The sequence below is a fragment of the Thalassophryne amazonica genome, chromosome 12 (assembly GCF_902500255.1).
Source record: "Thalassophryne amazonica chromosome 12, fThaAma1.1, whole genome shotgun sequence".
Lineage (NCBI taxonomy): Eukaryota > Metazoa > Chordata > Actinopteri > Batrachoidiformes > Batrachoididae > Thalassophryne > Thalassophryne amazonica.
Window position 1 is genome coordinate 29,663,497 of NC_047114.1, and position 120,096 is coordinate 29,783,592.

The 120,096-nt window shown below is 41.5% G+C and overlaps 3 protein-coding genes across 6 annotated transcripts; 2 read left to right on the forward strand and 1 right to left on the reverse strand.

Moving 5' to 3' along the window:
- The first annotated feature begins 2,095 nt into the window (after positions 1 to 2,095).
- gfi1aa (growth factor independent 1A transcription repressor a) lies at positions 2,096 to 4,862 on the forward strand. Of its 2 annotated transcripts, XM_034184058.1 has the most exons (6): positions 2,096 to 2,275; positions 2,354 to 2,668; positions 3,542 to 3,945; positions 4,028 to 4,165; positions 4,247 to 4,412; positions 4,495 to 4,862. In XM_034184058.1, exons 1-6 carry the CDS (start codon positions 2,164 to 2,166, stop codon positions 4,671 to 4,673), a joined length of 1,314 nt encoding a protein of 437 aa, XP_034039949.1. In that variant the 5' UTR covers positions 2,096 to 2,163; the 3' UTR covers positions 4,674 to 4,862. The 2 variants fall into 2 exon arrangements, with proteins under 2 accessions (XP_034039949.1, XP_034039948.1); XM_034184057.1 differs by having other exon boundaries at positions 2,096 to 2,668.
- A 4,011-nt stretch (positions 4,863 to 8,873) lies between these two features.
- On the reverse strand, positions 8,874 to 63,195 carry rpap2 (RNA polymerase II associated protein 2). Its single transcript, XM_034182998.1, has 12 exons — positions 63,134 to 63,195; positions 59,465 to 59,510; positions 59,156 to 59,258; positions 47,888 to 47,986; positions 47,727 to 47,792; positions 47,566 to 47,654; positions 47,430 to 47,465; positions 37,358 to 38,471; positions 35,557 to 35,663; positions 32,021 to 32,101; positions 21,578 to 21,646; positions 8,874 to 9,358 (listed from the first exon to the last, which is right to left on the reverse strand). The coding sequence occupies exons 1-12, from the start codon at positions 63,186 to 63,188 to the stop codon at positions 9,214 to 9,216; spliced, it is 2,010 nt and encodes a 669-aa protein (XP_034038889.1). The 5' UTR covers positions 63,189 to 63,195; the 3' UTR covers positions 8,874 to 9,213.
- A 13-nt stretch (positions 63,196 to 63,208) lies between these two features.
- Positions 63,209 to 116,644, forward strand: glmna (glomulin, FKBP associated protein a). 3 transcript variants are annotated; one of them, XM_034182999.1, is made up of 20 exons: positions 63,209 to 63,327; positions 74,183 to 74,271; positions 77,350 to 77,475; positions 77,582 to 77,695; positions 77,865 to 77,973; positions 78,052 to 78,349; positions 78,489 to 78,588; positions 81,807 to 81,988; positions 82,132 to 82,185; positions 85,961 to 85,991; positions 88,444 to 88,533; positions 88,622 to 88,663; positions 88,750 to 88,823; positions 88,915 to 88,999; positions 89,078 to 89,187; positions 92,013 to 92,076; positions 95,909 to 96,044; positions 107,286 to 107,289; positions 116,221 to 116,287; positions 116,369 to 116,644. In XM_034182999.1, the coding sequence occupies exons 2-20, from the start codon at positions 74,233 to 74,235 to the stop codon at positions 116,456 to 116,458; spliced, it is 1,815 nt and encodes a 604-aa protein (XP_034038890.1). In that variant the 5' UTR covers positions 63,209 to 63,327; positions 74,183 to 74,232; the 3' UTR covers positions 116,459 to 116,644. The 3 variants fall into 3 exon arrangements, with proteins under 3 accessions (XP_034038890.1, XP_034038892.1, XP_034038891.1); XM_034183000.1 differs by having other exon boundaries at positions 63,253 to 63,322; XM_034183001.1 differs by lacking the exon at positions 107,286 to 107,289 and having other exon boundaries at positions 116,226 to 116,287.
- Positions 116,645 to 120,096: the final 3,452 nt, after the last annotated feature.

Below are 120,096 nucleotides of genomic sequence, written 5' to 3' on the forward strand. Positions count from 1 at the left end.
GCCACTCCCTCATTTATTCAGTCAATCAACTCAATGAGTCAGTGAGAAATGGGTTTCTGAAAGTAACTTGCAAACTATAGCACATTCAGATCTGAAATGTTGGGTTGTGTGTGTCCCAGTGAAGCTCCTGTTTTGGGCCATGTTGATATCTTTCAATCTGCACAATAAAACAAAGACCGACAGGAAAATGGACTCAGTTGTGAAACCTTGCTTCTAATCACAGGGTCCTGGCAGCCATGAAGTCCAGTGCAGCTTGTCTCTAACATCATGGAGTGGACATCAAGACTTTATAGAGCTGCATGGTAGTTGGCACGTTTTGTGTGTGTGTGTGTCAGAGCTGTGAGTGTAGACACGTTTCCTCACATATCTCTGCTCAGAATGCTGATGACAGCTGCACCAAACAAACACAGTTCTCACTGTTGGACAAAAATCGATACTGCTTTGGTTTCAGAGGCCTTGAACACACACACAACACACCAAAGCTTGGCTATGATTTGCATTTGAGCCTGTCAGATTTGCTGTAAAATCTTTCCATCAGAAGCCTCGGTGCTGTGAACGGACAGCTGGGTGGCCTTAATGATGTGGCACAATAAGGCTTGGTGCTGTAAAACTGATACTGTGGCTCGGCGGCGGCAGGCTGCTGTGCAGGGTGGCGTGCACGGGAACAGGATCACTTTACAGCAAACACACGGCTCGTTATCTGACACAGCTCCGCCTGATTCTTCACAAATACCTCACCTCACATTTCAACATTTAACAAATACCAGTTTCATAATTTCATACCAATACAAAAGCTTCCGCTGAAGATGATCTGTTTGATAATTAGCAGGATTTTGGGGGGGGGGGGGGGGGGGGAAGACGGGACAGGACCAAAAACAAAAACAGATTTTTATGAAACCAAGCTTGGAGGAGAGCTGGGTCACAGACCCTTTAGATTTCATGTCTTCTCAGATGTGGGATTGCTCAGCCTTGGCGGATGTCTGCACTCCACTGGGTGCCCATCTGTTCCAGGCCTGTCTAACAGGCCGGCTGTCACAGCAGCCCACCTTCAGTTTTAAGAAAGCAAACAAGTGAATGAACCAAAAACAAGCAAACAAAAACACAATAGTCACCTGTTTGTTTGTTGATGGGGAGGAAAAAAAATTAAATGGCAAAAACCTGTTTTAAGGATATATACAAAATGCAAATCATGCACTATGCACAATGTCTCAATCACAGCCACATAAGCCTGTAACTTCTTCTGGGTTGTTTGGGTGTCTTGGTGGCTTTCCTCACTCTTCTTCTTCTTGCACAGTCACTCAGTTTTTGAGAACTGTCTACTCCACACAGATTTACCATAAAGTGCCATACTGTTTGTATTTCTTCATAATTGATATAAATAAAGTTCAAGACATATTGAGTGACTTGGAAATGTTGATGAATCCATCCCCTGATTTGTCTGAAGAAAACTGGCAATAAAACTGATTATTTTTAGGAATTTGACCAAAGTGTTCCATTACTTATGCAACCTATCAGCTTGTTTTTTAAAATATTTTTAAGTACTTTATATCAAGTTGTAGAGATTTGCTTTCAGTTTAAGGAAGATAATTTTATATATATTTTTTGTATTTTAAGAGGCAAAAACAGATTTAAATGTGTGACATACCAAGTGTTACAGTACACACACACACACACATATATATATATATAAATAAACTTTTCTCAGTATTTTCCCAATAACTGTTCTCATAAAAGACTAATGATTCGATAGACTATTGAGAATTTTTTTTGACTGTGGTCATAATAAAATGTATTTTATTTATTAACTCCTATTTCGTAAATAATCTAATTCACGAAGCCTGATAGAAAAGTTAGCTGTTATTTGGATTTATCCACGGGGATTTGCAGTAGTAATGATATGTATTAATTTCCATAAATAAGATGAATAATGTTTCAAGCAGTCGTTTTTAAATGGTTTTACGCACGGTTAATGGTTTTACGCACGGTTTAATCCCGCATCTGTGGAGACTCTGCGTGCACGGTGCGCGTGCTTTTGGCCACCTGCGAGACGACACCTGCGAGACGACACGCCTGCTCTGCGCGTGCGTTAACGCCCAGCTCAAGCCACAGTTTAACAATCTGTCCAGAGTTAAAGTCTCAGCAGCGCGATCGCGATCCGGAACGATGCCGAGGTCTTTTCTGGTGAAGAGCAAACGGGCCCACAGCTACCACCAACCCAGGCACGCGCACGACTGCTCTTTCACACCGGACGCCGTTTTCACCCTCGTGTGCGCAGGTACGTGCGTAACAGGTGTGGAACGTGTGGTGACTGCAGTCGGCGGGAGAGTTAACGCGCACACCGGCTCTGTTTCAGAGACAAAAGGTCCGGCGGACTCTGAGGGAACTTTGGAGCCGGGGAGGGATGCGAGCGGCAGCGCACACGGACTGTCCCCGGCCTCCGGACTGCTGTCCCCGGCCTCCGGACTGCTGTCCCCGGCCTCCGGACTGCTGTCCCCGGCCTCCGGACTGCTGTCCCCGGCCTCCGGACTGCTGTCCCCGGCCTCCGGACTGCTGTCCCCGGCCTCCGGACTGCTGTCCCCGGGCTCTTTGTCCTCCGGCTCCCCTCTGAGCTGCGGCGGATCCTCAGACTGTGACTTCTGGCGTCCTCCGTCTCCTTCCTCCTCACCAGGTCTCTTTAAACTTTTAAGTCATTTGAATAAATATTACGCATCATGCAAAGTTGGATCGTACTTTATGTAAACATTTTTAAAACTCATATTTAATTTCAAAAGAAAACAACTATCTCAACAAAATAATAAGTGAAATGGCAATCAGGCGTCCTAATATTTATATTTGTGTTTGATTAATTGAAATCACAGGATATCTATGTGAAGCCAGTTGGTTTTAAAATTGATTAAGTTGGTATATGAGCAATTTTACATATATGTTTCTGCTGAATTTAGATCATGTGTAGAGATTTGTTTTCACTTTGCAAATAAATTACACTATTTTATTATTATTAACAACAACAATAACAAAGCCTGAAATTGTTTTGTTTTACTGGAAATCCTCCTGAAGTGAACTTAAAATTTTATATAAATGTTGCGTCAAATTCATTCAAATCCACACAGAATTTGTCCGACAATGTTGACGTAATAAAGTGCGCATTACACTCCAAAATATTAAACATTTCCTTCTTTTTTCATTACTATTATTTGTCAACAGGTTCCACAAAATTGTATTAGTAAAAAGCGAAATTATGTAAATCTAAAAGAACTTGTATTATTGGGAAAAAATATTTTAAATTATCAAGTACATGCATGTTGAGTAAACTGATTACAAAAACTTATACAGCGCACAATCCATCTCATTCACTTTTAGGAGTATATGTACACTAAATAAGCATCTTAATAATTCCGAAGTTCTCAGTTGCTTTTGTTACTTTTTTCATATATAAAACGTTGCATGTTTTGGTGCTGAATGCTTCGGAACGCACATATTTGCTTTGCATTTAAACAGATGCCCCAACTGAACTTAGCATAAATCACTAATTATTGTCCAGAATCGGAGAAATGCTCCACTACTGCAGCAGAGGACAGTCACCACTTCACCCTCCCGATCTTTCCTTATTCCTGGAGCTCGTACTCTGGTTCTGGGCTGAAGCACCTGGTTCAGGGGCCGTTCCACCACCCGCAGAGCCACGGGGATCTCCGATCCCCTGTCAGCAGCATTTACCCATCACCGGGCGGCGGCGCGGAGCGTCTTTACGCAACGCAGAGGGGGACTGTGACCAGAACATACCACAGATATTCCTCACAGCCTCAGATGTGCACGATGCGGGACGCAGACCAATTGTGGGTCGATGCAGAACACAAGCCTCGCAACTGTGAAGTCAAGTCTGAAAATGACTTTATCGACTCCAGCCTCGAGTCAAACGGATCCTATAAGTGCGTCACATGTTGTAAGGTCAGTGTCAGACTGGTTGGTCTCACGTGTTGGAATGCCAGAACCGCTGTGTTCATTTCTTCTGTTTTGATCGTTTCCAAAGGTTTTCTCCACACCTCACGGGTTGGAGGTGCACGTGCGTCGGTCACACAGCGGCACGCGGCCGTTCGAGTGCGACATCTGCGGGAAAACCTTCGGCCACGCGGTGAGCCTGGATCAGCACCGAGCCGTGCACTCGCAGGTAGGACGCACAGACGATTTCCAGCAGCTGTGCACCTTTTATTTTATTTTATTTTATTTAAGGCCCTTCCGTGTTTCACAGGAGAGAAGCTTTAGCTGTAAAATCTGCGGCAAAAGCTTCAAGCGCTCCTCCACGCTGTCCACGCACCTGCTCATCCACTCAGACACGCGGCCTTATCCATGCCATTACTGTGGGAAGCGGTTCCATCAGAAATCGGACATGAAAAAACACACGTTCATCCACACAGGTGAGAACGCATGCGTCTTTACGCGCAGCCGTGCGTAAAGACGAGCTTTAAGCTCACAGCTTCTCTGGTTTTGCCGCTGCAGGTGAAAAACCACACAAGTGTCAGGTGTGCGGGAAGGCCTTCAGTCAGAGCTCCAACCTCATCACCCACAGCCGAAAGCACACGGGCTTCAAACCGTTCGGCTGCGAACTGTGCGGGAAAGGCTTCCAGAGGAAAGTGGACCTGAGGAGGCACAAGGAGACCCAGCACGGACTCAAGTGACCGCACTTTTTGCGCATGTGCTCCTGTTTTGGTTTGAATTTGGCTTGTTTTAATTATGTCGTGATTTTTTTTTTTTTTTAAGAAAGTATTTGAGTCGATTTTTCAAATTGTATTTAAACTGCTGAACATTTGACTGACAATAATTATTTCTAAAATTAATAATAAAATTGCAAATTTTCCAAAGGAAATCAACTATTCTGATTTTTTCCTGAATTTATTCTCATGGATCAGATTTATGAGATGAGATTTATTGTCATTGTCATTACACGAGTGCAGCAACATACGTTTACACTCCAATTACCTCAGACAAAATACAGGAATTAACCCACAATTATTAGTTGAACGTAATAATGGCACACATCACAATTAAAAAACAGCGATGTTTTCATGGATAGTGTCAAATCCAAGCAGATGAAAAATGATTTATTTGCAGTGTTCTGCACTTGAATGATTATGATGGAGCGCACCTTAAAATATTTCTTAAAGTTGAACACAATTTGCCACCCCAGTATTAAATGCTAATATACCAAGAAGATCTCTGCCAGAGAAGACTGTCATGCTAAAAGTGCCAGATTTAGTCCATGAACCAGAAGCCAATTTTGACCTAATCTGTACCACGTAAAGTGGTACACTTACAATCCTGCCTGTGTACCATAGTTTACACAAAACTCTATGGTGGACATCCCAGGGTGGTAGCCATGTCTGGGTCAGCAATCATATTAAAAAGTATACATTATTTGTCTGATGATAGGGGTACCAAAAAAAGTATAGTTTGGACTATCTATGACTGAATGTTTATACAGGGGTCTAAATTTAAAGTCGTGACAATTTTAGTAAAAAGTGATGCAAATTATTGGTTGAGCAAATAGGATTAATAAATAGAATAGTTTTGATTGTTTGGTTTCCAAAGTAATGGTCAATCAAGGTTGACGTTCATTGGATTCTGATATAATCCTTCACTGGCCCTGAAAGCTGCCACTCTGGGATGGCCACCATACATTTTTGCATAGGCCGCAGTATACTTACTGCCTCTGGATTGTAAGTGTTGTTTAGTCCTATAAGCGATGCTGAACACCTGCTTGTCCTATGGACTAATTGGTTAATCCTAGGCTTTAGAAAAGCCTATATCCTGTAAAATGCAGTGAATGAATGGAATAATTAGTTCATCCCCTTCAGTTTATTAACATAACTCAAAAACAATCATGCTGACACACTATTTTTAATTTAAGGCAACATTTTTTTTTAATCCTAACTACACACTGTTCAGTCACATTTTGCTTTGGTAACGTGTTGACTGTTAATTTGTTAAAATATTAAAGAGTTAACCATAATGCTAAACAATCTGTCTTATATTCAGCTAAGTGTCACTTTCTCCACCAAATAAATAAAATCATGAAGTTTTTACACGGCCTCCATAATCCTATGTCATGTGACTCATGTCAAATTGTGTCTGGCTGTGCAGGTGACATGGATTTGCATGTCCTTGCATCATCATAACGTGAGTTGAGATAAAAGGTAGACATCTGAGGTTATATACAGAGCTTTGTGATATCATAAGGGCAGGTCTAGAAAGACATAAAATTAAGGAAAACCAAGGCTGATGGGTTAAAAGATTTTGAATTAGCTCTAGAGCTGCTTGAAAATTGAATCCATTTATCCAGAAAGACAGCAACAAGATGTGAATCCTATATAGTCCACGAGACCTGTTGTTGCTGGATCTTATCTCTGAATTCCATAGCGTTAAGCAGATGAGAGTCTGAAACTCCCCCTGGATGGAACACCATTCTGATGCAGGTTACTTCACCAGCCGGCACTGGTACCTTTACAGATGGGTGGACTGAGACTAGGTAGATAGAGTGTCTTGTCCAAGGACACAGGCAGGTAGCATGAACAGGATTCAAACCCAAGTCTATATATTGGCAGGCCAGCTCCTTATCCACTCAGCTGCTTGCTCTACAGTAATGAGTACAGTAGAAGACCAGTATTCACTTAAAAGAAAAGTACAATCTCAACAACAGAGTTCAATAAAGTTTCTACACTAACTTTGGAATTGTTGTGCGCACAGATGGAGCGATTACGTAAACTCTGCCCCTCCTCTGGAGGTAATTATAAAACTGCTTTCACAGAAACCGCTTCAGATTTTACTTCACATTCATGCTTGTAGTTTTAAACTCGTTCTCAGCCCCAACATGCCGACACACTGTGGTGTTACCAAAAAGGAGAAGCTATGCTAAGTTGTGCAGGGTATCAATCACGTTTCCAATCTACATGAGAGCTCAAAGTTATCGCCATTACTAAACAGCAAGAAAAAAAAAAAAAAAAACAAAAGTTTGCAGCGTGTGTCACCTGCTCAAAACCAAACATTTTCAGACATACCCATATAACAAATGCCATTATGGTGCCATAAACATGCATGTGAAGGAAGTGTGTGCAGAAACAGTATTGCATTTATGATGGTGCAGCCACGCCGCGTCCACAGCAGGGTGTGATTTATTTAGTCCAGCAGAGGTTAAACATTCAAAGCTCAAACTTCAAGGATCTGATTTGAACACATTTCACCACAGATTGCATACATACAGTGCATCCAGAAAGTTTTCACAGCACTGCACTTTTCCCACATTTTTTATGTTACAGCCTCATTCCAAAATGGATGAAATTCATTTTTTCCTCAAAATTCTACACACAATACCCCATAATGACAATGTAAAAAAAAAGTTTTTTTTTTTTTTACATTTTTGCAAATTTATTAAAAACCTAAGAAATCACATGTACAGGGGTATTCATAGCCTTTGCCGTAACTTCGCTCGTAACTGAACTCAGGTGCATTCTGTTTCCACTGATCATCTTCGAGATGTTTTTGCAGCATAATTGGAGTCCACTTGGGGTAAATTCAGTTGATTGGATATAATTTGTAAAGGCACACACCTGTCTACATATAAGGTCCAACAGTTGACAGTGCATGTCAGAGCACAAACCAAGTATGAAGTCAAATGAATTGTCTCTAGACCTGCGAGACGGTACTGTCTCATGGCACAAATCTGGGGAAGGGTATGGAAACATTTCTGCTGCTTTGAAAGTTCCAATGAGCACAGTGGCCTCCATCATCCATAAACAGAAGAAGTTCAGATCCACCAGGACTCTTCCTAGAGCTGGCCGCCAGTCTAAACTGAGGGATTGGGGAGAAGGGCCTTAGTCATGAAGGTGACCAAGAACCCTATGGTCACTCAGTCAGAGCTCCAGACCATGAGAAACAAAATTCTCTGGTCTGATGAGACACAGCGTGAACTCTTTGTCGTGAATGCCAGGCATCATGTTTGGAGGAAACCAGGCACCATCCCTACAGTGAAGCATGGTGCATGAAATCTACCTACTGGTATAAATACAGTTACTTGTTACCTGTCATGCAGTAGGGATGCAGGAACTGGGAGACTAGTCAGGACTGAGGGAAAGATGAATGCAGCGATGTACAGAGACATCCTGGATGAAAACCTGCTCCAGAGCTCTCTTGACCTCAGACTGGTGCGACTGTTCATCTTTCAGCAGGACAATGACCCAAAGAACACAGCCAAGATATCAAAGGAGTGGTTTTAGGACAACTCTGTGAATGTCCTTGAGTGGCCTAGCCACAGCCCAGACCTGAATCCGTTTGAACATCTCTGGAGAGATCTGAAAATGGCTGTGCACAGACCCTTGAGAGGTGCTACAAAAAGGAATGGGCAAAAGTGCCCAAAGATAGGTGCAACAAGCTTGTGGCATCATATTCACGAAGACTTGAGGCTGTAATTGCTGCCAAAGGTGAATCAACAAAGTACTGAGTAAAGGGTGTGAATACTTATGTACAGGTGATTTCTTAGTCGTTATTCTATTTTTAATAAATTTGGAAAAAAAAAAAAAAAAAAACAAAAAAAAATTTTTCACATTGCCATTATGGGGTATTGTGTGTAGAATTTTGAGTTAAAAAATGAGTTTACTCCATTTTGGAATAAGGCTGTCACATAAAATGTGGAAACAGTCAAGCGCTATGAATATTTTCTGGATGCACTTTACAGTGCATCCAGAAAATATTCATAGCACCAGAAAATATTCATTTTAATATGACAGGCTTACGCCTGTCATATTAAAATATAAAAAAGTTCATGCTGTCATCTCACCCACTAACTCAGCCTGACAATTGTCAAGATTAAAATGGTAATAAGAAAATTGCAATTTTCATATTCATTAGAGATTTTTCCATCCACATAAGGCACCTTGTGGAGCAACAATGACAAAACTGTATATCTGAAGAAGTGGTGGCCTGAAAGTAAGGAAAGCATGTCTGTGAAAGAGTCACAGGATCAGAACAAAATGTAATAATCACATTATGCCCTTGAGCAAGGTTTTAAAAACTGCATATTGCTGCATGGCAGCACCCTGACATCTGTGTAAATGTGTACAGTCTACACCACCTTTTCCAACAATGTAATTTCAAACAAATTTCCTGCATATGTGTAAAAAACAAAACAAACAAACAAAAAAAAAAAACACAGAATGTACCCATTTGTCAGTGTGAAGGTATTTTAAAGAGTTGGATCACATCCATGAGATCCTGCTCCTGTAGACCCAGCTCACACATCAGTGTGCTCAAATACTCCACCGATGTCAGCGTGTGCAGGGCATCTTTCACCACCGGAGACACCTCAGACAACCTAAAACACACACACACACACACACACACACACACACACACACACACACACACACACACACACACACACACACACACACACACACACACACACACACACACACACACACACACACACACCACACACACACACACACACACACACACACACACACACACACACACACACACACACACACACACACACACACACACACACACACACACACGTAACAAAGCAGACACCAAAACAAAAGAAGGGAAAATCAGAGTCCAACATCCATTCTTTACATTTTCATACTGATTGGTACAAATTACTGATGATTCAGTGACATAATATCTGGTTCTGTGTGGCCTTGATTGTTTGATCAATCATGTCCAAAACTGAAACACTTTATCCCTGACTGACCCTTCCACCGTGATTCATCCAAACTGTTTGAGTTAAACAGTTTTGACCTCAAGCTTGACCTTTCAAGGTCGCCCAAGGTGATACATGACTTCATACTTGTGTTTAACAGTAGGGCAGTGGTATGGTAATGGAATTACAATGACAGCAAAACCTGCCCGTTTTAGTTTACCAATAAAAATTTGCTCAGACTGTAATTCCGTTAGAATCTCAGTGTACCTGTATCTATATCCTGAGTCTTTCGGCTGCTCCTGTTGGGTGTCGCCAACAACAGATCATTTGTCTCCATCTCACACTCTTCTTTGCATTTTTCCTCTGTCACACCAACCACCTGTTGTCTTCAGTCAACACATCCATCTCATAATAATCCCCGCGTCCCTCCTCTGCACATATCCAAACCATCTCACTTCTGTATTATTGGCTTTGTCTTTAAACTGTCGTATCTAAAACGACCCTCAGATATGCTCCTCCCTAATCTTGTCCATCCTAGTCAGTCCCACGGAAAACGCCAGCATCTCCAGCAACACCGGGGGAGTCTGTGGGGGGTTGGTTAGGGGAAGGGGTAGAAATAGTAAATAAAATGTAATTCATTTTGTGACAGGATCATGAAAAACAGCGTGGGACTGGGCTGTAATTAGATTAATGGTGCTCCATCAATATTTTGTTTTTAACTGTGTCCCTCAACCTCCATGCCAGTAAACTGTGTTCCTGATATGTAATTTTCACTTCCATTTATCATGTGTGAGTTCAACATAAATGGGAAAATTAATAATCAATTAATATTCAACACATAGTGATAAATACACTCAACAAAAATATAAACGCAACACTTTTGGTTTTGCTCCCATTTTGCATGAGATTAACTCAAAGATCTAAAACTTTTTCCACATACACAATATCACCATTTCCCTCAAATATTGTTCACAAACCAGTCTAAATCTGTGATAGTGAGCACTTCTCCTTTGCTGAGATAATCCATCCCACCTCACAGGTGTGCAATATCAAGATGCTGATTAGACACCATGATTAGTGCACAGGTGTGCCTTAGACTGCCCACAATAAAAGGCCACTCTGAAAGGTGCAGTTTTGTTTTACTGGGGGGGGGGGGGGGGGGGGGGGGGGAAAACCAGTCAGTATCTGGTGTGACCACCATTTGCCTCATGCAGTGCAACACATCTCCTTCGCATCATCCGTGAAGAGAACACCTCTCCAACGTGCCAAACGGCAGCGAATGTGAGCATTTGCCCACTCAAATCGGTTACAACGACGAACTGGAGTCAGGTCGAGACCCAGATGAGGACGACGAGCATGCAGATGAGCTTCCCTGAGACAGTTTCTGACAGTTTGTGCAGAAATTCTTTGGTTATGCAAACCGATTGTTCCAGCAGCTGTCCGAGTGTCTGGTCTCAGACGATCTTGGAGGTGAACATGCTGGATGTGGAGGTCCTGGGCTGGTGTGGTTACACGTGGTCTGCGGTTGTGAGGCTGGTTGGATGTACTGCCAAATTCTCTGAAACGCCTTTGGAGACGGCTTATGGTAGAGAAATGAACATTCAATACACGAGCAACAGCTCTGGTTGACATTCCTGCTGTCAGCATGCCAATTGCACGCTCCCTCAAATCTTGCGACATCTGTGGCATTGTGCTGTGTGATAAAACTGCACCTTTCAGAGTGGCCTTTTATTGTGGGCAGTCTAAGGCACACCTGTGCACTAATCATGGTGTCTAATCAGCATCTTGATATGGCACACCTGTGAGGTGGGATGGATTATCTCAGCAAAGGAGATGTGCTCACTATCACAGATTTAGACTGGTTTGTGAACAATATTTGAGAGAAATGGTGATATTGTATATGTGGAAAAAGTTTTAGATCTTTGAGTTCATCTCATACAAAATGGGAGCAAAACCAAAAGTGTTGCGTTTATATTTTTGTTGAGTATAGTTAAGATATGCAGTTCATAAAAAATATAAATAAATTTTAAAAAAGCTGACTTAATGGAGAACTATGAGGGCACTGAAAAAAGCTTATAAAAAACTCACTAATTGTTATAGAGGTATACGTTTGAAACAATCATGATTATGGATGTGGAGTCATACTGCCCAGCCCTACCATGCCTCCACTGGTATATATTATCTGGACCAAGAGCCTTTCCATTCTTCATCCTTACTAATTTGTTGCACTTCCTGATTTACTCTCTCTATATCATATAGCCTTTTCACCCTCCTACTTTCACTTATTTGCTCCTCAAAGTACCCCCTCCACCTTCTCAAGACACCCCTCTCTTGTCAACACACTTCTATTTGCATCCCTAACCCTTTAAATATCCTTTTCAGCTACATCCTGTCTGATCAATCAGTCCAAGTCCTTTTGTAATTACTTAGTGCTTCAGTTCACATACTACACACCTTGTCTATAGCTTTTGCCACATCTTTTTTCACCTTAAGCCACATCTCCTTGTTTTGTTGTTTACTTTCTTCCTCCTCTGACTATCTTAATTCCTTTTGCCAATGTCTTCCTGGTTATAATTTCCTGTCCTTCCTCAATCCACCACCAACACTCATTATCTTCCTTCTTCTGTCCAGAGGTCACATCCAGTACCTTCTTGGCCATCTCACTCACCACTTCTGCAGCACTCACCACTTCTGCAGTAGTTGTCCAGTAGTCCAGTATCTCTTCTCCTTTGCCAGGCATCTCACCAACTCTCTGACTGCAATATGACAGTCTTCCTCCTTTCAGCTTCCACCATCTGATCCTTGGTTCAGGTCTCACACTCTCCAACATCATCTCCAAAGTCATCCTACATATCACCATCTGATACGGTCCAACTACACTCTCATCTGCCACCATCCTTACAGTGTCATATTTCTTTCAGGTTGTATCTCCTACATAGGATACTGTCCACCTGTGCGCACCATCCACCACTCTTTTCCTCCACTCTTGTATATCATCGTGTGCTCCTCCTCCTTTTTAAAATAAGTATCTACAGCAGTCATTTCCATCCTTTTTTCAAAATCTACCATCAGCTTCCATTTCACAATCCTCTCCTTGATACCATAACTACCCATCAACTCTTCATCATCTCTGTTCCCTTCACCAACATGACTACTGAATTCTACTCCACTCACCACTCTTTCTTCCTTGGATACACGCTTTGCCACCTCATCTAACTCACTCCAGAAACCCCTTTCTTCATTCTCACAACCCACTTGTGGTGCATATGCATTGATGACATTCATCATCACCTCTTCAATTGCCAGCATCACTCTCAACAACATCTAAGACACTTGCTTCACCTTCAAAGCACTCTTAATATACTCAGAATTTCTCCTACACCATTTCTACGCCCATCCACACCATGATCCACACATTTGATGCTCTTGGCCTTATTTCATTTCCACTTGGACTCTTGTCATCATACTGTGTCTACCTTCCTCCTCAATCATATGAACGCTCTCTCTTTACTCAAGATATTGTCATAGGCATACATGTAACTAATTTGTTAAAATACAATGAAGAAAATAAGTATTTGAACACCCTGCGATTTTGCAAGTTCTCCCACTTAGAAATCATGGAGGGGTCTGAAATTTTCATCTTAGGTGCATGTCCACTGTGAGAGACATAATCAAAAAAAAATAAAAAATAAAAAATAAAAATCCGAAATCACAATGTTACTGCTGCAAATAAGTATTTGAACACCTGTGAAAATCAATGTTAATATTTGGTACAGTAGCCTTTGTTTGCAATTACAGAGGTCAGATGTTTCCTGTAGTTTTTCACCAGGTTTGCACACACTGCAGCAGGGATTTTGGTCCACTCCTCCATACATATCTTCTCTAGATCTTTCAGGTTTGGAGTTTCAGCTCCCTCCAAAGATTTTCTATTGAGTTCAGGTCTGGAGACTGGCCAGGCCACTCCAGGATCTTGAAATGCTTCTTACAGAGCCCCTCCTTAGTTGCCCTGGCTGTGTGTTTGGGGTCATTGCCATGCTGGAAGACCCAGGCATGACCCATCTTCAATGCTCTTACCGAGGGAAGGAGGCTGTTTGCCAAAATCTCACAATACATGACCCCATCCATCCATCCATATGTTTCCACCCCCATACTTCACAGTTGGGATGGTTTTCTTGGGGTTGTTCTCATCCTCTAAACATGGTAAGTGGAGCTGATTCCAAAAAGCTCTATTCTGGTCTCATCTGACCACATGACCTTCTCCCATGCCTCCTCTGGATCATCCAGATGGTCACTGGTGAACTTCAAACGGGCCTGGACATGTGCTGGCTTGAGCAGGGGGACCTTGCTGCCCTGCAGGATTTTAAACCATGACAGCATCATGTGTTACAAATGTAATCTTTGTGACTGTGGTCCCAGCTCTCGTCAAGTCATTGAGCAGGTCCAAGTTCAAACAGGTAAAAAGTTCAAACAGGTGGAATTAATACAGGTAAAGAGTGTAGAATAAGAGGGCTTCTTAAAGAAAAATTAACAGGTCTGTGAGAGCCAGAATTCTTGCTGGTTGGTAGGTGTTGAAATACTTATTTGCAGCAGTAACATACAAATAAATTATTTAAAAAAAATCATACATTGTGATTTCCGGATTATTATTATTATTATTTTTTTTTTAGATTATGTCTCTCACAGTGGACATGCACCTAAGATGAAAATTTCAGACCCCTCCATGATTTCTAAGTGAGAGAACTTGCAAAACCGCAGGGTGTTCAAATACTTATTTTCCTCACTTGTACGTATTATAAATGAGGTTCACCTTTCAAGGTCAAAGGTCATGTACCTAACAGAATGGTGAACATAAAGGCATCATGGTCATATTATTGTTTCATAATAACACTCTGTGTATTTGTAACTGTAACCATTTCCTTGAAACAGTGATTCTTCTGTAAACATTCCATAGACAGCATTTGGGAAAAATGTCATCCTTTGCCTGTGAACTTGACTTTTAACCGATTTCTTTTCAAAGTCAAATCACTTTGTCCTAGGTTGACCCTAAAACAGGTATCAGAGCTCACAGTAATGAGAGATCCATGTGCAGGTTTGCAAATTCTTTGAAAACCCAACATCCAGCTGTCCAATTAGATTACTACAAATTTACTCAACAAAATTATCCAGATGATCCAGTAAACATGTTTCTAAGAAGAGGTTCCTGCTTCCATGGTTTGAAAAATATTATTTTTCAGTTATCAAAAATTTTGTACAAATCTATATAACTGCAATACAGTGCAAAATAAAAAAAACACTACACACAGGAGGTTGAGGGAAGCTACACTGAAATTTAAAGAGGATCTCATGCAGCAAAGGGTGATTTATGGTTTTAAGTGCGATTCTGGTTGGACTCGTGTGCGTAAAGTATTTTAGCTGAAACACATGCAGAATTGCATAAATTCATAGACCTTGAGTTGAGGTGGGATTACAGGAACTTAGTGATGCTTCATAAGAAAAAAGTTGATTGATTGATTGATCATGCCATTAGACCACATCCCCATGCCAAAATGGTGACTCTACATTCAGCCTCTTTAGCTCCTCCCCCACCCCCCCTCTCTACCTGTCCTGTAGGTGGACTTCTGTTTAATCTGCTGTTCACCCCTGGGTTTAGTGTTGCAGGTGGAGGTCATCCATTATTCAGGTGGCCCCAACAATAGAAGCCATATGAGCTCCACAGCTGCCACGCAGCAAACAGATAAGAGGGCAAACCAAATTATTCATGAGAGGAAAAGAAGGATGCGGAGCTTCTGAGTTAAATGGGAAGGATTGAAATCTTAGAGAATCAACATCACAGGTGGAACAACAAAAACATTACTAAAAAGAAGACTGACTATCAAACACTGATTAAACAAATAAAAGCCCATCATGTGGACAGACATGCGCAAACTTTCAAACATGTAGAGACCATGAGTATTTACATCAGTTAGATCAAACTGGATCTTAAAAGGTTTTCAATGTTGCACTGTGGAGTTCTGCTTCACCATTTGGTGTCTACATTAACAGCCATCGTGGTCTATCACCGTTTAGTACCTGTGACACCAGAATGCTCTGTCACACAATTTGGGGAGGTGATGGTCTAAAGATGGACCAGAGCTCAAAGGACCCTCGGTTTGATTCAGGAAAATCACTAAAGCTTTGGTCAGACTGCCAGTAAAAATACAATTTATGTGCATATCTGATTTGAATCTGATCTCATGTTGCAAGTGTGAAAAGTCAAACATCACAAGAAATAGCCCCCCCCCCCCCCAAAAAAAAATCAGCATTAAGCCTCATTCGTGGTGGGTTGAAATGTGATTGAAATCACATTTTTGTCAAATCTGTTTTGATCATAATGCTCAGACTGAATTCCGGGTCCATTTTGATTATGTCTGTGACCTTTGACGCTATGTAAAGTTAAGCACAGTGGAGGGAGCGTGACGCTCCCCCTGATCCAGCGCTCATACAGTGCAGATTTCTCCACTTAATTAATTTGTTCTAATTAATTTTCACCTGCTCTAATAAAAACACTTACCACTTGTAACCTGTAATCACATCCAACACAGGGCCACAGAAGAAACAGAGTGTGACGTAAAACTCATCAAAGATAAATGGTGTGAAAAGACTGAGCAGTGACAATAGCTGAAGGCAGCTGAAACGCAGCCGAGTGTAAACACACACGCACGAGATCTGACACTTGCAGCATGTTTCAGGATTAATACACGGAACCATTCTAGGTTAGTCATGCTTCAGAAACAGGCTGCGAGTAGATCTGGTCCAGCTCCAGTATGCTAAAGAGTAGCGAGATTAAGGTGCCACTCCACCACCCCCCACTCCCACCCCACTATTACTCCTCCACGCTTGCTCCCACTCCGCTCACATGCCCTTCTGGGTGTATGTCATCACTGATGTCTGTAAGAAGAAAAATGAAGACTGCCACACTGACACACAGATTGGATCTGGTCACAACGGCCAATCAGATTTGAATTGATATTCAATAAAGCCGATTTGAACTAACAGTCTGGACAAAGCCTTGGGCAAAGTCCTTGAGCCCCAAATTGTTCCTGATGTGCAAATGAGCACTCTGTGTGAATGGATGGATGTGAGGCATCACTGAGAAGCACTGTGAACATCTGCCTCTGATGGAAAAGTGGTACAGAAATGTAGTCATTTATTATTTATTTCAGAAAAACCCAAACTAATTCATTAAAGTTTTCTTTCTATAAGTGGAACACATTTACAGCTGAAAAACTCCATTAAATGGACAACATGCTGTCAACTTGTCTCCACTGCAAAATTATTCTTAATAAGAACTACCTGTTGCGTAAAACCTAGTGTTTCCTATCTTGGAGTGCACATTGTGTGTTCTTTGATAAGTTCAAGAGAGCTCCAATGTACGATGTATAAACATCGGGGCCATAAATCAAAGTAAGCAGAGCATCAGGTGAAAGTTTTCCCAGGCAGAGCAATTTAAAGTGCTCATTTGTGTCTGAATATACAGACTGACTACTGAGTGTGTGTGTATGTGTGTGTGTACAGGACTGTTCTGCGACTCTGGTCCTGCATCACGGATCTACAGCAGGGCAATCAGGCAGAGATAAGGCCGCGAGGTGTCTCTGTGTACTCAGACGGGAGCAGCACGGATCTGTCTGTGAACTGCCAGCAGCACCACAGACAAACATGTATGCGCGCACAGTGGGCTGGACAGTGTCACACGGTCAAACCGACATGTGCAACCCAAAGCACACATTAAGAGACCATCAGTTATTAGCAAAAGATTCCTTATATTTCTCACAGCTGAAGCCACAGTTTCAAATGATTTGTCATTTTCTTTTTTCAGGGTTATGCCAGTTACATGAAACATTTAGGCCCTTTTATTCAAGAAACAGGGCATAGGATAAGTGAATTTAGGGCATGTCCAATGCCACATTCCCCCCCTTCTTTTTTTAATATTCATGCAATCTGAGCACTGTACAACTCTTCACTCAGGGGGAGGAGGAGTAACAGGAAGACAGAGGTCGGGAATAAGAGGAACATTAGTACCCAGTAAACCAGTTATGATCGATATGTCTGGTATTTATATTGTGTATTTATATTTATGTTTGCAAACTGTTTTTCTTTTTTACTTTCACTTTTGATACTCTGTGTGCTTCTTACCCTGTGTGCTGCTATGCAATGCTGCTAGAACCTAAATTTCCCTGAGGGAGTCTTCCCAAGGTATCAATAAAGTTCTATCTAATCTAAATAAGGTGCACGGTGTGGAGTAGCCTAGCATAAAAACAAACCAGTGTCACCTGTCATTCCTTGCCGGTGTCCTTTTTACACCAGCACTTTTTAGCCCAGTTAGAAGACTCATTCATTTTACAGATTGATGAAATTCATTTGGACAGGTGCAAAACCCATACTGTCACAGTGATGGGGACAAAAAAAAAAAACATCTGGACAGCAACCCTGAGAGGGTGTGGTGTCAATCTGACCCAAAACGAGCTCTGGAGTGGTTTGTTTGTGGTTGGAAAGCAAAAACCAACTGACCAAATAATCAAACCAAGTGTACATAAACACACGTTGTACATTTAATTTTCCTCTAAAAATACACAACAGAATAAACTGCAGGTTAGCACGTTGTACAGATGTGCATCATTGACGTAGTGGTCCTGGAAAAATTTTCAAAATGCTTAAAATCTTTGATGCTCATGGTAAAACTCCAGCAAGAGTTGAGCTCCGCGACCTCTACATCACCTACTCTAGTACGCCTTTACTGCTCTGTTTGTTTCCACTGACCACAGCGTACACCAGCATTGCCCGACTGATGCTGACTTACTGTAGCTCTTGTGGAGTTTGGTGGACCACAGCACTGGTCAATGTGATTCAAATTTTCACTCTCAATCAGCAAACGCTGGCTAATCATCAGAGTGTGAATGGAGTGAGCATTCTCCGGCGTTTCATAGAGATTCTACATCAGCCAGCGTCACCCGCTTCACATCACAGTCTGAATGGGTCTTTAACGGCCAACTACCCCGCAGGCTTAGAAGGGGTTAATGATGGACTATCAGCAGTCAATGTTTTTTGTTTCAAACCATGTTTAAAACTGAACATCCCCTTCCCACCCCAAGTTTGACGCAGGATGCACTCCCTGATATAACTCCAGTTCTAAACAGAGAAACACACACAGCTCCTTGTCTTCCCAAGCGATCTACAGTCAAGTATGAATCAGGACCTACTCTGCTTCACTTCTGAGATCTGACAAGATCAGGTGCACATCATGACAGGGTTTCCTGACATCTTCATCACAAATATTAAAGAAATCCACCACACTGCTGCTGAGATCTTGGCCAAAAAGCTTGAAAATCTGATTTATGTCAAGTTGCTGTGTCCCTCAAGGCTCACTCTTGGGCCCTCACTTATTTATTATTTACATCCTGCCGGTCAAACACATCCTCAGGAAACTTGGTACATTTTTCTTTGTTACCCACAGCTGAACCAGTCTACTAAACCCAATTCCACTCTTACACCATCTTCCCTCTCTGACTGCTTAGTTGAACAGCTACACTGGCTCCTAGTAGTTAAATACTGTATTGATTACAAAGTTCTCCTTTACCTTCAAAGCACTTCAGAATTTGGCATCTTTGCATTTCACTGGTCTTCACCTCAGCACACCTCCCCATTTTCTCAGATCTTTTTCTGCTCCTCTTCTAATTAAACCTTGTGTCTGACCACTATGGAATTGAGAGCCTTTAGTCATGTTTTCTTCACCTCTGGAATTATCAAGAAATCCAAAACACTGATTCTCCACCTAAATTTAAATCCTATCTTAAAAATCCATCTTTTCAAATTGGTTTATCGTGTTCAACCTGGACCTAATGGCTGACCTCAAGTTCTTATGCCAAGCTGTCATTTTATATTTTGTTGGTTTAGTTTATTATTGCTATTTATTTCTGTGATTTTGCAGATTTATTTGTTTGTAAGTAGTAGTATTTAATTGGCAAAGTGCTATCGGTTAAAATTTTAATTAATATGACATGTACAATGCCAAGTTTTCTTACCAACATCATCCAGCGGTATATAGCTCAGGAAATTTGGACATTGACACAATTTTTGTAATTCTGCCTGTGCACACCACCACAGTGGACCTGAAATGACAAACTCAAAAATGTGCTTGTAGTATAAACTTTCAACTTTAATTGAGTGAGTTTAACAAAAATGTTGCATTAACCATTTAGGAATTACAACCATTGTTATACAAAGTCCATCCATTTTCAGAGCCCATAAACAATTGGACAAACTAAATATACATAAGGATCATTTTTAATAAAAATCACTTTTCCAGACAGTTTTCTTTATACAAGTTTGGAAATGGATGCATGAACATTTCTCGAATCACTGAACATGTCTTGAAAGGATGTGATAGAAACCACCAAAACATCATGTCAACTCCAAATACTTATGTATCGGAATATAAATTGGCCTTAATTCTTAAGTTAATGTGATTTTTTTTTTAACTCCGTTAATTAAAGCTGAAAGTTCACACGACAAGCACATCTTGATTGTTCAATTTAACTCCACTGTGGTGGGTATAGAAGCAACATTACAAAATTTATATGCTGATTGTACCAAAAATGGCAGAAATCCACTAAGTCAATGAGATTTAGCTCTGGACAGACAATTGGTTCTATGTGATTATACTGTTATGGTGCTGTTTTTATTCCATCTACATTTTAATTCTTTTATATAAAAAATATATCATGGGTCATATCGTATACCAGGCACAAAGCTTTGCACAGCACAGAACAAGTGTTATTTGTAGTTTCTATCTGATGCATTTTTCATAGTCAGTGGCTACGTTCTGCTCATATGGGCGTGTTAGTCTTAACAAGAGGTGTGGTCAGGTGCAGTGTTGGAGTATTGCTATTGAGAGGCAGGAGCAAGTGACAGTACCACAGACCAACAAAAAAACCCTGATTTAAAGTGTAACACGGATATTCAGATACACTCTTACAAAAGGGTCATTCATTCATTCAAATCAATCAGTTTCCAAAAAAAATTCCCAGGTCACCTTTTCAGATTCCCCTGAAAAAATCCACAGGTACTCCTACATCAAGCTAATGGAGAAACGCCAAATATTAGGTTTCTATCACCAGTACCTTTGAAACTATGGTCCTTTGAAATTTGAACTAATTTTATGCATTTGGCTGAATGAGCTTTTAGTCCAACTTCTAAGATTCATAGGACATTTGATATGACATGTAATGCTTTGAAAAATCTGTGACTATCTGTAACTAATATTTCCTGTAGAATAAAAAGAAAGAATAAAAATAGCTGTATTTTATGAACGTTCTTTTCCCCCTGCAAGACTAAAATAGCTGAAAATTCAATTTTAAAAAAAAATGATGGCCCCTTTGAGAGCTTCTCAAATAGCACACTGGATGAATCACTCAGGACTTTTTGTATTATTTATGACATATTAGGCTGAGTGTACACAGTAACAATATTTATTATTGTTATAGGGGTCTCAAAATAAGTTTTTTTTTTACAATTTGCTTTATTTTCAAATTGACTGAAAATGGCCTATTTCTGTATTCTAATTTGACCATGTGAGCAATTACCATTTTCATATTTTTACCATGTATTCTTATGCCTTGTATACTTGTGCTTTACTTTGTGCTTCAGATTATGTGCTCTGTAATACACAAAGTGGAGCTGGACACATCCTGCCTTGCACATTAAACTACGTGCTATGAATCGCCAAGATAGGGCCCTTAATCTGAAGCCTTTTTTCCACATGGAAATCAGTTAGCAGACTGTCACATATCCCGCTGTTGTGCTTTGTTCTGAACTCACTGGATCACATTTAAAGTCATCAGCACTTACAGATGAAGAACCACGACAGCTATGAGGGTCCACTCTGGAGCTTTGTGGATGATGTTTGCATTGGTGAACCTGCAGGAATAAGAGACATCAGAAGAAAAAAAGTGAGGAACCAGCTGCTACTCTGATGCAAACTGCCACCCTAACATTTAAAGGTTTAGTTCATGTTTAAAGCAGTCTCCTGGATGGAAATGACTGTAATCTCAGAAATATCAGCGTATATAGTATGTTTGTGAACGTCTGCACAGCACACTGGTGGTCAGGTGCCCTAAACTCACAAGCAGCAGATTGTAACAACAAGTGAACAATAAAAGGGAGCGGGCGTCACAAACACGGAGGTGATGTATGTGCCTCTGACAGCGGCTTGGGCAGCTTGTCAGCGGGGCCTCTCGGCGGCAGAAAGAATTCCTGGAAGCAGAACTCTGCTGCCTGCTTTTAAATCACTGACACAGTGATGCTGAAAACATCTTAACAACCAGGCAGTGAGATCCTGCACAACTTCAAACGTACACATTTAAACCTTTTTATCACATGTTCCACTATAAGAGAACCAGAATGTTGCAATTTTACAATCTTTGGGTTTTTATTGACACTTTTCTGCAGAAGGCTTTTACAAAGTGCAGGTCAGTGATCATAACCTTTTGGCCCCAACGCCAATAAGATTCTTGGGGTCAATATAAAGCCTTTGACTTACGTACTTGCACGACCTGTGCCATGCAGGACAGTAAACTCATCTTTAATGGGTGCAGACTGAACGTGAGAGGGGCACTGGCGCATGCAATTGTACAAAGAGAATTTTGAAATGTTCAAAAAACATCCTTCATGCATAAATGTCATGCTAGGTGGCACGGTCTGCTCACCAACACGACGTGCAGCTCGTGCAGAGTAAAGAAGAAGTAAACAGAGCGAGTGGTTGCGTCAGCAGATCGCATCAGAGCTCAGCTCATCTGAAGGACGAGATGTTAAATCTATCATAAACATACTTTAACAGCTGCAGACAAGAAGGAAAGAAAATGCAACTGTTTTACCAAACCATGACAATGTAAACATGACAAGTAATTAGCTTTTTAGACGGCTCCAAATGATTTCTACAGCTCGTTCAGTGGGTGCAAACGGCGCTGCTGGAGTGGTCCTATGTGATACAGGAAGCGATTAGAACCATTTTCAAACAGACAACTTGCAGAGAAAATGATCAATCCGCTACGAAATAATGATTTTATATATGCAGCGTCCAGCGTAGAGCAGCAGGCAGTGGAACAAAGCACAGTGTCCAGCTGGGAACACAGCGGGTGGGATTATCACGAAGATGTGCGTGCAAGTGCATGAATCAAAGTCATGCTCATGTCAGGGGGCTTTCACTAACACACACCACACTTTGTGATAATCGTGTTGTGGCTGGCGTGCCTGGCTGGCTTTTGTTTGTCTTCTGTTTCTGTCTTTTGGTTTTCCTTCCAGGTGGTGCACGTTTAGGACTGAGTGGCTGTGTGGCTGAGTTATCAGGACCTCACCCTGATCACCTGAGGCTCGTCAGGACTCACAGCTGTGGTGCATCTACACGGATTGGAACATGGTGGCATTTAAGTCTGGAGTGCACAGTGTGTATTTGCCAGAGACTCGACCTTGTGACCAGACGGGTGAGATCGTCGTCTCGAGAGCCATCTCATCATCAGTGGATGCAGAGAACGTCCAGGTTTGATGCATGGTCTGTGAAAGAGGAGGGGGTGAGGTCTCACGCTCGTCAGCACACTTCCTGAGGTACGTTAGGTTTTGTGACTAACACTTGCACAGTCAGTAAATGTGGTGTCCCTCACACCTTATTATATTGAGCTGTATGTTAGTCGTTTAATCAGCTTCCACTGCAGTGGAGTTTGTGAACAGGGTGTTCCATGCCTGCAGGGTGGGAAGCTGATTAGTAATTAAGCCAGGAAGTGTTTGCTGTTTGTACACCTTTGAGCGGTCTCTCTGTGTGTGGAGTGTGGACTCACATAATGATTTCTTCTTTCACAGACTCGGTTTGTCGCGGCCACCTGGGGGGTGTCGGCGGGGTCCTTGGGTCCGAACTGGTTCTGGCTCTGGACCGTTAGTGCTGCTGGGAGCGCACCGCTTTTCTACCACGCCAGACCGCGCACTTATTTGTTATATCTTTTATCACATCACTGTTATGTATTAAATTCGGTTATCCTTTGTACCGTGCTCTGCTTATTTCATACTGGGTCCTTCAAACGCTGGTCGGTTCTCCGGGCTGCGTCCGACACATAACAAATCGGGTAGTAAAAAAAAAGATGTTATTGCACTAACAAGATTTTTTACAAAGTACACTCCAGTGACCTTGACCTTTTGAACCCCAGAAATGAATAGCCTTCTAGGGCTCATTATGTGTAATGCATATACTCGCCATGGCAACAACTGGGCCAGTACAACTGAAGGGGACTGACCGACTCCCCACACTTTATGACCTCTGGCCCACTGACTGCACAGTGAGGTGGGGTGGGGGTGGGGGTGGCATACGTAAAAACAAATCAGAAACAAAGCAATGAATTACACAATAAACAAGTGATCGCCTGTACAGCCTGCTGCTTTGAGACGAGTCAGATAACAGCTACAAGAAGATTTCTAATTCACTGAACAACTGTGACTTCAGTTAAAGATTAAGAAGTGCAGAGTATGAGAGAGCATGGTAGGTGACACGGTGGCTTAGTGGTTAGCACTGCTGCCTCACAGCAAGAAGGCTTTTCTGTGTGGAGTTTGCATGTTCTCTCCGTGCTCCGGCTTTCCCCCACATCCAAAAAACAGGAAGAGGCAGTACAGTAAATGTGCTCAGAGTTGGTTGTGATTGGAGAGATTGTGCAACCAACAGTTTTGTCCTGTTGCTTCACCAGTCACAGCCACATAAAGAATGTTATTGAAAAATACATAACAGTTGGGTTAAAGTTTTCCAGAAGACACACGAGAGATCAGGCTGGAGATTTGTTTTCACTTCGACATTAAACAGCATATTTTAAAGATGCAACAAAAAAATGCTGAGAGTACTACTGGGAGACTTCAGTCCTACAGAATGTCCCATAATTATTTGGCTAATTCTCTCCCATGTTAAATATTCCCTGGTGCTTTTACTTTGCTATTTCTACTGGGTTTGTTCCATGTAGCTTAACTTGCTGTTTCTGGACTTCTGGTGTCGCAGACCGAACCGGTCCCCCCTAAAAATCAGTCCCCCAAGCCTTCACTTCACACGTGTCATTTCTGAGCATCACGAGCAATTCACCGATTATCACCTCGTTTCTGCTTAAAACTGCACTCCAGTCATCGTCTATCTCAGCAACAGATATCTGAAACTTTAGTACAACAATCATTTCCACATAAATTCAGCATTATTTCATAATAAAAGATGGCGGATCGATCAGGGTGCCTCCGCCATTTCAAAGCGTCAGTAATGACTCGCCAATTATTGCCTCATTTCTGCTTAAAACTGACTTTAGAATAATTTAAGAGGTTTTACTTTGTCATCTGATGGTTAATAATCACATTAATCCATTTGATTGCTTTGGGTGTAGAGAGTCCGTCTCAGACGTGCTGCCGTGGTCCGAAATGACGCATGCGCAGTGAAGGCACGGAGGGCCGATTTTTTTGGGGGCGGGGGGGGGGCTTCAGTCTGCAACACCAGTTTTATCAAGCAGCAAACTTCAATGGCCTCAGATGAAGCCCTGCCGTAAGAAGAAAAAGTTGCAGTTCCTTGACTGGCTGCTGGAGGCTGGTTCAAAACAGAGCGCATTCCCATAGAGGTCCATGTTAAAATGTCCAATTGTAAAATGTTCAACTGTCTACAGCCTGGTACAAAAACTGTTTTGATCTCTACACAGTTTCCTCTTCCATGACAACTGTACAAAGGGTGAATTTTTTTTAACTATTTAGTTTAAGACATTTTAAGACATAAAGTGACTGAACGTAGGTCAGTGTACAGTACAACTCAATGTGGCTGCTTGCTGTTGTGGAGGGCTGTGTCTGTCATTCAAAATTTTTTTTTTTTACAAAAACCTGGAATAATACTGCTTGTTGTGCTTCAAACTTCCTAATGGGTCATCTAAAGCCTGGTTCACACAGCAGGATCTTAAAATTATCTTTAGGTTTCCAAAACCTGAGAAACCACACACATGAAGATAAAAAAAATCATGGATCTAACAGGTTTGGTCGTACAGCTTGTGGTGTTCAGCCACACGGTAAGGACAACAACACCACACACAAACAGATTTCACACACGAACATTCACAGCTCAGACAGGAAATCTCGCAAAATCTCTCGCGATTAAACGTGACTTCAGAGTAAACAAAGGGAGATACTTTGTGGACTATTTAAAACAGAGGGGAAAAAAAACTATACAAAAAGAAAAAGAAAAGGTGTTCTTTAAAGGAGTGGAGACAGCGTGACCACCAGACTTTCTGGTAAGTCAGAACAGCTGTTTTAATTTTATTTTCCGCTCCGTGCGTCCGTCACCTCGCTTTCTGATTGGCTGCACATCACATCCAGCAGGCTGCGTGCTCGTTTGCGGTTGGAGGACACCACACACACTGTGATATCGGGCCAAAAAAGTCCAACATGTTGAATATCCCCGATTTGCGATCGGCGCTCCTGACACCCTTCCGTGCAGATCAGAGCGCTCTTAACACACCGCATACGACAGGAATATCTGATAAGATTATCTTTAGCATCATCACGATTGTCGGGGCGTCCTTAAGATTGTCGGAAGGAAAGCTCGGGTCCGATATTGGCCTAGTTATCCTGCCGTGTCAACCAGGCCTAAGACCTCCTTGCTGCAATATTCACTCTGAGTGAAATTCTCATGGTATTTAATATTATACACTAACGGAGTTAGTACTTTAAGTTAAGTTATTAGTAGCCTGATCTGCTAAGCATCGTTATTGGAAAATTACTGAGAAAATAAGCAGCTCATAACTTTTAATGTCCACACCAAACCAAATGGTTTGGTGAGAACTGCCACACAGTCCCCAAAAATACAATTTAATAAACACCCGAACTGAGATTAGGCTGTTAGCTTAGGTGATTTGGACTCAAAGAGAGGGGCGTGTTTAGGCATTTTTCATCACACACTGACTCACCCACACACCACCTCTTTATGCATTAATGAGTTCATCGCAAACCAGCATTAATGTTGCTGCCAAGAGGGCACCGCCCAGATACGGGCTTCACTTCATCTGATCCGGGTCTATATATAAAATCTATGGGTGATGTCACGTAGGCTTAATCCAGTATATATAAAGTCTATGGGTTTTATGTGTCCCTGCGCTTCTGCGTTTGTTTAGTTTCTTATTTAACTCCCCACTGCAGCACTCCCTCATTGCCACATTGTTTAGGGTTCTCCTGCTTCCTGTGTATTATTCCCAGTGCCTTTTCAGTTTTTGTTTCTCTGTTGGCTTGCCTCTACTGGTGGTTGGCTCTCACTACGGTATTGTATCACTTCCTGTTCCGGAGCACAGCAGTGTTTTGCTGTATCTGTTAGCTGTTTAATCTGCGCAGTTAGACTGATCTAGATAACGATTTGTTTCACAATGTAATCTTCACGTGCCTTAACTAAAGCACTCCCTCTGCTGAATCACCTCTAAATTATTTACACATTATTCACTTTGTGTGTTTTTAGGAATCCGCTAGCTTAGCGCAGCTACTAGCTCTTAGCCGATTTAGCATGGCGGCTTCTCCTGTCTCTCCCGCACTTTTCTGCTCTGGGTGTGAAATGTTTAGTTATTCCTCGGCCTCCTTTAGCAGTAATGGTACTTGTAATAAGTGTAGCTTATTCGTAGCTTTGGAGGCCAGGCTGGGCGAATTGGAGACTCGGCTCTGCACCGTGGAAAATTCTACAGCTAGCCAGGCCCCTGTAGTCGGTGCGGACCAAGGTAGCCTAGCCGCCGTTAGTTCCCTTCCAGCAGATCTCGAGCAGCCGGGAAAGCAGGCCGACTGGGTGACTGTGAGGAGGAAGCATAGCCCTAAACAGAAGCCCCGTGTACACCGCCAACCCGTTCACATTTCTAACCGTTTTTCCCCACTCGGCGACACATCCGCCGAGGATAAAACTCTGGTTATTGGCGACTCTGTTTTGAGAAATGTGAAGTTAGCGACACCAGCAACCATAGTCAATTGTCTTCCGGGGGCCAGAGCAGGCGACACTGAAGGAAATTTGAAACTGCTGGCTAAGGCTAAGCGTAAATTTGGTAAGATTGTAATTCACGTCGGCAGTAATGACACCCGGTTACGCCAATCGGAGGTCACTAAAATTAACATTGAATCGGTGTGTAACTTTGCCAAACCAATGTCGGACTCTGTAGTTTTCTCTGGGCCCCTCCCCAATCGGACCGGGAGTGACATGTTTAGCCGCATGTTCTCCCTGAATTGCTGGCCCTGAATTGCTGGTGTCCAAAAAATGAGGTGGGCTTCATAGATAATTGGCAAAGCTTCTGGGGAAAACCTGGTCTTGTTAGGAGAGACGGCATCCATCCCACTTTGGATGGAGCAGCTCTCATTTCTAGAAATCTGGCCAATTTTCTTAAATCCTCCAAACCGTGACTATCCAGGGTTGGGACCAGGAAGCAGAGTTGTAGTCTTACACACCTCTCTGCAGCTTCTCTCCCCCCTGCCATCCCCTCATTACCCCATCCCTGTAGAGACGGTGCCTGCTCCCAGACCACCAATAACCAGCAAAAATCTATTTAAGCATAAAAATTCAAAAAGAAAAAATAATATAGCACCTTCAACTGCACCACAGACTAAAACAGTTAAATGTGGTCTATTAAACATTAGGTCTCTCTCTTCTAAGTCCCTGTTGGTAAATGATATAATAATTGATCAACATATTGATTTATTCTGCCTTACAGAAACGTGGTTACAGCAGGATGAATATGTTAGTTTAAATGAGTCAACATCCCCCGAGTCACACTAACTGCCAGAATGCTCGTAGCACGGGCCGAGGCGGAGGATTAGCAGCAATCTTCCATTCCAGCTTATTAATTAATTCAAAACCCAGACAGAGCTTTAATTCATTTGAAAGCTTGACTCTTAGTCTTGTCCATCCAAATTGGAAGTCCAAAAAAACAATTTTATTTGTTATTATCTATCGTCCACCTGGTCGTTACTGTGAGTTTCTCTGTGATTTTTCAGACCTTTTGTCTGACTTAGTGCTTAGCTCAGATAAGATAATTATAGTGGGCGATTTTAACATCCACACAGATGCTGAGAAGACAGCCTCAACACTGCATTTAATCTATTATTAGACTCAATTGGCTTTGCTCAAAATGTAAATGAGTCCACCCACCACTTTAATCATATCTTAGATCTTGTTCTGACTTATGGTATGGAAATAGAAGACTTTGTAACTAGGTTTAAGGATATGATTCCTTCTTTATGTTCTCTAATGCCATATACCAACACAGTGCAGAGTAGCCACCTAAACTCTGTGAGTGAGATAGAGTATCTCGTCAATAGTTTTACATCCTCATTGAAGACAACTTTGGATGCTGTAGCTCCTCTGAAAAAGAGAGCCTTAAATCAGAAGTGCCTGACTCCGTGGTATAACTCACAAACTCGCAGCTTAAAGCAGATAACCCGTAAGTTGGAGAGGAAATGGCGTCTCACTAATTTAGAAGATCTTCACTTAGCCTGGAAAAAGAGTCTGTTGCTCTATAAAAAAGCCCTCCGTAAAGCTAGGACATCTTACTACTCATCAATAATTGAAGAAAATAAGAACAACCCCAGGTTTCTTTTCAGTACTGTAGCCAGGCTGACAAAGAGTCAGAGCTCTATTGAGCCGAGTATTCCTTTAACTTTAACTAGTAATGACTTCATGACTTTCTTTGCTAATAAAATTCTAACTATTAGAGAAAAAATTACTCATAACCATCCCAAAGACATATCGTTATCTTTGGCTGCTTTCAGTGATGCCGGTATTTGGTTAGACTCTTTCTCTCCGATTGTTCTGTCTGAGTTATTTTCATTAGTTACTTCCTCCAAACCATCAACATGTCTATTAGACCCCATTCCTACCAGGATGCTCAAGGAAGCCCTACCATTAATTAATGCTTCGATCTTAAATATGATCAATCTATCTTTATTAGTTGGCTATGTACCACAGGCTTTTAAGGTGGCAGTAATTAAACCATTACTTAAAAAGCCATCACTTGACCCAGCTATCTTAGCTAATTATAGGCCAATCTCCAACCTTCCTTTTCTCTCAAAAATTCTTGAAAGGGTAGTTGTAAAACAGCTAACTGATCATCTGCAAAGGAATGGTCTATTTAAAGAATTTCAGTCAGGTTTTAGAATCCATCATAGTACAGAACTGTTGACCATAAAATTTTATTACAGAGATTAGAGCATGCCATAGGTATTAAAGGCACTGCGCTGCAGTGGTTTGAATCATATTTATCTAATAGATTACAATTTGTTCATGTAAATGGGGAATCTTCTTCACAGACTAAGGTTAATTATGGAGTTCCACAGGGTTCTGTGCTAGGACCAATTTTATTCACTTTATACATGTTTCCCTTAGGCAGTATTATTAGACAGCATTGCTTAAATTTTCATTGTTACGCAGATGATACCCAGCTTTATCTATCCATGAAGCCAGAGGACACACACCAATTAGCTAAACTGCAGGATTGTCTTACAGACAAAGACATGGATGACCTCTAATTTCCTGCTTTTAAACTCAGATAAAACTGAAGTTATTGTACTTGGCCCCACAAGTCTTAGAAACATGGTGTCTAACCAGATCCTTACTCTGGATGGCATTACCCTGACCTCTAGTAATACTGTGAGAAATCTTGGAGTCATTTTTGATCAGGATATGTCATTCAATGTGCATATTAAACAAATATGTAGGACTGCTTTTTTGCATTTGCGCAAAATCTCTAAAATTAGAAAGGTCTTGTCTCAGAGTGATGCTGAAAAACTAATTCATGCATTTATTTCCTCTAGGCTGGACTATTGTAATTCATTATTATCAGGTTGTCCTAAAAGTTCCCTGAAAAGCCTTCAGTTAATTCAAAATGCTGCAGCTAGAGTACTGACGGGGACTAGAAGGAGAGAGCATATTTCACCCATATTGGCCTCTCTTCATTGGCTTCCTGTTAATTCTAGAATAGAATTTAAAATTCTTCTTCTTACTTATAAGGTTTTGAATAATCAGGTCCCATCTTATCTTAGGGACCTCATAGTACCATATCACCCCAATAGAGCGCTTCGCTCTCAGACTGCAGGCTTACTTGTAGTTCCTAGGGTTTGTAAGAGTAGAATGGGAGGCAGAGCCTTCAGCTTTCAGGCTCCTCTCCTCTGGAACCAGCTCCCAATTCAGATCAGGGAGACAGACACCCTCTCTACTTTTAAGATTAGGCTTAAAACCTTCCTTTTTGCTAAAGCTTATAGTTAGGGCTGGATCAGGTGACCCTGAACCATCCCTTAGTTATGCTGCTATAGACTTAGACTGCTGGGGGGTTCCCATGATGCACTGAGTGTTTCTTTCTCTTTTTGCTCTGTATGCACCACTCTGCATTTAATCATTAGTGATTGATCTCTGCTCTCTTCCACAGCATGTCTTTTTCCTGGTTCTCTCCCTCTGCCCCAACCATTCCCAGCAGAAGACCTCCCCTCCCTGAGCCCGGTTCTGCTGGAGGTTTCTTCCTGTTAAAAGGGAGTTTTTCCTTCCCACTGTGGCCAAGTGCTTGCTCACAGGGGGTCGTTTTGACCGTTGGGGTTTTTCCGTAATTATTGTATGGCCTTGCCTTACAATATAAAGCGCCTTGGGGCAGCTGTTTGTTGTGATTTGGCGCTATATAAATAAAATTGATTTGTTTTGATTTTGATTTGTTAGAGTTTTGCTGCTGTCCCATGCTCCTGATTTTTGCCTGTCATCTTGAATTTGTTACTTGGTATGAGAACTTTCTGTGCATTGACCTATTGCTCATTTTTAAATAACCCTTTTCTGCTTGGACTGATCACCCATGTGTCTAACCTCTGCCTGTTTTTGACCAAGCCTGTTGCCTGTGCAATATTTTTGTAGAAAGTAAACAGGTTCATACCTACTTTCTGTTGTGGTTCTCTGCATTGGGGTCTTTTCCCAAACTATTATAATGAGGCCCAATGATGTCAAGAATAATGTTACATAGTGTGTGTGTGGCACCATTTTAATGCACTTTAAGCATCTGCATGAGATGGAAAATCTCTCTCTCTCCTTCCCCTGGAGTCCAGTTTGACACAAGTTACTTCGCCAGCTGAAGCCAGTACCCCTTTACAGCTGTAGGAGCTGAGACCATGTAGATTAAATGACTTATCCAAGGACACAGACAGGCAGCGTCAGCAGGATTCAAACCCAGGCCTGCATATTTGCAGGCCAGCTCCTGAGCAACCTGCTTTGACATAACATTTTTGTAATGTGTGCAATGTACTGACCTGAAGGTCCTGATCAGGTTGTTCAGGTTGGTGGAAATATCGTTCATGGTGAGACGCAGAGGACCCACAATGTTTCTCAGACTGCACACCGCAGAAGAAAAAATCTCAGTTAATCTACAAACGACACTGATACAAACATGGTCACAGTACTGAAACCATCTATTTTAGCATAATTTTGTGCTGCGTTAAAAAAATTGCGTTATAAAATATATACTATATAAAATTTATTTTAAGTGTGAAAACTGTACTTGTACATTCACTACATCACAGATGTCAAATTCTACATTCAAGTCATAAAACTTAGCTTGCAAGTCAAGGTCTGGGAGCATGTGCCTTGAACTGCACTTTGTCGCATCCATGACAGCTAGATGGCAACCAGACAGACAACTGGTCCATCCCCACATCTCTAAAATGATCATCTACCTCCCACAGCCAGATGAAGCGTGGGCGTCCCCTTGGCCTTCTCCAGCCACTGGGGTCTTCAACACTCAGGCACCTGTGTGCTGGATCATGGACAGAGAAATACGCCACATGGCTAAAATATCGAAATGGACGCACCATCATAATGGGCCTCATGTATTAACGTTGCGTACGGCGATATTTTAGCGTATATGGGGTTGTATAATAAAAATGTTATTGTGCTGTTTTGCACCTGTCTTAACGTAACCCTGAGAATGTATTTGTTGTTTAATTTTGTTTTAGCACTCTGGGGTCAGTCTGAACTGGGAGCGAAGAGCTGGATGTACTTGTTATTATTACACTGATAGCACGACTTTGTTTTCGTAGCCACTAACGACTGGGAGTGAAGCATGCTGGGATCATTCTGAACTGGGAGTGAAGAACTGCTTTTATTATATCTTTGAAATAACTTTCAGATGCCTGTTGATTAAAGAAATTATGTGCGCCAGGGAGGTTGAGTTGGCCACTCACCCTCCCTTCGCGGACACACTAGAAAAGAGGGAGTAGAACCATGCTTCAACAGAGTCTGCTGCGGGTTAACGTACGAACGCCCAGCCGGTTGACAGGCGCACTCTGCTGAAGGTGTTGGCTCTCCACCTTAAAAGGCGTCACGGTAAGAGAAAAATGCGCTGCAACCACTTGTGTTTGATGTAACTGCTTTTGTGGGGAATAAATATACGCCTTTTTATTCTAGCAAAATGCAGTCTGTGTGATCATTTCTGTGTGCGATCTGACCGAACCTTGTGTTTCAAAACAGGGGTGTACGCCAAAACGGCTGCGCTACTTGGCATTTATCAATGTGGTCATTGGCGTACGCTGCGCTGAAAATATACACCAGGTCGAGAGGTGGCGTAAATTATACACCAAAATGAACCAGCACTGGAATCCACATAAAAATGAAGATGATCAACATGATAAACAGTGCCATTATACAAATCAATGCATATGTTACATAAATAACACTTTCCTGATTATACTACATAATAATCAATACAAATCCCGCTTTGCGGGATTGTTATGGAGCATGATCCGTGGCTACAGCGCTGACTGCAAAGACAGCGCTGCACGCCCTTTTCTCCAGACTTCGAGCCTGGAGCCAGAGCAGCGCTGCGCTTAACTTTATGTGTTGTGATCGTTTCAGACAATGAAATTGATAATAACAACTGTAGTTTCGTCATTCCCTTAATTCGCCCGTACTGCAACCAGGTTCTGTCGTCTCCATTCGGTTGTCACAATAAAATAAATACAGAAATACATTTAAAAAATAAAGAAATCTGACAGATTAGGCGTGTCTTATTAATTGAGCGAGCAAATATCCACGTCAAGAATTATTGACAAGTGAAAAGAGAATACAGTGGTCCCTCACTATAATGCCGTTCACCTGTCGTGGCCTCGGAGTCTCGCGGAGTATTTAGTCCAATTTTGCATGCCTTTTTTTTTTTTTTTTACAGTGTTCTGTGTTCTGCGTATCTGTTTATAAGAATCTTGTCGCCCAGAAGAAAAACGAGCGCCAACAACTACTCATAACTGTGTTTGTCACTCGGAAACAAACACCTGCTGCAGCGAGATATGAGTGGGAAAAGGTGCAGCGTCAGGACGCAGAGGCCCGATCTGTGAAATACTGGTGAGTCATTATTAATAATTTCTTATGTGTCCAACCTCGTTCGTTGATCATTAAAATTAATTTGTTAGTTCTAAATGCCATCATAATTATTTATAGGAAAACGTTCTATTTTTATTTCTCAAACAAATGTTTGGGCCTGAAACAGTTTGGTATTATTTTCCTACTAAGGTTTGAACTTTGAGAGTGTTTACACACGAGAGAAAAGTGAGAAAATGTTCATGCCTGATTGAGAAAGTGTATAAACTGTGTAGTGAGGGGTTTTACAGCTTTGAAACGTCTATAATAATTGTAAAAAATAACGCTGCCTAACATCGCAGTTTCGCGTATTTCAGGCTATTTTTTAGAACATAACTCCAGCGATTAATGAGGGACCACTGTAACACTTTACTGATTATATACTATAAAACAATTGATACGACGGCCGCTTTTGACGCTCTATTGGCACGCGTCGTGATTGGTGACGTTCTTTTTCATTGCCGTCTTCCTGGCTTCCATGTCGTAAAATGAGGGTGTGTCTGAAGCGGAGTCTGAATATTTATGGGTGTGTTTATTATAATTACGATCGTTTCCACCCGCCGCATTTATCAAGATCACGTCAGGCGTACGCCAGAAATGGGCAGGTGCGCACTGCTTGATACATGTCACGGCGACTTTGCTGTATTTCAAGTTTACGCCGTAAATTTACGTCACTAGTGCGCAACAATGATACATGAGGCCCAATGTAACTTCTTGGGGATCCCACATATTTTCAGGATGTCCTCGAGTTTGTAATATGCAGTATTAAAATCAAATGGAAAGCTGCCATATTAAACTGTTGTAGATACATGAATGCATTAATAACTGAAGGGGCACATGTTGAACCATCCAAAAACACCCTTATTAATTTAAGATAAAGAATTATTTTAAAGTATTTTAAAATCATATGGACAGATGCATAAATCAGCCAATGGCTGATTTATGGAGGTGGTGGCTGTGAGTGGAGGGAGACAGAAAGCACTCTGACACAGTGAAAGTACTGTGTTCATGTCCATCTGTAACATGTCAGTGACCACACCCTCTGTCCCTTTACCAGATTTGTCTCTAAAATTTTATGGATTCTATTGGTGACCAGATTAGCTCTCCAGCCAGTATTTTTAAAACATTCGCACAGTTCCAGTACCAAGAGGGTGACAATTGGTGTGGTGTTATCCCATTTGGATGTGACAATCTACTCCATCTACTATACCCAAAGCCACAACCATTTTGTCAAGATAAGTTTACTAGTAGTGTTCAGACTTTTGGGAGGTGGGAGTAGATTGCTTGTCTGCTTGAGTGATTCCCACCCTGGATACAATGTGGTCCTCTTGTGTTGAGGATGGTGCGAAGTGTGGTACAAGAACATGTTCCCAGACGTGACTAGGTTTCTCCATAATTACACAAAAACATATACGCATGCTGATACAAACAAACACACCATCTGGTGAGCTTCTCCACTGTGATCCGTTTTTGGATGAGGTGCTGAGCTTGAGAGTCAATGAGGGGCAGAACTGGATCCTCTGTGGCCTGGTCCTTGGCTGCCATCTGGTGGGGACATAAGCAAACCTCAGTCTATGCAGACATAAGTACCAACAAGGAATCATACATTTGATCTTTTTCTAGCGTAGTTTTTTAAATTTAAATTTCTATAACTTGCACATGAGTATTTGCAATTTGACTGCTTGTTATACACTTGTTCACATATCATCATTATTGGTATAGTTAAAAGAAAAAATGAAAATGCAACAAAAACAGAAACCAATGTGAAAAGTATTGATAATTAACATCCAACATGTATTTTAAAATGTTGGACCCATTTTTGTGAGTATTTCTGGTGTTTGAAAGAATTGCTTTATTAGCTTCCATTTGAATTTCCTCTAAGTGTTTGAATTGGTTACTGCATGTGCTTCACTACATATTCCTTCTTATTTTGTTTTTTTTTTTAAATCTGTAGTGTGTCATTCAGAGATATGGCTAGAGATGATTTATAACATTCCCACCTGTTTCCTCTATTCATTTTAATCACATACTCTTCAACTTGGACCAATGTCCAAGACTTTTAACCCTGCCCTGTTTTATTATTAGAAAATTCCTTCATTGTAAATATTAGAAGAAGTCCATATTTTAGGCATAAATTCCTCTCATATATGTTCCAAAGACTTTAGGCTGCCATCTTTACAAAGTTGATATGATTTTGTAAGTTCATGTTCAGTTCATTCTTTTTTTAAATCTGCATCTATATGTTAGGGAACAAAATATTTAATGTCTGATATGGGTTAGTACAGATTGTTCTATAATCTCGATAATTATTTTTTCCTCCAGATTTTTTATGAAACCCATGTCCATTCACCCATTTGAACTTCCCTCAGAAAAGTGTCAATGAAAAGTAGGATCTGGAGGCCTTTTCCTATACTGAGATATAGCGAGGTTTTAACTGTGCAGCCCAGAAATAGTACATCAAGTTTGGAGGTTGAAGTTCTCCCTGGGGCAGAGAAAGCTGCAGTGTTTTTAGTCTGATTCTTGGGCATCTTCCATGCCATATAAATTTTGCAATGAGCCTGTCCAGTTTATCAAATATTGATGTAGGAATAACAGGGAGCATCTGAAAAGGATGCAGGAGTTTGGGCAACACATTCATGCGTATCCTTTTGATAGGTCCCAACAGAGACCCAGGTGAAGTGTGGACCACTGGTCCAAATCCTAAACAATACTCTCGATTATACTTCTGTAACTCGCTTCATATGCTGTAGTTGATCTAGCAATAGGAGCATTTGATACCATCTTCTCACCATATGAACCCACTTGATTTTTTTTTATGGAATTCCAATACCTATATCCATAGCCACTATTTATCCAGATTTCCTCAGTAACCTAAAAAGTACCCAGATGTAGAGACAATATCCTTTAAGTGTGGAATTGGTGTTGCAGGTTCTACTAAGTATAAGTGCACATCATCAGCATACAATAATTTATGTTGTTCATCGTTGACACATTTTTACATTAATGAACTATAATTCCCCCATGTGGCCATGATCAACTACTAAACATAGAAACCAAATGATCTGCACAGCCATGGCTGTGCAGACCATTTGGTTTCTATGTTTAGTATATTTTTTTTGGTCCTGCATGCCTTTTTACGTGTTTTGGATGTGCATGTCTCCACTGCATCACATGATCAACTACTATACATACTTTAATAATTTGCCCATTTTCGTCTGATCTCATCTAATCTCACTCACCTCTGACTGTGCAACCACCTCGCCTGCCTCCTCACGCAGGATCCAGATCCCCTTGTAGAACTGCCAGACCTTCATCTTTTGGATCTCAATCTCCTTATGCAACACCTTGTAGTCTCCAGCAGCAGGTGATGACCTCCTCTGCATGGAAGGACTTCCTGCAACAGCGTCTGCTCCATCACTCAGCTCATCCTCCAAGTCATCTTCGTCCAGCTCATCCTCATCTTTTGCATCAGTAAAGGAAGAGTTAGGTGCATGATTAGAGCCATACAGAAACATGAGAGTCTCATCAGTCCTCCATTCCTTCAACGTTCTTGTTAGGTCTTCAAGCAGTTTCTCACGGACAGAAGAGAGCTTTGCTCCAGCCACATGATGCTTGAGTAGATCACATAGCCCAGCTGCCCCTTTCTTGCTCATACCCACTTCAGTGATGTTCAGGCCTGGCTCACTAGATGAGTTCATATTACAACTGTCCAGAGGGGTGCTGGGAAGACTTAAAGTAGGGAAATCTGACGGAGGCCTGTTGCCTTTTGTGGGGTTGGAGCTTGAAAACGGAGGCGGTGAGGTTGTGTGTTCTGCCTGTTTGGGTTTTGAGTCAATAACAAGCGGAGAAGTCTGAGGGACTGTCTCAGCTGAACTACACAGACTCATCTTGGCTACACTCTGCTCTACACTGGCTTCATCAAGCGAACCTCTGTCCTCTAGCACTGCTTCTTTGGATGTTCCAGCATCACTGCAAAGCTCTGCTTTACATTCAGGTTTTTCACTCCTCCCGTTTCCCTCTGCCTCTTCATTCTGGCTTTGACTAAGCAGGATCATGTCTTCATCTTGCCCTTGGGTCAGTTCACTTTGTTTTTCAGTCTGTCCTTGAGCTTCTTTCTGTCCTTCGTGCATTCTTTTAGGCAAGTTGCCCCAGTGGACTCTGGGTCCTCGTTTCTGAGGGACCACACTGGAAACAAATTCCTGCTCCTGTTCAGCATCGCTGCTGTCATCCTGGCTGAAGTGGTCCGTATGTTTCAGAGAGCCATGAGACTCCTCAGGGTCAGTCAGAGGGTTTTCAACATCCTTTTCCTGAAGAGGACGCTCTGACAGGTTGACCTCCTCTCCAGCGCTACCACTGAACACACAGATTACACTTAATTAATTCATTATTAACGCTTTATTTCACTCACAGTTGCAAAATCATAAAAACTGTGTTGTTATAACACATACACATCATATACACACAGTTTAATAAAATACAACAAAAGCCACTTGGTTTCAGTCAGAGCATGGGTATCGCATTTCAAAGTCACTCAGTGCTGCTTCGAATACAACCCCTGGCAAAAATTATGGAATCACCGGCCTCGGAGGATGTTCATTCAGTTGTTTAATTTTGTAGGAAAAAAAACAGATCACAGACATGACACAAAACTAAAGTCATTTCAAATGGCAACTTTCTGGCTTTAAGAAACACTATAAGAAATCAGGAAAAAAATTGTGTCTAAAAAAGTAACCGTTACTGACTGCCACAATTTTTTTTCCCTGATTTCTTATAGTGTTTCTTAAAGCCAGAAAGTTGCCATTTGAAATGACTTTAGTTTTGTGTCATGTCTGTGATCTGCTTTTTTTCTACAAAATTAAACAACTGAATGAACATCCTCCGAGGCCGGTGATTCCATACTTTTTGCCAGGGGTTGTAGAGTTACATCAATCATGACAATACTGAAAAAGACAGTTTGTTAAATCACATGAGGGCAGGTCATCCTCAAAAAGAGTAACCATACATCAAGTATAATTCTGCGGAAAGCTACCAAGACTCCCACAGACGTTTTTCCAAGTCTACCGTGATATAAGCTGCAACTAGACAAATGTGCATGCATATGTTGTGTGATCTAGGCTGTGCAAAGGTCTGATGTGTGCCACAGAATGAATGATGAGTACTGGTTAGGAAGAGTGAAAACATCGGTCTACATCGGGGTCACACAATTTAGGTCCCACATTCCTTTTGAGTTGGTCTGTCATGTTCCCCAGCATAATGTTTACAGCAAAGGTTAGACTGCACATATACTAAACAAACCCTGAGTGACATTACCCTTTGGGTTTCTGTAGAGACCCTGAACAGCCAATACGAAGCCCACATCTGAGCTTTGCCATGTTCACAACAGCAGCATTATTGATTCAAGGTGATCTCATTAATGCATAAAGGGGTGGAGCTTCGGTGGCTCAGTGTGTAATTAAGGAAGCCTGAAGGCACCCCTATCTTCAAGACCAAACCAGAGCAAAGACACAGGCGATGGTGATAAAGAAAAACTCCGTCTGATGATATTGAGGAAGAAACCTCAAGCAGACCAGACTCAAAAGGGTGACCCACTGCTTAGGCCATTCTACCAATTATGAGGTATTTGCAAAGTTGTACAAAGCTGAAGAAACAGAAAACCAAACAACACAACATAACAAAAGAAAAGACAATTCATTTGATGAGAAATCCACACAGGTGTTTGCACCACAGGCAGGGGTCATCCAGCATTCCTCATGCCGTCAGTGGGCCTGTTTCCACAACAACGTCCATTCCAAATGCAGACTGCAGTGTGTGGCACCAGCTTCAGGCCTGGCATCTCAAAATCAATCTGGCACCCTGCGGTTTGTAGCCGTCAATCTCGCAATCCTGTGCAACATCACAGGGTTTACATAAATGTATCACTTTGGTGTGGGCATTAAAAGTTATGAGCTGCTTATTTTCTCAGTAATCATGCATTAATGGCGCTTAATGGATCAGGCTACCATTATCATACAACAGTAACTACCACAAGAGTTTCAATCAGCATGGCTACTGCAGCAGAGGGGGCCTTAGATTATCCATTAGGACGTTTCACCACACAACAAGTTGTATTATTCCAGGTGTTTGTAATAAAATACTCCAAATTAAACCGACACAGGCGTCCACAGTTGCAGCCGCATCAAGTGGAGACTGAGTTATAGATGTTCTGAGAGGCGGAGGCACTCGGCTCAGACAATTAAAAAATAAAAAAGCAAGATCTGTACAGCCAATAGGCCTGTACATTACTTGTATGCAATGGCCACAAGGCGGGTACAGTGTATACGGCGATGCATAACACCAGTGCATGTTCCCAGACCTGACAGTGTTACAACCCCAATTCCAATGAAGTTGGGACGTTGTGTAAAATGTAAATAAAAACAGAATACAGTGATTTGTAAATCCTCTTCAACCTATATTCAACTGAATACACCACAATGACAAGATATTTAATGTTCAAACTGAAAAAAGTTTATTGTTTTTGTGCAAATATTTGCTCATTTTGAAATGAATGCCTGCAACACGTTTCAAAAAAGCTGGGACAGTGGTATGTTTACCATTGTGTTACATCACCTTTCCTTCTAACAACACTCAATAAGTGTTTGGGAACTGAGGACACTAACTGTTGAAGCTTTGTAGGTGGATTTCTTTCCCATTCTTGCTTGATGTACGACTTCAGTTGTTCAACAGTCCGGGGTCTCCGTTGCTGTATTTTGCGCTTCATAATGTGCCACACATTTTCAATGGGCGACAGGTCTGGACTGCAAGCAGGCCAGTCTAGTGGCTTGGCATTGCCTTGCTGAAATAAGTAGGGATGTCCCTGAAAATGACGTTGCTTGGATGGCAGCATGTGTTGCTCCAAAACCTGGATGTACCTTTCAGCATTGATGGTGCCATCACAGATGTATAAGTTGCCCATACCATCACAGATGCTGGCTTTTGAACTTTGCGCTGGTAACAATCTGGATGGTCTTTTTCCTTTTTTGTCCGGAGGACATGACATCCATGATTTCCAAAAACAATTTGAAATGTGGACTCATCAGACTGCATCACGCTTTTCCACTTTGCGTCTGTCCATTTCAAATGAGCTCGGGCCCAGAGAAGGCGGCGGTGTTTCTGGATGTTGTTGATGTATGGCTTTTGCTTTGCATGGTAGAGTTTTAACTTGCACTTCTAGATGTAGCGACAAACTGTGTTAACTGACAATGGTTTTCCGAAGTGTTCCTGAGCCCATGCGGTATGATTCTCTGAATCTTCTGATTATATTATGGACTGTAGATGATGGAATCCCTAAATTCCTTGCAACTGAATGTAGAGAAACATTGTTCTTGCTTGCCTCTACTGGTGGTTGGCTCTCACTGCGGTATTGTATCACTTCCTGTTCCGGAGCACAGCGGTGTTTTTCTGTATCTGTTAGCTGTTTAATCTGCGCAGTTAGATTGATCTAGTTATCTAGATTACGATTTGTTTCCCAGTGTAATCTTTACGTGCCTTAACTAAAGCACTCCTTCTGCTGAATCACCTCTAAATTATTTACACATTATTCACTTTGCGTGTTTTTAGGAATCTGCTAGCTTAACGTAGCTACTAGCTCTTAGCCGATTTAGCATGGCGGCTTCTCCTGTCTCTCCCGCACTTTTCTGCTCTGGGTGTGAAATGTTTAGTTATTCCTCGGCCTCCTTTAGAAGTAATGGTACTTGTAATAAGTGTAGCTTATTCGTAGCTTTGGAGGCCAGGCTGGGCGAATTGGAGACTCGGCTCCGCACCGTGGAAAATTCTACAGCTAGCCAGGCCCCTGTAGTCGGTGCGGACCAAGGTAGCCTAGCCGCCGTTAGTTACCCCCTGGCAGATCCCGAGCAGCCGGGAAAGCAGGCCGACTGGGTGACTGTGAGGAGGAAGCGTAGCCCTAAACAGAAGCCCCGTGTACACCGCCAACCCGTTCACATCTCTAACCGTTTTTCCCCACTCGACGACACACCCGCCGAGGATCAAACTCTGGTTATTGGCGACTCTGTTTTGAGAAATGTGAAGTTAGCGACACCAGCAACCATAGTCAATTGTCTTCCGGGGGCCAGAGCAGGCGACATTGAAGGAAATTTGAAACTGCTGGCTAAGGCTAAGCGTAAATTTGGTAAGATTGTAATTCACGTCGGCAGTAATGACACCCGGTTACGCCAATCGGAGGTCACTAAAATTAACATTAAATCGGTGTGTAACTTTGCAAAAACAATGTCGGACTCTGTAGTTTTCTCTGGGCCCCTCCCCAATAGGACCAGGAGTGACATGTTTAGCCGCATGTTCTCCTTGAATTGCTGGCTGTCTGAGTGGTGTCCAAAAAATGAGGTGGGCTTCATAGATAATTGGCAAAGCTTCTGGGGAAAACCTGGTCTTGTTAGGAGAGACGGCATCCATCCCACTTTGGATGGAGCAGCTCTCATTTCTAGAAATCTGGCCAATTTTCTTAAATCCTCCAAACCGTGACTATCCAGGGTTGGGACCAGGAAGCAGAGTTGTAGTCTTGCACACCTCTCTGCAGCTTCTCTCCCCCTGCCATCCCCTCATTACCCCATCCCCGTAGAGACGGTGCCTGCTCCCAGACTACCAATAACCAGCAAAAATCTATTTAAGCATAAAAATTCAAAAAGAAAAAATAATATAGCACCTTCAACTGCACCACAGACTAAAACAGTTAAATGTGGTCTATTAAACATTAGGTCTCTCTCTTCTAAGTCCCTGTTGGTAAATGATATAATAATTGATCAACATATTGATTTATTCTGCCTAACAGAAACCTGGTTACAGCAGGATGAATATGTTAGTTTAAATGAGTCAACACCCCCGAGTCACACTAACTGTCAGAATGCTCGTAGCAAGGGCCGGGGCGGAGGATTAGCAGCAATCTTCCATCCCAGCTTATTAATTAATCAAAAACCCAGACAGAGCTTTAATTCATTTGAAAGCTTGTCTCTTAGTCTTGTCCATCCAAATTGGAAGTCCCAAAAACCAGTTTTATTTGTTATTATCTATCGTCCACCTGGTCGTTACTGTGAGTTTCTCTGTGAATTTTCAGACCTTTTGTCTGACTTAGTGCTTAGCTCAGATAAGATAATTATAGTGGGCGATTTTAACATCCACACAGATGCTGAGAATGACAGCCTCAACACTGCATTTAATCTATTATTAGACTCTATTGGCTTTGCTCAAAAAGTAAATGAGTCCACCCACCACTTTAATCATATCTTAGATCTTGTTCTGACTTATGGTATGGAAATAGAAGACTTAACAGTATTCCCTGAAAACTCCCTTCTGTCTGATCATTTCTTAATAACATTTACATTTACTCTGATGGACTACCCAGCAGTGGGGAATAAGTTTCATTACACTAGAAGTCTTTCAGAAAGCGCTGTAACTAGGTTTAAGGATATGATTCCTTCTTTATGTTCTCTAATGCCATATACCAACACAGTGCAGAGTAGCTACCTAAACTCTGTAAGGGAGATAGAGTATCTCGCCAATAGTTTTACATCCTCATTGAAGACAACTTTGGATGCTGTAGCTACTCTGAAAAAGAGAGCTTTAAATCAGAAGTGTCTGACTCCGTGGTATAACTCACAAACTCGTAGCTTAAAGCAGATAACCCGTAAGTTGGAGAGGAAATGGCGTCTCACTAATTTAGAAGATCTTCACTTAGCCTGGAAAAAGAGTCTGTTGCTCTATAAAAAAGCCCTCCATAAAGCTAGGACATCTTTCTACTCATCACTAATTGAAGAAAATAAGAACAACCCCAGGTTTCTTTTCAGCACTGTAGCCAGGCTGACAAAGAGTCAGAGCTCTATTGAGCTGAGTATTCCATTAACTTTAACTAGTAATGACTTCATGACTTTCTTTGCTAACAAAATTTTAACTATTAGAGAAAAAATTACTCATAACCATCCCAAAGACGTATCGTTATCTTTGGCTGCTTTCAGTGATGCCGGTATTTGGTTAGACTCTTTCTCTCCGATTGTTCTGTCTGAGTTATTTTCATTAGTTACTTCATCCAAACCATCAACATGTTTATTAGACCCCATTCCTACCAGGCTGCTCAAGGAAGCCCTACCATTATTTAATGCTTCGATCTTAAATATGATCAATCTATCTTTGTTAGTTGGCTATGTACCACAGGCTTTTAAGGTGGCAGTAATTAAACCATTACTTAAAAAGCCATCACTTGACCCAGCTATCTTAGCTAATTATAGGCCAATCTCCAACCTTCCTTTTCTCTCAAAAATTCTTGAAAGGGTAGTTGTAAAACAGCTAACTGATCATCTGCAGAGGAATGGTCTATTTGAAGAGTTTCAGTCAGGTTTTAGAATTCATCATAGTACAGAAACAGCATTAGTGAAGGTTACAAATGATCTTCTTATGGCCTCGGACAGTGGACTCATCTCTGTGCTTGTTCTGTTAGACCTCAGTGCTGCTTTTGATACTGTTGACCTTAAAATTTTATTACAGAGATTAGAGCATGCCATAGGTATTAAAGGCACTGCGCTGCGGTGGTTTGAATCATATTTGTCTAATAGATTACAATTTGTTCATGTAAATGGGGAATCTTCTTCACAGACTAAAGTTAATTATGGAGTTCCACAAGGTTCTGTGCTAGGACCAATTTTATTCACTTTATACATGCTTCCCTTAGGCAGTATTATTAGACGGTATTGCTTAAATTTTCATTGTTACGCAGATGATACCCAGCTTTATCTATCCATGAAGCCAGAGGACACACACCAATTAGCTAAACTGCAGGATTGTCTTACAGACATAAAGACATGGATGACCTCTAATTTCCTGCTTTTAAACTCAGATAAAACTGAAGTTATTGTACTTGGCCCCACAAATCTTAGAAACATGGTGTCTAACCAGATCCTTACTCTGGATGGCATTACCCTGACCTCTAGTAATACTGTGAGAAATCTTGGAGTCATTTTTGATCAGGATATGTCATTCAAAGCGCATATTAAACAAATATGTAGGACTGCTTTTTTGCATTTACGCAATATCTCTAAAATCAGAAAGGTCTTGTCTCAGAGTGATGCTGAAAAACTAATTCATGCATTTATTTCCTCTAGGCTGGACTATTGTAATTCATTATTATCAGGTTGTCCTAAAAGTTCCCTAAAAAGCCTTCAGTTAATTCAAAATGCTGCAGCTAGAGTACTGACGGGGACTAGGAGGAGAGAGCATATCTCACCCATATTGGCCTCTCTTCATTGGCTTCCTGTTAATTCTAGAATAGAATTTAAAATTCTTCTTCTTACTTATAAGGTTTTGAATAATCAGGTCCCATCTTATCTTAGGGACCTCGTAGTACCATATCTGTTGTGAAAGTGTAGGTACACAGACCCACAACAGGGGGCGCAATGAACGGACAATGGAGGAAGGTGAATAACAAGGTTTACTATTGTGAAACGAGCACAATGAATACAACAATCACAATTTGGGGTCGAATCCGCTGGTGTCGTGTGGGCAGGCTCGAAGGTAGGAGACGTCCGTCTCAGTCGAACCGAAACCACCCAGACAGATCTCCTCTGCCACCGAACCCTGGAAATACTGGAACCGCCAAGTCCCGAAGTCCCAGGTGGCCACTGCCTCCGCTCGTCGGATCCGGTACTGCTGGCGGGAGAGAGCAACAACACAGGCGTGGATGCGACAGCACCCAGTAACGGAGAGGGGAGAAGCCGCCTCCACCTCTAGTCACAATATGGCAGGCAGGTGAGTACTTATCCAAGCAATTTAGCTTTCAGTAATCAGCAGTCCTGAAAAGGTTTAACAAGTCTTTTAATCAGAATATAAATGCAGAGTACGTTACCTCAGTCTAAAGGCGATATCTCGGCACTGAGGTGGAGACGCCGTCCTCCTGATATACCTCTGTGCTGAGTGGAACAGCTGTGTCCAGTGATGGGTGACAGCTGTCACCCAGGCTGCTCCCATAAGGCGGCAGCGCCCTCTGGTGCCTGGAGCCCGCACTCCAGGCAGGGCGCCCTCTGGTGGTGGTGGGCCAGCAGTACCTCCTCTTCAGCGGCCCACACAACAATATCACCCCAATAGAGCGCTTCGCTCTCAGACTGCAGGCTTACTTGTAGTTCCTAGGGTTTGTAAGAGTAGAATGGGAGGCAGAGCCTTCAGCTTTCAGGCTCCTCTCCTGTGAAACCAGCTCCCAATTCAGATCAGGGAGACAGACACCCTCTCTACTTTTAAGATTAGGCTTAAAACTTTCCTTTTTGCTAAAGCTTATAGTTAGGGCTGGATCAGGTGACCCTGAACCATCCCTTAGTTATGCTGCTATAGACGTAGACTGCTGGGGGGTTCCCATGATGCACTGTTTCTTTCTCTTTTTGCTCTGTATGCACCACTCTGCATTTAATCATTAGTGATCGATCTCTGCTCCCCTCCACAGCATGTCTTTTTCCTGGTTCTCTCCCTCAGCCCCAACCAGTCCCAGCAGAAGACTGCCCCTCCCTGAGCCTGGTTCTGCTGGAGGTTTCTTCCTGTTAAAAGGGAGTTTTTCCTTCCCACTGTAGCCAAGTGCTTGCTCACAGGGGGTCGTTTTGACTGTTGGGGTTTTACATAATTATTGTATGGCCTTGCCTTACAATATAAAGCGCCTTGGGGCAACTGTTTGTTGTGATTTGGCGCTATATAAAAAAATTGATTGATTGATTGAAACTGTTCACGGAGTTGTTCACAAAGTGGTGATCCTCGCCCCATCTTTGCTTGTGAATGGCTGAGCCTTTTGGGGATGCTCCTTTTATACCCAATCATGACATTCACCTGTTTCCAATTAGGTGTTCTATGGGCATTCTTCAACTTTGCCACTGTCCCAACTTTTTTGAAATGTGTTGGAGGCATCCATTTCAAAATGAGCAAATATTTGCACAAAAACAAAGTTTATCAGTTTGAACATTAAATATCCTGTCTTTGTGGTGTATTCAATTGAATATAGGTTGAAGAGAATTTGCAGATCATTGTATTCTGTTTTTATTTACATTTTAGACAACGTCCCAACTTCATTGGAATTGGGGTTGTAGTTTGGAGAGTTTGGTTACAATAAAATTTTATTCTATTAACTGTTTTTGTACCCATCAGTACATTTATAGTAGTTTCAAACAGTTTAAAAAATTTAAACAAAGAAGCTAGACTTATTTTTTTATATGCTTCGATGGCTTTTAAATAAATTCGAAGAATCTACAAGCGCTGTGTTTAAAGCATTCTTACTGACTTGTAGGACACTGCACATACCGGTCTCCTTTCTTCATCAAAGTAACTTGTGCAGGCCTGTCAGAGAGAACAGCAAAAACACGGACGGCTTTTACAAGCTTCAATCAGCCATAGATCAGGTCAAAGCAGTGATTCCGACAGGGAGATGTGCACCTACCGCTCATGCTGCCTAAGCCACAGAGGCGTCTTCGATATTTGCAGTTCAAACTGTTTGGAGGCTTTGTAACAGAAATTACTGCAAAAACACTAAACACCAGACACACAAACATTACTATCACTGTTTCTTTAGAAATTCATCAAACATGCACCAGCACCCACCTTGCGCTCAGTGATGTCATACACCTTGTTGGTCTTCGTTGAAATTTTGTACTGTTGTGATAGGATCTATAAAATAATAAACAGGACAAAATGATAACACAGATTTTAAAACTACCAAAAAATGACATAAGGTTTAAGTAAAGTGACACAAATAATCTTACTTTGCCCAGGTGGTTTGGGCAAACAGGGTAACCACAGAGTTTAACGATGGATCGCTCCTCTATAACATCTCTGTAATGAGCAGGAGTGATAAGCTGAGTCTGCAGAGAAAAGACATCAAAACAGGAGAGACAACATAAAACTGAGCAGGTTAACTACAGAAAATTCAAAAGGGACAGTATCACACAAGCAGCAGTGGCCTGAGTGACCATCAGGACCATATGATTAGCAAAAAGGCGACACAGTCTTTGTGCACATCACAAGATGCCAACATTCGGTACTTTAACATTTCCCATAATCCCCCTGGCGGCCCCCTGACCTTCCCAGAATGCGCCGCGTGCCAGTAGAGTTCCGGCATCTCACAGCGCATGTAAACAATGGCTAGCGAGGATGTGGATGGCGTTGATCCAGCAAGTTCATGGGCGATTATGATGTTGACGATACGTTCTGCCAAGTTGAGAGGGTTATCTAAAGGAGGTGTAACACCTGTGATGGACTTCTGTTGTGCCCCAGCGTTGTCTTGTTGTCCATACTTCACGGGGTTTATTTACATTGCGCCCTGAACCGGAACTCTGCTGAAACCATGGCCCAAAACAGGACGCTTAATGGCCCTCACCTGGATCTACCAGAAAATAACATTTCAGACCTGAATAATTTTTATAGAATTAGTTACCAAAGTTTTGCAGAGCCACTGACTGATTGCTCTGCATTTCCTGCTAATCACAGGGAACAGCCAAATTAACAGTGTAGCTTTGGTTGTACAGAAACCTGAAGAAAGATGAAGTCTGGAATTTGTTTCATAAACAGTATAAACTGCTACTCATAAAAGATGGTTTGGGGATCACATGGGCTCTTGGCGAAGATGGCTGCTTGAAAAGTTGCTCCGTGACCCTAAGCCAAATATATTGAAATTCATCTTTTATTCCGCGCTTTTTTGTTGAAAGGACTGTACTTTTTGTGAGATTAACAATCTCGAAGCTGAACTGACTTGATATACCAATGCCTGGACACGGTGCTGGAAAGATACAACGCCTCGATCCCCCGCTCGAGCAACAGGCTAAAGCTAATAAGAAGATGGATGCGTATGTTAGCAAAGCCCCAGGTGAGCCGCTGCAGCCCGAAGCTAATGCTACATCCAATGCTACGTCAAGTGCCACAGCCAGTGGTGAAGGGACAATAACTCTAGAGTTTCTGGCTCCTCAGATACAGGCAATACGTGACTCGACTGCGAACATTTAAAAAGACACGAAAGATATTAAATCGTCAATAGGGGAGATCGAGACGAAACTTGGAACATTGACATCACGTGTGGATGACATGGAGGAGAGAGTGGTGGCGCTGGAAGAAAGCAGAGGCCCATCAGAGACTGAGCTGGTGACTTTTCGTGAGGAACTAGAAAAAGTGAGAGCCCATTTGGAAAATTTAGACAACATGGAGAGACGTTGTAATATTAAAATTATGGGCCTGCCAGAGTCCAAAGAAGGGAATGACATGATATAGTTCCTGCAACATCAGCTTCCAGTGATGCTGGGCCACCCACTCGGGGAGCTGGAGATACAGCGCGCACATCGAGTGGGTGCGCCAAGGCGCGCCCAGGGAGAACGCGCCCGCGGCCCGTGATGGTCAACATGCTCCACTATCGAGATAAAGAAGAAATACTCCGTGTCGCCAGAGAAAGAGATCAGATCATTTGGCAGGGAGTTAAAATCATGTTTTTTCCCCGACTACTCGAGGGAAACAACGGTCCGCCGCATGTCTTTCAACCAAGTTAAAGCTGCTCTGAGAGAGAGGCAGGTGGAGTATGCTCTCTGTTTCCCTGCAACCCTTGAAATAAAACACAACGGATTTCGTCACAGATTTACTTCACCGGGGGACGCAGCGGAATTTATTGCAAAAAAATTCCCGAAAGACCAATGATCAGTGAACTGGAATTTTTTCATATGTAAGTGCTGAAACTCACTCTACCTGTTGTATTTGCTGAACTCATAATTTGTATTTTGATGTGACTTTTGGAGACTTATAGCAATTGATTAACATACTTATATTTTCCTTCACATATTATTGAAGGGGAAAAACAATACTAATGGATTGTTTGTTTGTTTGTTTTATTGTTGTTGTCATAATTATTTCATATAGGGATGACAATGATAATAAAACATACCCACTTATTTATCCTTAGATGGGGGGGTAAATGAAACGAAATTAAGGGATAAAAATGGAAAAATAGGGAAAGATCTTTGATTTAAAAATATATAAAAATTAAAGAAAAGTAAAATAATTTAATTTATTTTTGTGATTGGAAAAATGGAGGAAGATTATTTTGGCTGATAAAAGATATTTTACTTATGATTAAAACGCAGTCTATTACTATCTTACTTATTTTTGTGATAAAGGAAAAAAAAATCAAACTATTTATTTTCAGAAAAATGTAAATTTTTGTCGACCCAAGAAAAGAAGAAAAATGACATTCATTTCATATAAGTAATTAATATTCTCTTACTTTACAATGCAATTATAAGCACTGTTTTTTTCCTTCTGTTTATTTAAGTTAGAATATGAGAATTTACTAGGAGGTAATATTTAGTTGGCGAGGGGTCACGAAGTTGAGGGCCAGTGATCGCACAAGGTTTTTCTTTTTTTACTTTTTTAGCATGGCTATGCCTTGCTTTTTGTTTTGTTTTTCACCCCACTCTTGTTCTATGGGGTGCGTTCATGTTCTGTTTTTGTGTGTCATGTTTTTATATTTCCCTGTATTGGTCATCTTACGCCACAACCGACCAACCTTAATCTTTATCTTTGTATACAGATGTAATATACATGTTACATTTTACTTAACTTGATGGAGTAATTGACTTTAAGTTGACCAACTGGAATGTAAAGGGATTAAATCATGTTATTAAGAGAAAGAAGATCTTGGCATATTTAAAGTCCTCTAAAGTTGATATAGCTTATATTCAGGAGACCCATTTAACCAAATCTGAGTCATTTAAGTTTAAAGGTTCTTGGATAGGAAAAGTGTTTTCAAGCACTGGATCAAGCAATAGTAGACGGGTGTCTATCATTGTCCACATGTAGTGACACGGACCCACAACAGGAGGCGTAAATGAACGGACAATGAAAGAGTCGAATATGAACACTTTACTGTTGTGAATGAGCACAACCACAACACAGAGGAATGTGAAATTTTGCAGACATTCAATCACAAGGGTGACGTGTGGGCAGGCTCGAGGATAGGAGACGTCCGTCCTGAGATGAACACGAACCACACAATTTACTCCACCACCGAAACCGGAGAATACTGGAGCCGCCAAGTCCCGAGTCCCCAGGTGGCCACCGCCTCCGAAGGTCGGATCTGGTACTGCTGGCAGGGAGCAGAGACAATAAGATATGGGTGTGTGCACACCCAGTAACAACAACGATGGAGAGTCCACCTCCACCTCAACACACACTCGTGCAGCTCCTGTCTCAGTACTTATCTGGTGGGGAAGTAAAGTGAAGCTGTCGCCGGTCACACCAATCCCCAGATAATACTCCGCAGAAAAACAGCTGCAAAAACGAGTTCACTAAACACAGTTAATATGACACAGATCAAGGCTGAGAACGATATCTGAATGGTTCGACGATATCTCGGCAATGAGGTGGAGATGACGTCCGGGTTTTATGGAGTGAGATGATGAAGCATGGATGGGTGACAGCTGTCAAGAGATAATGAATGACAGCTGTCACCCCCGGCTGTGTCTGTGGCGGCAGCGCCCTCTCGTGCCTGAAGCCCGCACTTCAGGCAGGGCGCCCTCTGGTGGTGGGCCAGCAGTACCTCCTCTTCTGGCGGCCCACACAACAGGACCCCCCCCTCAACGGGCGCCTCCTGGCGCCCGACCAGGTTTATCGGGGTGACGACGGTAGAAATCGGCCAGGAGGGCCGGATCCAGGATGAAGCTCCTCTTCACCCAGGAGCGTTCTTCGGGTCCATACCCATCCCAGTCCACCAGATATTGGAACCCCCGGCCCATTCGACGGACGTCCAGGAGCCGGCGCACTGTCTAGGCCGGCTCCCCGTCAATGATCCGGGCAGGAGGCGGCGCCGGACCGGGAGCACAGAGGGGTGAGGTGTGATGTGGTTTGATCCTAGAGATGTGGAATACCAGGTGGATCCGCAGTGAAGCTGGGAGCTGGAGCTTCACTGCGGCAGGGCTGAGGACCTTGAGGATTTTGAAGGGTCCGATGAACCTGGCCATCAGTTTTGGTGATTCCACCTGAAGCGGGATGACCTTCGTCGATAGCCACACCTCCTGCCCGGGCTGGTATGCAGGGGCCGGGGGCCGCCGGCGTTCTGCATGGGTCTTGGCCCTCGTCCGGGCCTTCAACAAGGCAGAACGGGCGGTGCGCCACACCCGATGGCACCTCCGAAGGTGGGCCCGGACCGAGGGCACACCGACCTCTCCCTCAACCACGGGAAATAATGGGGGCTGGTACCCCAAACACACCTCAAACGGGGAGAGGCCGGTGGCAGAAGACACCTGTGCATACTCGATCCAGGCCAGGTGGTTGCTCCAGGCCGTCGGGTGCGCGGATGTCACACAGCGGAGGGTCTGTTCCAACTCCTGGTTGGCCCGTTCTGCCTGTCCGTTCGTCTGTGGGTGGTACCCGGATGAGAGGCTCACGGTGGCCCCCAGTTCCCTGCAGAAACTCCTCCAGACTTGAGAGGAAAACTGGGGACCACGATCCGAGACAACGTCAGTAGGTATCCCATGCAGACGGAGGACGTGGTGGACCAGGAGGTCCGCTGTCTCCTGGGCCGTAGGGAGCTTCGGGAGGGTCACGAAGTGGGCCGCCTTGGAGAATCGGTCCTATCGTGAGGATGGTGGTGTTGCCCTGGGACGGTGGGAGGCCCGTGACAAAATCCAGGTCGATGTGGGACCAGGGGCGATGAGGCACAGGAAGCGGTTGGAGCAGTCCTTGGGACTTCCTGTGGTCAGCCTTGCCCCTGGCGCAGGTGGTGCAGGCCTGGATGTACTCCCGGACGTCGGCCTCCATAGACGCCCACCAGAAGCGCTGCCGGACAACTGCCATGGTCCTTCACACCCCGGATGACAGGAGAGCTTGGAACCGTGACAGAAGTCGAGGACCGCAGCCCTGGCCTCCGGTGGGACGTATAGTCTGTCCTTTGGTCCAGTTCCCGGGTCCGGGCTTCGTGCCAGGGCCTCCCGGACTGTCTTCTCCACGTCCCAGGTGAGGGTGGCCACGATAGTGGACTCAGGAAGGATGGGCTCCGGTGGATCCGACAGCTCAGTTTTGACCTCCTCTTCGTATACCCGGGACAAGGCATCCGATCTCTGGTTCTTGGTCCCGGGGCGATAGGTGATCCGGAAGTCAAAACGCCCGAAGAACAGTGACCAGCGGGCTTGCCTGGGGTTCAGCCACTTGGCGGTCCTGATATACTCCAGGTTCCGATGGTCAGTGAAAACCGTGAACGGCACAGACGCTCCCTCCAACAGGTGTCTCCACTCCTCAAGAGCCTCTTTCACCGCAAGGAGTTCTCGGTTGCCGACGTCATAGTTCCGTTCAGCTGGGGTCAACCTGCGAGAAAAGTAGGCACACGGGTGAAGAACCTTATCGGTCTCTCCGCTCTGGGATAGCACGGCTCCTATCCCTGAGTCAGAGGCGTCCACTTCAACCACGAACTGGCGGCTAGGGTCGGGCTGCACCAAAACTGGCGCAGTAGAGAACCGACGTTTCAACTCCTTGAACGCGGCTTCGCACCGATCCGACCAGGTGAAGGGGACTTTTGGAGAGGTCAGGGCTGTCAGGGGGCTAACTACCTGACTGTAGCCCTTAATGAACCTCCTATAGAAATTAGCGAAGCCGAGGAACTGTTGCAGCTTCCTACGGGTTGTTGGTTGGGGCTAATCACTCACCGCCGCAACCTTGACCGGATCAGGGGCGACGGAGTTAGAGGAGATGATAAACCCCAGGAAGGACAAAGTAGTGCGGTGAAACTCGCACTTCTCGCCCTTCACAAACAACCGGTTTGTGAGATGACGTCCGGGTTTTATGGAGTGAGATGATGAAGCATGGATGGGTGACAGCTGTCAAGAGATAATGAGTGACAGCTGTCACCCCCAGCTGTGTCCATGGCGGCAGCGCCCTCTCGTGCCTGAAGCCCGCACTTCAGGTAGGGCGCCCTCTGGTGGTGGGCCAGCAGTACCTCCTCTTCTGGCGGCCCACACAACACCACAAGGCCGTTAACTTCAATGAAACTGAAGTGTTGCAGGACCAGGACGGTAGATATGTTGTTGTCAAAGGACAATTGCTGGACACACCAGTAATTCTTTGTAACATTTATGCACCTAATTCGGATAGACCAGAATTTTTTCATAATCTATCACAAATTCTTTTGGATTCAGATGGCGCTCAAATAATTATGGCTGGAGATTTTAACCAAATTTGGGACAGGGATTTAGACCGGTCACAACCACGTAGTAATACAGAAAGCCGGTCAGCAATGGCCATCAGGCAATTATGCTCTGATAACGGCCTTCGGGATATCTGGAGACTGATGCACCCCGATAGCAGAGATTATTCTTTCTTCTCACCCATGCATAATGCTTATACAAGGATAGATTATTTTTTAATATCAGAAACGATGGTAAACAACTCAGTTGACTCAAGTATAGGTAACATTGTAATCTCAGACCATGCACCGGTTTTTCTTTGCGTAAAAAAATTCTCACAAACTCAGAAAAGCCGTAGGTAGCGACTGAATGTGTCATTACTTAGGGATGAATCATTTACTAAATTGATTAGAGAGGAAATTCAATTTTTTAAGGAATCAAATAAAATGGGCGACACATCTATTAGTACCTGGTGGGATGCACTAAAAGCGTATTTAAGAGGGAAAATAATATCTTATGCGGCTTTCAAGAAAAAGGCCTCTAATGAAAAAGTAATTACATTAGAAGCAGAACTCAAGGTACTTGAGTCACTACATTCCCAAACTAAGAGTAGGACTACTTTGAACAAAATTATAAATGTGAAATATAACTTAAATACCTTATACACCAAAAAAGCTGAGTACGCTTTGTTCCGAACTAAACAAGCATACTGGGAAATGGGTGAAAAGCCAGGCCGCCTCCTAGCTTACCACCTCAAACAGCTTAACAGTATGAACCACATTCCAGGAGTTAGACAATTAGATGGCACTGTTACAACTTCATCTCAACAGATAAATGATAGATTCAGAACTTTTTATAATAATCTATATTCTTCCCAAGGTAAATTAGATGATCAAAAATTTGAAAAATGTTTTGCAGATCTCAACCTCCCTCAACTTACAGAACAGGATATAGAATTTTTAGAGGCTCCTTTAATTACACAGGAGATCTCTCGGGCCATTAAAAGCATGCCACTGAATAAGGCACCAGGTTTAGATGGTATCCCTTTGGACTTCTACAAATCATTTGAAGATATTTTAAGTCCTCTGTTATTAGATATTTATAATGAAGCTTTTCAAAATGGTTCACTACCACAATCAATGCATTCTGCACTTATAACACTAATCCACAAGAAAGGTAAAGATGCTTTAGATCCTGATGGATATCGACCAATTTCTTTACTCAATTGCGATCAAAAAATCCTAGCAAAAGTACTCGCTATTCGGTTAAAAAAGTTATTGGTAGTTTAATACATATAGATCAGTCTGGATTTATTCCTAACAGATATGGCTAAGATAACATTAGGAGACTAGTTAATTTACAATATCATGTATATGACTCGATACAACCGACTATTGGTCTATCATTGGATGCTGCTAAAGCATTTGATTGCGTGGAATGGGAATTCCTTTTTAAGATGTTGGGGAAATTTGGCTTTGGGAGTAATTTCTTTACATGGATAAAAACTTTATATGACAAGCCCTCTGCTTGTGTCTTAACTAACGGACTCATATCTAGTCTATTTCAGTTGCAAAGGTCCACGAGACAAAGCTGTCCGCTGAGCCCTGGCTTGTTTGTGATTGCAATTGAACCTCTGGCTCAAAAAATTCGTAGTGATACAGCCATTCATGGTATTAATGTAGGGAGCAGTCATTATAAGCTTCTTTTGTACGCAGATGATATGCTGGACCTTCTAACTAAACCCGAAGAATCTGTTCCCATTTTATTAGATTGTATTGAAGATTTTACATTACTGTCTGGATACAAAGTAAATTGGGATAAGTCTGAAGCTATGCCCATGTCTGGACACTGCTCCTCCTCTCTATTTAAAAAATGGAGATTCTGTTGGTCTCCCAAAAGTATTAAATATTTGGGTATACAGATCACTTCTGATTATAATAATATGGTTAAAATGAATACTGGTCCCTTGATTGGGAAAAGAAGAAATGACTTTGGTAGATGGTCTAAAATTCACCTGTCTTTGTGAGGAAAAATTAACTCTATTAAAATGATGACAGCGCCAGTTATTTTTTTATCTCCTCAGTAATATTCCTTTGTATATTCAAGACTCCTTTTTTAAAGAGCTAGATGCTTTAATATTGGATTTTCTATGGGGAAAATCACATCACCGTTTGAGTTTAAAAAAGTTACAAGCGAGTATTGACAAAGGTGGTTTTTCCTTACCTAATTTTAAATGGTATTATTGGGCTTTATGTGTAAAACAACTTAGAGTTTGGTTACCCACTTTTAATTCCTCCGATAAACCTCCCTGGCTTCAGCTGGAGTCTGATGTGAATGGAGGTGAATCTCCATGGGTGACTTTATTTGGTGTCAAAACAGGAATACACAGGGATCATCCCATTATTACAGCAGCCAAATCAATTTGGATTAAATTACATAGAGCGGGTCGCTGGGATTTTCTTAAGTCACCACTAGCTCCTTTATGGAATAATAAAAAAAATCTTATTGGGGGAAAATTAGTTAACTGGCCACAGTGGCATAAAGTGGGAATCTCCTTTGTATTCCATTTGTTTGATGCCAAGACCAAAAACTATCTGAGCTTTGATGAGGTTGTTGATAGGTATAACTTGACATGCAATCAATTTTGGAGATATGTCCAATTATGTAGTTCGTTGACCAAATGGTTGGGAAGCCCTCTCAGCTATCCTTCGGGCAGCTCTGTGGAAATCTTGCTTTGTAAGTTGACCAGTGGCAAAGGTATTACCTCTAACATATACAAAATGTTACTTATTCAAACGGGCGACCCATTATCAAAGGTTAAAAAACACTGGACTGAAGACTTGGCCTTGGACATATCTGAAAATGACTGGCACTCATGTTTACAAAATTTAAACACAATGTATAAAGAAATGAGTAACAAGTTTATTCAGTTGAAAATCATTCGTAGGTGGCATAGGACCCCTCAGCAACTTCATAAATGGAATCTGATTCCTAAAGACACATGCTGGAGATGTGATCAGGAGGGAGCATCTATCCTACATATTCTCTGGACCTGCCCTGCTCTTCAAGATTGGTGGAAGAACATTATGGAAGTCATTTTTGAAGTATTGAAAAGAAGGTTTAATATCACTGCCAGACTTGCAGTTTTAGGCTCCACAATAGAACTCCCAGACTCACACTTCTCACTTTTTGATAAGAGGTCGCTTGTTCTGGCTCTGACTACAGCAAAAAGGATTCTATTAAGACACTGGATGAAAAAGAACCCTCCTCCTTATGATGAATGGCTGACAACTATGGTTAAACTGGCGTCTTATGAGAAAGTGACATACAGCCTCCTATGTAAAATGCATCAGTATGATTGTACCAACTGGCTAACTGTAAAGTAGATTTAAAACGGTCAGTGTGGCATATATACTTCTGTGTTTTATATACTTGTGTGTTTTATAAAACAAAAACTGAATAAAATTTGCATTACAAAAAAATAAAAGATGGTTTGGTTGGTCAAACTGGAGACAGCGCCACCAGTCTGTAACAGCTCCATGGTGAAGTGCACTAGAGAAGGATTTTCCTACAAAAAAACGATTAGATCTAGGCTTGAGTCTCCCATGTGACTTTTGACAAACTGTAGATGAAAGTTTGCATCTTTTCAATAAAATGCATCTGTGTTCCGTATGTTCTGTATCTATCACCTTTGTGGGACAATAACTGTAAAAAAAACAATAAACAGTTACAAAAAAAAATGCATCTGTGTTCCATGACACCATCAAAACCTGTCAGTGGTGATGAAACAGACAGAAGCTGCACAATGCAGTTTCTCCAGTTACAGCCACAAAAGCCCATAACTCCTGAGTTGTCATGGGTGCCTTGGTGGCTTCCGTCACTCGTCTCCTTCTTGCACGGTCACTACGTTTTGAGAACTGGCTGATGTAATGAATATGACTAATGTGTAGTCTGAGACATATTCAGTGACTTTGAAATGTTCATGTATTCACCCCTTGACTTGTCTAAAGAAAATTGGCTGTAAAACATTAAAGCTGTACGGCTTCTTTTTCCAGCTTTAAGTCATAAGAAAAATTTCCTTTGGCAACACTATAATTTTATTCCTTAGTATTTAAATAAGGGATTCATAATATCGCTGTATATTGCCAACATGATCAAAATTTGTGCTGCCTGGAAAGAATTCAGAATTTCTATGCCTGAAGTGGAAAAATTCTATCACTCAATCAGACATCATGACCTACATTTGGTAGGATTGTCATAGATCACATGGAGACTTCCCCCTGATTGGTGCGAGGGATGGACAGGACATGTCAACTACCAATCCTACTACACAAAGGCAGTGTGTTGTCAGCTGGCCGCTCACTCAAACACAATAAACCATTAAATAAGCATATGGAAAACATCATATTTCTGTATAAATCTAACATGTTTCTCATATATTTTGTAAAGGTTAGTGAAAAATAAACACTTCTAAAACTAAAAACGCTGTTTTTGCAACCAGAGAATACTGAAATGACTCACAACACATCTTAGAGCCTCTTCACACAAAGTACGAATAAGTACAACTCATGGCAGAACAGCTCGTATGAGCGAACTATGAAAACAGTAAGCCGGCCGGCAGGCGTGCACTGTGCCGCTGCAACGGTTCGTGCACACGGGAACACACTACGGGCAGCTACGTGATGTGTAACCACAATGCTCAGCGCTTTCTGCAACTGGGACCCCAGCAGACAAAAGAAGAAGCACATTTCACCTCTATGTCACTTTATACTCATTGTTCAGGACTTCTTGTCACATAATTAGTTTGGATCATGATGTTTGACTTTTAAGTCACCCGCATTTTGCACACTTGCAAAGTGAAGTCATGATGGAACGTACACAGTCAGTCAGGTAATCTTCCAGCACACTGTCCTCCAGGAGGCGCTCCACCACCTGCAGAGCCCTCTTCTCCAGCTCCAATTTCTCCCTCAGAGCTTCTCTCCTGACACGGGGTACAGTGCAAACATTTAAAGGAATATTGGAGCTGGGAGTTACATCCTACTCAATAAGAGTTAATGTGTAGCACTAACCATGCAGAAAATGAGCAAAAACTGAAACACTGTATAGAAAGCCTTATATCTCCCATATGAGATTCATATTTCATGATCAACCTTTTTAGAATCCAAGAAAAAAAATTATGTTTCAGACCTTCTTGCTTGTTCTTCAGCACTCTGTGCCTTGACACCATTGTTATCTGCAAAAAACAAACAGGAATCCAACTCAAATTATTATTGCAACTAGTGACATTAAGCACCAGAGCATCTTTAAAGCAACCTGAAACCCAACGCACACCAGTGAACTCACTCTCAAATAAAAAAAAAGAGTGGTAATACATAGCATGTGGACGATGAGCATACATCCTGCTTCCATGTGTCACTGCAACCATCACACTCGAGAATAGTCCTGAGTCCTGGATGGCAACCACGAAGGCAGATAACTGGTCTATCCCCATTTCTCAAATGTAATATTTATCTGTCACACCAACTGAAACATGGGCATCTCTTTGGCCTTGTCCAGCTGCATGTTGGATTATGCACCAAGAAAAACACCATATGTCAAAAATGTTGTGGCTGGTATTCCCTCAGAATTCTAAGTCTTATTCTTCGTCAGAGCCGTCCTAAGTACCGGTAAGTGTTAATTTGACACAAAGTCATTCCAGCTGTACAAAAGAATCCCTCATAGAAACCTAGGATCAAAGATCTCCAGTGGTCACCTCAGGTCACTGTTAGCATCAAGTCGCACAACCTCACAGAAAGACATGAAGCACAAGCATCTGCAAGACTTGGACCTCTGTACTACTGCAAAGGTATTGGCATAGCCAAACACCTCTGTCCAGTGACCTCATAACTCCATAATCTCTCCCAAGGCGCCTCTCGATATTGAAGGGAGAGGACTCAGAGACATGAATGCCACTGTCGAGGCAAGTTAAGCCTCGGTCCCACCGAGTGAAGCAGTGAAGAAGGACCACGCACCCTGTTTTTTTTTGTTTGTGAGCTATCGTGGCAGTATAGTTGCTCAGAGTGGCTCTTAGAGGCATTATCTTCAGTTAACGAGGCTCCTCTCTGAGCGTGGCGCTAATTTCAAGATGTTCAAAATTTAGCAACAACAGCGTGGCACAGTTTGTGTTCGAGTTACTGCGACAGCTTAGAGGCATTTGCGTGGTGATTACGAGTCTGCTAAAAGCCCATTATCCGTGCACCTGGCAGTTACGCAGGACCTGAGAGGCTATTTTTGGAACGGCTCTCCTATTGCGCACACAATTCCACCTGCTCTGTGTGCTGAGCTCTATATAAATAATGTAATCATTTTCTGCCAAACCTTGGATGCTGAAAACACCTTTAATCACTTCTAGAATCACAGAGGACTGTTTCATCTGGATGCTTTTTTTCCTCTCTTTCCTGCTCCATGTGGAATATATTTTGAACAGCTTAAGGTAACTATATTTAATGTTTTTATAGCTTGATAACATCACGCTACACAGCACTGCGTGGCTCATACGTGGCTCATGCGTGGCTTAGCATGGCTGATACAAGCCATTTGAGTCTCTAATGACCTGTCGGTCGTGGCTTCTACGTGGCACGTGCGGGGTACAGAGAGGCACCTTAGTAGTGGATATGTGTTAGATGAAAACGTGGGTCATTCTTTGAATAATCACTCCACACCCATGCGTGGCTCCTTCATCCTTCAATATTCGGTGGGACCCAGGCTTTAATGCTTCTACAAGTTCAGCCATTTCAGAGCATAAAGGTACACTTCTGATGACCAAGTCAAGGAAGTCCTTAAAATGTATGGTCCCAGCATTCCTACAGAACTTGGGGTTGAGAAGCTGAGAGTTTGTCTTGTTATGAAGTGTGTGTGTGTGTTGGGGGGGGGGGGGGGGGTGATTACAGACAACCCCCCCACCCCAAAACAAACAAACAAACATACATACTGATAAACACATATTGCAAGACTTCATTTTGGCAAGATATTGGGGTGATATCCAGGGTGGGGGTAAGATATCCTAGGACAACTCCCCCTGACGGGTGAGATATCCTAGGATATCCAGGGGGAAGACAAACTGTTACATCGGTCTTCACAGACCACCTAACCTACACAGGTGTCTGATAGTACTTGATTGGTCACAACTGAGAGAGCTTATCAGTTTGTGGCAGAGCAGGGAGAGACGGAAAGCATGCAGGTGGTCCTTGAGGACCAATTTGAGACCCACTGTTTGGGTACTTATAGCTGGTGTTTGGTAATTGACCCACTCAGCAATCAAAGAAGGTGTTGGAATAACAGCAGTAGATTGGTTTCTTCAGTTAAAGAAGTTAAATGACCAAATGGTGAAGTCAAATGCTGAAATACTTCGAAATAAACAAGTATGACCAGGCCTAGGCTATGGAAATGAAGGAAACTGAGCTAATTTCAAGATATGTGTAATTTCAAAACTGCATGCTTTAGAGCAGAGGTGCCCAAAGGTCTTTCCTTTGACATGCACACACACACATGTATATATATATATATATATATATATATATATATATATATATATATATATATATAAAATTACATTACAATTAAATGTATTATATTTAATACAAAAATTAACATTCTAAGTGTAAAAAAAAATGTGTAGGTTCCCTCCAGATGCCCCCCCCCCCCAATCCAAAGATATGCATGTTTGGTGAATTGGAAACTTTGTTGAATTTGACACATTTTAGAAACATTTTCAAAGCATACGAGCTCGTAGGTGAAAATGGAGAGATGTTAGTTCCATTTTTTATTTAATGCAAAACATTTTACTCTTGTCTTTTTTGGTCAATAATAATGCATGTTAATCTTAGTGTTATAGAACACTGACGGAGTATCATCCTCGTCTCGTCTTCCTCATGAAAAAATGACAATTGTCGAAGACATTTCATGTCGTCTCATCTCATCTCGGCTGATGAAATTAACACGAGTGTGTGCGTGTGAATGCAGATGTCTGTCTATATGTGGCCCTGTGACAGACTGACATCCTGTGCAGGGTCTACCCCCCTTCTGGGCTAGGCTGCAGCCCCTGACCTTTAACTGGAATAAGTGGGTGCAGAAAATGGATGGTTTGATCTGCTTAACAATAGTTTATTAAGTTAAAGAATATTTGTCAATCACCAGGGGGCAGCCAAAACAAAGGGCCAGACATTCAATGTACTGGTGAATTTAATCTTTTTCACAGGGTTGATTTGTAACTGTGAGCCAAATAGAAAGTAACAGCTTACTTCTGTGATTTAACACATTTCTGTGGCTCTCACTGACTTCCACACCTGTTTCTAATCCGCAAAGCCTCCAACAGGGGGCAGGCACAACTACAGAGTATAACATGTAACACAAAAGGCAGTGGCTATCCATACGTAGCTGTATTTGTGTAATGAATTTAGCGTCTGTCATTGGGCAATATAGGTCACATGATCATGATGGTACGTACTTGTTCATTACTCAAGATTCCTAAACTACGTTAACTACAACTACTAATGCTAACCATAACAAGGCTGTACTACTATCAAATAGAATTTGGGGTTATTAGTACGGCTACGTACAAATAGCCATTTCCAAACAAAAAAATTGCTTTTTCAATTTATGTTGTGCATCAAACTTCATCAGATGCACCACGTCACCAGAGGTTGTCCTCATTATATATTCTGTTAAATTGATCATTCACACGATGATGACATTTATAGTTTTTGAGTCACCACATTAAAGTGGAGCCAAACGGCACGAGATTTAGACCTTCATATTCATTCTTCACATATTCGGGTCTGTGTAATATCACCAAGTTGATTATGAGTGAAAGCGAACCTTTTTTCGATGTTTTGGAGGAGCCAGCGCCCCTTCTGTTCCTCCTCACCTCCATGTTGCTTCTGTTTTGCTGCAGTTTCAACTCTGACCGATGACGTCATTAAATCTACGGCTAGTCCACACGGACAATTTAGCTGTGACGCGGTGCTTCTCTTCACACAGCGTGGTAAAGTGGTTATTTTAGAAAATGTAAGGTGGGTTACTGATTTAAACTATGCTATTGTTCACTTTCAACGTCAGCACTGTTGAGCGGTGTTAGTAAGGTGTGTTACGACAGCTATGCTGTTACAGCAAAACTTTGGTTTTGCTCTGAAATTATACCTGGTTGTTTAGACTAGCATTGGGTTATGCTAGCTGTTCTTTTTATTGTCATGTTTAATCTAATCACTCACAGACAGTTTAAATTCATATTAAATTTAAAATGCAGTGAAAGTGTCACTTCACGGACGGTAGGATAATATTGCTGCATTCAATTGAAATTGGAAACTCGGAATTTTTGCCATCCGACTGAGAAAAATCTGGTCTCGATCGTCTGGCTCCACTTTCTAAATCAATCTCTGATAAACTGAACGTCCTCCAGCGGTAATTTGTAGCATGGCATTCATTTGGATTGGCATTGATAACTTTGGCAGGACAATGTGTTTAGTCTTTTTGATACTGTATTTGGAAATAAAAACAACCAGCTGTGTTGCTGAAGGGTTTATAATGTATGTAGAGCATATATTGATGTTTTCCTCTCAGTACCCCCAAACAAAAGTTTGGAAAATTCCGTGAAATTGTTTGGTTACAGCTTTCAGTGGTCCTGTCCCAGAGAATTGGGGTTCGTCCATTATTTCTCCATCATTCAGCCAGTCTGATCTGGTCAGATCTCAGAAGCTAAGCAGTGTAGATCCTATTTAATCCTTGGATAGGAGACCTCTTCTGAAGACCAGGGGCTGTGTATGTTTCTCTGGGTTGTGTCAGGAAGGGCATCCGGTATAAAACCCATGCCAAATACCAATGCAGATTTGGCTGTGTCCGCTGTGGCAGCTGAAAGGACAACACTAACATAATTTCTTCATCCTGAAAATGAGAAGTCTCTGGGACTGCTCAATCACAGCAGGACCACTCAAAGCAGTAACAGATATGATAGTCTCATGAAATTGCATATGGTGAGATTTTAGTAAAATTTAGCACAGCATGTGAAGATGTGCATGATGGAAAATAATTAAGCAGTGGTGACAGGTATGGAAGTCAAAATACTCTGACTGGCTGATCAACATCACATAACTCCTGTGCAGCTGAGTTTCTATGGATATGGCTGATTCTTCAAGGGAAAATAATTAAGGGTTTGTTTTTAGAGTATATGTCATATTTGTCGGTACATGTATAACAGACGTACTGAGTTTTTCAGTACAGATGTTGACCGATTGGTTAATATACAACCCCTGGCAAAAATTATGGAATCACTGGCCTCGGAGGATGTTCATTCAGTTGTTTAATTTTGTAGAAAAAAAGCAGATCACAGACATGACACAAAACTAAAGTCATTTCAAATGGCAACTTTCTGGCTTTAAGAAACACTATAAGAAATCAAGAAAAAAAATTGTGGCAGTCAGTAACGGTTACTTTTTTAGACCAAGCAGAGGGAAAAAAATATGGACTCACTCAATTCTGAGGAATAAATTATGGAATCACCCTGTAAATTTTCATCCCCAAAACTAACACCTGCATCAAATCAGATCTCCTTGTTAGTCTGCATCTAAAAAGGAGTGATCACACCTTGGAGAGCTGTTGCACCAAGTGGATTGACATGAATCATGGCTCCAACACGAGAGATGTCAATTGAAACAAAGGAGAGGATTATCAAACTCTTAAAAGAGGGTAAATCATCACGCAATGTTGCAAAAGATGTTGGTTGTTCACAGTCAGCTGTGTCTAAACTCTGGACCAAATACAAACAACATGGGAAGGTTGTTAAAGGCAAACATACTGGTAGACCAAGGAAGACCTCAAAGCGTCAAGACAGAAAACATAAAGCAGTATGTCTCAAAAATCGAAAATGCACAACAAAACAAATGAGGAACGAATGGGAGGAAACTGGAGTCAACGTCTGTGACCGAACTGTAAGAAACCACCTAAAGGACATGGGATTTACATACAGAAAAGCTAAACGAATGCCATCATTAACACCTAAACAGAAAAAAACAAGGTTACAATGGGCTAAGGAAAAGCAATCGTGGACTGTGGATGACTGGATGAAAGTCATATTCAGTGATGAATCTCGAATGTGCATTGGGCAAGGTGATGATGCTGGAACTTTTGTTTGGTGCCGTTCCAATGAGATTTATAAAGATGACTGCCTGAAGAGAACATGTAAATTTCCACAGTCATTGATGATATGGGGCTGCATGTCATGTAAAGGCACTGGGGAGATGGCTGTCATTACATCATCAATAAGTGCACAAGTTTACGTTGATATTTTGGACACTTTTGTTATCCCATCAATTGAAAGGATGTTTGGGGATGATGAAATCATTTTTCAAGATGATAATGCATCTTGCCGTAGAGCAAAAACTGTGAAAACATTCCTTGCAAAAAGACATAGGGTCAATGTCATGGCCTGCAAATAGTCCGGATCTTAATCCAATTGAAAATCTTTGGTGGAAGTTGAAGATAATGGTCCATGACAAGGCTCCAACCTGCAAAGCTGATCTGGCAACAGCAATCAGAGAAAGTTGGAGCCAGACTGATGAAGAGTACTGTTTGTCACTCATTAAGTCCATGCCTCAGAGACTGCAAGCTGTTATAAAAGCCAGAGGTGGTGCAACAAAATACTAGTGATGTGTTGGAATGTTCTTTTGTTTTTCATGACTCCATAATTTTTTCCTCAGAATTGAGTGATTCCATATTTTTTTTTCTCTGCTTGGTCTAAAAAAGTAACCGTTACTGACTGCCACAATTTTTTTTCCTGATTTCGTATAGTGTTTCTTAAAGCCAGAAAGTTGCCATTTGAAATGACTTTAGTTTTGTGTCATGTCTGTGATCTTCTTTTTTTCTACAAAATTAAACAACTGAATGAACATCCCCCGAGGCCGGTGATTCCATAATTTTTGCCAGGGGTTGTACATGTGCGCCACACATTTTCAATGGGTGACAGGTCTGGACCCGCACTCTTTTACTATGAAGCAACGCTGTTGTAACTCATGCAGAATGTGGCTTGCCACTGTCTTGCTGAAATGAGCAGGGACGTCCCTGAAATAGACGTGGCTTGGATGGCAGCATGTGTTGCTCCAAAACCTGGGTGTACCTTTTAGCATTGATGGTGCCATCACAGATGTGTAAGTTTCCCATGCCATGGGCAATAACACACCGCCTTACCATCACAGATGCTGGATTTTGAACTTTGCGCTGGTAACAATCTGGATGGTCTTTTTCCTCTTTTGTTTGGAGGACATGACATCCATGATTTCCAAAAACAATTTGAAATGTGGACTCATCAGACCACAGCACACTTTTTCACTTTATGTCTGTCCATTTCAAATGAGCTCGGACCCAGAAAAGACGGCGATGTTTCTGGATGTTGTTGATGTATGGCTTTCGCTTTGCATGGTACAATTTTAACTTGCACTTGTAGACGTAGCGACGAACTGTGTTAACTGACAATGGTTTTCTGAAGTGTTCCTGAGCCCACGTGGTAAGATCCTTTACACAATAATGTCGGTTTTTAATGCAGTGCCACCTGAGGGATCGACGATCATGGGCATTCATTGTTGGTTTTCAGCCTTGCCGCTTATGTGTAGAAAGTTCTCCAGATTCTCTGAATCTTCTGATTATATTATGGACTGTAGATGATGGGATCCCTAAATTCCTTGCAATTGAACATTGAGAAACATTGTTCTTAAACTGTTGGACAATTTTTTCACACATTTGTTCACAAAGAGGTGATCCTCGCCCCATCTTTGCTTGTGAATGGCTGAGCCTTTTGAGGATGCTTCTTTTCTACCCAATCACGACACTCTTCTGCACTGTTTCCAATTAGGTGTTCTTTGAGCATTCATCAACGTTCCCAGTCTTTTGTTGAAAAAACTTTTTTGAAATGTGTTGCAGGCATCCATTTTAAAATGAGCAAATATTTGCACAAAAACAATAAAGTTTATCAGTTTGAACATTAAATATCTTGTCTTTGTGGTGTCTTCAATTGAATATAGGTTGAAGGAATTTGCAAATCATTGTATTCTGTTTTTATTTACATTTTACACAACTTCCCAACTTCATTGGAATTGGGGTTCTAAAATGTCCCTTAGCAAGCTGCACCTCAACTAGATGCTGTTGGTAGCCATCACTAAGTTCCTGGCAAAATCTGGCTGAATATTTGAACATTCTTCTTGGTAGAGCTTGGTTGGCTTCCTGGCACAAACATGGCTTTTCAGTGTAGCCCATAAATTTTTGATAGGGTTGAGGTTGTGGCTTTGGGAAGGCCATTCCAGTTTCTTGCTTTATCCAACCTAGAACCAGTTTTGATGTGTGTTTGGGATCATTGGACCATCCAATTTTGGCCAAGTTTCAGCTGTCTAGCATTTGATTTGAGAATTTGGAGGTCGTCCTCCTTCTTCAGCATTCAGTTTGTGCAATGCACCAGTACCACTGGCAGCAAAACAGTCCGAGAGCATGATGCTGCCACCACCTTGATTGACAGGTGATAGTGTTCTTAGGTTTGAAAGACTCACCTTTACACCTCCAGACATACCTCTTGTCATTGTGGCCAAATAACTTAATCTTTGTCTCATCTGACCATAAAACCTTGTCCATGTGGGCAGCTGCAAATTTCAGTCTAGCTTGAAGGTGTCAGCTTTGGAATAGGGGCTGCTTTCTTGGCTGGTATCCTCTTAGTCCATGGAAATGTAGAATTTGCTTCACTGTGCACATGGACACTGGTGTTCCAGCAATTTCTATTTCATCAGAGGCCTGAGACTTTGTGGTTCCTGGGTTATTCCAGAACATCCTAAAGGTGCACTGACATGTGCAGGACTTTGATCCTTGCACTTGCACACACGTCGTCGTGATGATCCCACCTGCTGTGTTCCCAGCTGAATGCCGTGCTTTGTTCCACCGCCTGCCACACACTCTACGCTGGACCCTGTGTATATAAAATAATTATTTTGTCGCAAATTAATCATTTTCTCTGCAAGTTGTCTGTTGAAAACGGCAAGTTGTCTGTTGATAGCAGCTTTAATCGCTTCCTGAATCACAGAGGACCACTTCAGCAGTGCCATTCGTACATGCGCTGAATGACCTGGAGAAAGCATTTGGAGCCATCTAAAAAGGTAATTATTTGTCATGTTTACATTGTCATGGCTTGGTAAAACAGTTGCATTTTCTTTCTTTCCTTCTTGTCTGCAGCTGTTAAAGTATGTTTATGGCAGATTTAACATTTCGTTATAATCCTTCAGACGAGCTGCGCTCTGATGCGATCTGCTGACGCAACCACTCGCTCTGTTCACATCTTCTTTAGTCCACTTGACGAGATGCACGTCGTGTTGGTGAGCAGATCACGCCACATAGCACAACATTTATGTGTGAAGCATTTTTTGAACATTTTAAAATTCTCTTTGCGCAATTACACGCACTGGCGCCCCTCTCATGTTCAGTCTGCACCCGTTAAAGACAAGTTTACTCCCCTGCATGACATAGGTCGTGCAAGTGCATGAATCAAAGTCATGCACGTGTCAGTGCACCTTAACAGTTTGGGTCTTCTTCCAAACCTTGGCAAAGTGATGGCACATCTGACTAAGTGTTACTTAGGAACAATTGTTTGAACTGATGATCTTGGAATCTGCAGTCCTTTAGAAATGGCTCGAAGGGATCTTCCCAACTTATGCAGTTTTACAATTCTCCTTCAAAATTCATGGAGTTCTGTGGACTTTCCCATTGTTCTGAGTATTTGGCAGTCCCATGAGTGCTGTCAAATACATCCTTTTCATGCTGGAAAAGAGAAACTAGAGGCACTTATTAAAAGATTAAGAATGTATGTATATTATTGAGTCTGTGTAGATTAGAGAAGATCCAAAATAAATTCAAACTTCTGCACCCTCTTCTTGTTTGTAAAGTCATTAATGCTGTGTGCTGTACAATTATTCTATCCTGGCAAAAAAAATAGTTCAAGACATCATTAACAGCCCAAAATTCCCATGACATTCATGACACTTGATGAGTGTTTGCATACTTCTGACCACAACTGTATATGCTGTTAAGTGCTGTAAGATGAGCTGGCCACAGTGATGAACACATTAAATGCATACAACCCCAATTCCAATGAAGTTGGGACATTGGGTAAAATGTAAATAAAAACAGAATACAATGATTTGCAAATCCTCTTCAACCTATATTCAATTGCATACACCACAAAGACAAGATATTTAATGTTCAAACTGATAAACTTTATTGTTTTTGTGCAAATGTTTTCTCATTTTGCCTGCAATATGTTTCAAAAAAGCTGGGACAGTGGCATATTTACCACTGTGTTACATCACCTTTCCTGCTAACAACACTCAATAAGCATTTGGGAACTGAGGACACTAATTGTTGAAGCTTTGTAGGTGGAATTCTTTCCCATTCTTCCTTGATGTACAACTTCAGTTATTCAACAGTCCGGGGTCTCCATTGTTGTATTTTGTGCTTCATAATGCACCACACATTTTCAATGGGCGACAACTCTGGACTGCAGGCAGGCCAGTCTAGTACCTGCACTCTTTTACTATGAAGCCACGCTGCTGTAACATGTGCAGAATGTGGCTTGGCATTGTCTTGCTGAAATAAGCAGGGACGTCCCTGAAAAAGACGTTGCTTGGATGGCAGCATGTGTTGCTCCAAAACCTGTATGTACCTTTCAGCATTGATGGTGCCATCACAGATGTATAAGTTGCCCATACCATCACAGATGCTGGCTTTTGAACTTTGCGCTGGTAACAATCTGGATGGTGTTTTTCCTCTTTTGTCCGGAGCACACGACGTCCATGATTTCCAAAAACAATTTGAAACATGGACTCATCAGACCACAGCACACTTTTCCACTTTGCGTCTGTCCATTAATGAGCTCAGGCCCAGAGAAGGTGGCGGCGTTTCTGAATGTTGTTGATGTATGGTAGAATTTTAACTTGCACTTGTAGATGCAGCACGAACTGTGTTAACTGACAACGGTTTTCTGAAGTGTTCTGAGCCCACGCGATAAGATCCTTTACACAGTGATGTCGGTTTTTAATGCAGTGCCGCCTGAGGGATCGAAGGTCACGGGCATTCAATATTGGTTTTTGGCCTTGCCGCGTAAGTGTAGAAAGTTCTCCAGATTCTCTGAATCTTCTGATTATGTTATGGACTGTAGATGATGGAATTCCTAAATTCCTTGCAATTGAACATTGAGAAACATTGTTCTTAAATTGTTGGACTATTTTTTCGCGCAGTTCTTCACAAAGTGGTGATCCTTGCCCCATCTTCGCTTGTGAACAGCTGAGCATTTTGGGGATGCTGCTTTTATGCCCAATCATGACACTCACTTGTTTCCAGTTAGGTGTTCTTTGAGCATTCATCAACTTTCCCAGTCTTTTGTTGCCCGGTACCAACTTTTTTGAAATGTGTTGCAGGCATCCATTTCAAAATGAGCAAATATTTGCACAAAAACAAAAAAGTCTATCAGTTTGAACATTAAATATCTTGTCTTTGTGGTGTATTCAATTGAATATAGGTTGAAGAGGATTTGCAAATCATTGTATTCTGTTTATACAATGATTGTATTTTGTTTATGGCAGCACAGTGGCTTAGTGGTTAGCACTGTTGCCTCACAGCGAGAAGGTCATGGGTTCAATTCCCACCTGTGGCCTTTCTATGTGGAGTTTGCATGTTCTCCCCTTGTTTGCGTGGGTTTCCTCCTGGTGCTTCGGTTTCCTCCTGCATCCAAAGACTTGCAAGTTAGGTGGATTGGAATCTTTAAATTGTCCATAGGTATGCGAGTGGGTGTGAATGTGTTTGTTTATCTGTTTGTGGCCCTGCGACAGACTGGCGTCCTGTCCTGGGTGTACCCCGCCTCGTACTTTATGACTGCTGAGATAGGCTACAGCCCCCAGTGACCCTAGATTGGACTAAGCGGTTGAAGATGAGTGTGAGTGAGTGTGTATTCTGTTTATATTTACATTTTACGCAACGTCCCAACTTCATTGGAATTGGGGTTGTAACACTGTTGTCCATTTAACTGATTGTCATTAATGTTGGGAAAAATTAAACCAGAAATTATAAACTGACTGCACCACCAACAACCTCCATATCCAGACTTAAGCAAGATATGCCAAGCTACATTCCTGTAAAACATGGTTGTCAATAGTTCTGTGGTTGTCAAGTTATGCTTGTAGCTACACACAGACAAATCTGTCTGATGACTAGCACTGACACCACTGATAACATAACAGTGTGTGCATGTTGCATACAACAATATCGTAAGGCCTTTTGGCTGCTCCCTTCTTTGCACTCGGTGTCGCCATAGCAAATCTGAAGTGAATCTGCATATTGATTTGGCACATGTTTTACACGGGATGCTCTTCCTGATGCAACTCCACATTACATGGAGAAATGTGGCAAGGGTGGGGTTTGAACTGAGAACATTCTGCACCGAAACCAAGTGCACTGTCCACTTGGCTACCACCCCTGCAAACAATATAAATGTCTGAAATTCTAAATAAAATTTGTTGTTGTTTTCCCTGCTGCAGATGGAGAATCTCAAAAGCATATTGGCTTTAAAATGCAATTGGGATATGGGGCTTCGAGTAGTTTGTATATAAAACTGACTCCAAAAACAGTTTAAGGATGACTTTTGTTTGACTAGAAAAAAACCCCGGAAAGAAATAACTCTAATTATTTTGGGCTTTTTTATTGAAAAAATGTATATATTTGTTAAAATCCTGTATTACATTGTAAGCCAGTAATGAAGGATAGGAAGCAGCACGTGAGGCTGGGGAAGAATGTCTCGGACTCCCGGACCACCAGTATCGATACTCCTCAGGGCTGTGTCCTCTCTCCTTTGCTTTTCTCCCTGTACACCAACTGCTGTACATCTAATCACCAGTCTGTCAACCTTATCAAGTTTGCAGATGACACCACCCTTATCAGACTCATCTCTGATGGGGATGAGTCCGCCTATAGGCTGGAGGTCCAACAACTGGTGTCTTGGTGCAGCTATAACAACTTGGTGCTGAACACCGAGAAGACAATGGAGATTATTGTGGACTTTAGGAAGAACACAGCCCCTCTCCCCATCATTACCCTGGCAGACACCCCCATCACCATAGTGGACACCTTCTGTTTCCTGGGAATCACTCTAACCCAGGACCTCAGGTGGGAGTCCACCATTACTTCTGTTGTCAAGAAGGCCCGGCAGAGGATGTACTTCCTGCGGCAGTTGAAGAAATTCAACCTGCCAGCAAAGATCATGGTGCAGTTTTACACTGCCATCATTGAGTCCATCCTCACCACCTCCATCACCGTATGTTATGCTGGAGCCACCACCAGGGACATACAGAGACTACAGCGCATTATACGCTCTGCCGAGAAAGTGATTGGCTGCAACCTTCCATCTCTTCAGGACCTGTACACCTCCAGGACACTGGGGTGTTCAGGTCGGATCAGAGCCGATCCTTCTCACCCTGGATATAGCCTTTTTGACCTCCTCCCCTCAGGCAGGAGGCTACGGTCCCTTCGGTCCAGAACCTCCCGCCATAAGAACAGTTTTTTCCCCTCTGCTGTTAGCCTCATCAACCAGAACTTTTAGAACTCTAGATTGTTGCTATCACCATTTATCATCACCATTTATTTATCTTAGCTCATACATTCTGTACATTTTGTAACATTGCTATAGTGTTAAGTTTTATTATATATTACTTGTTTTACTACTCTTTTTTTAATGTTAGCACCAAGTACCGCAGCAATTTCCTAATGTTGTGAACTTGTTCACTCATATGGCAATAAAACTTTTCTGATTCTGATTTTACAATGCTGGAACTTATTTTACAAAAAATACTATATTTGCAATTTAAATTGCAGCAATGGTGAAAAAACATGCATACATATTTGGATGCCGTTGGCTTAACTCTGAAAGCATGTGTGTGTGTTCTACACAATAACTAAAAAACAAAAAATAGAGATTTTGACAATTTTGTGCGATGAGACGAGCTTTGCTTTCATGAAAAATGATTAAATTATGCTACACTTCTAGATAGGAGTATAAACGTTTTTTTTACTTAATCTCTTCTATTTCCTTTTGCTGTTTCCTGGTATTAACTTCCTTCCCTCCTTACTTACTACCCCACCCATAGCTCAGTGTGAAACGGTTTTGTCTGATTTTTATAGCAGAGCTTAAACACATTATTCACAAAGCACTTCATGAAAAAGCCAAATAATTTGAGAAACCTCAAAATTAGTGGTATGGTCCCTTAACCTTCAAGTAATTGGAGTTAGTTGTCCTGCTGAAGTGGTGATAACAGGGTATTGTTTTCACTGTCATGTGTGTCTGTGGACAAGATAAATCAAAAACAGCCGTGCAGATTTCCTTGAGTGTTGAATGTTCTTGGAAATATTACTTGGATAGATATTGAGAGGTGATTAGGTTTTGGAGTAGTTTGGTCAAAGGGCAAAGAAAGTATGGTCCTAAAAACACCTATTTTATGTGTGAGTGTATCTGAGTAACCAAGAAGCCTAAACGAATGGCTTCAAAATGAAGTCATAGAAGCATCATTACAGACATATGTGTGTTTACTTGTAGATTTATATTGTGACATGTCAAGCGCATAGGGTATCCATCCGCCCTCTTGATGCCTTTCATTCATATTTTGTTTGTAGTACAATGATCATTGCTTAACATACATCTGAATGAGGAGCTCATTAACATCACAACAAAAGATCAATAGATCTGCTCCACTGGGTTGAAATTGATCATGACACTCACCTCATTGAGTTGATATTTTTCATACTTTAATAAGAGAAGTTATACAATGTAAATTGACTTGAACTGTTCTTTTTGTTTTGGAGGATCACTGTGTGAACGCAAACTGCACTTCAAGACTTTCCGTTCAGCAGAGATGGCTCTGGAACAGCTGAGTGACGTGGTCCAGCGATGTGTAAGTCCAATGTGTCCTTCAGGGGACTGGAATCGATTTATTAAACAAGATTTTATTCATTCTGATTGGGGGCAATCCCAGCACTGTGTAGTTGCCCCCTAAAACACTGGAATGAAATCTTTGTTTTTCATTCATTGTTTTGTGTTCACTGTTTCTGCTGTACAATGAACAGAGTTGGTTGAAGATTTAAAGTGAGAGAGAGTGAGAACAAAGAACCAGAAGACAGTTTAGAATGTCAGCTTTTTATTGTTATTTCCATTTTTCCCTTGGTCGGGGGTGAGCCATATTATTTTAAAAAATCCAAATGTATCCTGTTAGATTGCTGAAAAAAAAAAACTACACATTAAGATTAAAAGCTCTGAAGTCTATTCTTGGTTTTAGCTTTGGATTTCACCTCAGAAGGCATTGGTCCAGATCATACAAAGCAGCACCATGCCCAACACAAGTTCATTCATTCATTCATTCTCTAAACCCACTTTTTTTCAATTAAGGGTTGCTGGTGCACTCATATCTTCCAGCACCAGAAATCATTTGCACTTTGGCCGACAAATACTTGGGGCCTCATGTACAAAGCACGCGTACGCACAAAAACCTGGCGTACGCCCGTCTCCACATACACGTGCAAATGTATCAAAAGTGACTTGAGCGTGGAAATGTGCAGTGCGTCCCGCAAAAATCCATTTGGCGTTCACACGTTTCTACAGTTATTGTGCAATCTCCGACATGTGCAGGTGATGCAGGGAACTGTTAATAGTGTGAAAACAAGAAGTCATCAGAGTGATGTGTACGTCAGAGACGCTGATGAACATTTAACACACCCACGTGTTTGCAATTATATGGATGGATATAAAAGCACACGCAAAGTGGTGTGTAAAATGGCACTAACAGTGGCTGCATTAGCATTGTTAGCGGGCCTTGCAAATGGTGCAATCTGACATGAGCGTGTATTCGGGGAATGGAAGGATTTACTTCCAAATGAGGATAATTGGCTCATAAGCCGATTTCGATTACCAAGGCCACTGTTACTGGAGTTATGCACACAACTGCGGCCAGGTGTCTTCAACGCTGGGTGTCCTGGCATCGGGCATTCCAGCATGAGCTGGTTGATCGATCAAGAGTGTGCCAGTCAACCTTGCGCCGATCCATGCCAGCTGTGTGGAACGCAATCATCCGAATGTCATCCAGATACATTTCAACATTACAGTGCATTTTGCAGCGAGAGCCGGTTTCCTGAATGTAATCGGAGCTATTAACTGCACACATGTTGCCATCACATGTTAATAGGAAACATTTTCATTCCATCAATGTTCAGATCATATTTGGTGGGCATCAGGCAGCTGGCACGGCGCATGATGAAAAGCTGCTTGTGAGTTTATTTGTGTAATTGTTCCAAACGAAAACCAGCACAGGCGCATTTTGGCATGTGTGCATTCAAATATGTTTTTATTATTATTATTATTATTAATGTCTTTTTTTGTTTTTGCTTGATGGTGAGCTACAGAGCTTCTTAACAGGCTTCTTGTGTTCAGTATTCGTCAATAAACGTGTGTAAATTGTGAATGTCACATTGTCAGCAGAGGCGCGCCTCACCTTTTTAATGTCAGTGTGCGCGCTGTTCTGCGTGTCAGCCTCACACACACACACACGCTCTGTAGCTCCCACAACTTTCCAGTTTCATGATTAATCTGTTTAACAGTGTACTGAATAAACTGTCCATGCATGTCTCCATGTAATTTCCAGTCATCTGTAGTATAATTTCTTTCCTGTGTTCGTGTTGTCTGATATGATGTTGTGGGGAATCCCTGCTCCAAGGGCCTATTTACATGAAATTGCATATTTAAATGGGGCGTGGCCAGGGAGGACTTTGGTTCCATGCTCAGTTCCACATTAGTGGCATGTACAAAAGGAACATGCGTGGATTTATTGCTACGCACACTTTCATACATCTGAATATATTTGTCCTTACGCCAGATTCAGGGTTTTGGCATACGCCAACATTTAGTAGAAAGTCCACGTTAGTATTTGTACATGAGGCCCCAGGTCTACAGCTCTGCACAAAGAGTGCAACAGTCAGATGCACCTGACATAAATAGCTTAATAAAGTACATACACTCTGCCTGCACATATCATCACCCATCACCTGCAAAGATGTACTATGGCCACTGTAGGCAACAAAATCTCTCTCTCTCTCTCTCTCTCTCTCTCACATATATCACAGTATGTAAGGAATTAAATAAGTGTCTTGAAGGTGTATTTTGAACTTTTGGAATTATGTCACAGTAAAGGTTTCAAAGAAAATTAAAATAACGTAACTCATGTCAAACTTCATGCTCATGTCTGTTCAGCCTCACTTGTGACTGCATAAAATACAACCCCTGGCAAAAATTATGGAATCACCGGCCTTGGAGGATGTTCATTCAGTTGTTTAATTTTGTAGAAAAAAAGCAGATCACAGACATGACACAAAACTAACACCTTTGCTTTGTGTGTTTCTGTGGCAGTCGGTAAAAGCTGAAACTATTCCTCTTTTAACGAAAAGTGCTGTTGTGTGTTGCTGGTTTAAAAAAAAATGCCATGCCCTTCAGGGCAGAATTAATGAATGTGTGAATTCAGTGAGAACTTTATCATCCTACATAGTGTGTCATAGTAATAGTGTGATGTTGGCCACCGAACTCATTGACTGGACTCGACCAAAATGTGGAGACTCACAGAAGGCAAATGCAAATAGTGATCATTTCTCCAAATGATCTACAGAATTCCTTTATTACGGTAATTTTTCTCCATTCACACAACTGTTTTTATGTATGTTCAAATGGAACTATACACCAAATTGACAACAAGGTGACGTCAGACGCCTGCATGTGTACAAGCCAATCAGCGTTAAGTATGGGGGAGACATGGATGTTGTCAGATTGTACGTAAGTGCATCATGAAAAGTTCTTTAATCCGACTGCAATATTGCCATGTGAAACCAAGCTAACCAGAGCCAACGTACACAAACATGAGCCAGTTTAGACCTCGTTCTGGACTTTCATGTGTGAGAAAGACCTGAAGCTTTTCTTTATCTTTCTAACACAGCAAGCACTTCCGGAAGACTGCTACACCCCAGAGGATCATGAAATCTTCATGAATGCCATGAGGACATGCATCATGGAGGGAAACAGTGCACAGGTCCTCAGTATTGTCTTGGATGAAAAAAATCTGGTACTTACACACACACACACACACTCACTCACACTCTCTCTCTCTCTCTCTCTCTCTCTTCAGTGAATGGCACATTGTGTTGAGTAATACTCCTTTCTTTCTTCAGGACATAGTGAGATGCATGGGTTGGAATTTGCTGCCTCCGCTGGTTCAAATTCTACTACAGAAAGAAGACCAGAACCTTCCTCACTGCCTGGCAATATTCAACCATCTCCTGGAGGTCTGATTATGTCCTGGTCCACAGGATTCATAGATGTTCAGTAATTGCCCCAATGCTAACTTTGACCAGATAGTTTAAAATTAATCTCATATATGATCCATAGGTGTTCTAGCCATGTGTGCATGATGTCCTTCATATGTTGTGATGTAATTATTCTCTGGTTTTTCAGACCTGTAGACCAAAGGAGCTGCTGATTGGCCTGTTAGAGCAGCTGGAGCAGGACGATCCTGATGTCATAGCAGAGAGTCTTCATCTTCTCTTAAATCCTCTACAGAAAGGTTGTTTTTATGCTTTTATGTTGCTTTCTGTCAACATGGGGATCTGTGTCTTGATGCTGACCTGTCTCTTGGTCTCAGTGCTGCTGTGCCTGGGCAGCCGTAAGGCCTCTTTTTTAGGTATGGCTCTGTCCTCGGTGCTGGACCAGGTCACCAAACTGCCTCTACCTCAGACAAAGGAGCAGGAGGAAGACGATGTCTTCTTCCTTTGTCGTTGCTTAACGGACCTGATGGCTTTTTTTAGGCCTTTTGTTCAGGAGGCCAGGCAAAACATCAACAACAGTAAGGTGCTGAATGAAAGCACAAAAATGACAGGCGATGGACCCGAGAAGCCTTTCGTGGATGAAGAGGATGAACTGAGGGCAGAACTCCTGAAGTTGTGAGTGATAAATTTAAGAGAGAGAGCCACAGAGAGCCAGTGCCCATCTCACTCAGGCTGTCCGAATATCCACCTGTACATTATATCAGTAATGACTGTCACTTACTTCTAGGTTTTGTTTGTTTGTTTTTTGCTGCAGTTGTATGAAGGCTCTGAGCCACCTTCTCCTGGAAATACAACTCAGGGATCCTGACGACCTGACTGTCTCACCGCTAAGGAATTTCGCCTCAGAGATTCTGGTATAACAGATTTAAACATCAAATGAAAGTAGAAGGTGCACTCAAAGAGTACAACACCCACACCTTACATGTTTCACAACCATTTACGCAAATGAGTTCTTTGTGATTCTGTGATAGTAATATATGGTTCTGCATGGCTTTGACATTTGTTTAATTCCAAAATTAAACCAATTATCCTCATCTAATGCACAACACGTCCTCCATATTTTATCCACATTGGCTCCAAATTGTTTGAGTTCAAGAGTTATAACCATGAATTTGACCTTTCAAGATCACCCAAGGTCAAAGATCATGTGACCAACAGAAAATTAATACATGACTCCATACTGGTGTTTCATAGTAACAATTGATGTATCTTTAACTAGGTCTGAATGATTAAAAAAAAATCTCAAACCAGGATCACAATCAAATTTATGCTTTTTTTGGTGATAAGCCTTGCACAATTTACTCAGTGTGCCTACATACAGCCTATCACATATTTTGTGCGGCCGCTGTTAGCGTTTTAAGTTGGAAATCTGTGAACTTTTCAGAAAGGTGCTATGTTGTCACTGCACATCAGTTAGATGGAACAAAATTCGTCATCCTCACGGAAAGAGGTTTGTTTTGCCGTTTGTGTCCTGTCAGGTGTCACACAAAGTCCATCACAATAGAAACAAAAGACCTTTTCTGTGATAGTAGATTGGACAGGTGCTATGTTCCTGCTGAAGGTGAGTGCTTTTATCATTGTACATTTTATAAGCCATTAGCTGTTTATTGTTGTCAGTCAAATAATTTGTGATTGTAGTCACAGCGTTTATTTAGTGATTTTAACATGTTACACAGCAAGCAGTTTTGTACTGCCTTGTTCAGCCACATAAATACTTGGTGCACAGTTAAATGCACAGTTTTTTTCTTTTCTTTTTGTTTTTTGTTAATAAAGTATTCTAATGTTGAAATAATAAACCCTCTGATTTTTTTTCAGGCTTTTAACATTATATTCATTAAATTGGTAGCATTATCAAATTACATATTGTCATGAATATCAATTGATCAATATGAGGAAAACAGGATTGTGATGATATTCTTTGCCGTATCACCTAGCTTACGCATTGCAGTCATATTGGCCTTCATCAGGGCCAGTATGACTGCAATGCATAGGCCTATGTGTTTTTAATTAGTGTGCCATGTTTAATTTAAGGCTTTTTTTATATGCATTTCCTTAAGCGAGTGCCTTTGTTATTTTTCTTTTCAACATTATATGAGTGTTTTATAGTAACCATAGTTGTTCTGTAATAGCCATTATACACTCTACAAAAATATAAACGCAACACTTTTGGTTTTGCTCCCATTTTGTATGAGATGAACTCAAAGATCTAAAACTTTTTCCACATACACAATATCACCATTTCTCTCAAATATTGTTCACAAACCAGTCTAAATCTGTGATAGTGAGCACTTCTCCTTTGCTGAGATAATCCATCCCACCTCACAGGTGTGCCATACCAAGATGCTGATTAGACACCATGATTAGTGCACAGGTGTGCCTTAGACTGTCCACAGTAAAAGGCCACTCTGAAAGGTGCAGTTTTATCACACAGCACAATGCCACAGATGTCACAAGATTTGAGGGAACGTGCAGTTGGCATGCTGACAGCAGGAATGTCAACCAGAGCTGTTGCTCGTGTATTGAATGTTCATGTCTCTACCATAAGCCGTTTCCAAAGTCGTTTCAGAGAATTTGGCAGTACATCCAACCAGCCTCACAACGCAGACCACATGTAACCACAACCACCCAGGACCTCCACATCCAGCATGTTCACCTCCAAGATTGTCTGAGACCAGCCACTCGGACAGCTGCTGAAACAATCGGTTTGCATAACCAAAGAATTTCTGCACAAACTGTCAGAAACCGTCTCAGGGAAGCTCATCTGCATGCTCGTCGTCCTCATCGGGGTCTCGACCTGACTCCAGTTCGTCGTCGTAACCGACTTGAGTGGGCAAATGCTCACATTCGCTGGCGTTTGGCACGTTGGAGAGGTGTTCTCTTCACGGATGATGCGAAGGAGATGTGTTGCACTGCATGAGGCAAATGGTGGTCACACCAGATACTGACTGGTATCCCCCCCCAATAAAACAAAACTGCACCTTTCAGAGTGGCCTTTCATTGTGGGCAGTCTAAGGCACACCTGTGCGCTAATCATGGTGTCTAATCAGCATCTTGATATGGCACACCTGTGAGGTGGGATGGATTATCTCAGCAAAGGAGAAGTGCTCACTATCACAGATTTCGACTGGTTTGTGAACAATATTTGAGGGAAACGGTGATATTGTGTATGTGGAAAAAGTTTTAGATCTTTGAGTTCATCTCATACAAAATGGGAGCAAAACCAAAAGTGTTGCGTTTATATTTTTGTTGAGTATATGTCTATTGTATGAGCACTGGGCCAAACCTTTGAGTTTTGCCTGTCACCTTAACTTTTGACTTGTTTCTATCATAATTTCTGTTCACTTTGTCCTTGACTGACCCTCAGTTGTTCCACCAAGTTTGATCCAAATTGGACCAAAACTAAATTTATTTTGTTCATACACAGATAGATGGATGGTCATACAGTGGCACAGATCAAAAACAGTGCACACAGGCAGACACACAGAAACAAAAACAATACACCACTCGTATATTTGTGCTGTTGTGCATGAATACAATGAAATTTCTATTCACCCTAATATATTTGAAGGAGCTGATGTCATTGTGGACATTCAGTTCTATTGTTACAGTGTCATAATACTTTGAATGGTTTATTAATCTCAATTCATATCTTAGCTCGACAGGTGTATTGGTAGGCTGATAATATATGCTGATATGAGCCTTTCACAAACATACTGGTATTGACTTTATTTTTGCTGATATAAAAACTTTTATTTTACTGTATACACAATGTAGTTAAACACTGTAGCTGTTGGAAATTGTGTCATTGCATAGTTTGTCCAGCAGAGGGTGTTCCAGTAGCATTGTTTATAAGGCTGTGATCGTGGCTGGGGCACCCATCATCCCTTGGTGGTTGCAACAAGAGACAGAGGCCAAGCGACCAGCTGCCATTCATGTTCAGTCAGAGTGTTCAAATCGCAGTGACAAGATGCAAGTGGTGTTTAGAAACAGTATGTGGATGAAGGCGTCTAGACGTCAGCCTCACGTGTATTAAGTGGTGTAATTGAGTGATGCTTCTGTTTGTGTTGTATAGTCCAGCCTTGCTGCTATTGGAGAGCCGCTCCAGAGCCTGGTGTGTCGGCCTCTGCTGAGGAGGAAAGAGGTTTCAGGCTTTTTGGAAGAGGAGGTTCGTTATCCTGAAGAGTCACTAGCCAGCCTGGCCCACCTGGTCTTTGTGCATCACTTGGCTGCAGAAATCTTTCCTGCAGTTTTTAGGTGAGAACATGTCCAGGACCATACAGAGTCCACACATAAGGATTTTCTTCTGTGTTTGATGGAAATTATAGCTGAATCTTACTGAAGGTGATTTATTTTTGTTAAAATAATATGAAACTTAAACTCTCTGTATGTACTTACAGTCCCATGTATTCCCTTCGCTGTAATATGGAACACATCTCCATACTCTTGTCCAGGTGATTATACACACACACACACACCAAAATATTCAAATACAGTTCTTGCAAAGAACAGATGAAAATGTGCTTCCTTTGGTGGTAAGCACATCATTTCTGTTAGGTGAGATAAACTCAGCTAAGCTTCCAACACAACACTTTAATTCTGATCTTCTTGGATGTTATATTCCAACATATTTTGTGTAACTTGGTAAAGAGGTGTTACTGCTGTGCTGTCAGCTGTCAAATCAGCTTCTTCATGACCCATTCAGTCATGACATCCTCTGGTTTGTACCACAGTCACAGTAGCAGGAAAGAAATAAGACTGGAAGACGTACTCTGATCTTGTACTAATACCATACTGTATAAATTCTCTGTTATAAGTAAACATTCTGCATTGAAAATGTCAAGTAAAAGTACAAAACTATTAGGTTATGCGCTAGAGTACCAAAGTAAAAAGTATTCATTATGCACAATGGCCCATTTTAGAGAAATACAACCCCAACTCAGAAACTGTTGGGAGGATATGGAAAATGCAAATTAAACAAATGTAGTTTGACTTTTGTTTCACTGCACACAGTATGATCCAAAAATATCTCATGTTTTGTATGGGCAGCTTCATTTAATTTGTTAATATACATCCATTCTTGCATTTACTCGTAAAGCCTGCAACACATTACAAAAAAATTGGGATGGGGCATTAATCATTTTTTTACAGCCATTTTTCTTGAGACAAATTAGGGGATGAATACATGATCATTTCCAAGTCACTGAACATGTCTTGGACTTCATTTACACCAGTCATGAAGAAATCCAAACAGTATGGTTTTGTGTGGAAAATCTGTGTCAAGTACAGTTCTTAAAAATGGAGTGACCATGCTGGAAAGAGATTAGTGAGGAAAGACACCCAGACAATCTCAATTTCAATTTATTTATAAAGCACTTTAAAATGCACCAACAACCAAAGTGCTGTACACAACAAAAAAAGGCAAGTTAAAATAATTTAATAAATAAAAAGTTACAGTTAAAAGCAAAAACACAAAAAAAAAAACAAAAAAAAAAAAACAGTGTCAAGCTGTGTTAAAAGCCAAAGAGAAAAAAATGTGCTTTAAGAGATGATTTAAAAGCAGAGAGAGAATCAGCCTGCCTAATATGCAAAGGAAGATCATTCCACAGTCTCGGGGCAACGACTGAAAAAGCTCGGTCACCTCTACGCTTCCTTTTTGACCTTGGGATAACCAACAGTGACAAATCAGCTGACCTGAGTGAGCGTGAAGAGGCATATAAATGGAGCAGGTCAGACAGATATAGCGGGGCAAGGCCATGAAGACATTTAAAAACAAATAAAAGAATTTTAAAATCAATTCTAAAACGAACTGGGAGCCAATGACGTGAGGCCAAAACTGGTGTAATGTGCTCGCACCTTCTAACACCAGCCAAAAGTTGAGCAGCAGCATTCTGCGCCATCTGTAGGCGAGTAAGCAGAGTCTGATTCAGCCCAATATAAAGTGCATTGCAATAGTCATCAGCATAAAAATGAAAAGAGATATCATGTCTCCTAAAAATTGATCCCATTGGGAGTAAATACAAAGAAAAAAGAAGCGGACCAAGTATGGAGCCTTGAGGCACCCCACATACAAGGGGCACTGAACAAGATTCAGCAGCTCCAATACGGACACAAAAACTTCTCTCTGAAAGGTAGGATCTAAACCAATCTAAAACATCACCCTTAATGCCCACCCAGTTTTCCAGGCGAGACAAGAGGATCTGATGGTCCACTGTATCGAAGGCCGCTGTTAGATCCAACAGGACCAAAACAACACAGTGACCAGAATCGGTAGCTACACAAATGTCATTAAAAACCCGCAGCAGTGCCGACTCAGTACTGTGACGGGATTTAAAACCAGACTGAAACATCTCCAGGGTGTCATGATTATTAAGAAAAAGAACTCAACTGGCAGTATACAATTTTCTCCAAAATTTTAGACAAGTCAGAAGGAGTTATGAACTTTTGTCTGTAGCTTTTGTCTTACCATTCTAGGTACTGTACCTATGTAAGAGGTACCAGTATAATGGTAAATCACCATAAAATATCCAGTTGGTATTAGTTTTGTTCATAAGTGAAACCATGAGTGAAACTGTTTTGGAGTTTTACTCACGGTTTCATTTATGAACAAAATTAATTCCGGACAGTTTATTAACATTAACAGCAACTCTGTAATTTTTACAAAGTGAAAATATTGCACATATCTTGTAAAGTAACGCACTAATTCTGAAGGTTTGAGCGTTGACTGACACACGCCAAAAGGCATTATGGGAAATGAGTCTCCTCTCATCACCCCCCCATCAAAATCCATAGAACACTGCCATCTATTGGATGGGAGTGTGACTAATGAGTCTGACACATACCACCACTATGTGAATGCAGTACCAGGTGAAACTGGATCCAGAAGATAGGATGCACAAAGTACGATTCATGCACCACCTCTTTTACCTCAGTTTGAACTAGATTCCAACCAATGTATTGTTTAGTCAGTAATACTGGCTGATATAAGCCTCTTATAAATTATTGGTCTCTGCCTCATTTTTCTAAATATTAAAACTTTTATTTTAACAAATCAGAAATACACAAAAAACACTTTGGCTGTTGGAAATATAATAATAAGGGCCTTTATTGTCATTGTATATACATACAACAAAATGTGTACTCTGCATTTAACCCATTTTAAGTACAGTTAGACACAATCCAACCACTAGGAGCAGTGGGCAGCCACAGTCCAGCACCAACTCCAGATGTAGAGACACTGCCTTGGTCAGGGACAGAGAAAGGAGCAGACCCTAAATAAGCATGTTTTTGATTGTGGGAGGAAACCAGAGTGCCCATAAGAAACCTACACAGACACAGGGAGAACATGCAGACTCCACACAGAAAGGTCTAGGTGGGAAGTGAACCCACGACCTTCTTGCTGTGAGGCAGTAGTGCTAACCACTACTAACCACTAGCCACTGTACTACATATTGATGTCATTATGTATTACATCTAGCAGAGGGTGATCCAGTGGCATTATTTAGAATTCTGTGAAGCTTGGCTGGGACCCCTATTACTCTGTCACATTCGCTACGAGAGACAGTGGCAAAGTGACCAGCTGTCTTTCATTTTCTATCAGAGTGAACATTTTACAGTGACAGGAGACCAGTCCTTAGGCTGGTCCTTTAGGCTTTGCAAAAATATACAAGAATGTGTTTTATGCAAATGCTGATTGATGTGACTGCCAGTTTCAGTGAAGGCAGCATGATAGCAACGTGATGGAAATTGGTCAGTCATTGCTTATATTTATAGTTATTTATAATTAAGTTCATGTTTAAATTGTAAAACAACAAGCCTCAATTACATTTCTTTGCCATAAGGGTTTGTTAACAAAATGTTAGGAATAATTTACCATTTTTATGTATATATTGGCAGATATATCAGTATTGTATATTTCTTATTTCCTAATGTCATGTCAATATTGGGCCCTCAAAAAAAAAAAAAACAGTAACAATATCTGGCAGGCTTTAATTTGAACCCACTAAGGGGTTCTCAGAAGAGGCTAATGAAACTATGAAAGGCCAAAGTCTGCTTTTTTTTTGTCTCAGCTGATCACAATGTGATTCAATGACTGTAACTCTTTGGGGAGGAGGTGATCAGCTGGAACAAAACCCTGCAGACTGCTGGCCCCACATGGTGCAGTGAGCTGTGTTGTAATTTTTTAATACTTCATAACTACCCTTTTCCCCCCTTACTTCTTCTTGTTAGAATGGAGGAGTCCAGAATTCAGAAAGGACTGGTGAGTCAAGAAAATATTGTCCTTTAAAGTTTCTTGGGAATGCTTTTACTCAGAGGAGCCTATAGTCATGGTGGCCTGTTCAGGGTCTCGTCGAATCTCCACTGGGATAGGGTATAAAAAATCAGTGAATGAATTCTATTGTCATAAGGGGGGGGGGGGGGGCAACATGACAGTTACTGTTTTTTATCATGTGTAATGTTTTTCAACAGTTGTGTTATTAGTGTTACCTTTTAACACTGCACAAGGGAAAACATCATAAAGACACAGAGGTAAGAGAAATCCTACCTCACAACAAACAGAGTAGATTAGATCACACAGTTTATAATGTTTGCTTGTTAAAGGTGTGGTCACATCTCTCACCTAACACAGTAACTCCATAAATGAAAGTGATCGCAACACTATGATACTTGGAAACGGGGGGAAAAAGCAAAGCAGCAGTGATGTCTTGAGTCTATAACAAGAGTCCAGTGTTTTGTGAAGTCATGAAGGTTTAGGATGTTCCAGGATTATCGTGTCAGTTTTACATTTTCAGACTCTGTGGAAGTATTTGGATGGCTTTTATGCCCCTGCTCAGCAGAGTTAGTGGGGGGCATTATGTTGTCACAGTGTCTGTTCATCTTGGCGTCTGTCCTGGTGTCCTTCTGAAATTTTTCATTTTCACTCAAAGGACCAAGTTAGCACTTGGTGTTAGTTCTGTGCTACACAGGAACGTTCTTTCTAAAATGACCATCACCCATTATTCAGTATAGCCACTAGGGCTGCATCTTGATTTTATTTTCCACACATTAAGTAAAGAACACTTTGTCTGGTTGAAACCATTTCTTGGTTACTGGGGTAGGCTAGAGGAATATCCTTCTGAAAATGGGCTTCAATACACCACGTACCAATTAGCAGCAATCTTTTGCTATGCAAACAGACCATATATCAACCAGGGTTCTCCCCAGAAATTTTTAGTATAGCAGTTCTGTTGGCAAGTATCGCCCGAAGCAGCACGCAACGCTTCCACTCGGGGTCCCTCCTGACCTTGTCTACTGAAGTCCAAAGACAAAAATGAAAATCTTTAGTACTGTTTCTGGTCCGACTCTGTGCTGAATTGTTGATTAGTGAAATTAAGCTAAATGTTTGTTTCACTGACACAGTGTATACATGTTATGAATGTGGAATAAACTTATTTGAAAGAAAAAAGAATGTACAGAAAGACAATTTAAAATGTGGGAGATTCCAGACACATTTTCCCTGCATGATTTTCAATTTGAATTCCCAAGTCACAATATCACCAGGCTGGGGGCATTCACTTCATCGTGTGAAAATCTCACGTTGTCCTTGTGATTCAGATTTTGATACCCGTCTATTTTGGCCAAGAAAAAGAAAAAAACAAAACAGAGAAACAAACGGTTCAGCTATCCTCCCCTGAAAAAACATGTAAGTGCTAATGATGAACTTGCAATGTAAGAAATAACTAAATTTGATACTGAAATCAATTTACACAGACTAAAAAGTACTTATGCCTTCCTTCTTGCAAGAAGAATAGAAAAATGGAAAGAAAAAATAACACCAAAAATTATCCTTCTAAAAAGTAAGCCACAAACAAGTACAAAACAAGGACATGTCACACATTATTTAACTTTCTGGTTAGCAACACAACATCAAAGTAATCATGATTATAAGTGTCTCCACGCAATGCGGTAATAATTCATGGTCACTGACGTATTTTATTGCTAATTATCACCCCCCCTCTCTCTCTCTGCGAGTCAGCAGGTGCATTTCTTGAAAACAACTTACTTGCCATTTCTCGGTATGTGGTGTACATTTTAGGAAAAGCAGAACAGACAGACAGACAGCAGGCCGACAGACAGAGTGAAACAATAATGAAGCTTTTGAGCTTTCATTTAGAAAGTGATGGTTCGGATTTACAGAGGATGTACAGAGAGGAGGTGACATGCTTCACCCCAGAACTCTTAACTTTTTCAGAGTCTGTCGGATTTTGGATCCTAACATGTGCCGACACTGCTGTCTGTGTCGCAGGACACTATGAACACGCACGCAGAATGTCTCCACAAAGCTATTTTTACAGGCTGTCTGAACATGCAGATGGATTTCTTACATTGGAAAAAGTCATATGTTATTTTCAGGAGATAATGGACTTTCTAGCTAACGTGTCAGAATCGTAAGAGAACTTTGTGAGCTCCGCGACACCGGTTGGCGATCACGCACGATCCGTGTGTGGGGATTTCTTTGGTGGAGTGAACTTTACATATTTAATTTTGGAAATCATTTTACAAGTGGTGAGTGCACTCAGTTTTTTGCAATTAATCTGTGGCTCCATTGTCTGGGGAGAACCCTGCCAACTTTAACATGCGAGTGGGGGCACATGCCAGGCTTTGTGCTGCTCTTGTTTTAAATAATGATTTTGAGCAGTGGCTGTGCTGTGGACTTGTGATTCCTCAAACAGGAGTTGTATGAGAAGAGTTTGGTGAGAGTGGAAGACAATGATTTGTCTGCAGAGCTGCTGCAGATCAAAACCTTCCTCACAGTTCCTCAGGTGAGCCACATTCTCTCTTCCGGTTATTGCTGGATTCTCTCTCCTGCTCGAATCTCACAGTACCATGTTGTTCTCTTTGACTGTTCAGAGCCTGGTGAAGGTGATGACTTTGTGTCAAAGGCAGGATTTGGTGAGTCTCTGCTTTGGTTTGGTTTGATTTGTGATGTTGGGCTCGCTGGCTGTCGGCTGCTGTCATAGCGTGACGTGTGTTCACAGAGAGCTAAAGGTCTGAAGGTGTTCCAACTCAGCATCGATAAGTTTGACACCGAGGCCAAGTACAACTTTTTTCAGTAGGTTCCATCTTTCCTTCTTCATGGTCATGATGAAAGTCTCTTTCTGTCCAATCAACAAGATAGACAGTTGTTGTCTGTCTGGTTTCAGTTTTATGCTGAGGGCCAGCAGTCACTCTGGAGTCGAAGGGTACATCATCAGAAACGTCAAAAATCAGATCCATATGTCACTGGAGGTAAGATGAATTGTTTGCACTTATCGCGGGTTTCATTTCGACGCTAACATGTTGTGATCATTCTGTCTGTGTGGTTAGCCTGGTCACGCTAACAGCTGGTTTCACGGGATCCAACTGCTACCTCTGCTGCGAAAGATACTCAGCCTCCCCGATGGCCCAGAAACTGACCTCCTGCACTACCTGGACAGGTCAGCACTTAACTGGGGTCTAAACCAATTATTCCACTCAAGGTTGGAGGGAAACAGTGCCCATCCCAGCATGCACTGGGGGCTAAGTGGAGTACAGGATGGAAGAGATGCCAATGTCGGAGTGCAAACACAATGTTGATGTGACAGTTTTCAAAATCACACATCTGCTGCTCTAAATGACATCATACCGTCAGGGCTGTAGGTATTTGGACAATGACACAAGTTTTGTAATGTTGCATCTGTGCACCACCACAGTGGAAATCAGCTGGGGGAAAAAAATCAAGATGTGCTCGTCATGCTCGTCACTGTGAGCTTTAATTCAACAGTGTTAACAAAAATATCACATTAACCATTTAAGAGATGCAGCCATTTATATACACAGAGCAGGTTGCTCGGAGGGACAAGTACATAGACCACAAGTTATCAGACAGACTAAATCTAAATCATCACTTTCACAGTTTTCTTTCATGTCAGGGGGTGGATACATGAACATTTCTAAGGCACTGAATATGTCTTGCACTTCATTTATATCAATCACTAAGAACAGTATGGTATTTGTATGGTAAATATGTTTAGGCAGTTCTCAAAAACTGAGTGACCACGCAAGAACTAGTGAGGGAAGCCACCAACACACCCAAAAGATTTTGATGTAATTATAGGCTTCTGTGGCTGTGATTGGACAAATTGCATTGTACAGCTTTTGTATGTTGCATCATCGGTCACTCCTCAGTGTAAACAGGTAGAGAGAAAGGTAAAGGTTATTTTAAATTTAATAAACAAATGTTTGTTTTTGCAATTTTTAGTGAGATGACATAAAAAGTATTGTGCAGTTAAAAAAAAAAAAAAAAAATCTCATCCCAAATTAAACAACTTAATCATAAATGAATGCTTCAGTGTTTTTCAAACACTGTAATGAAACTGAAAATGTTTTTTTTCATTGGTCATATTATTGCTTTGCTGGAATTGTTTGCAGGGTTGGGATTTCTCATATTTCCAGGAGAACGTACAGATGAGGACAAAATTATTAGTCCCCCTATGAAATTTAATGTTTCCTTCAAAATTTTCCAAGTGCTTTTTTATCCCCCGCTGGTCAAAGGTCAAAGGGGGATTATGTTGTGGCAATTTCCGTCCGTCATCTGTCTGTCTGTCCATCCGTCTATCCCAAAAGGACTATAAGCATTCTGAAATCAACTCCTCACACACTTTTAGGAGGAATTTCGTGAAACCTGGTACAAGTTCTTGTTATAGGGTTGGTAATCGGCATATTGTCATACTGTATCGTTCGACTTAAGGAACATCATAGAAAATTATTTTTTATTTATATTTTTCAGTGCAGAGTATGAATCAACAGGTTAACTTTGAAAAGTAATGTACTGTATTTATTTTTGTATCTTGTGATTAATTAGCAAGAAATGTTTCTCTTGATTTATGAAAGAAATTCACTAAAATTAGGTCATTTTTCAGTTTTTGATAGAAGTGCAAGTAGCTGAGGTGTGTTAACTAAACATGGTATCAGATACCTTGAAATGTTATAAGAATGTATCAAGCACTTGTACTAAAGCAGCATTAGTAGAGAAGCTTGAATCTTCGACTGGACTGGGTTGCTTGACGCGAGGATGTTTCGCTTCAAATCGCAGAAGCTTCCTCAGCTAAAATTCTTGCTCTGGTGGTCTGACTTCTGTCTTTACTCTTGTAGAGAAGAATAATCAAGAAGTCACAAAAGTTGGAATTTTAAACCTAACCAGACCCCTCCTACCGAGAGGCAGACTGCTATAGGCTAGTGACCCTCTCTGCGGTGCTGGTATAACTGGCTATACCAGCAGTTCATCTCCACCTTAAAGACCACCTTAAAGACACTAACCACACGTTTGAGGACAAGGAAGTTAAAATATTAGCCAGAGAGAAGAAATGGTTTGAGAGAGGGGTCAAGCAGGCATTCTTTGTGAAACGTTTGAAACCCAGCCTTAACCAGGGAGGGGGTCTGAGACACGCTTTATCCCCTGTTTACAATGGGGTACTCAGGTCAAAGCAGTTTCAGTCTTTTGTTCATGGTAATGAGTCATTCACGTCATCAGCAGAGTCATCAAGGGAGCCATCAGGAGAGGGTCCGTCCCATCATTAGGAGGGTGCTAACTTGAGCACAATAGGTGCTAATTAGAGCTATTGTTTAGTCACTAGCCTATAACAGTCTGCCTCTCGGTAGGAGGGGTCTGGTTAGGTTTAAAACTCCAGCTTTTGTGACTTCTTGATTATTCTTCTCTACAAGAGTCAAGACAGAAGTCAGACCACCAGAGCAAGAATTTTAGCTGAGGAAGCTTCTGCGATTTGAAGCGAAACGTCCTCACGTCAAGCAACCCAGTCCAGTCGAAGATTCAAGCTTTTCTAATATGGAAACCACCTGGACAACTGACAGCCTACACAGAAATAAAGCAGCATTAGCCTGTGGGAGATACTGGCTCTCAGAGCACTCTTGTTGAACAGAGCAAGGAATTTTCAACACAGAATTTCTAAACATCCTAGTTATATTGTGGATACTCACATTATTTTACTTTGGGCACAGAAACAAAATAATTTCACAAAAACCAAAAACTACCAGGGTTGAAATTATTCTCCACTCCGGTGCTAATAGTCAGTTGTGTGTCCCTTTTTGCTGGATAACAGTCTGCAGTTGTTTGTTGTCGTTTTCACCAAGTCTCAGACATGTCTCCTAAGGAATTTGATGATTTGGGGGGTCTCCTAGCATGGACCTTGGTCTTCATTTCAACCCCACAGATTTGTTGTTGTTGCCTTCTGACTTTATTTTTTGTTGTTGTTGTCTTCCACAGAATCATGGAGTCTCTGAACCTGCTGCGTTACCTTATCATCAGAGACAAAGTGACTGAGAACGAGGTGGGTGTGGACCCTGTAGACTTGATACCAGATTTTTCAGATTCCAGGCAAAAATAATTTATGTACAAAACCCAACCTATATTCTTTTATTAATTGCTGTTTGTGAAGTTGTCTGTTAAGTATCATAAAACTCACTCTTTGTGAGAATGCGTGCGCGTGGACTAGACCCCTGCACAGAGACACCCGCCCCATACTACCTGTGGGTACCCACAACAATTTTACTGCAGGGTGGTGCAGGGTAAGTGTATGTACCCACACAGTATTACTGTACTCTGTTATACTGGGTGGATTGCATCTGAACATTTTAAGTAAAAATAATGAATAAAATAATGCCTTATTACATACTTTTTTTTAGGCTCTGCAAAGCCGAGTTTCGATCTGCCCTTGGTTTTTACTGACTGGGTGACAAATGTTCGACTTTGCGATGAAAACAAGAAGGTGGAGAAGGTGAAGTGAAGCGCTGCGAAAATGTTCCAGCTGTACTGCACCTCAAAACCTCTCACCTTCGGACAAGGTTCAAGGTCTGACTTAGATTTAACTGCTAAAATGGCCAAATTTTCAACATTACATAATTCAATGAAATTTCATTGATTCTAAAGTAAAACATTCTCAGGAATTCAGATCTGAAAACAAAAATGCAAAAATGTTGATAGTTTAATAGTCATGAATGATTTATTAAAGGCACTGACAATGCTCAAACATAACAAATGTAAATACACATCTCTCCTTTTAGATTCATAATAATTGTCAGTACATGCAAACTAGACACATTTATCACACTTGATAGAGGAAGAGAAGTAACAGTAAACATTAAGTAAAAAAAATAGTTAATCTATTCTTGAATCAGACAGTGCTTCTTGATACAACAGCAACATGTTGTGTTGCTTAGATGCACGAGAGGACTCTACACGATTCTCTGACATGATCCAGTAGAGAAACTTCCTTCCTACTGAATCTTTCCTCCCCATACCACTTCACAACTAATTCATTAAACGTGTTCCTAAGGAGAGATTTATGTTTCTTAGCACAACATGTGGGATACTAATGATAGCACATATATTGTGATTTTTCAGGTGGGCACCAGGACCCAAAATTCAATTCTAAAAAAAAACTTGCATTTTTTTTCCAGGACCAGATAACAACACAATCTTCTAACCTGTGATCTGGCATATTGTTGGGCTCATCAGGTTTTCAAGCATCTACAATGAAAATTGACAAAATGCAAGTTTTTTTTTTTTTTTTTTCCCCCCCCCACACACATTTTCATTTCACAGTACGTGGAGTCACTATTTGGGCTCCAGCTTTTACAAAACTGGGGATACAGCACTTCCCAATGGCTTATCTGCTTTATCTTGTTTTGTTGATTAAAAGGGTATATAACACATGGATGTCAGTACCATACTTAGTGCCATATATTAGAAATAAAAGTAAATCTTACCTTTGTTTGGAGAACTCATCGCCACTTTTGTCACCAGACTTTATGAGACACCAGATCACTTATAAACTGAGAAGTTAGAGGAATCCTTAAAAACTAGATACCCTGCAATACAAGATCTTATACACTATAGGTTCAAACCTTAAAATACATCAGTGTTTTGATGCTGTGTGATACAGACCTCCTGACATCTTGAAGTGCAAACCTTTTTGTCACCAAAAATGCAATTTTTTACTTGTTTTTTGACATAAATTGTGAATGAATGTGTACAAAAATGCATACTTTTTACACACACCATTTGAAAGAAGACAATTTTTTGCTCTCGATAGATATGTTGATTATTAGTTTTGTGTCTTCATATCACACAATTTCTTCGCAATTGTGGCAGTAACTTCTAAGTCAGGCCTTGAACCTTGTCTTAGTAAAAGTGGCATTGGAGGACAAACTCAACATGAAAGTGATGAGCAGTTGGAACACTGGGACTCTGCTCTTCCATTTGTACCCATCATGGCTTGATTCAATGCAAAGTCATCTCCAAAGTCCATTACACAAATACAAAGCTTATCTGATGTTACTGTTAATGAGACCTGCATCAGATGCAAACAGTGTCCAAAGTTGGCAACCTTTTGGAAGAGCGTTTTGACAAAATAAGCAGAGCCTATAGTCACCCTGTATTGCTGAACCCACTGTCAGCCCTTTTTGCATCCCTCTTGACTGTAACCTCTGTACTACAGTGAATCTGGTTCTAGCTTTTATGTCCTTGCTGGCCCGGAGACTGATCTTCCTTCCGGTTTGGCACGGCACTGTACAGAACACTATTCTGTGCTTTTCCACATTCAGATTTAGGGACGGGTACCAACTGCATTTTAGGTTTCAAGTAGGATATGTACAGAAGCCCTGAAATGCTCACATCACCCACTAGATAGTGACAAAAGCTGCTCAAATGTGCAGCAAGAGCTCTACTGTTTATTCATTTGAGAAGTTACATTTTTGGGAAAATAATATAGGCTGACAGCCAAAAACAAAAATCAACTTACAGTTGTGTCCCTTGCCCTTATGGGAATTTACTTATTATTATTATTATACGATTTCTTAACAGACTTTATGTATCAAAATACATGAGGTCAATGACATCTTGGACAGGATGAACATAGAGTATGTTTCATTTCTGACTGACAGTATCTGAAATTTAATTTCTGCAGAAAAGTCCATACAGACTTAATGGATTGTGATCAAACCTGCTTCTGTAGATTATACCTTCCTATGACCTTGCACAAGTTTGGGTTTGGGCTTGAGGACACAGGTTTGGGTTAGTATTGGCGGTCTTTAAAAAGGCTTTAGGAACAAGAAATATGCCCAAACCCTTTGCACAATCAAGTCAAGTCTAGGAGTGTGTACTGGTACCACACTTTGCTGCAGCCTTGTCACAGTGGCACTGCCTCACATCCTGAATGGCAACCACCAGGCAGATAACCTTCCTCCTTCGCTAAAATAACTGTCTGTCACAGCCAAATGAAGTGCGAGCATCCTGTTGGCCTTCTCCAGCCACTGAGGTCCTCAACACTCAGACAACTGCGTGCAGAATTCCACACAGAGAAATGTGTCACATGGCCAAAATGACAAAGTTGACACTCCCTCACAATGCACTTGGTTGACATCCAGGTCTCACAACCTTATAGTAGACAGGCAGCAGGACCCTGAAGACTTGGACCTTCATTCTCCTGCAAAGATATCAGCATCACCAAACACTTCTGTCCAGGAACCTCGTGACTCCTTGAAGTTCTTGTATAATGTTGTTCAGTATTTACAATAGAGATCTATCAACACGATGATTTATGATGAAGCCGCACAGTCACACATCAGCAGACTTCTGCTTAAATAGTTTAACTGAAGATTTTTGTTGGAGATCTTGACTATAAAGATAGTGATCACAGATGGATGGACGTTGGTTTGTGGAAACCTCCTCACCAGTTGGTGAAGAGATTATCACACCATTGGTTATAAAACAGTCACTCAGTTCCACACCACATGAGGTTTGAGGATGATGTGGTTCTGGGACACGAGCATGCATCGCCTGACTAATAAATCGCACAGTAACAATAGCAGCACACTTTACCACCTCACCCAGTCATTGCACCAGTAAATGATGTATACGTGTATGTGTGAAATGTGCACGTTCTCACCACATTACCCTCTTATTATTTTGTAAAATTTCTGTAAGTTTTTGTAAAATCTATGGAGGACAGTGACAGACTAAATGAAAGTACTATTTGTGACTGACTGATGATTTTGGGAACATTCCTGTGATTTCTAAGGATGCACAAGAACATGTCGCCACAATGATCTGATTCCCAGAATGCATCAGGCTTTACTCACTGTGTTGTTTGGACTTTGTAGACGGGAATCTGGACCGAGCTCTACAAAATAGAAGATACGTTCATGAAGCCGCTGCGCGTCGGGCTGAACATGTCCAGAGCTCACTACGAGAAGGAGCTCAGCAACACTACACAGAACAAGAAGAGCAGGGTCAAAGGTCGGACACACATTTCATTTCCAACTCCTCAGCGTTTAGAAGAAAGTTTTGAGGATTTCCTTCAAACAAAAATCCAGTCTGTCATGGTGAATGTGGATGAATGGAGCCCAGATTCCCTGTCTGTTTTCTTTCTTCTTCTTCTTTTTTAAACTGGTGGCTTCTGGGCTTGCAGCCTTTGCGGCAGGCGGTGAGATTTATTGCTTCAAACTACGAGGCGGCTGAGACCAGTGAGGTTTATTCACACAAACTTAGGAAGATGGTCAAATATTTAATGAGCAGGAAACAAGTGATGCTCCTCAAAAATGTGAAAACCCAGTTAGAATGATTTCTGGCTGAGCTTTTCTTGCCTTCCAAAGGGTGTGCAGGGTTAGAGAAATATTTTTTGAGACTACTGGTTAGGACCAGTAGCACCAATTTTGTTACTGGTCCTCCCGGTCCAAGGTAGTGGCCGGAGGTATTTGTAAGCTCAGAGCCTGCGAGCCTAAGGGTAGCATTAATCATCACATCACACGTTTGTATTCAGTCAATATTATATTGTAATCTATAGCATGATGGACCGTTTTCATTTCGTGCTGAATATATGTAAAGTTATAAACATTTGTTTATATGATCCTCTGCTTTTATGTGAATGTACTGTGCACTGTTCTCTAATTCTGGCCATGTGTTTATGCAGCCCAAACAGCCTTGACTCTAATTACTTAATCTATTCTTGCTGTGTAAGATCTATAATATCTCTGATTTTTGGGGGGCGACAATTCTATTTATTGCTTCTCAGACTAGAATGATCAAAATTTTATGGTTGTTGAAGAAAATCATGTTAAAGTTTCACATCACATTCAGATTTTGTAGAAAAATACAGCAGTTGAGCTCAGTTAACTTTTTATTTGGCCAATCAAATGACTTATTATTGAAACATCACAACACACATTAAGCACAAGATTAATACTTGAACTCTAATTTCTTGAACACCAGAATGAGATCAAAGATTTAGAAAAACCAAAGCAAATTCAAGTCTGTTCAGACTCGCTGTCTGTGCTTGAAAAAGTATGTGTGGATTACAGTAAGGCAGTGCCAAATGAGCTACAGGGAATATTGACTTGGATCTGCCTAATGACCAGGTCAATACTTTGTCTTAAAAAAATTAATGCCTGCCTTAAATAAGCGGCGGACATTTAGGGAATAACCCTGTTGTGTTGGATTATGTGTCGGACATTCATGCTGGGATATACAGTCGAAAATATTGCTTTAAAAGGAGTTTTAACGGCGACATGCATATAACGGCATGACGTCCGACACATCATCAGACACAAGGCGGTTATTCCCATTCTAATACAATTGCATCGTTTGCATGATTTATTTTTCTGTAGGTAATTTAGTCAGCGAGGTTAAGCTTACTGTGACGCAGCGAGCCGTCTTCTCCAGCAGCGGTCAGGGCGCGGAGTAATCCATCAAATATGGAATTCATCAAATCCATCAAATGTGAAACTAATTTTGTATCAGAATCCACATCAGTACTTTCGTACGGTAGCTTAAATTCACCCATTGCGGCGCTGGCACGGAACTTTCTCTCACTCTGAGCTAACAGCGCTAACAGTCAGCAGACCACGCAGGCGGTGTTCTGATAAATTGTGTTTCGAAAGTTCCGCGTCCGAACAATACTGCGCATGCGCAGTTGCACATTGTTGTGTGCATGCATTGTTGCGCGCATGCGCTGTTGTGCGCAGAGTACAAGAATGACATTCAATAGTAATGACATCTCGTCAGAACACCGGTCAGAGAACCGAGTAATACATCTTTGGCCACCGGTCTAATATTTTGTTCCGTTCCACAGATATTATACGCCTGATTATGTCACACGATTAACCAATCAGATTCCCGGAAAAAATATAATTGGATTAGAATATTAAAAAGATTACATTTTGTCGAGTCCCTCTTCTTTTTTTTTTTTTCTTCTAAGTCCGCGGCAGAGTGGTTTATTAAAATCCTGAAGCCTAATTTATGCTTCTGCTCCTCTGTAACTCTGTCAACATCTCCAAGACAAAGGTAAGGTGTATGTCCATGAATTGCTAGTCTTTTTCCAACTTTGTATTATAAAGTCTGTCATATTTGTGGACTTTTCTGCCAAATGTTTGATCCATGATTGAAAGTAAATCAGCGGGTGCACTGCAAAAACTTGTAGAATATGACAGGAGAAGAGTGAAAACATAAAAGTCACAGCAGCCTTTTCCAGGGTCTGATTTAGCAGGCACATCAGGCTGAGGGGAGGCAGAGGGCAAATGTGTCACTGGCTACGAAATGATTATTTTATTTTATTACGTCCGCCAAGGACGTAATAAAATCATTGGCGTTTATTTATTTATCTGTCTGTCTGTTAGCAAGATTACGTCAAAACTACTGCACGGATTTGATGAAATTTTTCACCACAGACAGATATGACAACAAAGAAGACTCCATTAAATGTTGGAGGGGATCCGGATTCCGGATCAAGATTTCCCTGTATATAGGCTTTGAAGGATTACTTCAAATTCAAATTTATTTATTTAGCACATTTAAAAACACAGCTGCAGCTGACCAAAGTGCTTCACAATAATAGCAATACAAAAGTGTAAAATATTAAAGGAAAAGAATAAAATAAATAAATAAATCATCTAAAAATACAGAGCAAAATAGCAGAGCAAAGCATACACCACTGAGTTTTACTCATCTTCTTACTTTTACTTCAAAACTACTTCAAGGATTCTCACCAAATTTGCACCCAGATAGATATTAGGGGTATGGAAGACTCCACTGAATTTTGGATGTGATTGGGATCCGGATTGGCGGATGTCAGAAATCTCTGATTGCTCTTCTTTAGCTTGGGACTCCGGCGAGGGCAGTCGCATCTCCTTCTCTCTACTCTCCTTCTGTGTTTTTATTTATCTCTGCCCCAACCTTCAAAAGTCCCAACTTCACCAGACTGTGTATTCTTCGAACTGTGTTTAAAATAACCATGGAATTGATCAGCTGGTCTCTCAGTGCTATTGAGACCATTTTTTTCAACAAGGAATCAGAGCTGGGGGACCCTGCGTGCCCAGATGGAACCTATCCTGCAGGCTATGATCTCGATGCCTGGGAGAAGTGGCGCATCGCGTGCTTGGCACCACTCTCCGTGGAAGACGTCAAGGATTTGTTATTTGCCTTGGTAGGAGGTCTTTTACTACTTGAATTTGCTGCTTGAATTATGCGCTACCTACCTACATACTTGGCTACCTACCAGAAAATTGGCAAGATGGCTGCTACCAAAACCACAACCCCACATCTGTCCATCATATTTAACAAGGTGCGCAAGGCAGTACAATCTCAGACTGTTTTAACTTTTGAATTTAAACGCAAGTGGAAACCATCTCGGAGCAACTTGTCTGCCCTGCAAAGGAATTGATGTTGGAGACCAGTGAATATTCACAATTGGATCTGGAGGGTTAAAAAGAGGCCATATTGGAATTCTGTATCTCTCTGCCTAACACAAACATGGCAGCCTTATCAGCTACCGAAGGTCAAAATGCCCCGCTGTTTACCTCCAGAAGGATTTCAATGGCCTTGGTGAAGCATTTGGCTCCCTCTCTATTTGCCGTCCCTTACAGACTGTACACACACACAAACAGAGACTGATATGAACTCATCTGACACATGACGCACACCCCCTCACCCCTACCCCTCCTTTGTGTTTCTGTCCCCACCCCGGCCTCCGCTCTGCCACTTCGGGAGAACACGCAGCACAGCTGCCAATTCGGATGATGGACTGTTTCAAAGCTTAGCGCGCACAAACAATACCAAATGTATATGTCTGGTTGGTTTTTTTGAACAATATTTTTATTTGTTTTAACAGTTGAAGTACAATCACATTGAACAGAATTATACATGAAATATAAGAAGAGAACCAAAACAAAACAAACAAAAATACATGAAGCAGTTCAACCTTAGAATTGACAACATATTTGCCTAATTAAGTAGCCATATACGTAAAAAAAATATATATAATAATAATAATAATAATAATAATAAAAAATAAAGGGGTGGGTTGAATGGCGGAAAACTAAGCACTATTGCTCTCCCAGACATAGATCTTTTTTTTTTTCCTTTTTTTTAAATGTTAATTAATCCGTTTTAGGATTTGTTAGTTACTTTAAATGTATCTGAATAAAAAGAAAAAGGAATCACAATTGGTCTATATAGCTAGAATAGAAAGTTGAGAGCTTGAGAGCACAATTAGATTCCATCACCATACCACCCAGCCCCAATAAATGGTGTCACATATATGAATTATACAATTAAAACAAAAATATTCCCAGATTAATTTCAATCATTTCTCCTCATTATTTCCTATATTTAGATTCCCAGCAAAAACCTTAAATGGGCCCCACATATCTTCAAATAGCTTTAATTTCCCTTGTAATGTAATTTTTTTCCAGTGGAAAGACGATAAGCATTTGCTTTACCCAGTGTATCATCTTGGGCCTATGAGTCTTTTTCCAAAATATTGCAATTGTTCTTTTTGCTTGTAAAAAAACACGTATTAATCATGATTTGTTCACACTTGGTAAACTTATGTCTTTCAGGATAAATTCCTAAAATAAACATTGCAGGATTTGTTGAAACCTTCTTAGAAATGATTATTTCTACTGCTGTTCTAACCTCCTCCCAAAAAAGTCTTATCTCTGGACATTGCCACATGCAATGGAATAATGTTCCTTTAGCATCAGTGCACTTACTACATACATCTGATATATTACTATTATAACGGTTCAGTTTGACTGGTGTTACATAAGTTCTCATAAGCCATTTGTATTGGATAAGTCTAAATCGAGTATTAAGTAATTGTTTGTGTGCTTTGTTACATGCAGATTCCCAGTCTTCCATTGATATGTTTATTTCAAGATCTTCAATCCATGCCCTCAACTTAGAGTTACAGTTTTCCTTTGAATTAGAAAGCAAAAAATTATATAACTCTGACACTGCACCCTTGCTAAAACTATTTTTAGAAATAATTTTTTCTAATAATGTCTTTTGGTTTGTGAAGTTTGCTACCCACGTTGGTTCTAATAAAACTCCTCAGTTGAAGGAATTAAAAAAATTTTTTTTTGATCTATATTGTACTTATGTGCCACTTCCTCAAAAGACATTAGGGATTCTGAATGCGACATGAACAAATCCTGCAATGATTTCAGCCCTCATGATGCCCAATCTTTAAAAATGCTGTCTGCTCTTCCAGGGATAAAATACTTGTTTCCCCAAATTGGAGAATATAAAGATAACTCACTTGGCTCATTGATGTATTTACGTACTTTAGACCAGACTTTTATTGTGTGCTTTACTATTGGATTATTTGTTTTTTTGATTAGATTAGTAATCTTATCTGAGTAAAGGTATTGAGGCAGTGGTAAATCTAAGCCATCTGATTCCATTTCTTTCCATTGTGGGGCATTATTTGTTTCAAAATAAAAATTTGAGTGATCTTAATTGTATAGCCCAGTAATACAGAATTATATTTGGACACTTTAAACCTCCCTGATTATATGGTAGGTGCAATAATGATAGTCTAATTCAAGCTTTATTATTTTTCCAAATAAATGAAATTAATATTTGTTATCTTTGTAAAAAAAAAATCTGCAGGTGGGGGGTAGTGGCACATTCTGAAAAAGGTATAACATTTTGGGGAGTATATTCATTTTTATAACATTAATTCTTCCTATTAAAGACAATGGTAATGTCATCCACCGAGCAATCGAACTCATTACGTCATTCATTAAAGACTCAGCGTTAACAAGAAGATTGATTTTGCGTCTGATATCAATACCTAAATATGTAAAGTTATCAACCACTTTAAAGGACAAAACCTGTGAGTCAGGATTACTGGCATCTTTTCATCAAGTAATAAGATGGAGGATTTGCTGTTATTAATGGTATAACCTGAAACCAAACTAAAGGCTCTTATCAATTTTAGGATTGTTGGAATTGTTCTACTAGTGTTTGAAATAAAAAGGATAACGTCATCTGCATATAATGCTATTTTATGTTCAGTTTGGTTTACAGGTATTCCAAATAAGTCAGGATGTTTTCTAATGGCAATGGCTAAAGGTTCTATTGCCATTGTGAAAAGGAGAGGTGACAGAGGGCAGCCCTGTCTGCATCCCCTCTTTATTTCAATTGGCTGTGAAATATTTTTATTTGTTAGTATTTCTGCAGTAGAATTTAAATACAGCAATCGAACCCATTTTAGAAAATTATTTCCATAGCCAAATCGTCCCAGAACACTAAACAGATGAGGTCACTCGACATTATCAAAGGCCTTTTCGGCATCTAAAGATAAAAGGGCCTTATCTACAGTACTGTCCAAACCTTGAATAATATTAAGGACCCTCCTAACGTTATGAAACCCCTGTCATCCCAAGAGAAATCCATTTTGATCCCTATGTATAACATAAGGTAATGTTTCTTGGAGTCGCATTGCTAGAATTTTACATAAAATTTTTAAATCTGCATTTAGGAGACTTATTGGTCTCGTATTTCCACAACAATTGCTTGGTTTTCCAGGTTTGGGTAGTAATGTTATTAGTGCTGCTGTCATTGATTTTGGTAGGCTTCTGTATTGGAATGCTTCTAAAAACATATCCAGCAGAGGTTTAAGTAATTTTGACTTGAATTTTTTATAAAAGTCTATTGGGACTCCATCAGGCCCAGGAGTTTTTCCTGCCCTCATACCATCAATGGCCTTACTAATTTCTTTTTCATCCAAACTGGCTTCGAGCCTTTCAGTTAAATCCTTTGGGATTTGAGGAATTTCCAAAGTGCCTAAAAACACATTTTTATAATTAGAGCCTTTCTCTGAAGCATATAATTTTTTATAGAATTCTCTGAACTCTTGGTTTATTTCTGTAGGATCAGTCAAAGTCACGCCGTTATTCTTAATAATAGAAGTGATTTCTTTCCTTGTCTCAGATTGTTTGATTTGCCATGCCAACAATGACCCTGTTTTCTCCCCCTGTTCATAAAATGTCTGATTAAGCCTGATAATATCAGAAGCTGCCCTATCAGCAGATAGTTTTTTATATTCTACTTTTAGTGTTAATAATTCTTTTTCAGCATTAGTGTTATTATTATTTATTAATTGGTTTCAAGTGTTTTTATTTTGGTCTCGAGAATCAATCTCTTTTCCCAAAATTCTTTAGATTTAGAACGAGGTGTAACTAATTATGTGTCCTCTCAACACGGCTTTAAATGCCTCCCACTTATTACAGCACTTGTTTCAGATGTGTTATCTTCAAAGTAGTTTTCGATTATCTTGTCAATATACTGGAGAAAATCATCATCCAACAACAATTTTTGTCTTAGACCTCCATCTTGGAGGATCTTAACAAGAGAATCATCTATTAAAATAATTCCACATGGTCCATGATCTGACAATAATATACTGTCGTACAAGCAATCCTCATTTTTGACAGTAGGGAAGCTGAAATGAAAAAGTAATCAATACGAGAAAAAGTTTGGTGTGTCCCAGAATAGCAAGAGAAGACAATGTCATTGGGTTTTAAATGCCTCCATATGTCTATTAAATTTAGCTCATTCATAAAATTTTTGATAGTTGTCCTACTTTTACTATAGGTGTTGTCTACACCAGTAGATCGGTCCTTAATTGGTTCCAGGGTGCAATTCCAATCGCCTGCAATTATATATGCCCCTGGAAGATTAGAGAGAGTCAAAAAAAAGATCAGAAAAAATTTTTTGATCATCAGTATTTGGACCATATATATTCACCGAATTTAAATTAGTTTTAAGGAGTGAACCTTGGACAATTAAATACCTTCCAAATTTATCTTCAGTTACGCCAGATACTTGAAATGGAACTGAGTTATGGATGAGAGTCATGACTCTCCTAGCTTGTGAGTTAAAATATGCTGCATATACCTCCCCCTGCCATCTCCTTCTTATTTGAGGAGATCCTCCTTAATAGTATGAGTCTCCTGTAAAAATATAATTTTGCACAAGAATCTTTTAGCTGGTTCATTACTTGTTTCAACTTTCCTTATTTTGTGTAAGCCTCTACAATTCCAGGATATACATTTTAGTTTTAATTTTTGTGACATTCAAACACAATCATCTTAATTTTGATGGCTGACTGTATGAAAAGGTTGACTGCTGAACTAAAAAAAAAAAAACAAATACAATGAACACCCTGAACTCTAATAGTAAGAACAAACCCCATCCCCACGTCAAGTGGTTCTTCCCCCTGCTTATGTAACTCCCTTGTCTTTGGGACAGATCTTAAACTTGATCAATCCCCTTGACTTTGTGGCATTAATCACAATTCTGAAGTAAAAAAAAAAAAAACCTAAGAAAAAACAAGCTCCTCTGCTCTTTCTAATGTAAATATTGAATCTCTGCTTTTGTAGAAAAAAGGCCACATAAAAATAAATCTAAGTAAAATATTACAGAAAGTTAACCATATTCAATGCAAAATAAAAAATAACACATTAATGTGCAATCTTGCCTTACCAAAATCCAAATGTAACATTTATGAATTAGTCAATTAAGCATAAACCGTCATAAAAAAAAATGAATAAATAAATAAAACAGAAGTTTGAACAGTACTTTGCAAAACATGTAGCAAGCACATTGTACCCTAACTCATCTAGTGAGAGCTTTCTCCCTCAATGCTACGAATGAACTCTTCTACCTGTGACGCGTTGTCAAACGTGAAAGTACGTTCTTTGTGTGTTACCAGCAATTTAGCGGGCAGTCTTATTCCGTGTCTCAGTCCCATCTGCCGTAGCTGTTGACGCACCGAATCAGACGGCCTCCTCTGTTTGTGCACCTCTGAGGCAAAATAATTGTAGAGCCGCACTTTGACGTTCTTGTACAAAAAGTCAGTTTCTTTCTTGCGGCGTTCACCACAGCAACTTTTTGTTTATAGTTCAGAAACTTCATTATTAGCGGTCTTGGCGGGTCCTCCATCCCTCGCTTTGGTACCGATGCGGTGTGCTCTCTCCAGTACCAAGGGCTCTCGCAGCGGTGCCATATCCAGCGCCGTCCGGTAGCCAGTTCTCGAGGCAATGCACACGGATCCGGCCCCTCAGCCCCCTCGTGGCAAAGAAACCAGGCGTGCATTGCAAAGGCGTGATCTTGTTTCCATGTCAATCACCTTTTCTTCCAGGACTCGGTTTCTCTTTCCAGCTTCTCCACCTTGCCTTTGAGTATGCAGCACTTATCCTCCACAGTAGCAACGCGCACTTCCGCCTCACTGATCCTCTTGGTGCAGTCACCCAGTTGTTTCGCGGTGTCCTCTGCTGCTTTCAAGATACCATTCAGTTTATCGTTAAACTCAGATTTTAGGTCTCCCACCGCTTTCAGGATTTCATTCTTAACGATCTTGAGTTCACTGTCATGAACCGCAGTGGCTTCAGCATTGGTTTCGGGCATAGCGCTAGCCTCTTGGGAGGCATTAGCTTCTTCCTCCAATTGGCTAGTAGCATCCTTGCTAGTTTTCGACTCCGGAGGTTTCCCAAAGTCCGAAAGCTTTGACTGTGTTACAGTTTTCCCCTTTTCTTTTGTAATCTTTGGGTTGGTCGGCATTATCTCTTCATATAACTGTGCACAGTTATGTTAGCAAATCAATTTGCAGCAGGATTTTATACAAAATGATCAGAGCAAAGTCACGCACGTCTGTTTAGTTCGTGGCCATTACCGGAAGTCCTGTGTGGTTGTTTTAATTCTTATGTGTGCCATTATTACGTTCAACCAGTAATAATTGTGGATTAATTGCTGTGTTTCTGAGGTAATTGGGTGTGAATAATTTCAGTGCTCTTGTTGTCATGACAATAAATCATTCATTCATTCATTCACTCTTGTTGAACAGGTGTTTCGAGAAAAGAGCAGATCAGCAGCAAGCAAAAAAAGAAAAAAGTGGCTCATAGAAAACCATTTGTGATTGTTTAATCATTCATGCAATTATTTTCCACAATACACTGAACATTCCAAACACAAATGTGGCACATAACACAGAAGACATCAGACCTTTCAAAATAAAAAAATTAAAAAATGTAGGAATTTACTGAGTTTGGATCTTTCTGTGGTTCTTACTTCTTTGTCCTTCATCTGACATTTTTTTTTTGTTTTTGTTTGTTAGTTTTTTCCATTGGAGAGCTGTGAATTGAGATCTTCCACCAGGTTGTTCATGCTGCTGGTGGGTGAAAGGGCACTGGCCTCCTTCTGGTCACTGAGCTCTTTTTGAGTTCAGCCATCTCCGGTCCAGCTTCTCCTGTAACATTCTCAGCTCCTCCTGATGCCTCTGTACCATCATGTCTCTCTCCTCTCTGACTTGAACCAGCTGCTTCTGGTATTTCTTAAGCAGTTGTTCTTTTTGGTCACGTTCCTGATGGAGACCTTCCCTGTACTGATGAGCCATCTTAGGTGCCTGCTGGCTGCTCTCGTCTCCATTTCCTTTCATGTGCCACTTTTTCTTCTCTCTCAGGTGTTCTTCATTGACGAGTTTGTACCGGTGGCTATAAACAGCAAAATTCTCTCTGAGATTTTGGAGGTCTTCCTTGAGGTTCTTGTTCGATTCCGCCTTGATTTTTATTTCCGCAATGAGTCGAGCAGCAAAGTCATTCAGAGACATGAGGAGTTCATTTGTATCGGGATCCACGGCAGCAGAGGGTGCTGGAGGTTGGAAGCTGACTTGTGTGATCTTTGGCTTCCTCAGCTGCTCCAACTCACCTTCCAGCTTGTTTACAGTCAGCCTCAAGTTGTTTGAAATCTGAATGAGTTTGTTGTGCATTTTTTCAGCATCAGCTTTCGCCCTCTTTGCCAGCCGCTCTGCGTCCAGCGCCCTCTCTGATTCCAGCTCAGACATCAGCTTGTCCACCGTCCTCTCCTCCCGTCCGGTCAGCAGCTCTCTGAGAATATTGTGATGCCACTGTGCATCCAGCGCTCTGTTCTCTGCTGCTTCCAAGTTGGCTTTGAGCGCCTCCACTTTCCTCAGCTGCTTCACCTCTATGTCCTCCAGCGAGTCCTCCAGACGTTTCTGAATTTTTAGCTTAGCTTCTTGAAGGTGTGACAAAATAATAATAATAATAATAATAATCACCGTTTATATTTCCTCCTCGTTGTTCCAACAGGTTTCTGTTCAGGTAAAATACTTGTGAAGTTTGTCTGGTTTGGTGGTGAGCCATCAGGAAACAGCAAAATACTCGTAACTACAATAATAAGAGGAAAAAAGTGCAGAAGCTTTTTTTCAGCACTGGAAAAACTTTTAAAATAAATATGACGGCACAGAAAGGAGTGAAAAAGGAAAAGTGTCCATCACAGCCTTTGCGGTGTCAGCAGCTACAGTCAGGCTGCGAGAAGGTTCGCAGCCTGCAGAGGGGCTCGATCTACGATTCTCTTTGTGAAACCTAACACCATCTTCTAGAGCAAAAACAAGCAGCATTTCTTCGTAATCACCGTTTTGTCATCGTTCCAACGGGCTTCCATGCAGTGTAAGTAAGTAAGTAAGTAAATTTTATTTATATAGCACCTTTCACAGACAAGAGCCACAAGGTGCTTCACAACATAAAAGCAGAGTACACCACACAAAACATCAGACAATGGCCGAGACATAAAAACATTAAACATAACATAGGATAACAGAGCAGCCTAAAAGCTAAGCAAACGCTTGAGTAAAAAAGAAAGTCTTAAGTTGGCTTTTAAAAGTATCGACAGAGTCCAGTGAGCGCAGCGAGAGCGGGAGACCATTCCAAAGCCTGGGAGCAACAGCGTCTGTGTGATGGCACACACTGCATGGAAATTAAACTGTGAGTCCCCGTCTGTGATTGGTGCACGCATTTACAGCTCTAATGCGCAGGAGTGTAGCAAGTCACGTGTACGATCGAGTGGTCTGATTTTCACAGACACAGACATACAATTTTTTTTTTTTTGCCACATTTGTAGATCTGTTTACACACACACAGATTGTTTTACAATTATTGCCCCATATGCAAATCAGTCCACTCTAAAAACCTAACTGCTCTACTTAATTGTGTCTGATCCAAAGCCATCTGGAGGCTCTCTCTGCTGCCTCCATGGTGGACTTGATGGCTTTCCTTTTTGCTGCCCCCGTGATACCAAGCAGTCAGTACACCTTGCATAGTGAGCGGCCAGCAAAACCCCTGCACCCCACTTCAGTGGGCTTGCAGCATGCTTTCCAGCCTCTTCTTTGGCACTGCTCGACCAGCTCCTGGTACTTTGACCGCTTTCGCTCATTTGCCTCCTCTATGCAATCCTCCCAGGGAACTGTCAGCTCAATCAATAGCACCTACCTTGAGGAAACTGACGAGAGCACGATGTCTGGTCTTAAAGCAGTTGTTGCAACATGGTCTGGGAACTTGAGCTGTTAGTCCAAATCCACTTGATCCCAGTCCACTGCTGAGGTAAGAAAGCCAGCTGCAGGTTTGGGGTGTGACTGCGGCTGCTCTCCAGCTCTGACGAAGTTGATGCTCTTTTTGCCCTGTTGTTGCTTGGTGCTGTTGTTTTATCCACTGCTTTAGAGAGAGTCTCTGCAACAGACTTCAGCACCTGGTCGTGCCGCCACCGGTATCGGCCCTCTCCCAAGGCTATCGAGCAGCTGCTCAAAATGTGTTCCAGAGAGCCTCTCCTGGAGCACAGTGCACAAGCCGGAGAGTCACCCATGCCCCAGAGGTGGAGATTGGATGAGCTGGGCAGAACATCATAAGTGGCTCGAACTATGAAGCTGATGCACTGGGGTTCCGCCCACCAGTTCTCCAGCTAGGAAACCTTCCTCTCCAGCACACCCTCCCACCTTGTACATGCTCCTTGCTGCTGCATGTCCACCATCCTACTGGCCCATTCCTCCTCGACCCCTGAGCGCACTTCCTTCAGGACTAGCTGGCGTTTGTCCTTACCATGTTCCTTTTCATAGAGTGGCTGAGGAAATGTTCCTAGCCCTGCATGTCCCCTAGTCACCATTCCCACGAGAGCCATGTGCCTCAGCCGAGACTCTGCTACCTCCAGACTCTCCTGAGCCCTCCACTTTCTGCCCGTTCGTACCATGATGCCCGCTGATGCCACTCTCAAGTCCTTGGAATCCCGATAGAGCAAAGCCTCTCTTGTGCAAGAGACCCTGAACTCCTCGTCGAGGCTGCTGAACAGCAGCTGGAGTTTGTTCGCCCATACAGCGCAGCACTGCAAAGGCTGCGTGGAAAGCCCATCCATCTACAGAGGTAGGCCCTTATCATCCTCTCTACTGTCGACAGGGGCACCTCATACCAGCAGAGGCCAGAATACCTGGGGTAAGATGCCGTGCTGGTAAATCCACGCCTTGAACCTGCCGGGTAAGCCAGACTTGTCCACTGCCGATAGCTACCACTCAAGCTCCTTGGTAGTGGCATGGATTGCTACCATACCCCTGAGACTACAGTTGAAAACCTTGCCCAGGCTCTTGACTGGTTTCTCAGTGATAGATGGGATTGCTGTGCCGTCCACGAAAAAGTGAAACTTGTCTGCCACCTTCCCCTTCTTCAGCATCATGGCCCTGAATTTAGCTGGTTTAAAGCTCATTCTTACCCAAGAGATGAGCTTTTCCAGGCCCTGGAGTAACCGTCTCCCACTGGGCACAGATGTTGTGACAGTGAGATCATCCATGAAGGCTCTGATGGGGGGCTGCCGAATGCCAGACTTGGACAGAGGACCTCTGCACTCCTTCTCAGCTGCCTTGACAACCATGTTCATGGCCAGGGCAAAAAGGCTAACTGAGATGGTGCACCCAGTTATGATGCCCTTTTCAAGCCGGTGCCAGTCTGATGTTACACTCCCAGAAGTGACTCTGCACCTGAAATTCCCATAGTAGTTCAAGATGAGGTCCTTGATCTTCCTGGGTACATGATGTCGATCCAGGGTAGTCTCCACAAGCTTGTGGGGTATGGAGCCATAGCCATTGGCCAGGTCAAGCCAAAGCACCACAAGGTCTCCCTTACCCTCCCGTACCTCCCAAATCAGCTGGGTGACAACCCCGGTGTGTTCAAGGCATCCTGACACTCCAGGGATCCCACCTTTCTGGACCGAAGTGTCAATGTAACTATTCTTAAGGAGGAAGTCTGTCAACCTTCTGGAAAGGATGCTGAAAAAAAATCTTCCCCTCCACACTAAGGAGCGAGATTGTTCTGAACTGCTCTAGCTTGGTGGAATTCTCCTCCTTGGGTATCCAGACACCCTCCGCCTGCCTCCACTGGGCCGCAACAGCTCCTCTGCGCCAAATCACACGCAGGATCTTCCAGAGGATTCCAAGAAGCTCCGGGCAGCATTTGTACACCTTGTAGGGTACTCCACCGGGTCCTGGAGCTGATCTTGCTCTGTCTGCAGTCACTACCTCTTGAATTTCCTTTCAAGTGAGCTCAGAGGTGATGAAATCAACAGTGGGAGATGGCATGTCCAACAAGGCACTTTGAGGCTCTAGCTCATGCTCGTTCAGAGTCGCTCAGGTTGCTTTCCAGGAACTGGTCTACCTCTTCCTTGGAGCAAACTAGCCGCCCACTGCGCTTCTGCCCCAACAGCTGTTTGGTGAATCCGATCAGCTATGAATGCAGTTCGCTTCCTGGCTCTCTCGCTCCACTGTCTCCTGTGCTATTCAGCTCTGCGCAGGGTCGTGAGTTTCTTCCTGATGATGTTTCGGAGCTCAGCTAGTGGTGGTTTCTCCTTCTCTGTCACTACCTTGTACTGCCTAGCCAGGGCCCGCAGCTCTCGCCGCCTATGGTGGATCTTTTCAACCCTTTGGTTCTTAATATAGTCAGGTCTACTGGACTTGCACTCCTCCACACCAAACCTCTCTGTTCCAAAGGTGACAGTGATGGTTGTCATGGTCTAGAGCCGCCTGTCAGCATCCCCTTTTCCTGTTACTTCGATGATTCTGGCTGCGTCCACATCGAATTGGTGCCACACTTTGTACTGACTCGCTGCCGGCCACTTGATGCGTGGCTGTTGAACTACTTTGCTGGGGACTGGAGAGCTTGTCACTTGGAGGTTCTGGGCTATGTGGGGTGTCTCCCGGGCAGACTCCTCCGCCGTCTCAACAGGACTGAGTCCTGTGCGCTGTGTCGCACTCTCCTGCACCAAGCATTTCATTTGGCCCTGATGAATCTTCAGGCCGCGCTCGTTTTTTCAGATCTTGCCGCAAATGCATCTTTTGGCTGTCGTCGTTAAGCCGTTTGCCAGAGTGTTGTGTCTCTCCTGTTGGGGAACTCACCTCCTCCCCCGGATCCCCTGGGGGTATAAATATTGAGTAAATTAAGGAGCTGTTAAATCGTTTAAATATGCTTGATGATGTTGGCAAATCAAAGTAAAAATGATCGGTATAAGTAGTCCTTTCCAAATATTCTGAATGAAATTTACAAACAAATTAAGGATATTACAAAAATATAATTTGTTAACCAAATGCTAATTTATTTCAGTGGAATGTGCTTAAATAATTAATGTAAAGTTCAGGTAAAATTAAATGTTAAACTTTTAGGCATTTCATTTGTATATCCAACTCAATCAATGAACTGAATGTGTTTCAGGGATTTTGTTGAGGCAGTACAGCTGTTTCTTACTGTGATATACAGTGAGGAAAATAAGTATTTGAACATCCTGCGATTTTGCAAGTTTTCCCACTTAGAAATCATGGAGGGGTCTGAAATTTTCATCTTAGGTGCATGTCCACTGTGAGAGACATATTCTAAAAAAAAAAAAAAAAAAAAAAAAAAAAATCCGGAAATCACAATGTATGTTTTTTTTTTATATAATTTATTTGTATGTTACTGCTGCAAATAAGTATTTGAACACTTGTGAAAATCAGTGTTAATATTTGGTACAGTAGCCTTTGTTTGCAATTACAGAGGTCAAACATTTCCTGTACTTTTTCACCAGGTTTGCACACACTGCAGCAGGGATTTTGGTCCACCCCTCCATACAGATTCTCTCAAACCAGCTCCCTCCAAAGATTTTCTATTGAGTCCAGGTCTGGAGACTGGCCAGGCCACTCCAGGACCTTGAAATGCTTCTTATGGAGCCCCTCCTTAGTTGCTCTGGCTGTGTGTTTGGGGTCATTGTCATGTTGGAAGACCCAGCCATGACCCATCTTCAATGCTCTTACAGAGGGAAGGAGGTTGTTTGCCAAAATCTCGCAATACATGACCTCATCCATCCTCCCTTCAATATGGTGCAGTCGTCCTGTCCCCTTTGCAGAAGAGCACGCCCAGAGTATGTTTCCACCTCCATGCTTCACGGTTGGGATGGTTTTCTTGGGGTTGTTCTCATCCTCTAAACATGTTAAGTGGAGTTGATTCCAAAAAGCTTTACTTTGGTCTCATCTGTCCACATGACCTTCTCCCATGCCTCCTCTGGATCATCCAGATGGTCACTGGTGAGCTTCAAACGGGCCTGGACATGTGCTGGCTTGAGCAGGGGGACCTTGCTGCCCTGCAGGATTTTAAACCATGACAGCATCATGTGTTACTTATGTAATCTTTGTGACTGTGGTCCCAGCTCTCTTCAGGTCATTGACCAGGTCCTCCTGTGTAGTTCTGAGTTTTCTCAGAATCATCCTTACCCCACAAAGTGAGATCTTGAATGGAATCCCAGATCGAGGGAGATTGACAGTCATCTTGTGTTTCTTCCACTTTCTAATAAATAATCATAACAGTTGTTGTCTTCTACCAAGCTGCTTGCCTGTTGTCCTGTAGTCCATCCCAGCCTTGTGCAGGTCTACAGTTTTGTCCCTGCTGTCCTTAGACAGCTCTTTGGTCTTGGCTATGGTGAACAGGTTGGAGTATGATTGATTGAGTGTGTGAACAGGTGTCTTTTATACAGGTAACAAGTTGAAACAGGTGCAATAATAGAGGTAAAGAGTGCAGAATAAGAGGGCTTCTTAAAGAAAAATTAACAGGTCTGTGACAGCCAGAATTCTTGCTGGTTGGTAGGTGTTCAAATACTTATTTGCAGCAGTAACATACAAATAAATTATTAAAAAATCATACATTGTGATTTCTGGATATTTTTTTTAGATTGTCTCTCACAGTGGACATGCACCTAAGATGAAAATTTCAGACCCCTCCATGATTACTAAGTGGGAGAACTTGCAAAATCGCAGGGTGTTCAAATACTTATTTTCCTCACTGTATAAAAAGACACTGAATGACTTTTTAGAATGTGTGAAACCTGAAAGTAAAATAGCTAAAACACCAAACACACCTTTTGATAAGACTTCCAAGTGTACCACTGACATTCCCCTCTTTTCTCTCAGCCACCGAATTTAAAATGTTTGTGCCATGGTACGGTGGCTGGGAAGTGCAACTCAGTCGTGAAAACTGAAAGTAAAACAGCAAAAAGATGTTTCCACAAGACTGGTCAGTGTTCCACTGACTTTTCATTTGTTTGTTTTTAAGTTCTTCTTTAGTTCCACTCACTGGTTACTCGAGGCCATCAAATAGTCCATGGAAGACTCTGTTAAATCTGGATCCAGATTCAGATTCTGGATCAAGATTTCACTTTATATACTCTTTGAAGGATTACGTCAAAACTACTTCATGGATTCTCACCAAATTTGCACCAGACATAGATATTAGGGCATGGAAGACTCCACTGAATTTTGGAGGTGATTCAGTGTCGCAGCCCGAACGGTCCCCCGTAAAAATCGGCCCCCCCGCCTTCACTGCACATGCATCATTTTGGAGCTCAGCAGCGTAATTTCACAGCATCACCAGCAATGAACTGTTTATCGCCTCGTTTCTGCTTAAAACTGCACTCCAGTCATCTATCTCAGCGACAACTGTCTGAAGCTTTTGTACAACAATCATTTCCACATAAATTCAGCGTTATTTCATAATAAAAGATGGGGGACCGATGCACAGCAGCTGCTGCTGTGCCTACGTCATTTCAGAGCGTCAATAAAGACTCATCTATTATAGGCCTGAAACGATTAGTCGAGTAACTCGAATAATTCGATTACAAAAAATGTTTGAGGCAAATTCTGTGCCTCAAAGCTTTAACGTTGTAGTACATATGCGAGGCTGGTGTGTGGCGCTGCAATGTCCCCAGAAAAAAAAAAACAAACAGAAGAAAACTAGAGCATAACGGCTAATCAAATTAGCAACAATAGCTACATCTTTCCAACGCGACTCACAGAGTAAAATAAAGCCTTTTAAGCGAAAGATGGTCCACATTGATCATCTGAAATAGACCTACTGTGCATTTAAAGTGAAGCAGTGTGTTTGCCTATTGCGCGTAACAGCGCATTGTTACGTTCTGTCACATTGTGAATGAGGTGAATTGTCTCTACACACACACCCATATTTATCCATCAGCTGCTGAACAGTTCAGATCGCTCCAGTTTGCTCCTCAAAATCCACAGCAGAAGAACTTTGTGACTGCATGCTTAGTTGGGCTCTGTCCCATGGAGTGGTGCAGAGGAGGAGGAGGAGACGGGGAGAACCAGATGTGTGGCTCCACGTGGGTCTCGTCTCTTGTGTTTCCCCAAACACCAGGCACAGCAGCAGCAAGTGCGCGCATCAGAGAAAAACGCTGTCACGCTCTATTAAGGATCACCACTAATCAAGACGGATCCGCACGCTCAGTTGCGACCTCCACAACATGAGGCAAAATGAGAGTGGTGCATGACATTCGTGGAAGATTTTTTCACAGCCAAAAACATGCTCCATGAAAATCACGGATATCACACACCGACACACACTATTAAGAAACCTATTCAGATGTATTAAGTCATGTTATGAATGTCAGGAATGTGCCAAGAATAACAGAAATATGACAATCATAACGTGTCCTGCCTATGTGTAAATGCAGCATTAGAATGATTTAAGAGGTTTTACTTTGTCATCTGATGGTTAATAATCACATTAATCCATTTGATCGCTTTGAGTGTAGAGAGTCAGTCTCAAATGTGCTGCTGTGATCCCAAATGACGCATGCGCAGTGAAGGCAGGGCGGACCAATTTTTAGGGGGGGATTGTTCGGTCTGAGACAGCGGATCCGGATTGGCGGACATCAGAAATCTCTGATTGCTCTTGTTTTATATAGCGTGGCCTCAAGTGGGACAAAAGTAAAAATAGCTTCAAAATAGCTTCATTCATGAGGTCATTGGTGTCACTGAGTGGTGCAGCACGGGTCATTAGTACGAAAAAAAATTGTCAGTCTTGTCAAACACTTTTGATCACTAGACTGGCAAGGAGAAAAAGTCAACTCAACATCAGTCAAAAGTTACTGGTCCGTGACATCAGACCTGTGGATTTCTCTACCCCTGGTGGGGGATGCGCAGTGGGCAACATTTGGAATCCACGCCTCTCTGTCTCAGTCTGCCACAAAGATTTGACTGCGAATCAGCAGACAAAATTATTGTGTCCAGACTCTGTGATCACAGCGACTGAAGCTTAGACTGGACCCCCACACAAAATACCGGCGTCTGATTTGGATGTAGTTTTGGGCTCGGAGGGACAGTATTTACCTGGGACACTGTGACACATCTTACCTGTAAATGTTTTAGTGACATCACATATATGATGTAATAATTAATGATTAGTTGATTAATATGAGTTTTATATTATGTTATATTATTATTTTATATTATTTTCTGGGCCATTATGACATCAATTCATAGCATATTTGTGATGTCATCACTCTATTGGATTACAACTGATTTGATGATTGATATCAGCAGCCACGTTGGTTATGGAGATATTCTGGAAAACGTGTTATTTGGACTACAGTTCTGATGACCTTGACCTCTGGCCAAGCTGCTCTAAGGGTTAACCCTCTGGAGACACTCACCCAATAAATCTTCCTACCAAGACTGGTGAAAACCAGCTAACCTGTTTCAGAGTTATTTTGCACACAGACACTCAGGAGTCGTTCCAGCGTGCAGGATAACAAAAGATCCTCCTCAGTATCTGCCTCTAACTCCAGTGTGATGCGGTCAAAATCCAGTGGAACCAAAACTTTGGCAGTGTCAGAATAATTCTGGACATCATTAGTCTGATTTGAAGCAGCAGTCGAAAGACAAGTGTTCGATCCCTTAGCCAGGCAGGAAGCTGGGTGCACGGCAGCACCTTGACATCGGTGTGTGTGCGTGCATGTGTGTGTCCATCTAAGATTGTGTTTCTTCCTCAGAGATCTCTGTGAGCGTCTGCGACGGGAAGCTTCCAAACATGACGCCAGAGTCACAGATGGAGGTCAGTGTCATGTTTTTGTTTTGTTTTTTAAACTTGTCATTGTTCACGTGCACATGGCTGAACTGTGATGTGCATGGTCAGGCTCTGCGCTCGGCGCTGCACACGTTTGACATGATGGAGAGCGTGCTGGTGCGGATTGAAGAGCTCATCATGGTGAAGGACAACATGTAACACACAACAGTGACCTCTCAGAGAGACACCTTCAAGTCAGCAGCACTGCTGCATTCTGGGAAAATGATCAATTGTGTTTCTGAAGTAAATGTTTCACATTTTGTACAGGTGAAAAATCACCACCTCTGTTTTTGTCTGTCAGAATATTTTGTGGTTGTACTTTAGTTTTTGTGTACAATAAATATTGAAAACATAGTTTTTGTATCTGCAATATTTCATAACTTACACCAACCCACAGAGGAGTTTGTGATTACTGTCTGGTAATTTGGACCAGAAGGTGTCTTTTAATAAAATGTGTTACAGGCAGTTATTCAAGAAAGAAACGGTCCAACATTTTCAAGTCGAGATAACTTGACTTTTGCTGTTTCTGTAATGCAGCATATTTGTCAGTTAGACGGACAGTACATCAATCAGTTTAATTCAGGCATTTCATCACACAGTAGATTTACTACAATATACAGTGTGCTTCATTTTTCCACATTTTATTATGTTACATACAACCTTATTCCAAAATGGATGAAATTCATTTTCTTCCTCAATTCTACACACAATACGCCATAATGACAATGTGAAGAATTTTTTTTTTTTTTAGATAAAAAAAAAAAAAACAAATCGCATGAACATATAGTAGTGTTCAGAATAATAGTAGTGCTATGTGATTAAAAAGATTAATCCAGGTTTTGAGTATATTTATTTATTTTGAGTATAAACAACTATAAATAGTTGCCATTCAGGAATGGTTCAATTGAATTCAATTTATTCAATTTGTAGCGCACCAGCTCCCAACAGCGTCACCCCAAGGCGCTTCACACAAAACCCAAAAACTAATTAAAAGATTACAAAGCACAATTAAAAGACAAAAAAGTAAAATAAATTCTAAATATTAAAAGAAATAAAAAGCATAATAACAATAAAAAGCATAGTGACAAATATGCTAACTAATGGCGCTTTTCTACTTCACAAAAGGCTCGGAACGTAGGGTTTTACTAAGTCAGCCAGGTAGGAAGGTGGAAGTCCGTGAACAATTTTATAGGCTTGTAGGAGAACCTTAAAATCTGCTCTCACAGAGACAGACAGCCAGTGAAGAGACACCAGAATGGGTGTAATATGGTCAAATTTTCTGTTTCGTGTCGAAAGTCTGGCAGCAGCATTCTGAACTAGTTGGAGACCCCTAATGCTGGACTGCGGTAACTCTGAAAATACAACATTGCAATAATCCAATCTAGAAGAAACAAAAGCATGACTCAGGATCTCAGCGTCAGCCATAAATAGGATGGGACAAATCTTCACTATATTTCGCAGATGGAAGAAAGCAGTCCTTGTGATGTCCCTAATGTAGAGGTCAAAAGACAACGTAGGATCAAAAATTACCCCAAGATTCCTCACTTTGTCCATATGATGTATAACACACAAACCCAAGCTAAGCGCTAGCCGGTCAAATTGATGCTGATGCCTCGCTGGACCAAGAACTGGTTACATAGTGTGGCGAATGTGGTGATACAGTAGTATTCAGAATAATAGTAGTGCTAGGTGACTAAAAAGATTAATACAGGTTTTGAGTATATTTCTTATTGTTACATGGGAAACAAGGTACCAGTAGATTCAGTAGATTATCACAAATCCAACAAGACCAAGCATTCATGATATGCACACTCTTAAGGCTATGAAATTGGGCTATTAGTAAAAAAAAAAAAAAAAAGTAGAAAAGGGGGTGTTCACAATAATAGTAGCATCTGCTGTTGACGCTACAAACTCAAAACTATTATGTTCAAACTGCTTTTTTAGTAATCCTGTGAATCACTAAGCTAGTATTTAGTTGTATAACCACAGTTTTTCATGATTTCTTCACATCTGCGAGGCATTAATTTTGTTGGTTTGGAACCAAGATTTTGCTCGGTTACTAGTGTGCTTGGGGTCATTGTCTTGTTGAAACACCCATTTCAAAGGCATGTCCTCTTCAGCATAAGGCAACATGACCTCTTCGAGTATTTTGACATATCCAAACTGATCCATGATACCTGGTATGCAATATATAGGCCCAACATCATAGTAGGAGAAACATGCCCATATCATGATGCTTGCATCACCATGCTTCACTGTCTTCACTGCGAACTGTGGCTTGAGTTCAGAGTTTGGGGGTCGTCTCTCAAACTGTCTGCAGCCCTTGGACCCAAAAACAATTTTACTCTCATCGGTTCACAAAATATTCCTCCATTTCTCTTTAGGCCAGTTGATTTGTTCTTTGGCAAATTGTAACCTCTTCTGCACGTCTTTTATTTAACAGAGGGACTGTGCAGGGGATTCTTGCAAATAATTTAGCTTCACACAGGTGTCTTCTAACTGTTAAAGCACTTACACGTAACTCCAGACTGTCTTTGATCATCCTGGAGCTGATCAGTGGGTGAGCCTTTGCCATTCTGGTTATTCTTCTATCCATTTTGATGGTGGTTTTCCGTTTTCTTCCACATGTCTCTGGTTTTTTTGGTCCATTTTAAAGCACTGGAGATCACTGTAGATGAACAGCCTATAATTTTTTGCACCTGCGTTTGAGTTTTCCCCTCTCCAATCAACTTTTTAATCAAACTACGCTGTTCTTCTGAACAATGTCTTGAACGTCCCATTTTCCTCAGGCTTTCAAAGAGAAAAGCATGTTCAACAGGTGCTGGCTTCATCCTTAAATAGGGGACACCTGATTCACACCTATTTGTTCCACAAAATTGACAAACTCACTGACTGAATGCCACACTACTATTATTGTGAACACCCCCTTTTCTACTTTTTTTTTTTTTTTTACTAATAGCCCAATTTCATAGCTTTAGAGTGTGCATATCATGAATGTTTGGTCTTGTTGGATTTGTGAGAATCTACTGAATCTACTGGTACCTTGTTTCCCATGTAACAATAAGAAATATACTCAAAACCTGGATTAGTCTTTTTAGTCACATAGCACTAATATTATTCGGAACACTACCGTCCATGGCATCGGCACATCCTCCCAAACCTGACTAGTCCAGTTAGACACCCAAAGTGCTCTTTTGAGCACATCTAAAAATACATTTGTCCACATTCATCTGTTGATTTTTCTCATTCAAGTTTTTATTTATTTATTTAGGAAGGCACAGAACACAAAACATGAGGCAATATAAAAAATAATGATAAAGTTCTGAAGAGGCAAAATACTTGAATTATTTTTCTCATTCATCATGAATTCCTTTGATTTTCCTACATTTTGGGCATCGTAAATGAATGTAACCAGTTTAGTTTTCTTCTGCCTACTTCAATGAAAATGTCTAGAAGTATTTCATGTGGACATTTTTCCATATAAAGCAGTTATAAAACACCACTTAAGAAAAGCTGACCTCTGACCCCAGACAGTTAATTGCCAATTAACACCATAAGTGAGAATTCTTTATAGATTAGACACACCAAGATGTTTAAAAGCTTTAAAAAAAATTCCATTTGTATACAAAGGGAACATTATACTTTTCCTCTATATCTCGGGCGGCACGGTGCCTTAGTCATTAGCATCACTGGTGCCTCACAGCAAGGTTATGGGATTGATTTTGGACCTTCCTGTGTAGAGTTTGCATGTTCTCCCTGTGTCTACTTGGGTGTCCTTCAGGCGCTCCAGTTTCCTT

What these genes read in the sequence shown, in the direction of transcription:
- rpap2 (XM_034182998.1), bottom strand. Translation starts at nt 63,188, where the DNA reads ATGGAGGTGAGGAGGAACAGAAGGGGCGCTGGCTCCTCCAAAACATCG. An exon ending in TGGCTTAGGCAGCATGAGCG is followed by an intron (nt 47,466 to 47,565) that starts GTAGGTGCACAT and finishes TCTCTCTGACAG; the next exon opens with GCCTGCACAAGTTACTTTGA. An exon ending in GCTGTCGTGGTTCTTCATCT is followed by an intron (nt 9,359 to 21,577) that starts GTAAGTGCTGAT and finishes TGTGTGTTTTAG; the next exon opens with GTTGTCTGAGGTGTCTCCGG.
- gfi1aa (XM_034184057.1), top strand. Translation starts at nt 2,164, where the DNA reads ATGCCGAGGTCTTTTCTGGTGAAGAGCAAACGGGCCCACAGCTACCAC. An exon ending in GTCTCCTTCCTCCTCACCAG is followed by an intron (nt 2,669 to 3,541) that starts GTCTCTTTAAAC and finishes ATTATTGTCCAG; the next exon opens with AATCGGAGAAATGCTCCACT. An exon ending in AGTGCGTCACATGTTGTAAG is followed by an intron (nt 3,946 to 4,027) that starts GTCAGTGTCAGA and finishes TCGTTTCCAAAG; the next exon opens with GTTTTCTCCACACCTCACGG.
- glmna (XM_034182999.1), top strand. Translation starts at nt 74,233, where the DNA reads ATGGCTCTGGAACAGCTGAGTGACGTGGTCCAGCGATGT. An exon ending in ATCTCCATACTCTTGTCCAG is followed by an intron (nt 82,186 to 85,960) that starts GTGATTATACAC and finishes TCTTCTTGTTAG; the next exon opens with AATGGAGGAGTCCAGAATTC. An exon ending in CGCCAGAGTCACAGATGGAG is followed by an intron (nt 116,288 to 116,368) that starts GTCAGTGTCATG and finishes GTGCATGGTCAG; the next exon opens with GCTCTGCGCTCGGCGCTGCA.